This window comes from Sorex araneus, chromosome 2 (assembly GCF_027595985.1).
Source record: "Sorex araneus isolate mSorAra2 chromosome 2, mSorAra2.pri, whole genome shotgun sequence".
NCBI classification, from domain to species: domain Eukaryota; kingdom Metazoa; phylum Chordata; class Mammalia; order Eulipotyphla; family Soricidae; genus Sorex; species Sorex araneus.
Genome location: NC_073303.1, coordinates 160,007,676 through 160,151,854, shown reverse-complemented (window position 1 = coordinate 160,151,854; position 144,179 = coordinate 160,007,676). Strand labels below are relative to the sequence as shown.

At 41.6% G+C, this 144,179-nt stretch overlaps 2 protein-coding genes across 2 annotated transcripts; both read left to right on the top strand.

Annotated features, from left to right (window-relative positions):
- Nucleotides 1–30,338: 30,338 nt before the first annotated feature.
- On the top strand, nucleotides 30,339–105,105 carry TBC1D23 (TBC1 domain family member 23). The gene is made up of 19 exons (XM_055128796.1): nucleotides 30,339–30,592; nucleotides 52,342–52,453; nucleotides 54,743–54,848; nucleotides 56,904–57,108; nucleotides 61,670–61,793; nucleotides 65,124–65,248; nucleotides 65,332–65,378; nucleotides 68,193–68,296; nucleotides 68,797–68,919; nucleotides 71,451–71,543; nucleotides 73,721–73,891; nucleotides 78,069–78,111; nucleotides 81,427–81,533; nucleotides 82,653–82,792; nucleotides 83,803–83,847; nucleotides 88,318–88,406; nucleotides 92,231–92,366; nucleotides 93,597–93,791; nucleotides 103,278–105,105. The coding sequence occupies exons 1-19, from the start codon at nucleotides 30,540–30,542 to the stop codon at nucleotides 103,357–103,359; spliced, it is 2,100 nt and encodes a 699-aa protein (XP_054984771.1). The 5' UTR covers nucleotides 30,339–30,539; the 3' UTR covers nucleotides 103,360–105,105.
- A 2,894-nt stretch (nucleotides 105,106–107,999) lies between these two features.
- On the top strand, nucleotides 108,000–136,035 carry NIT2 (nitrilase family member 2). Its single transcript, XM_055126657.1, has 10 exons — nucleotides 108,000–108,132; nucleotides 113,659–113,777; nucleotides 115,245–115,365; nucleotides 116,902–116,990; nucleotides 123,574–123,667; nucleotides 124,413–124,487; nucleotides 126,057–126,135; nucleotides 128,876–128,974; nucleotides 133,330–133,385; nucleotides 134,296–136,035. Exons 1-10 carry the CDS (start codon nucleotides 108,105–108,107, stop codon nucleotides 134,385–134,387), a joined length of 852 nt encoding a protein of 283 aa, XP_054982632.1. The 5' UTR covers nucleotides 108,000–108,104; the 3' UTR covers nucleotides 134,388–136,035.
- The last annotated feature ends 8,144 nt before the right edge of the window (nucleotides 136,036–144,179 follow it).

Here is a 144,179-nt window from a genome sequence, read left to right as displayed (position 1 = left end):
CTCCCAGGAGCACACTGGGGCCTCCACATGGCCCTTCAGAAGACACTGACTTCTTTGAAAGTAGGACTGCAAGATCCACTGGACTGTAGGCAACTTGCAGTTGCAGATTCTTCTGAATTCTCTTTCTCAAGAAAGACTAAATAAAAGAATCATCCAAAATAGAATCTGTTACATACCGATCCCGTGAAGTAATAATTTTGCAGGCACATGAAGCAGAGGGAAAGCAGATAATCTGGGCCTCTCTTAATGTGATTTATTGGCTTCTAGAGACTCAAAAGCTGGAGAAAATTTTCCTCTTCTATAAGTATGCATTAAAATATATAGACCTGTTGGACTCTTAAACTAAAATAATGGTGAAATCTCAGGGTTTGGACTAACACCGTATACGAAAGGCGTTTCTGGCTTCTTCCAGCTCCAGCCAGGTCAGATACCAACAGTCTCCAAGTTAATGCTCAGACAGTCTGTATTTCAAGAGTTTTTCCTTTGACCTCGTTCTGTCTGCAACATAAAATAGCACTTAGTGTCAGGGGGTGAAACGATGATAGTCAGCCTATAGTTCCCTGCAAGCCTCTTACCCAGAGTCACACAAGTAAGAGTTTCCCATATGAAAATCATGACTGAGGTTAATTCTTGATCTCTGGAATTTACAATATGTTATCCTCAGGACAGCAGTCTTCTTCCGAGTCTTTTATAAATTAGTCATGTATTTTCTGGGATCAACCACATCCTTGGAAAAATAACTGCAGCCGATCCAAGAAATTTGGCCTCCTTTCTGTGCTCTCCAGAGATAGTTGTGTGAAAGTTTTAGGAGCAATAGCTCAAGCAGAATGTTCTCTGTGGTTAGCAGAACCCCAAATTTGGGTAAGGTTTCACTTGAATATTCATTGGCTTTTGCAGTTTACCAAAAAGCAAGAAAAGATTTCTAATTCTATGGGATTGGACATCCCACCTGAAATAAAAATGGAAAAGATGAACTGATTCATGGAAAGGATATTGTGATAAACCTAATATTCTGAGGCCACTATTATAAAGTACCTCCTTTTTTCATTGCTCATTTCCCTTGTGTTTCTTGAGTAATATTTTCAAATATTTAATAAAGATTTATCTGTCAGCAGCTCAAGCCAAAGCTTCTAGAGGAATTGGTATGTTGTTTGGCAATTCCAGGGTCATCAGGCTTAAAGAAGTGAAGGAATAAAGAGCAATATCAAAAGCAAGACATCTACTGGGCACAGCATGAAGCCAACCACACAATGGGATTAAGACGAACTAAGAGAGGTCAGATGAATGGAGATTTTTACAACCTTGGAGTTAGATATTAACTATTATATATGTAGAGGGAAATGGGCACATGTGAGAACAATCAACATCTTATGTCAGGGCAGTGCAGTAATTTGCAGTAACAATGAGTTGCCACAGCATATGTCCCTCAGAATGACTAAAATCCAAATACTGACAATGCCAAATGCTGACAGGAAAAAGATCAGGGGTTGTGAGAGATTTGTGGGAAGGAAAATAGAAAGACGAAACACAGTGTATTTTTGAGGGTTCTATGGGACGTCTTTGAATTTTCCAATGAAATTTTCTATAAATCTAAAACTTACAGTTATTAATTAAAGGAGGAAAGGCTTCAAGAAGCTATCTCTCCTTGCATGAAGACAAAGGCCAAGCAGAACTTTGCCTCTTTCCAGTCATAAGGTTTATCTATGTGATTATTAAATGGGAATTCATTAAAGGATTTACACTATAATGAGGTTTCTCAAAATAAGATCAAGAACCATTACTATCAAAATCAATCAGATTGAATGTTAAATGCAGATCCCTAGACTCTGGGCCAGAACTGTACTGTAGCACTGTGGTCCTGTTGTTCATCAATTTGCTCAAGCGGGCACCAGTAACATCTCCATCGTGAGACTTATTACTACTGTTTTTGGCATATCAAATATGCCATGGGTAGCTTGCCAGGCTCTGCTGTGCATGCAGGATACTCTCGGTAGCTTGCCGGGCTCTCCAAGAGAGATGGAGGAATTGAACCTGGGTCAGCCGCGTGCAAGGCAAAGGCCCTACCCGCTGTGCTATCGCTCCAGTCCAGGCCAGAACTAATGAATCAAAATTTCTTGGTATGAGACCTGGAAAAAGACTCCAGTATTTCTTATGTATTTTAAAATTTAAGACCCATTCATTAGTGCACTCTAGCAATCTCTTAAATTGTTGATCTGTTTTGGGGCCGGAACGATAGCACAGTGGGTAGGGCGTTTGCCTTGCATGCCGCCGGCCTGGGTTCGATCCCTGGCATCCCATATGGTCCCCCAAACACCGCTGGGAGTAATTCCTGAGTGCAAAGCCAAGGGTAACCCCTGAGCATCACTGGGTGTGACCCAAAAAGCAAAAATAAATAAGTAAGTAAGTAAGTAAATAAATAAATAAATAAATAAATAAATAAATAAAGCAGCTCATCAATTTGGGCCTTGGGGGGGAAAAAACTGTTGATCTATTTTGCACATAGTAGAGAATGAAAAGAAAATGTTCCCTAAAGAAAAAATATATTACTGTTCTCAGAGCTTAAACATTTTTTTGTTAGATTGTAGAATAGACTCATAATTGTTATGCTATTGGACCTAAATGGGTTCACTAATAACCAGAATCATTACTAAATGTAGGTCTTCTCCCTTTCTCTCCTCTATCTCACATGTCTCCTATTCTCCAATGAAACTCAAACAGAATTACGCAGAAGAGCCCACAAAGTCAGATGCAAAGAATGAAAAAAAAAAAAGAAGGATGAATTCTGTTCTAAGTGTTTAGGTTACTTACTTTGCATAGGAAATTAGATTTACATTTTAAGTGAATGTATTTGGTGTGGGCTAAATTTTCCTGGCCTGTGGTGTAGAGTTGAACTACTCCAGATTCTACAAATTGGGAGGAATTTGTCTCTGTTGTCTGTAGAACTAAGATAATTAGCATTTCTGAGAAACATTCAAGAAAAAATAGGAAATTTTTATACAGTTTTATAATTTGGCTTATTTTTCATTTTGTTAGAGGGCATAACAAAGGCCTCCCCAGTACACAACGACAGGTTAAAGAGAAGTTGTAAGAAATGAAATAGCATTCAATGTGCTACCTTCAAATCTCCTTAAATTTGGAATAAGACAGAACTAGTGAAATAAAATTGGGAAACATCTTGCATTTAAAGACTGGTGGCTTGTGAATCACGGTATCACTGTCACTGTCATTCTGTTGCTCATCAATTTGCTCAAGCGGGCAACAGTAATGTCTCCATTGTGAGATTTGTTGTTACTGTTTTTGGCATACCGTATACACCACGGGTAGCTTGCCAGGCTCTCTGAGAGAGGCGGAGGAATCGAACCCAGGTCGGCTGTGTGCAAGGCAAACACCCTACCCGCTGTGCTATTGCTCCAGCCCAATGGCTTGTGAAATAAATCTCAAATGGGAAAATACAAGTATTGGCAAATACTTTGTAAATACCAGGTGCCTCAAATATTACTTCTGATATGACCAATAGATGTTCTTGATCATTGTAAACAATAGATATTCTTGAGCATTGTAAATATAAATAATATTATAACTTAAGGAGAAATTGTAACCTTTATGAAGAAAAATAATTTTTATACTGTCACTGTCATCCCGTTGCTCATCGATTTGTTTGAGCAGGCACCAGTAATGTCTCTCATTGAGAGACTTATTGTTACTGTTTTTGGCATATCCAATACGCACAAGTAGCTTGCTAGGCTCTGCCGTGCAGGCTCAATACTCTCAGTAGCTTGCCAGACTCTCGGAGAGAGGCGGAGGAATCGAACTCGGGTTGGCCGAGTGAAAGGCGAAAGCCCAACCTCTGTGCTATCTGATTTGATTAAAATGAATACCTTAGAAACAAGATTCTAAAGGAGACTAGTGATTCCAAAAATTACTTAATAAGGAGCAGTTAATCTCTAAGATAAAAATAAAAAGCACTGATTAACTATTCTGAACAATTGTTTGGTAGTGCCTATTAAAATGTAATGTATGTAAAAGCTTTAACCAAACACTCTTGCCTTTAGATATTCCCAATAGAAATGCATTTCTCTGTTCTCTAGTTCTTAAAGCCAGAAACAAACACTATCCAAACATCCATCAACAAGGAAACAGATACATCCATGATAGTTTCATAAAATTTAAATACTACATTTTAAGAGAAAGAAATAATCCATAACACATACAATACTATAAGTGAAACTTGTAAACATAATGACAAATGAAAAAAGTTAAGCATCAAAAAGTACATACTGGATCTGGGGAGACAGTACAATGGGGGTGCTTATCTGACAGCTAGCAAACCTAGGTTCGATCTCTGGCACTCCATATGGTCCCCAGGCACTACCAGGAGAGATCCCTGAGCACAGAGCCAGGAGCACTGCTGGTGTGTTTCCCCACCCCGCACCCCCACACCAAAAGTGCACACACTGTGTAAATCCATTTATATAAAGGTTAAGCATAGGCAAAATCTGTAATAGAGATCAGGATAGTATTCTTTTGGCAGGAGAGTAGTGTTTGACTGGGTACAGAGGATGTTTCTGGAATATAGACATTCTCTTTCTTGTCTTGCATGAGCATATTCAGCTTTTAAATATTCATCAAAGACTGGGGGGATGTAGCTCAGTAGTAGAAAACAGGCCCATCCTTCACCTTGGGTTAGGTCCCTAGTAACACATACGCACTCACATGATACACATACACACACACACACACACACACAAAGCGCATGCACACATGCACTCTCACTCACTCATTCAATAAACTTAGTACTTCTAATATGCACATTTTTATTTACAATATACTTCAATAATATCTTGTTTTTATTTTTTTAAACTTCTTAAAAACTTTTGGGACCACAACGAAAGGGTTATTCTGGGTTATTGCTCATGGTCAATCCTGACAGTGCTCAAGGGACCACATGATACTGTGCAGTCTATTCAGCAACGTGTTTTCCTCCAGAGGTTGTGGTGGATCCTTGGGACAGTGGACAGCTGGGCCCTACCAGGATATCATATGGAAAGCATACACTGCAAGCTTTTCTTCTGCATTTCTGGCCAAGAATTGTCTTTACATTATTATTATTATTATTATTATTATTATTATTATTAGCACTAGCATTGGCATTAGCATTAATTTTTATTGAATCATAGTGAGATACACAGTTACAAAGTTGTTCATGATTAGGTTTGTCATAAAATGTTCCAATACCTGTCCCTTCACCAGTGTACATCTCCCATCACCAACGTCCCCAGTTTTCTCTCCCCTCCACCCCCCACTGCCTGCCTCTATGACAAGCACTTTTTCCTTTTTTTATCTCCTCCCCCTCCTCCCCCTCCTCCCCCTCCTCCTCCTCCTCCTTCTTCTTCCTCTCTCATTTGGGCATTATAGTTTGCAATACATAATGAAAGGTTATATTGAAAGGTTTATATTGAAAGGTTATATTGAAGGGTTATATTGAGACCTTTCAATACATAATGAAAGGTTATATATATTCTTTACCTACTTCTAACACTCAGTTCTTGTTCAGAGAAATCTTGTCATACTAATCCCTATATCTTAACTGACCTTCGTTCCCCAGAAACTTATGGCAAGTTTTCAACCCTTGACCAGTCCTCCAGACCCCTGTTTTCCCTAGCCTTGGATATTAATTTCATATTATTTTTTTTCTATCCCACAAACAAATGCAGTCATTCTATATCTGTCCTTCTCTTTCTAACTCACTTCACTCAGCATAAAACTCTCCATGTCCATCCATTTATGGTAAATTTTATGACTTCATTATTCCTAATAACTGTGTAGTAATCCATTGTATAAATGTACCATAGTTTCTTAATCCAGTCATCTGTTCTCAGGCACTCAGGTTGTTTCCAGATTCTGGCTATTATGAATACACTGCAGCCCTTCGAGTTATCTCCCCAGTCTTTGTTATAAATCTTGATACACAAGTCTTAGGAAGTTGTCAAAGAAGCTATTAGGCTAAAATACAAAACTATTATTTATAAATGAACAAAATAAGATATGAAAATAAATATTTTGGGGCTGGAGCGATAGCACAGTGAGTAGGGCATTTGCCTTGCACACACTGACCGGGTTTGATTCCCAGCATCCCATATGGTCCCCTGAGCACCACCAGGAGTAATTCCTGAGTGCATGAATCAGGCGTAACCCTGGTACATCGCCAGGTGTGACACAAAAAGGAAAAAAAAGGAAAAGAAATATTTTTTGAAACTGCTTAAGTTAGACATTGTTAATCAGGACTAAAATAGTGCTTTGTTTTATTGAAGGAAAAGAAATATGTGCATTGTATTGATTGTGCTTCTCTTCCTCTTTGTAGGAAGTAGTGTTTTAGAATCGTCACTAATTATATAAACATATGCACTCTATATGTGTATAGAAAGAATGAGTATAGTATACATCTCCTCTTTTAGTAGATATAAACGTAGAAACTGATTATTATAAATGTACCAAAAGAGATAACTTTAGGCCTGCCGCCAAGATGTGATCCCGGGGGCTGCACCTGTGTGCGGCCTCTCCGCAGCTGCATGAGCGTGACTCCAGATGCCAGCTAAATTTTTCGGCCTGGGCAGCTCCTTGCAGAATGTCTCCTGGGCAGCTCAGTTAGAGAAGAGAACACCTAGTAAAATGTGGTTGGAGATCCCGTGGGAAGGGAGATGCATGCTGAAAGTAGACTAGAGACTGAACATGATGACCACTCAATAGCAAACCACAACACCCAAAAGGAGAGAGAGAACAAAAGGGAATGCCCTGCCACAGAGGCGGGGTGGGGTGGGGGGATGGGATTGGAGTGTAGGAGGGATACTGGGTTCATTGGTGGTAGAGAGTGGATAATGGTGGAGGGATGGGTTCTCGAACATTGTATGAGGAAAACACAAGCATGAAGATGAGTAAATTTGTAACTGTACCCTCACGGTGACTCACTAATTAAAAAATTAATAAAATTTAATAAAATAAAACAAAATAATAAAATAATCAAAAAATTAAAAATAAATAAAATTTTAAAAATAAATAAATAAATAAATAACCCTGGGTCAGCCTCGTGCAGGGCAAGCACCCCTCCCCCTGTACTATCTCTCCTGCAAGCACTGTTCATTCATGCGTCCACTTTTCCACTTGTATTAAGACATATATATAGCTATTGGTTTGTGCTTTATTACTAGGACTTAACATTTTGTGGCAAACATTTTTCCATGTTTCTGAAAAATTCCTGGTAGTTACATAGCATTCCTTTTTGTGAATGTAGGAATTCAGACCCTTAATTGCAAGAGACTGAAATGCAACTTAAACTAGTTTACACAACTTAATGCAACTTAAACTTACGCTCAAGGAAAGTATTTAGAGTAAGGTGCTTTCCTGGTGTATCCCCTCCAGCTGCACCCCCACACACCAAAAAAAAAAAAAAAGAGTCTTAATGGTCTGTGTATCTAAAGTAGACATTGGAGAAAGAGATGTTAATGAGACTAGATCCAGATTTCAAATAAAGTTTCCAGCTGAGTCTGCGTCTCTTCATCTCTTGCCTCTGCTGTCTGTCGGCCTTGTAGAGTCTTACTGCCAGTGTCCAGCGGGCTTTCTACAAATGACTGACAATACTAGAGCACTATTCCTCTCCAGAAATGAGTCTCCTCACCTATTCTCAAGGAACAGCCTAAGAAAGGACTGTTAATGGCTCATTCCCAAAGCATTCACTGCTTTTGTGGAGATGGAACAGTCTGATTTGTCTGTCTCTACCAGGAATTTTTTTTTTTGGGGGCGGGGGGCATGGACAGAGAAGGCGCGGAGTATGCTAGGAAAAAACATCCTGGGCAACCCTAAAATAGCAGCTTTACAGACACTAAATCCTGAATTTTGAGATTGTTTCTATACTTTGGCTATGATTTATTTCCTTGAGAATATCTTCAAGGATGTTACTGTTACAGGATTTTCTCTTCATGAAAAATTCTTCAGAGTGGTATTTCCGGATCAAAGCCTATTACACAAACATTCCTATGGTTCTTGATGCATGTTGTCCTCTTGCTTTCCAGAGGAATTGTGCCAAAGAAATACCTTATAAAAATGAGGCCCTATTAAAATTTTAAGGGCTAGTTATTAATTCCACAAATATTTTCGCAGCTCCTATTACGTGCGAGGCACCAAGTCCACCCACATGTGGTATACAGCAACGGAGTCGGCCGCGTCCAAATCCAAACCCCTGTAAATTGTTTGTCCACATTACAGCAAGAAGAGTGCATGTCAAGAAGCATTGCCTTCTGTTCAGGGTCATTATGGATAAAGGGTGCAGGGGACAAATGTTTCTTTTGAAACTTATCTATCAGTTATCTTTTTTTTTTTTTTTTGCTTTTTGGGTCACACCCAGCAATGCACAGGGGTTGCTCCTGGCTCTGTGCTCAGGAATTACTCCTGGCGGTGCTCAGGGAACCATATGGGATGCTGGGAATCGAACCCGGGTCGGCCGTGTGCGAGGCAAATGCCCTACCAGCTGTGCTATCGCTCCAGCTCCCAGTTATCATTTTTAAATAAAGTGCTTTCAGTCATTTTCAGTTACTCAGATGATTATTTTTAATTCAAAAACTTTATTCAGGGGCTGGAGTGATAGCACAGCGGGTAGGGCGTTTGCCTTGCACGCGGCCGACCCGGGTTCGAATCCCAGCATCCCATATGGTCCCCCGAGCACCGCCAGGAGTAATTCCTGAGTGCATGAGCCAGGAGTGACCCCTGTGCATCGCTGGGTGTGACCCAAAAAAAGCAAAAAAAAAAAAACTGTATTCAAATTAACTTGATAAAGACACTGTAAACTTAATATTAGGCATCATTACCCACCAGCTGGTTTCTTCATCATGAGATTCTGTTTGCTCATCTCAGAATGCCATGCTCTCTCCTCAGGATCATAAAGGAATAAAGGTGGAGAATGAGAGGATAAGGAGAGTAAGTGCTTAAAGAGTAACGAGTAACGAGACAGGGCCAAAGAAATAGTATAATGGGTGTTTGCTTTGCACGAGGCCAACCTGGGTTTAATTCCCCCATCACCCCATATGGTTCCCCAAACAATCAGGAATGATCCCTGAGCACAGAGCCAGAAGTAAGCCTGGAGCACTTCTGGGTGATCCCCTTAAAAGAAGTGTAGTGAGAGGTTAGCAGAGCCAAAGGCATATTGAAATTGTTAAATATGACATGACTTAAACAGAAAGTATTATTAAGGCCAACAGATACTGCAATAATATGTTTTTCTCACATAAAAAGGAAACAAAATGTTTAACTATAGGATATAAAACTGAGTGTTGAAATCCTATGACCACTTTGCAATTTATAAGGTTGGCAAAATCTGTAAGAAACGTTTCTGAAAATGCCACTTCCTTTATAAACTCTTGTTAGATTAAGACCAAATCTTAAACATGTATGTGAAAGTACCAGTTAATAAAAACAAAATGGAGGGGGCCGGAGCGATAGCACAGCAGGTAGGGTATTCGCCTTGCACACGGCCGACCCGGGTTCGATCCTCGGCATCCCATATGGTCTCCCAAGCACCGCCAGGAGTAATTCCTGAGTGCAAAGCCAGGAGTAACCCCTGAGCATCGCTGGGCGTGACCCAAAAAGCAAAAAAAAAAAAAAAAAACGGACAGATTCACATAGTTACTAACTTCTCTCCATATGTAAATTCAATTAATAGGCACAAATGTGTGAATAATGGAGTGTGTATATTCTTTTTAGGTATTAGGAAGGGCTATTTTTTTTTACTTTGAAAAAAATTTATTAGTAAATCACCATGAGGTACAGTTACAAACTTTATGAACTTTCATGTCTGCATTTCGGTCATACAGTGATCAGTGATCATTTACATCCCTCCACCAGTGCCCATTCTCCTCCACTGATTTTCCCAGTATCCCTTTCACCACACCATCCCATCCCCTACCACCCACCCTGCCTCTGCGGGAGGACATTCCCTTTTGTTCTCTCTCCTGTTGGATGTTGTAGTTTGCAATAGAGGTATTAAGTGTCCATCATGTTCAGTCTATAGTCTACTTTCGGCACGCAGCTTTCAACCCAAATGGGTCCTCCCAACATTTTCTAGTAGGTGTTTCCTTCTCTATCTGAGCTGCCTTTTCCCTCAGCATGTGAGGCCAGTTTCCAAGCTGTGGGGCAGACCTCCTGGTCCTTACCTCAACTACTCTTGGGTGTTAGTCTCCCATTCTGCTACTTTATATTCCACAGATGAGTGTGATCTTCTTATGTCTGTCTCTCTCTTTCTGACTCATTTACGAAGGGCTAAATTTTTTTCAGGTTGGAGCCTCAAAGTGTTTTTTCAACTCAGGACTGAAGACAACTTTTAGATAATTTAGTTCAAATCCTTCATTTAACAGACTATTTCAGTTTCATTCCTATAGCAGAAACTCTGTTTCCATTTGGTTAATACCCATCATTTTTTTAAAAGACATGTTTGCTTAGTTCTCCTTGGCAATGCTGTAGCTGTTTCTGAAAGGTACATAACTAAGGAAGCCATTAGTCTTATTGTGGAGTGGACCAAATTGTTTAGGAAAAGATTTTCATCCTGTAATCACAAGACTTAAAACTAGTTGGCTTTTATATTAAAGGTTCATTAAATGCTTTGTGAATGAAAGTCTCATTAATCTCTAAAATGCATTCATGGTTGTTTGTTTCCATTATAAATAATGGTGAGATGGAAATTCTAGAAGCTCAACTGTTTTGTTCAATTTTCAACACATGGTTCAAAGATATCCATACTACAGAACCACAAGATTTTTAGAAGTTTCGTTCTTGTGTTTGGCACATCATTTGCACTTAAAGATTTCAGTTGACTAAAAGTCAGATTTAAGCAGAAAAGAAAATTAATTAAAAGCTTAATTGTGATTTTCTGCTAAGTGTTATTTTTTTAACTTATATCTTATCTTTTTTTTTCAGAGATAGCTGTTTTATTTTTATTTTTTTTTTAATTTTTTTTTTTTAATTTTATCACCATGTGGAAAGTTACAGAGTTCTCAGCTTTATGTCTCAGTTATACCGTATTCAAACACCATCCCTTCACCAGTGCCCATATTCCACCACCAAAATCCCGGGTATACTCCCCGCCCCCCACCCCAACTGTATAACTGATGAATTTCAATTTATTTTCTCTTCACCTTGATTACGTTCCTTATTTCAACACAAAACTCACTATTGTTGTGGGAGTTATATCCCCAAACAAGATAACCCTAATAAGGAGGCAATTGATAATTGTTTTCATTAAAAGATTGTATGTTTTCAGGTTTTAGAAAAGGTCGCGCGGCCGCATTAGCGGCCGCGCGGCTCGGATGTGTTCCAGTCCCAAATTCTGGAGCCGTGTTAGTTGCTGCTCAGTGTCGCCAGGGTTCCATCTGGAGAATGTGTGCTGGCGGCACCTCCTCCTTCCGGCCCCCCGGTGTTGCTGGCCCCGATTCGGGTCCGGAGCATTGTCCGGGCCTTGTTGCTCACCAGAATGCCTGCCGCTTCTCTGTGGATTGTGGCATCAAGATCTATCTTATCATTTTGTCACCAAGTTTGCATAAGCAAATATTGGCTATTCTTGTTTTAATGGCAATAAAACAAGAAGGCTTATGAAATGCAAATGATTCCTAAATAATGCCCAAATATAGTGTCATCTATTAAAAGTCATGGATGACCTCAGTTAAACAAAAATTATAATCAGTTGTTTCAAGAAGAAATAAAAACTATGTAAACTAGCTAATTATCCATCTTTTGTATAATCTTTGGAAGTAAACAAAGCAAGTGACAATTATAATTTATACCACAATTTTGATTGAAGTATGGCATAAGATCATTTTCTTCTAGTTAAAATTTGATCATTAAATTATGTGACTTTCTGCAGTGTGATGGAAACATATGACACAGCAAAAAGCATACAGATGTTGGAGTTGGACATAGATTTGAGTCTTGATACTGACCCTTCCTTAGTTGTGTCAGTTTCTAATTTGATCCCTCATCTAACTTTCCTTGAACATCATTTATGCATCAGAAATCACCTGGAGATGAAAAGGCAGCTCAGATAGAGAAGGGAATACCAAGTAGAGGATGTTGGGAGGACCCATTCGGGTTGGAAGATGCGAACTAAAAGTAGACTATAGACCGGACAAGAAGGCCACTCAATACCTCTATTGCAAACTACAACACCCAAAAGGAGAGAGAACAAAAGGGAATGCCTTACCACAGAGGCAGAATGGGGTGGTGAGAGGGATACTGGGATCATTGGTGGAGGTGAATGGGCACTGGTGGAGGGATGGGTAAACAATCACTGTATGAGTGAAATGCAAACACAAAAGTTCATAAGTTTGTAGCTGTACATCACAGTGATTCTCTAAAAAAAAAGAAATCACCTGGAGAATGAATATGGAAAACTACAGAAATTAATCATATATAGCATTAGCACTCAAGGAATTTACATTAAATGTCAAGGAATAGGTAGCAATTCTACAAAGTAAGGACTACTAAGACCTACTTTGACCTACTAAGACCAACCACAAAATGGAAGGAAGGAGGGAGGGAGGGAAGGAGGAAGGGAGGGACAGAGGGAGGGAGGGAAGGAGAGAGGAAGGGAGGGAGAAAAGAGACTGCTTCTAGCAGTTAGCTACTTCACAATAGTCTGTGTTGGAGCTGAGGTCTTCGTTCAGTCAACCCGCAACCAATGACTGGGCAAGGCTGTGGTATAAAGAACTAGCTATTCTTTATTCAACAGGGTCTCCCCACCACTAGCCCTTTGCTCTGGTGCTCCCTGTTGGGCCATCAGAAAAAGTATGGTTGTCTGATCACTCCTCTGCTCAATTCTGCTAACTCCTCTTCTTTAGTTGTTACCATTTTCCAGAAAACTGATGGCACTTCTATCTCTATCTCATCATACACGTCCAAAAGAATCCACCAATATTATCCCATCTTAGTCTTATAAAAGCTGAGGTGGTAGATATAATGGGAACATCCATACTTTGATTGCCAAATAGAAAAACAAATACAAAACCTTTATTTTCTTTTTAGCTTGTTCGTTTGGGGGCCTCACCCAGCTGTGCTCAAGGATCACTCCTAGTGACACTGGACCACTATGCAATGCTGGGATCAAACTGAAGTTGACTCTGTGCAAGGCAAGCACGTGCCTTACCCATTGTACTATTTCTGCGTCCCTGAAAAATACAAAACATTTAAGTAATCTGTTTACACTGCTAACTTCTACTAAAGCCAGATTACAATATTTCTTCGCAGGTTTTTTAAGCCTGGTGCTCTCTGGCTTGGTGAAGTTAAGAAGAAAAAATGAGTGGCAACAAAGCGTGCTGAGGAAAAACAAATTTTGGTATCTGATAGGCTTTGTAAAATCTGGTGGAAGGTGGAAAACTCAGAGTAGGGAAAAGCAACTTCACACATAAATTGCTCATTCTAAGTATTATTATGAATAATAAAACTTGATTTCTATCCCATTCTCATTGAAAGATGCCTTTTGTCTATTTTAGCACAATCTTAGTAATGTTAGTAAGAATCTTGTTGTATTCCTTTGCCATCAGTGGATCAGGCCAGAGTCAAGGAAGTCACACATCAAAGAGAAACAGTATAATACTATTAAGATAAAATTTGCTGTTACCACAAAAATATGATTTATAACATTTACTATAAGTCTTCATGAAACATATTGATAATTTCTTAGCATTTAAAAAAATTTTTTGGCTTTTTTTGGTCACACCCAGTGATGCACAGGGGTTACTCCTGGCTCATGCACTCAGGAATTACTCCTGGTGGTGCTCAGGGGATCATATGGGATGCTGGCAATCAAACCCGGGTCGGCTGCGTGCAAGGCAAACACCCTACCCACTGTGCTATTGCTTTAGCCCCCAGAATTAAAAAAAAATTTTGAATAATAATGCACTGTAGCACTGTCATTCTGTTGTTCATTGATTTGCTCAAGTGGGCACCAGTTACGCCTCTATTGTGAGACTTGTTGTTACTGTTTTTGACATGTCGAATACACTACGGGTAGCTTGCCAGGCTCTACCATGGGATACTCTCAATAGCTTGCCAGGCTCTCTGAGAGGGATGGAGGAATCAACCCCGGGTTGGCTACGTGCAAGACAAACGCCCAACCTGCTGTGCTATCACTCCAGTCCTTAAATAATAATAAAATGAAAAATTTATGATCAATAAATAAAACTTGAGAAGTATATAAAAGTATACAGAAGACAATAAAGGTCACCTATAACATCACTGCTGTTAGTATTTTGGCTTTAGATCTTTTTTGCCTTTTACCTGTGTATACACATATGTACATTAATTGCCTTATCCTAATCCTAATACCACACCACACCTCTTCTTATGTTTGGAAGTTGGAACTGTATACTTCAACCCAGGAAGTTCATGTGATTCCAAGAGTAAAATATAATGAAATCAGTAAAATCCACCTTTTCTTCCCAAAGTGAATAAACAGTATAAAACATGTAAAATCTCTCCTCAGAGCTCATAGACTCAGAGCCCAAACTCAGTTCTGCTACATTTATGTTAGTGCTGAATCCTTCGGTACTACCACGGATTGAAGAAAAATGGACTAAAAGGTAAATCGGACACTGCTAATCCAAGAAAGGTCACCTTCAGAACAATATCCAGATCATGGAAGGCTTCCAACACCCCTTACTTCTGAGGTCAAGTATGAAGGCAGGTTGAGCAGAGTCAGCTTCTTGAAATAACCTTGGACCACAATGAACCCCCTGAGAAGATCAGGACAAAACCACTGAGGTAAAAAACTTTGAACAAGAAAGAGCGAGGGCTACTGACATTGCTCCGTGTTGACTCATGACTGGGAAGACTCTCAGTTGCTGGAAGTTCAGGGCAGGGACAGTATATCTCTCTCCTAGAAGTTACTCATGAAGTGACACATGCCTGGAATTGCTTAGTATTTGCTAAGATGATTCCATATGCTTTTATGTCACACAATCATGTCTGGAAAATGTCACAAATATAGGTGCTGATACTATAGAAATTTTTTTTTAATATAGCACTTGAAATCTTGCGATGGCAAAAAAAAGTATAGAAACATCAAATTTGAAGCACCTTATCGACTAGTGAAACACACAACATGCATCCACAAAATTAAATATTCTTTATAATGAAAGGTCAGAGTAGTCTTCTGAAAACTGTATTATGTTGCACCTAGCTTGTCCCTGGATCTTTTTAAGTGACAGGAGCCTGACAGCCAACTTGAATCAACTGCTTCCCATTAGAGTTACATGAGTGCCACCTAGTGTCACTTGGTAAACCTGAAAGGGGTCTTCCAGAACAATATACCTCATCTCAGGATATAGAGAACCTAAGAGCAGACAAAATTTTAGCAGACATCATCTGATCAGTAACTGAACCAAGACTAGGAATCTAATATCTTTCTCAGTCTCCTCAGTTGAAGATAATCTCCGTGGTTTGAAAATCTGTTGTTCTGGCCACTTGGACTAATGCTGGAGAATAAAGCCGTAACTGGCAGGGCCTGAGGTGGAGTCAAGGGGGCAACCTGTGGTAACATGGACTTGTAGGCCTCTCTCAGGCAGTTTTCCCCACCCTCTAAACCCAGAGGGGAAACTTTTTAAATTTATATTTTGTGGGCCTGGAGAGATAGTATAGCAGATAAGGTTGGCCTTGCATGCAGCTGATCTGGGTTGGATATCCGGTGTCCCATATGGTCCCCTGGCATCCATCATGTCCACATCATTCAATATGAACACTGTCATACGTAATTCCTGAATGCAGAACCATAAGTAACTTCTGAGCATCACCAGATATGCATCCAAAACCAAAACCAAAACAAAAATTAATTAACTACATACATATTTAATGTTCTAGTTTGGAAGAGAACGAGTCACTGTGCTCAGGGCTTTCTCCTGGCTCTGTGCTCAGGGGTCACTCCTGGCTGTGCTCAGGGGACCATACATGGTGCTGGGGTTCAAACAGGGTCTGTTGCCTGCAAAACCAGCTCTTTAATCCCTGTGCTACCACTCTGGTCCTCTGGCCTAATTTTTATCCCCTTCTTTCTACTAACTTTACATTTTATTTGTTGATCTTTTTCTAGTCAGTTAAAGTGTGAGGTTTAGAGAGCTAAGCTAATATCCCAGGGAGCAGAGAGATATTTCAAAGGGCTCGATAAAATTGGAAGATGTTGAAAGTTCATATGGTGATGATGTACTAATTGTGGCTATTTCTAGAGATTATGCCATCTAGCTAACACATCCATCATCTTTCTTTTTTAAAAACTTCATATAACAAAGACATCATTCTGTGATACTATTTTTAATTTTACCCCATTATATTTTTTAAATTTGTTTTGGAGCCACATCCAGTGGTTTTCAGGGCTTATTTATGGCTCTGCACTCAGGAATCACTCCTGTAGGTGTTTGGGAAACTATGTACTGACATAGAACCCGGTACGGCCACCTGCACGGCAAGGGCCTTACCCACTGTACTATCCAGTCCCCACTTCATTCTATTTTAGCATCAACATGTATTTCATTAGATATATGTACCATTCAAAGAATAACAATTAGTAGGTTGACTCAAATTATTTTTTTCTGAGGGCAGGGAGGATGCTCCCGGGTCCTATTTGCCTATTCTGGATTAAGACCCCTGGCTTACTCCATTTAAAAATATATGTATTTTGAATTGAATTACAGTGAGATAGTTACAAAGCTTTCATGATCAAGTTTCAGTCATACAATGCTCCAACACCCATTCCTCCCTCCACCAGAGTACACTTTTCACTACCCAATATCTCCCATACACCTCCTGCCATCCCACCCCCAAGCCTGACTCTTTGGCAGGCATTTCTCTCTCTCTCTCTCCCCCCCCCCCTCTCTCTCTCTCTCTCTCACACACACACACACACACACACACACACACACACACACACTCTCCATTTGGGCATTATGGTTTGCAAACAAACAGATACTGAGAGGCCATCATGTTTGGACCTTTGCCCACTTTCAGCACACATTTCCCAACCAGAGCTATCCCTTCCAACCATCATTGTCATAATGGTCCCTTCACTGTCCCAACTACCCTCTACCCAGCCCTTGAGGCAGGCTTTCAACCATGGACCATTTATCCTGGCCCTCATTTCTACTGTTCTTGGGTGTTACTCTGATATTATTTTTTTTATATCCCACAAATGAGTGCAATCATTCTATGCTGTCCTTCTCCTTCTGACTTATTTCACATAGCATGACACTCTCGATGTCCATCCATTTGTAAGCAAATTTCATGACTTCATTTTTCCTAACAATTGCATAGTATTCCATTGTGTAGATGTACCACCATTTCTTTAACCAGTTGTCTGTTCTCAGGCACTCAGGCTGTTTCCAAATTCTGGATATTGTGTGTTCAATACTGCAATGAACATGCAAGTGCAGATGTCATTTCTGTTGTGTTTTTGTACCCCGAGGAAATATTCCCAGAAGTCAGATCAAAATGAATTAAAGACCTCAATATCAGACCTGAATCCATAAGGTACATGGTGGAAAACATAGTCAGAACCTTCCATGACATTGAAGCTAAAGGAATCTTTAAAGATGAAATACCACTGAGCAAGCAAGTGAAGGCAAAGATAAACAAATGGGACTACGTTGCACTAAGAAGCTTCTGCACCTCAAAAGAAACAAGATACAGAGACAGCCCACGGAACGAGAAAAATTATTTACCCAATATACATCAGATAAGGGGTTAATATCCAAGATACATATGGCACCGGTAGAACTTTATAAGGAAAAAAACTTCAACCCTATCAAGAAATGGGCAGAAGAAATGAACAGAAATTTTCTCAAAGAAGAAATACAAATGTCCAAAAAGCACATGAAAAATTCTCTACATCCCTATGAGGGAGATGTGAGTCAAAATAACAATGAGATATCATCTCACACCACAGAGACTGGCACACATCAAAAAGAATAAGAACAACCAGTGCTGGCGTGGATGTGGGGAGAAAGGGACTCTCATTAATTGTTGATGGGAATGCCAACTGGTCCAGCCTTTTTAGAAAACAATACGGGAACTCCTCAAAAAAACTATAAATTGAATTTTCATATGACCCAGCAATTCTAGTCCATTCTTGAGCAACTTTGGGGGATTCTCAGCCAGCTGGGCCAGCAGTTCAATGCTAGGGCTAGGTGCCAGAAATTACCCAGGCCTGTTGCATCAGTGTTTGCAGTGTTTGGGGGTCTCTAGGGCTATACCTGACAATGCATGGAAGATCATTTGGTAAAGAGAATTAAGTCAGGTTTGGCGGAATGTAAGTCATGTCCATTAATCTTTGTACTATTTGTCCAGCCCAACTTCAATTATTTTTGCCATAACAATCTAACTGTATCAATAAGCATTCTTGAATATACTCTTGGTCAATTGAGCAAATCCTTCCATAGAATAAATTTTGCCAAAAATGTCTGGAAAAGGTATAAATATTGGGGATAGCAAGACAATACAACTGGCAGTGTGCTTACCTTGCATGTGACCAAACTGGGTTCGATCTCCAGACCCCCTATAATTCCCCAAGAACTGCCAGGAGTGATCCCTAAGCAGATCCAGGAGTAAGCTTGAGCACCGCCAGGTGTGGCCCTAAAAATTCATTAAAAATGTATCAATGTTTTTGGTTTTGGTTTTGGCCACACCGGCAGTGCTTGGGTTACTCCTGGATCTCTGCTCATGAATTACTTCTGGTGGTGCTGGTGGGACCATATGGGACTCCGGAGCTCAAACCCAGGCCAGTCGTGAGCAAAGCAACTGTCCTATCCTATATACTATCGCTCCAGCCCCCTAAAAATGTATGAATATTTTAAGTGTTAATGACTATTCACTAATTCCCATTCAAAAAATATTGCACAAATGCAACTATCATAGTTGATATGTGACAGAGCCTACTGCCATTCTGTTTCCTAAAAGGTTCTGTCTCATCATAAGAAAAGACCAGAAATCAGCTTTACAGGATTTATATCATTAGGCTTATTTCTTTTTCTTAGCCAGAACCCTGGTTATAAGTGTCGAATACAGTACACCCCATTTCTGTCAAACCTCACGCCAGTGGATCCTTGACCTGCGTTCGATTCCCAGCATCCCATATGGTTCCCCGAGCATCACCAGAAGTAATTCCTGAGTGCATGAGCCAGGAGTAACCCCTGTGCATTGTCGGGTTGACCTAAAAAGCAAAATTAAAAAAAGCCTCAATTATTGTATTTTCCATACTTGTTTTATTTATGGGTGTATATATTTGTTTCTTCTGCTAGACATGAGGGCATTGGAACTAGCTGTCTATCCAGGTGAGTCATAAAATTTCTAGGGAAAGAGCTTTCAGGATAAAGGGAATGGTGTGGTTGCAGCTTATGCACTCTTATGGGACATTGTAAAGACTAAGAAAACTTTATACACCATGTATCTAAACATAGGCCTACTCTCTGCTAACAGACTATTATCAAATGCTTCATACAAATCAACACCATAAAAATAATAAAGCTGATGTGTTAAAAATTATTTTGCATCAGGCTAAAAATGATGACTCAAGATTTTGTCTTTCCCAGAAAGGATCTTATTAAGCAGAAGAAAAATCATCCAATTGAGTAACTGTATTTACTTGTGACAAAGACACTAATGACCTCCCTCCTCATCTTTTTTGTGTCTTCATGTACCTATCTTTCTTATTTAATTAAAACATAAGTATAATTTCTACATGTTTTGGGGGGGACACACCTGGAAATGCTCAGAGCTTACCTCTAGCTCTGCACTCAGGGATAACTCCTGGTGGTATTTGGGGGAACCATCCATCTAGGGTGCCAGGGATTGTACCCAGGACAGCTGTATTAAAAGCAAGTGCCTTACCCACTGTACTATCTTTCCATCCCTTCATTTCACTTTTAAAGTTTCTTAAATTGTGAAAATAGAAAACAACTTTACATGTAACTTGGGTTTAGATTTCTTACTCATTGATTGGTAATTCATAGGGTTATTGGAAGGAGTAAATGAATTAATGGAAGTACTAAGAACAATACTTGGCACCTAGTAAGTATGCTATAGTACTTTCTATTTGTAGTACTTTCTATGTGTTATTTTTTATAAATAATTTACATGTATATATACACTTTTAAAATTTACTAATACAGCAAATTTTAACTCCGTATCAAGTACTATGATACAACAGGCATTCGAAATGTTGAAGGCATATTAAGCTAGTCCCAAGGATTTCATACCTAGCAGAAAAAATAAATATATAAACCCATAAGTAAAACGAACTATGCAAAATCAATAATTGAGGCATATTTAAAGAGAAGTGGTGATAGCAAATGCAGAAATGAGTAATTCTGCTCAAGAGAAGTTACAGGGAAATGTTGCTCAAGTCAAATGACTAAATGTAATCGTTCCAGTTGAAGGAAGTTCACAGGGTATCACAAGTATGAGGAAATAAGCTTTAACAAAGATCGACAGTAATAGAACATCAAAGCATATTTGGGATCTATAAATATAGAATGGATGAGTATATATTATTGGAAGAAGAAAGTAATGCGATTATAAGAATTGGAATTTGGATGTTTATATAGATGATGACAAGCAATTAAAGGATTTTAGGTAGAATCTCGTTTTTAAAAAATGTGTTGCAAGAGGCAGAAATTCAAATACATCTGAAGATCCAGCAACTAACAAATGTATAAACTTGGGTTTGATTTAAAGTGATGAGAGAGGTGGTGGAAGACACTGAAAAGTGTGGAAGTAGGGGGCTGGAGTGATAGCACAGCGGGTAGGGCGTTTGCCTTGCACGCTGCCAACCCGGGTTCAAATCCCAGCATCCCATGTGGTCCCCTGAGCACCTCCAGGGGTAATTCCTGAGTGCAGAGCCAGGAGTAACCCCTGTGCATTGCCAGGTATGACCCAAAAAAGAAAAAAAAGTGTGGAAGTGGGGCTGGAGCAATAGCACAGCGGGTAGGGCGTTTGCCTTGCACGCAGCCGACCCGGGTTCTAATCCCAGCATCCCATATGGTCCCCTGAGCACCGCCAGGGGTAATTCCTGAGTGAAGAGCCAGGAGTAACCCCTGTGCATCTCCGGGTGTGACCCAAAAACCAAAACAAAAAACAAAAAAAAAAAAAGTGTGGAAGTATATTTAACAGCAATTACAATTTGAAAGTTATTTCAGGACATCTGACCTGAGGCCTACCAACTTGAATACCAACTGCTTAGAGAAGGGAGAAGGACATGGTAGAGACTAATCAAGGAAGCCTATATTGAAAATAGGATGAAGGAAAAAGAGAGAGAGAGAGAGAGAGAGAGAGAGAGAGAGAGAGAGAGAGAGAGAGAGAGAGAGAGAGAGAACTGTAAGGGAGAAAAAGGGACCTAATCTGAAAAAATTTAGGGGGGGGAAATCCATAAATTTTGATAATCTTGAGATAGAGGAATGAAAATAATGCCTACATTTCTGGTTTATATGATTGAATGAAACCACTTAACATATGAAACCATTCACCTAAACAAAAATGACAGGAAAAGATTGGTAGATGGTAGTAATAATTGAGCTCAGTTTTAGAAACGTTGACTTTGGAGCATTTATGGGCAATTTAAGTATAAGCTTCAAATAGAGGGTTATAAGCTGCAAAGTTCAAGAGAAAGGCTTCTGATGGAAATATGGATATGAAAGTTATCAGTTATTGGTTGGAATTAGCAACAGGGTATTATATAATATTGACCAGAAAAAAATGAGCAAAACTATAGAGAATAAATCATCTTAAAAGTTCATGCTTCGGGGCTGGAGTGATTGCACAGTGGGTAGGGCGTTTGCCTTGCACGCGGCCGATCCGGGTTCGATTTCTAGCTTCCCATATGGTCCCCTGAGCACAGCCAGGAGTAATTCCTGAGTGCAGAGCCACGAGTAATCCCTGAGCATCGCTGGGTGTGACCCAAAAAGAAAAAAAAAAGTTCATGCTTTAGCATCTGTGGTTATTTTCATATTCATTATGTTTTCATAATTCCTTTATTTGATTTTGAGTTCTTCTTATGTGAATTTGGGGTATAGACATAATAGTGATAAAATGCCCTGTTTGACCTGGGCATTAAAAAAACTGGCTTGTTAGTTAGAAATTAAAATGCATACTTATATATTTTTACCTTTTGATAAAAGCATACACAATGTAAGGTATTCATTCAGTTACCTCAGTCAAGAAGTTTTCAACCTGTTTGTGCATGCAGATATGTACCAGTTCATAGACCAGCAGATAAAAACCATTGTCTTGGGAAATTCTTTGGTAACTAAGTTTTACTGAATAAGACTTTGCTCTAAAAGAAGTGTGGGTACAAGTTGATGAGATGAATGGAGAAAGCTTATATGTGATGAGCCACAATGCTAATTGTCTAAGGATACTATTTACAGGTTCATTGTATATGTATGTGTGTAAGTGTGTGTTTGTATGTGTGTGTATGTGTGTGTGCTTGTCTTCTTAATAGTGTTAGCTCACACAAAGCAAAGATTTTTAAACTCAGACAACTTTCAGCTGACATACTGTTTAATAACCCTGTCTCCAACTAGCAATGACTTGACTTTCTAGAATATTTGGGAATAAATTTGGAATGAAAAAAAAAGGAGATACAGGATACTTCATTAAAGTACAGCTATCCAAAATCCAATAAACTGTCAATTCTTACTTTAGGTCCTTCTATACAACCTATTAAGAATCAACTCCTGGGACTGGAGTGATAGCACAGTGGGTAGGCTGTTTGCCTTGCACGTGGCTGACCAGGGTTTGATTCCCAGCATCCCATATGGTCCCCGAGCACCACCAGGAGTAATTCCTGAGTGCATGAGTCAACAGTAACCCCTGTGCATCACTGGGTGTGACCCAAAAATTAAGAAAAAAGAATCAACTCCAATTAGCAAGCACAGCTACTAGAATAATAATAGAAAAATAAAAATTAAAAACTTTTAAAATTTGATGTTCTGTGTCATACACATTATGTTCATTTAGACTGTATTTGTGTGATGTCCAGAGAGACAGTGCAGCAGATCTGGGGCTTGCCTTGCACACTGCTAACCCGAATTCAATTCCTGGTAGTACATATACCCCCCTCATCACCCCAGCCCAAGTACCGCCTTGAGTAAGCCCTGAGGAGAGCAGGGTGTGACCTCTCAAAATTAGTTAGAAATAAACTCTATATGCATACTTCATTCATACTATGATACATTGTCTATTCACATAAAATCATTTCTGCAATAACCTGTCTGTTGTACAGATCAACTATATTCAGTGTGGGAGAAAACTACACAAAGGCTTGACTACCCAAATGGCAGAATCACTGGTGGTCATCTTAGAATCTAATTGCCGCTTACAGTGACGTTCAGTCTGGCTCTTTCTTCATTGTCCAATCAAACCCTCTCTAAAGTCCCAGTCCACATCATCTCTTCTCTCCATAAGCTCTTCCTTCCCTGAACTTGTGAAGAATAATTAGCAGGCACTGACTCATGCACTACATAATGTTACATATCTCTCAGAATAGCAATAGTTTTTCAATTATTTTGTGGCCTCCACTTCACCAAATGCAAGGGCTAAAAGTATAGATGGTGCTCAAAATTTCTTGTTGCTTAACAGAATTGTGAAGCTTTGTTTCTTTAGATATATGAGTGCAGAATTCTAAACTTTTCCAGGACGTTCCTTGTTATGATACTAGGACAATTATTCTGATAATTATTAACATTAGAGTAGGTCACTCTCAACTTTAAAGTGCCATGGAGAAGGGGACAGAGACATAGTACAGCTGATAAGATACTTGCCATACACCTCGCCAACCTGGTTTCAATCTCTGGCATCTCATATGGTCCCCCAGAGTACCATCAGGAGTTATTCCTGAGTGCATAACCAAGAATAACCCCTGAGCATTGCAGGGTTTGCCCCCTGCCCAAAAGACAAACAAAAAATATAGTACAGGGGTGAAGGTGTTGTCTTGTACATGACTGACCCTAATATGTTCCTCACTAACTGAATTCAGTAAATTCTAATTTGAAATCCTATGCTTATATGTACATTTTTAGTACATTAGCAGTCTAGGGTTTTGAGGTTAATTTTTTTAGCACAAAAATTCTCACAAAGTTACCTTCATAAAAAATTATACCCAGGGGCTGAAGGGATAGTACAACAGGTAGGGCACTTGCCTTGCACGCAAACAACCGAGTTTGATCCCTGGCATACTATATGGTCCCCCAAGTACCACCAGGAGTAGTTCCTGAGTTCAAATCAGGAGTTATTTCTGAGCATCAATGGATATGGCCCCCATACATCCCCTGCCCCAAAAAACTCTTATGTCCAGTTAGGAAATATTCTATAGTCCTTAGTATATGAAGAAGTGAAGCATGCCTGAGTGTAGAGAATTAGTGTAAAATGAGAAAAAGTATTTTTTCCACATTTATTAAGAATTTCAATGGTGGAAATAGCTCAAAGGAGAGGAGAACATGGCTTCATTGGCCTGAGTCTCAACTTCAATGCCCAGCACTACATGGTCGCCCAAGCACTGAGGAGAGAGAGCCCTAAGCACCATGTCCATCATGAGAAGTCGCTTAGCCCCCAAACCAACCAAAGAAGCCAAATCGAACCCAACAACAATTTTTTTTAATTGAATCACTGTGAGAACAGTTACAAAACTTTTCAGTCTAAGTCTCGGTCATACAATGATCAAACACCCATCCCCTCACCAGTGCACACCCTCAACCACCAAGAACCCCAGTATAACCACCATCCCACCCCTTCCCCCGCCTATGTGGCATATGATTTCCACCTTACTCTCTCTCCGCTTTGATCACATTCAATATTTCGACAAGAGATCCACCATTATTATTTGGAATTTTTCCCAACATTCAGACTGCCGAAAAAGCATTATTAGATACTTTGTTTTCTATTGCTGATATGGAGAGCATTTTGGATTTCTGATATTTTAGTAATAAGTCTGGAGGGATTTCTGCCAAAAGCTGCTGTGTTCTGAGACTTTTTTGTGTGTCTCTGGGGTCATGGCCATTCAGGAGCCAGGAGCTTTTTGTGGGCGGCAACTCGGGGCCTCATTGGGGTAGGGAGAGGGCCGGTTCCACACCCCCATCCCATGGTCACTGTAGTCTCATAGCTGGCTGTCCAATAGGCTCTGAAAAGGTGGCAGCCACCGTGCCGCTGGGGAGAACAGGCGGAAGGGACAAACACCCTTCCCCACCCAGGGTGGCACAACAACCGCCAACAAAAATTTTAAGATGGTACTTATTAGCAGAGTGCTAAACCAAATGCTTTCTGAGCACTGAGTTTTGTGCTGTCTATACAAGTTGCATACCCATGAAACCTGTTTATTAAAGAAAGTGGAGGCACAAATTTCCACTGTACTTTTACAGAATGAGGAATCTCCTGAAAATGTCAAATGAAATCTAACAAATAACTTTAAAAACAAAAAATTTGGGTTTGGGAGCCAGACTCATTGGTGTTCAGAGCTTACTCTTGACTCTGCACTCCGCGGGCTTGGAGACTACATGGGGGTACTGGGGATCAAACCTGGGTGGGCTGCATGCAAGGCAAGCACCCTATTTGCTGCACTGTGTCTCCACTCACGAATAATATTCTTACCAGAGCATAAAATAGTCACTGTTAAAACCCCAAACAAATTACTGTCCGAGATTTGATTTATCCCAAACAATAAATAAGAGTCTCATCAAGACATTGTTTTAGGAGTTTTAAAAGCCATTTAAGAAGAAGCTATTATGAGCCCTATAATAATAATTAATTGAGGGGCTGGAGCAATAGCACAGCAGGTAGGGCGTTTGCCTTGCACGCGACCGACCCAGGTTTAATTCCCAGCATCCCATATGGTCCCCCAAGCACCGCCAGGAGTTATTCCTGAGATACAGAGCCAGGAGTAACCCTGAACATCACTGGGTGTGACCCAGAAAGCAAATAATAATAATAATAATAATAATAATAATTGAAGGGACCCCATGGGTATCCTGAATGTGAGAATGCTAACTTATGCCTTTCATTCTTTTTGGATAATAAAACTTCCATATAAATTCTGATTCCCTGTTTAAATAAATTTACCCCATAGAAAGACTGAACTTCATGCAGTGATCCTACACTGGAAGTGGGTGCAACAGTATGTGGCTTTGTATTACTCCTTTTGGAAAGAAAAGAGTAAACATGGACATGTTATATTATGCTTTAGCTTATATTATGCGTTAGCTTATTTTAATCAGATAGTTTTCTTTAATGGAGGTGGGAAAGTGTTAATTCCCAAGCAGTGGTCAGGGGGCCAGGGGACTCACCTAGCAATACTCAGTCAGCACTGTGGTGCATTCTGAACTAGAGGTGCTGCAGGCTTTGTGGTACATATGGGCCTTTAGAGTCTAGTACAGGCAAGGCACATGCTCCAGCCTTTTGATGTATTTTCCCACCACCATGTAGACCCTCGAATTATTTAAATTATGAAAGAATAGACTCCAGAAAGAATACTAAACATCTATATAGCCACTTCTCAGTTTTTTAAAAATATGACTTTAGGAACCGGAGTGATAGTATAGCAGGTACAGCCCTAGCCTCACATATGGCTGACCTGGGTTCAATCTCTGGCAGTGCAACCCCACCAGGAGTGATCCCTGTGTGCAGATAGGAATGAGTCTTGAGCATGGTTCGGTGTGGCCCATAAAACGAGAGGGATAAAGAGAGGGAGGGAGGGAGGGAGGAACGGAGGGAGGGAGGGAGGGAGGGAGGAAGAAAGGAAGGAAGGAAGAAAGGAAGGAAGGAAGGAAGGAAGGAAGGAAGGAAGGAAGGAAGGAAGGAAGGAAGGAAGGAAGGAAGGAAGGAAGGAAGGAAGGAAGGAGGGAGGGAGGGAGGGAGGAAGAGGGGGAGAAAGGGAGGGAGGAGGAAAATATTAAACATATAACTAAAGCCATTTGGTCCCATCCCACAAATGTATATGTGGAAATTGCAGAATTTGGGGCATTAGCATGACTGTCAAATCCCTTACAATAAGACACTTGCCCAAACTTTAGTAGAGTTTCTGGTAAAATAAAGTGCATGCCTAGGAAGACCTTAGCTCCTCTCCATTAACCTAGTTTTCATTCAAATGCTAGAAAGGGGCTTTCCAGAAAAATTACTGGGTTTTGTAATTTTGGGGGGAGTTCCAGAAGAATTTGCTTCTATTTTTTTCTATCATCAATACTTGATAATAGGTCCTTGACCTCTCTTCCTTGGAACATTTACTAGAAAATTGTGAATTTATACTCTTATAACTCAGAAGCATCTTTCTCAAGGACTTGAGTGCCACTCCTTTACAATGTAATCCTGGGGAAGGATAGAGAGTCCTCCCAGTCTGAGAAGATACTCTTTCAAAATTTGTCATCCTGTACACAGAGCAACTCTAATCACATTAACACTGACCGTTTCTTTTTTTTGGGGAGGGGTCACACCTGGCAATGCACAGGGGTTACTCCTGGCTCTGCACTCAGGAATTACCCCCTGGCAGTGCTCAGGGGACAATATGGGATGCTGGGAATTGAACCCGGGTCAGCTGGTGAGAGGCAAACGCCCTACCCGCTGTGCTATTGCTCAAGCCCCAACACTGACAATTTCTTTGTAATTTTTCACTCTGACTCCACTCTGTTGCCTTTTCTTTTTTCCCCCTTAAACTATTTATTTCTGCACAAATCAGAATGGAGCCCAGCTCTTTGCCTGCTATAGGTAGTATTTGTAACACCAAAGAAAAATGACATCATCCTTTACCTAATTTTCTGAAGTGTTTTAATCATCCAATATTACTGTATTACTGTTACTGTCACTGTCATCCTGTTGCTCATTGATTTGCTCGAGCGGGGGTTTTGGCATACCAAATACGCCACGGGTAGCTTGCCAATATAATTTTCTGTTTTTATTTACATTTTGTGATTAAAGAACTGTAATTTACAAAGTTAATAATAGTTGGGTTTTAGGCATATGCCAACACCAATCCCACTATTGGTGTCAACTTCCCTTCACCAGTGTTCCCATATTCCATCCTCGCTCCACCCTCCCCCCCCAGCCAATATCATAGTTTAGTTTTCTTTAGTCATACTGTTATATGCAACTTTACTTCAGAAGTGTTGATTTCAAAGGCAGACAAAGCATTTACCTTGTTCTATGCTTTTGAGTTTGTGTCCCTATAGGCTGGGAGATGGGCAAGTGGAAATAAGGGGCCATATTTTTGCGACAATGAGGACCTGGCTTAAATATGTAGGTTAATGTGACATTCCATGCAGAGTGAAGTGGAGGTGGGATGGATATAGAAGGAATATAGCTCTTCCTCCGTGAAGCTTTTTATTTTTTATGGATCAAATTTTATTTTATTTATTTACTTTTTATTAGTGAATCACCATGGGATATGGTTACATACTTACAACTTTTGTGTTTGCGTTTCAGTCATACAATGATCGGGTACCCATCCCTCCACCAGTGCCCATTTTCCACCACCACTGATCCCAGCATCCCTCCCACCCACTTCCACCCCACCCCCCTCCCCACCCTGCCCTGTGGCAGGGCATTCCCTTTTTTTTTTTTTTGCTTTTTTGGGTCACACCTGGCGATGCACAGGGGTTACTCCTGGCTCTGCACTCAGGAATTACTCCTGGCGGTGCTCAGGGGACCATATGGGATGCTGGGATTTGAACCTGGGTCGGCCGCGTGCAAGGCAAACGCCCTACCCGCTGTGCTATCGCTCCAGCCCCGGCATTCCCTTTTTGTTCTCTCTTTTTGGGTGTTGTGGTTTGTAATAGGAAACTCTTTTTAAAGAGGTCTAGATTTCCAGAATTTTTGTGTTTGTTGGTGACTTTGGGGCTACACCCTGCAGGTGCTCAGATCTACTCCTGGCAGTGATGGTTGGTGGTGGCAGTGCTGGGTACTATCGACTACAAAAGCATATGTTGAGCATAGTTGTGCAGATTGGCTGAGCACATCCTGCTCTCAGAATATCATATTACTCCTGGCACAGTGGGAACTCTGCCTTCTATGGAAAATCACGTCAGGAAAAAGAGCTACAAAATCGTGATCAACAATGCTGCAATATTGTCGGCCTCAAGCAAGCAAGTCCCTCTCTTCTAAGGCTATCTAAAGTCTTCAGCTCTCGCACAGACTCTCCAGTCTCCCTGCTTACAGTATATTCCCTACACCTGTTTCTGGCTTTCTGTAAATCCTTTCCCCACCCATCCTGCTCCCAAACCAGCCAAGACCACTGGGATAGAATCTGGCCTCCTATGTGCAAATAAAGCGTGCAAACTAGCTGCAGGAGCCTTCTTTCCAGACCAAGAGTTCTAAAACTAAATTAGGACTTAGCCTTCCAGGTCGTTAAGAAGGTGAGTTTATTAAGACGTGAAGCTGGAACATATTTCTTTTACTTTTGTGAAAAGTAGCAGACCACTAGCCATTTCAAAATAGGACCAAAGAAAACCATCCAGGAAAGAACTGCTTTACTATCCTCTTTAAATGGAATCTGACCCCTGGACTCTGCCACACTGCCAACATTCCAAGAAGCCAAGAAGGGCAATATCCTGTTTAAAAGAACTGATAAATGAGAACTTTCACCTTTTACTTTGTGATCCTTCCACCTGATCATTTTAAATGACCATGTGCTTCTGTCATGTGACCATGACCACATCTTTCCTTCTCCCTCCCTAAGAACCTTACATCCACTCCATCCTTCAATACACACACACACACACACACACACTCCTTAGCCCCTCCTGAGGACTAGTTCGTGCCTAAATCTGTACTTAAATTGTAATTCTTTGCTCTTCCCAAACAAACCCATCTTGGCTTGCTTGCACTTCTCTTACTGAAGGCTGACACTTATTTTTCCTCCTTGTTCCATCTTTTAAGTCTTCAGGCTTAAAATACTTTTCCTCCACATCTCACGTCTACTTTTTGAGGATGCCCTGGGGGGGGCACGCCCTTTTCCTTACATCCCACTCTTTTCCGCCAACTCTATTGTCGCTGAAGGAAATGACTTAAGTGTGGTTATCTCGTTACACCGCCTGCCCGGGGCAACTTGCATCTCTTCTTCCTCTTTCCCCGAGTTACCACTCTCCATCCTGCCGGCTAAAGGTGATGTCAAGCTGGAAGGCAAGAAGCGATGAGTCGGCCCCGCCCCCAAGAAAAGCCACGCTCGGGACCCGGGAGCCTCCCAGTGGGCCGCGTGCCCGCGCCAAGCCCCGCCCCCGCCCGGCCCGCGGCATGCTGGGACCTGTAGTCTTTGGGCAGGGGAGGCGGAGGGCGGGGAAACCCAGCGCCTTCCACTCCTCCCCGAAACCGCCTCGTCCACCTGGAGTCGTCGTGGTGACGCCGCCGTCCTCCCCGCGCCCGCCTCCGCCCTCTTCCTTCTCCCGAAGCTCCGTCCGGGCCGGCCGAGCCTCTTTTTTTTTTTTTTACGACACTGGCTCTGCCCGTGGGTCCCGGCGCCACTTTTCGGCAAAGTGACGTGGACGTCAACAGCAATGGCGGAAGGAGAGGAGATTCTGCCGCTGCCAAGCCCGAGCGACGACGGCTGGTGAGTGAAAGCCCGGGCGGACCCTCGCTCCCGCGACCCCGCTCTTCCTCAGCCCGCGGCCGGCTCCCCGGGGTCCCGCCGGGCGCCGGGTCGGGGCGCGAGGGCCGGTGGGCGAAGGTGGCCGGCAGCCCTGCTCCGCCCCCTCTGGCTGGCCAGGTCCCCTCCGAGCGCACGGGGGGCTCGGGCGGGACGCGGAGGGACCTGGGGCGTCTGTCCAGCTGCTGGGCCTCGGCTGGGTGTTGTTGTTCCCCCGCTCTGCTTCTCCGGGCGTCCGAAATCTGCCGGAGAGGCTTGGCGTGGGGGGCTGGCGTGGGTCCGCGTCCCCCGGACCGCGGAGTTCAAGTCGGCCGAGGAGGAAGTTTGGAGGATGCGAGGTCCCTCGCTCTGCAGTCCGGACCTCCGGGCGTGGGAAAAGCCCCCTGGGAAATGATCGCGGCGACCTCGGCCGGAGGGTTCGAGAGCTGACACACCCGCCCAGGCGTAGTGAAATGTTTCGTCCAAGTTTTTGTTTGTTTGTTTGTTTGTTTTTACACCTCACTTGGCTCTCCCCACAGTTTGCACTAGTTGTCACTCTTACCCCCCCCCCCCCGCCCCAAGTCTTGCCCCTTTTCCTCCCCGGTCTGCACCGCAACTAGGTTGTCCCAGCTTCGGGTTTGTTGTTGTTTGGGGAGGTGCCGGGGGGTGGAATCCAGCCGGGTCTCCCCAAATTCCGTACGCCCCCGCAAGCACGAGGCCAGCGCCCCCCAGCTGCTGGCGGGACCTCACCCCCAGCCCGGGTTTGCGCAGCTTTGGAATGCAGTGGTGAATGGCATTTGCTCTCGTGGCTCCCAAACCTTTTTTTTTTTTTTTTTGCGTGCTTCCCCGATTTATAATCCAGGCTGTGGGGAGGAACGCTAATAAAATTATTGGTGGGTGTTAGTAACCCAGATGCCTTAATCTTTGGGAAACACTTATACTTTTGATATGGTTGATATCCGCACTGCACATTTGGGGACAGTTTCATAAGAAAACAACAAAAAAAGGAACTTTTGGATGACGGGAGTTGCTGGCGATGGAATCCAGGGCCTCTCCCACGTGCGAGGCATGCGAGAAGAAAAGAAACTTTTAAACGCTTGTCCAGGAACAAGTAAATCTAAAACTACTAATACATCCTGACCATGTGTAGTAAGTAGTTTTAGATTTACTTGTTCCACGCGGTGTATGCAATGCAATTTATTGGCACCGACTAAAAGTAACACAAGGATTAGTAGATGTGAACTTTAATCTCTAAGGGGAAAAATGGAAACGAAGAATTTTGAAGGGATAATATAGTCATCGGGAAATAAAACTCACAGGCATCAAGCATCACCCTCGTGCATCTTAAGGTGTAGGAGGAAAACTTACGGTGACCTAGATGTTTCAGTCCTCAGTTCCATTATATGGTGGAACTGTGACAAGTATATTTCTTAACCAGATAAGATTGGTCCAGTTCTTAGGAGTGTGAATAAGAGAGAAGAATTGGGGGACGAGGCAGAAACAATTTATTTCCACCTGCACTTACTGGGAAAAGCTCTGTGGAAGCCGATGTGTTGGAGGGAGAATTGGAAGAATGACCGGGAATTGGACTAGCATTGTCCAGTGTGAGCCACATAAATTTTCCAGTGATCACCTTAAATACTAAAAAGAGGAGGGCTGGAGCGACAGCACAGCGGGTAGGGCGTTTGCCTTGCATGTGGCCAACCCAGGTTGGATTCCCAGCATCCCATATGGTCCCCTGAGCACTGCCAGGAGTAATTCTGGGTGCAGAATTCTGATTGCAGAGCCAGGAGTAACCCCTGTGCATCGCTGGGTGTGACCCAAAAAGCAAAACAAACAAACAAACAAAAAAAACCAAGAAAAACCCAAAAAAAACCTAAAATGAAAGGGGTAAAATTAACCTTGTTTAGTTTTACTTCATCTGTCTAAAATAATACGTAATCATTGCTTTTTTTTTTAAAAAAAAAAAAGAAAAATGCTAGTTAATTTTACATCATATTTTTTTTTTCTACCAATTCTTCACAGTTCACATTTACCCTATACCTCAGGGTGGGCTAGTGATACATTTCAAATGTCAGTCACAATGGCCAGTAACCAGCATGTTGGGTGGAATGTTAGTCTCTTAATGGAAGAAGCCTACAAATCGAAAACCAATGATTTGTTTGGAGAGTGATGCCTAGAATTCATGCAGTTTGTTTTCAGTGAATTGTGGGGTCATAAATTGCCTGTGATCGGCCGAATGAAGGCCAGGAGGGAAAATGTTTCTGGATCTAAGCAGTGTTTGAGGTGTTCTTAGAGTTGAGTTGTGAACCAGGCAAAAAAAATGGGCAAAAAAATGGAAAGAATGGTTGCTGGAGGATAGGAGGGCATACATGGCATGGGGGAGCCCAAGGTTTGATGCCTCTAGCTGCGTGGTTCTCTGAATACTCTCTGAATACTCCAGGAGTAGCCCCCCACCCCTTTTCAGCATTTCCCCTGAAAATACCCTGCTAGAGGCAGCATGTTCTCTTCTAGGGTTGCTGTGTTTTGCTATGCCTTGACTTTCTATTGATGTGCTCTGGACTTTCATGAACTCTAGAACCCTCAGATGTTCTGTTATTTGTATTCTCCTTTCATTCTCTCCTAACCTTTCTCCCTGTTGTTGGGTTCTCTGGGAGTGAATTTGGATAGAGACTAGAAAGACACTCAGAATTGGGAATGTGGGTTAGTTAAACCTCTGCTCTTAGACCTTCTTGGTGAAAGGATGTTATAAAATAGGAGAGGCTTTGCTCCTTTTTGAAAAATTATTATAAAAGTGCTGTTACATTTTTAATTTTAGCTTTTCCAGATAGGAGACTTTTTGTCATGTGTTACATATCTCACAAAACTCAGTGTTAGTGACTTAGGGTTATTCAGTTTACAGTTGTATGTGTTTAAAACTAAGCTCCTGGTCCTCTAGGAATTTGTAGTCTGGTTAGTGGAGGCACACTTACGAACATTGGTTAATGTTCAGTTTTGGTGCCATGGTGAGACCTTATAGCTTACCTAAACTGATATAGGGTAAATTTGTTGCTATGAAAAGAAAAGTTTCCACATAGCCATCATTTTTTGTCATTTTATCCTCTTATTTCTCATATTTTGCCAGTGGTGTCTTCCAGATTAAGCATAATCTGCTGAAAGAGGGGGTTGAACTTGTAAAAAATTTTCATAAATTTGAAAAAAATTTCAAGGTAGGACCTGAAGAACTTGAGTAGTTGTGACTTTTACTTACTGATCTTCAGTTATGCGCTCTATCAGTGCTTTCACATTTTTAATCGTATGTTGGGATTAAGGATTTTGTTAAAATGAAAAATCTCATTGAGTAGATTTAGAGTCTGAGATTCTATTTCTGACAACTAGGTTAGTCCTGCTGACTCGTGGGTCACCCTTTAATAGATCCTAGCTTTTTAAAGTAACAGCGATTTGTTTCAAGATAATTTTTATGATTTTATTATCAACAGATGTTCATATACTCACTTTATATACCTATATCCCCAGCGTCAATTGAAAACTGCTCAGGTAAAAGAGTGTCTTGCATGGAAGAAGTTTAAGTATCCTTGCCTAGATGATGTATATATACCAGAATGAGCTGGCCAGAGGAATTTATTCCTTGGTAGTGTATATCATGTGTTATATTGAATCACCTTAAACTACATATCTGGTTGAGTGATTTATCATTGCTCTTTAGATAGAGAACTTCTCAAGGGCAGTGACTAATAGTGGGCGGCTGTTATAGTCCAAGTGTATGAATACATACTTTTGTAAAATCATGCGTGATAAAATACCAAGCTGTCATTTCATATAGATTCTGACTCCTCTGTTTTTGTTGGTTGTGTAATTGTCTGCTAGTGTAAGACTCACCTTTTATGGAAAGTCAAGGTTATCAGAAACTGTCTCAGCTCTTGAGCTTCTGAAGCTGCAGCCATGTCAAATCTAATGGTACGGATAAATTCACGGAAAAGTATGTTGGTTATGCTCTTATTTGTTCTTGTGACTGTGTACTATTCTCTGTGTATGTGTCTGTGTGTGTCTCTGTGTGTGTATGTGTGACAGAGTGAGACAGAGAAAGAGAAAGATCTTTATTATCACAACTTCTTTATACCATCATTGGACTTTTGGAGTGTTTCTATTGTACTAAGTGCTGCAGTGAACATAGGTGTGTATATCTTTTCAAATTAATGGTTTTGTGTTTTGAGGATAGATGACAAGCAGTAGGACTTGTATGTAGCTTGAGGGTATCACGTTGAGCAAAGTAAACTAAAATGAGAAGGACAAGGAGAAGGACAAATGACCTCACCTATCTATGGTATCTAGAGAAACCAAACAAGGTTTTACCAACTTACCAACCAAACAAAACATTACCAATTGTCACATACCCTTGACCCAGGATTACAGCATTGAGAATATCAGATGTAGAGGGGTGAGCGAAAGAGGAATGAGAAGGTGGATTGAAAGTAACACCAGGTACATTGGTGGAGAGGGTCTTGTTTACTTTGAAATAAATTATGAAATAAGTGTATACACCAAAATCATACTTGCCAACACTATTATAAACCACATGGCCTAAACTATAATAATTAAAAAAAAACAACAACCTACCATGAAGGTCCTGGGTACTTTGGTGATGATCAGTAACTTTGTACATCAAAACATAAAATTAACACTATTATAAGATCACCTAAACTATAATAAAAAATTAAAGAAAAATGTTTCACTTATGGGAACAGAAGTTAGCTGAGCGGACTAGAGCGCATTCTTTGCATTCAGGGGCCCAGTTTCAATCCCTGCTATTTCATGGTTCCTTGAGCCTCATAGAATGTGACCAAAAAGAACAAAAAAGTTATTGTTACTTTGAAATGATTTAAATTTAATTGGAAATGAATCTGTAAATCTAAGATACACATTTTTAAAATCCAGCCATGTTCAAGTATTACAATTCAGAGATCAGTCACTCTCAGTGTCGAGGAACCAACCTTGGCTTAACAAGTCATCTCATTTTCTGATGTTTTTTTCTCCAGGAATAATTCCTAAAGTCAGGATTTAAAAACTTCTTTTAGTTGTACAACAACTGTTGTTATTCTGGATTTCTTTAGTTAAAAATTTGGGGCCGGATTGATAGCACGGTGGGTAGGGCATTTGCATCCCATATGAGCACCGCCAGGAGTAATCCCTGTGCATTGCCGGGTGTGACCTAAAAAAGGCAAAAAAAATAAAAACATCATACACTATTAATTTCATTTTTATTAAAAAAAAATGTTGGGGGGAGGGGGGTCCGACCTGGAGATCAAACTGGGGTTAGCCATCACAAAGCAAATACCTTAACCTCTCTGCTATCTTTTTCTATAATGTTGACATAAATTTTATGATTTATCTTATTGCTAAGTTTCCTTAACTTACTGCTAGAACACATGTCTCACCTGTGTGAAAGTGAGAGTCTCTGGGTTCTACCCTAGCTCTGCAGTGGTAAGGGAGTTGGGCAGGGAAAGAGAGAGAGGGAGAGAGAGACAGAGAGAGAGAGAGACAGAGAGACAGAGAGAGAGAGAAACTTAAAGCTGTTCAAGTATCAGTTGTATAAAAAAAGCATCTGTTGAAATTTGAGACCTGAGTAGGAATTTTTTGAGGGTTGGAGCTGGAGAGATAATATAAGTGGGTAGGGCACTTGTCTTGCACGTGGCTGTCCTGGGTTGGATCCCCGGCACTACATATGGTGCCTCTGAGCATTGCCCAAAACAAAGATTCTTTTTCAAGTTTTGGGCAGTTTATAAGTGGTACTTTTAGTGCTTCCTATTCCATATGTATTGTAGTTTGAGGAGAGATGAAAATGTTACTTAAGTGATTGCAGGGGCCACAGAGATACTGTAGAGAGTAGGGCGCACAGCTGACCTGGGTTCCATCCCCAGCACTCCCGATGCTCCCCTGAGCACTGCCAGAAGTGATCCCTGAATACAGAGCCAGGAATAAGTCCGGAGCACCATCAGGTGTGGCCCAGCACCTCTCCCCCCAAAACCGACAACAAAAACAAATCAAGAGAAGTGATTGTAATTTTGGATTTTATTAAAGTCGAATCAATAAAGAGGGGAAATGAGGAGCTGGAAAGATAGCCCAGCAGGCCGGAACGCAGCGTGTAGGCCCTGGCACTAGTATGACCCCCACAACAACAACACAAATCTAAATGAAAGAGAAGCTCACCTGTTGTTTAAGAATAATATTGACAACTTAAAGTTCAGGACAGGCTAGATAGAGATGCAGAGAAAAATGAACCTGATTGGCTCTGAATTAGATTTTTTCTTCCAGGTCTCCCAAGCCATTCTTGGGGCGCCCAGGGACTATTCTCAGTGATAATACTGCTTGGTTTTGTAGCCACAGTGAGAGGGCAGTCAAAAAAAATTAAGATGATTCATTAACTAGTGAAAAATTCTAATTTCAAAAAGGTGATATTTTTGATATGATACCTTAACTAAAAGAACTATGTAATTTTAGAACTTTAAAAATATATATATTTACTTGGCAAAAAAAATTAAGATGACTTATTTTGTTTATACTATATACATTAGTGTCTTCATGATCATTCAAATTTTATCCTTTTTAGAGGTAATTCTACACAATCCAGGATTTTAAAAAAATGTTTGAATATCAATGGATTAACATTAACAATTGTTTTTTGTGGGACCGGAGTGATAGTAGAGTGGGTAGGGTGTTTGCCTTGCACACAGATGACCCATGTTCAATTCTTGGCACTCCCATGTGTCCCCCAAGCCCACCGGGAGTGATCCCTGAGTGCAGAACCAGGAGTAAGCCCAACCACCAATGAATGTGACCCCCCAAACGCCAAACAGTGAAAAAAGTTTTTGGTTTTTGCATGCTAAAAAAAATCAGTTATTCATTAATTATTATTTATTTGTTTGGCACTCATTGTAGAGAGTACAAATGCATTCCCTATTATTCCCCATTTCAGTGAAGTCGGGCAGATCAGTTCTGACGCACCCAGTTGCGTGTACTGCAATACACAGTGCGTTCCACAGCAGCTGCCTGTGGACAGAATTGGTAGAATGTGCCCAGCAAATGATTGCTGCTGCTTATGCTGATACAGCTTCTCTTTGGTATAAATTAAAGGCAGTGTCTTTCCTCATGTATCTGAAAGAAAATAGGATCTAGCAAAGCGTTCACACATTCAACAAACATTAAATAAATTCTAGCTATATTCAAGCTGCAACATAATGTTTTAGAAAAAAATCGAACCAGATTTAAAACCAGAACTGTGCATAGTTCTGTCTTGAGTGGGCGTTTCACTCTTGTCCTCATTTTAATCCTACGAGTAATATGTGAAACTACCTTCTCAAATTATGTAAAAATGGGTGTTTGGGAAATTACATGCTGAAGCTGATTAGAATAACATTAATGAAGAGGAAATGTGCTTCAAGTGATTTATTTAGGTATAGAGAATTACAAATGGAAAACAAATTGGTCCCTTATGTGAGGCTCATTAGATCAAATTGTTTCTTGTGGGAATGCAGTAGGATTAAGCTAAGGTTCAATGAAAGGAAAACCGATTTCCTGAAATTTAACGTATATTAAGGACTGGAGCGATAGCACAGCGGGTAGGGCGTTTGCCTTGCACTCGGCTGACCTGGGTTGAGTCCGCAAGCTACTGAGAGTATCCTGTCCGCACACCAGAGCCTGGCAAACTACCCGTGGTGTATTCGATACGCCAAAAACAGTAACAAGTCTCACAATGGAGATGTTACTGGTGCCCATTTGAGCAAGTCGATGAACAACAGATGACAGTGCTACAGTGCTATTGTTCTTAAGGTTCTGTCCTTTGACCCACTCTGAGAAAATGACAATTAAATCTTCCTTTTTCTTTCTTCTTTTTCGGGGGGCAGGAGAGTTACATCCTGTGATGTTCAAGGGTTACACCTGGCTGTGTGCTCAAGAATCACTCTTGGTGGTACTCCAGGGACCATTTGGGGTGCAAGCAATCAAAACTTTGTCAGTTGTGTGCAAGGCAAAAGCCCTATCCTCTGTGGTATCTCCAGCCCTAAGTCTTCCCTTCTCTTAAAGTGAAAGGGTTTTGTTGCTGTTATTTGTTTGTTTTTTAAGTAAGCTAACATATCATTTGGTAGTGGAAATGCTGTAGTATGTGCTTTTCTCATTTTAAATTTTAAAGTAGTTGTTACATAAATTTAATTGCTGTGGTGATGTTTAATTTCAGCAAGAAGACATGATAATAGTAAGTATTTGCATACAGCTTTATTCTTTTGTTTGTTTTGAGGCACACCTGGCAGTACTCAGGGCTTACTCCTGGCTCTGCACTCAGAGATCACACCTGGTGGGGCTCCTTGGACTGTAAGTGCCGTTAGAGATCCAAGCTGGGTCCGGTCAGCTGCCCCCAAGGCCAGTGCCCTACCTGCTGTACTATCTCTTTGACCCCAAGCTTCATCTTTTATATAATACTTATATATAATATTTTATTTGACTCTTAAAAAAATGAGAAAGGAAAGATAAGAGTTATTTTATCTTTATAGATATGAAAGGCTTTGGTGTGGTCAGATGAGAAACCCAGTTAATGGAAAATCTGTGAATTCACACTTTTTTTGCTTGGTGTTCTTCCTAAAATTGATTGTATTATGTATTCATATGACAGACATCTCGAGAGAGCCCAATTAAAAATAAGTTAATTCTGTATTCAGTCATCCATGTATTTTAAAGGATAATATTTAAAAAATATGCGTTGTTGAACAAAGGTGTTTTTTATCTGTGGTGCCTATAAGGGCTTTCAGAAAATGTAGGGTGTTGTTTGCTTGTTCTTTGGGCCACACCCAGCAGTGCTAAGGGCTCCACCCCCAGGGATCACCCATCATGGGCTCAGGGACCATATTGGGTGCTGGGGACTGAGCCTGGGCTGACCGTGTGCATGGCAAACACCCTACCTGCTGTAGTATCTCTCTTATCTATTGCTCCTGTGCTAGCCCCCTGTTTGATTTTTGAGCCATGATGGGTAGTGTTCAGGGCTTACCCCCCGGGTTTGCACTCAGGGGTCACTTCTCAGCAGTGCTCATGCCTGGGATGGAACCAGGAGGGGTTCTTGGGTAAGCAAACTAGTGCCTTAACCCTTGTTCTGTCTGTCCTGCCCTATAAGAAAGGGTAAGCTGGGAAAGGCCTTGTTTCTTGCATCTACAGGAAGGGGCAATTCATCATGAACATGGTGGGATGGGATATAGAGCATTACACAATAACTTTGTATACCTTTGATTCTCCTAATTTGTTCTCACATTCCTTGCCAAAAAGCTTTACATGAATTAGTTTTTTGATCTTAAGATACTACGTTTACATATATCATCTAGACCTGAGCTTCCCACAGTTCACTTGGTCCACTTGCCCCTTTTTCAGAAAAACAAACAAACAAACAAACAAATAAACAAGCAAAAAACCCAAAAAAAACCTCAGTGCCCTGCTGGAAATGTATCTTAAAGTTAACAAGTAGAAAATGCCCAGTTGCCCCACCCCCACCCCCTGCCCCCTACCTTATCCCTTCTACCCCACCCATTGTTCCAGCAACTTCCCCATGGGGCTGTTATACCCCCTTTGGGAAATACTGATATATATATGACCATCTTAAAATTTTCTAAGAAATGATTACATGACCCAGGGTAAAGAGCTTTATGAAATAGGCACACAACTCAAGCATTTACTGAAAACATCTGGTAAAGACTTGTTTCCAAATGAGTGTTTAAAATTTTTGTGACACCACCCCTCCCCTCGCCAATTTCAGTATGTGCCCCCATTGTTGTCATAAACTCACAACTTAAGCTGGGATTTAGACATAATGTTACGTGTTTAAATAAATTTAGGTAATAAACTACAAATTAAGTGTTTATAAATATAACTACTAAACTATTTCTATACCTGTGTGAAATAATTTATTTTGATTTACTCATTTAGTCTGAGTTCAGTATTTAATTAGAACATATTAGCAGTTGCAGGTTTAATAACTTTTATCACCTCAGTAATTTTTCTGTTGCTTTTATTTATGGACGCTAAAGAAATTGAGGCTGGAGTGATAGTACAGCAGGTAGGGCATTTGCCCTGCATGCTGCTGACCCAGATTTGATTCCCTAGCACCCTTATGGTCCCTCAAGTACTACCGAGTAATTCCTGAGTTCAGAGCCAAGAGTAAGACCTGAGCATCGTGGGGTGTGGCTCAAGAACCAAGAGAAATAAGAAACGTGCTTTTAAAATGACTCCTGTGTATTTATTTTTCCCTTTAAAGAATTTCTTTGTTTTGAAGTATGAAAGTGACACATCAAAGGATGTGTTCATCTAAGTATGCAATTGGAATATCGAAAATTCTTGAGCTTTATTTTGTAGGTTTCATCTTGATTTAAACATTGACATGAAAATAAATTAGATTTTCTTTTAGAAAAATATGTGAATTAATTTTTTATATTTTATTATTATTTTATTTTTGCTTAAGTAAAAATTTCTGAGTTTTTTCTTGGTGAAGGGACATCATTGATTCAATTTTATCTATACATGCTGTGGATCAAAGTAAATCTATGAAGATTTAAAATATCTCCATTTGTACTTGATTCCTATAATTCACAGAGCATCATTTCTGTAATCTCTGTCTTCTTTGCCTATGCAGAGTGCTGAAATGTTACAACTATCATTTTTGTGTTTGGCTTGTGAAGTCAAGAGGGCTAGATTACCACTTGTACTTGGCACGGGATCATGGTTAATCACAAGTTACAGAAAGGATTACATTACTTGATAAAAGGGAAATCACTCCAAACTGCTTTTGTGTATCTAATCCTGATAAAAATGATATTTTTTGAAGCTGGTGAATGGAGTGTTTGTTCCCTTGACATTCAAATTTATGACTTGTTAAATATGTGTCTGTGTCTATGTGGTATGTGTCTCATTCTGACAAAAAATCAGATAAGTCCATGATTTTCGCATTATCACTTGTGCTTTCACAGACTGTAAGTTGTGATGGTCATTTCTTACTGCGCCATCATGTCTTTTGATTTTAGAAGTTATGATAGTTTGAGATTGGTATTTAGACGTAAGTAGTAGGGGGCTGGAGTGATTGGAGTGATAGCACAGCGGGTCGGGCGTTTGCCTTGCATGCGGCCGGGGTTTGATTCCCATCATCACATAAGGTCCCCCAAGCACGGCCAGGAGTAATCCCTGAGCATCACGGGGTGTCACCCAAAAAGAAAAAAAAGCAGGTAGTGGGGTGTGGGCAGAGAGGTACAGAGGTATGGTCCAGGCTACTGTTAACAGAATTGAATTATAAGAGGAAGGAGAGACGATTTTTTTTTTTTTTAACAGCAAGCAGGGTTTATTGTAAGACTGGCTAGCCAGGGTCCAGCCGCCTACGCGGACACGCAGGTCCAGCAGGTTGGGCAAAAGACCCCGAGCTTCTCCAAAGGAGTTCTTTTTTTTTATGATCTAATAAATTATATATATATATTTTAATAAATTTATTTATTTTTAATTAATGAATCACCATGAGGGTACAGTTACGGATTTATACACATCTGTGCTTATGCTTCCCCCATACAAAGTTCGGGAACCCATCCCTTCACCAGTGCCCATATTCCACCACCAGTAAACTCAGCATCCCTCCCATCCTCCCCAATCCCATCTCCCCCCCACCCCACCCTGTCACTGTGGCAGGGCATTCCCTTCTGTTCTCTCCCTCTAATTAGCTATTGTGGTTTGCAATAAAGGTGTTGAGTGGCCACTGTGCTCAGTCTCTAGCCCTCATTCAGCCCGCAACTCCCTTCTCCCACATGGCCTTCAACTACATTATAGTTGGTGATCCCTTCTCTGAGTTGCCCTTTCCCCAGAATGTGAGGCCAGCCTCCTAGCCATGGAGTCAACCTCCTGGTAGTTGTTTCTACAATTCTTGGGTGTTAGTCTCCCACTCTGTTATTCTATATGTCATAGATGAGTGCAGTCTTTCTATGTCTGTCTCTCTCTTTCTGACTCATTTCACTTAGCATGAAACTTTTCATGCCGATCCACTTAAATAAAAAATTTGTGACCTCCTTTTTTCTAACAGCTGCATAGTATTCCATTGTATAGATGTACCAAAGTTTCCTCAACCAGTCATCCGTTCTAGGGCATTCGGGTTTTTTCCAGATTCTGGCTATTGTAAACAGTGCTGCGATGAACATACATGTGCAGATGCCATTTCGATTATACTTTTTTGCCTCTCTGGGATATATTCCCAGCAGTGGTATTGCTGGGTCAAATGGGAGCTCAATTTCTAATTTTTTGAGAATCGTCCATATTGTTTTCCAGAAGGGCTGAACCAGTCGGCATTCCCACCAGCAGTGTAGAAGGGTCCCTTTCTCGCCACATCCTCTCCAACAGCGGTTGCTTTTGTTCTTTTGGATGTGTGCTAGTCTCTGTGGTGTGAGTGGTATCTTGTGGTTGTTTTGATCTGCATCTCTCTGATGATTAGTGATGTAGAGCACTTTTTCATGTGCCTTTTGGCCATTCGTATTTCTTCTTTGGTAAAGTTTCTGTTCATTTCTTCGCCCCATTTTTTGATGGGGTTGGATGTTTTCTTCTTGTAGAGTTCAACCAGTGCTTTATATACCATTGATATCAACCCCTTATCTGATGGGTATTGTGTAAATATCCTTTCCCATTCTGTAGATAGTCTTTGGGTTCTGGTCACTGTATCTTTTGCGGTGCAAAAGCTTTTTAGTTTAATGTAGTCCCATTTGTTGATCTCTGTTTTTACTAGATTGCTTAGTTCTGTGTCACCTTTGAAGATACCTTTATCTTCAATATCGTGGAGGGTTTTGCCGACCTTGTCTTCAATGTACCTTATGGTTTGTGGTCTAATGTTGAGGTCTTTAATCCATTTTGATCTGACTTTTGTGCATGGTGTCAGGTCAAGGTCTACGCCCATTTTTAGGAGAGACGATTTTTTTAAAAACGGACTCAATTGGTCATGTATAGGTTCTTTTAAGAAATGTGAAAATGCTTGAGGAAAAATGATCAGTTTTATATTTTTTTGATGGTGAAAGGCTCAAATAGTAACAAACAGCTCAGCAAATCCTCAGACAATGACTTTTATGACACCATTGTAAAATACCGTTTTCACAAATTTTCTTTTACCGAACTTTTTTTTTTTTATAATTTCATTTGCCTCTATTGTAACAAGTAACATAAATGAACGATTTTGTCTGTGCTACAGGGTCAGGCTTGGGGTGGGGGTAGGTGGGAAATTAGGAACATTGGTGGAGGGAAGGTCACACTGATTGGCGTTAGAACATGGAATTGGTGTCGGAACACCCCCATACATTTTGCTATTGTCTTATTTGCCTCGGGATCTTTGTCATGTGCACCCCAGAATAGTTCAGTGGTTGAGGAATCTTTATGCAAACTGCTGAAAGAGAAAGTTGGAAACAACCATGTTATGAACAACTTTGTAAACCACGGTGTTTAAATGAATTTTTTAAAAATTATGGGGCTAAGGAGATAGCTCAGTAGTCAGGCACGTGCAAGATCCATCCTGGCACCAGCTACCTCGCCCCCACCAACATCTTGCTGGAGGTTTTCACTACTGATGCTGAATTCTAGAACTGAAGCAGGCTGGCCAGGAATCATTGGGAACTGCCCCTGGGTCCCCTGAGCGCTGCTTGCGAGACCCCCTCAAAAATGATTCCAGTTAGTGATCCTGCATTTATATTTTCTCTTGTCCTTTTGTTCCCCCACTCCCATACATTTTGCTATTGTCTTCTTTGCCTTGGAATCTCTATCATGTGCACCCCAGAATAGTTCAGTGGCTAAGGAATCTTTATGGAAACTGTCCCGAAAGAGAAAGTTGGAAAGGACAGATGCAGGCAAGCTGTTGGATTTAAGAGGGCGTGGGAAGGGTCATGAGAGGGATATTCTGGGAGAACAGAAGAGAATCTATAGGCTGTTTTGATTATGTGGTACCTGGGACTTATACCACTTAAGTGGTGAGAATATTGAGTTTGTATTCTTGGGTGGGCTCGAGTGATAGTACAGCGGGCAGGGCGTTTGCCTTGCATGCGGCCGACCTGGATTCAATTCCTCCATCTCTCTTGGTAGCCCGGCAAGCTACTAAGAGTATCTCACTCGCACGGCAGAGCCTGGCAAGCTACCCATGGCGTATTCGATATGCCTAAAACAAAAAACACCCCATTAACAGCAAGTCTCACAATGGAGACGTTACTGGTGCCTGCTCAAGCAAATTGATTAGAACGGGATGACAGTGACAGTGATTCTTGGGTATCCAAGCTGTTAAGTGTATAGAATCTGAGGTTACAGTGTACGATTAAAAATTTCTCTACAATAGGTTGTCCCTAAGTCTGTGCACTTTTAATTCTCTGCTACTCTTGCTGTGAGCTGCCTTGGTAACAGGGAGGAGTCTGTTCCTTTCCCACTCTTGAACGGCGCTCAGGCTGTGGGATAGAGGCAAGGCAAACACTTGTTAGTGAAGTTGAAAGCCAAGGGAGCCAACTTTTATTTAAAAAGTGGATGCAAGCACCCTGTTGGGGTTCAAGTGTTTATTTAAGGAAAAGAGAAAGAAAAGATGGTCGAGAAGCCTGCAGCCCTCTATTTCCTCTGTAGAGTAAGGTGCTGTCCCTTATGGGTAAGTGGAGGGGCAGAGGGTCTGAAGAAAGCAGGGAATACAATATTTTCCGGCAGCATTGACAGAAGATGGTGCTTTTTTGGTAGCACCTGAAAACCGCATTTGTTCCCCCCCTCTTTTTTTTTGCTTTTTGGGTCACGCCCAGTGATGCACAGGGTTTACTCCTGGCTCATGCACTCAGGAATCACTCCTGGTGGTGCTCAGAGGACCATATGGGATGCTGGGAATCGAACCCAAGTCGGTCACGTGCAAGGCAAATGCCCTACCCGCTGTGCTATTGCTCCAGCCCCTTGTTTCCCCTTTGAAGTCCTGATTGAGCAAGGTTGGAAAGAACGAAGAAAGCAGAACTGGTTTGAGTAACCCAATGTTGGGAATTTTCAGCTTTCTGAATACAGCAGGAATGAACTTCAGATGTTAGGAAGATGCTTAAAGTTGAGTCATAAAATTGAGGATAGAATGTTAACCCACCTGAAAGTTATTCTAACCATTCTGTGCTACTCTACCATTCTCTGTTTTCAGTTCCTTCCTTCTGGAGCCAGGGAAGACACGGGGGCCTTCCCAGGTTAATTTTCTTCTCTGCCCAAAAAAAAAAAAAAAAAAAATAGAGCCAAGTATTTTTACACCTTTTTAACTTCTAATTGTATTAGAAATGTAAGAAGTTAGAATACATTTTGTTATTATGGGTAGAATTTATTGACCTTTTATTCATTAGGAGAAAATCAAAATTAATATATTAAATGATACTCATGCCTCGTTGGTTTTTTTTCTTCCTGTTACCCTGCAGCTACTTACCATGTTAAGCAAAGATAATGTTTGAGGTAAGAATGATCACTCTTGGGGCGGGAGCGATACTGCAGTTATATAGCTTGTACAGCAGGTAGAGCACTTGGTTTGCATGTGGCCGACTCAAGTTCAATCCCCAATATTCCATATGATTCCCTGAGCACTGCCAGGAGTAATTCCTGAGTGCAGAGCCAGGTGTAGTCCCTGAGCACCACTGGGTATGGCTCAAAAACAAAACAAAATGAAAAAGAATTATCACTCTTTATTTTTTCCCCTTAGAAATATGTGCTCATTTCAGAGAAAACAATATTAATGCCTCCACCTCAGAACAGAACAAACAAAACAAAGACAAATGAAAACTCTACAAGCACACCACTGAAAATGTATTTTGTTGTTGTTGTTTGTTTTGGAGCCACACCCTGTCGTGCTCTGGGCTTACTCCTGGCTCTGTGCTGAGGAATCTCGCCTGGTGGGTTTGGGGGACCGTATGGGGTTCCAGTAGTTGAACCTGGATCAGCCACAGGGAGGCAGGCACCTTACCTGCTATACTCTCTCTCCAGCCTCCTAAATAGTTTTTTTTATACCCTTCCAGTGTTTGAGAAAAGATAGCCCAGAATGCTTTTTCTTTTAAATATTTATGATTATGTGTTGGACTGGATCAATAGCACAGTGGGTAGGGCGTTTGCCTTGCTCGCAGCCGACCTGGGTTTGATTCCTCCGTCCCTCTCAGAGAGCCCAGCAAGCTATCAAGACTGTCCTGCCTGCACGGCAGAGCCTGGCAAGCTACCTGTGGCATATTCGATATGCCAAAAACAGTAACAAGTCTAACCACGGAGACGTTACTGGTGCCCCCTCGAGCAAACCGATGAGTAACGGGATGACAGTGACAGATGATTGTGTGCTAATTTTTAAATAAAAGCTTGAATGTTGGTTTTAAAACTGCTTTTAAAAATACTACATGTCCTTAATATTTTAAGCATCTTTCCATGTCACTGGTTTTCAGAGTTCAAAGTTATCCATCTGCTGATTTAAATCACTCCCTCATTTTAAGACCGGTACATTGTAGTTTTTCATAGTTACTAATAGGCATTGCTTTGAACATGCTGTGAATGAATCATTCTTCATTATTACTTGGTGAAAAGGAATAAATGTCAAGATCAGACTCATAAATACTACCGTAAATGATTCAAGCACTATAACACTGTAGTCCCGTTGTTCATCGATTTGCTCGAGGGGGCACCAGTACGTTTTCATTGTAAGACTTCTTGTTACTGGTTTTTGGCATATGGAATACACCACAGGTAGCTTGCCAGGCTCTGCCGTATGGGCAGGATACACTCGGTAGCTTGCCGGCCTCCCCAAGAGGGAGGGAGGAATCGAACCCGGGTTGGCCACGTGCAAGGCAAATGCCCTACCTGCTGTGCTATTGCTCCAGTCCTATATGTGGATATCATGTACTACAAATACACTCAAGCTGTACTGACACAATGTAAGAAAGTCTCTGTCCCCTCTCATGTCTCTTATTTGAGGCACATATTAACTTTTTAATAGATTAATTTTGTTTGGGGGCAACACCAGCAGTGCTTAGGACTTACTCCTGGTTCTGCACCCAGGGATCACTCCTGTGGTGGGGCCTGGGAGACTATATGTGTGTGGTGGCAGGTCAGCTGTGTGTGTGGCATGTGCCTTCCCCACTATACTCTGTCTCCAGCCCCAAGTATTAACTTTTTCACTTAGTAATTTTTATTTATTTTTTGATAGTTTAGGTAACATGGCTACAACACTTCTGGCTTTGATGCACAGTCCCTGCTCCTCACTGACACCAAACTGCACAAGACCCTCCACTACTGTTCTCTTGTTACTTCTAGTTCATGGCTTTATTGCCACCCCTCCGCAAGCTGCTTGGTAATCTGAGTTTTGTAATCTGACACCAAGAGTTGGTCATTCCTTTATTTTGCTTATATACCACAGATGAGTGAGAATGTCTGGTATTGGTCCTTTTCCCTCTGACTTACTTTGCTTAACATAATAGCCTCCAGTTCTTTGCAAGATGCAGCAGCTGCACAATTTTATCCTTATTATAGCTATGGCATATTCAATATGCCAAAAACAGTAACAAGCCTCACAATGGAGATGTTACTGATGCCTGCTTGAGCAAATCGATGAACAACGGGGTCAACAGTGCTACAGTATTCCATTGTGTATGTTATACCATAAATATTTTTTTTGGGGGGGGGTCACACCCGGCGATGCACAGGGGTTACTCCTCGCTCTGCACTCAGGAATTACTCCTGGCAGAGCTCAGGGAACCATATGGGATACTGGGAATTGAACCCGGTCGGCCACATGCAAGGCAAACGCCCTACCTGCTGTGCTATCCTTCCAGCCCCCCATAATTTCTTTATCAACTCACTCCTCTGCTATTGGCATTCGGGTTGTTTTCGTATCCTGGGTGTTGTACTAAATAATATATATTGATTATTTTATAACTCAAGGAATTTTTGTATTCAGACAAGTGGAGAAGATTAATATGAAAAATAAATTGCGTATCTAAATAACAACTGAGGAATGAAAAATGTATTTATTTTTTCCTTGTGGCACATTTTCTGCAACTTTGAGGGAAGAAGGACTGGGTTTGGGGATCACAGCAACCGTGCTCAGTGGTTATTCCTAACTGTGCTCAGGAGGACCCCAAGCATTGCTCAGCAGGGACCAGTGTGGTGCGAGGGATTTAAACCAGGGTCACACCAAAGACTTACTAGTCTATGAAATGTAGAAATTTTCAAATTAGATTAGTTCTAGGAGTATTTAGAAATGCCTCGTTTGAGAGTACTTCAAAATTTATGCTTCCCCTTAGGTTGCATTGTATGAATGCATTCATGTTCTAGATAGAGGACTCACTTGGTTGAGGAAGAAAAATCTAATTCAGTTGCTAACTTGAGTATGAACACTAAATTTCTAACAGATTTACTCACATTGTCTTGCTGCAGTTCTAAAGCAGTTTAGATTACAGTGCTTGTATTAGATGATGTGACCATGCAACATCAGGTAAGGGGAAATTCTTTGAGGTTTTATAGGTAGGTTTTGAAACGATGTAATATATAGAAAATCAGAAATCTATAATAGTACACTAACATAGATTACAGTTTCAGTGTAACTATACTGAAAACATTTCTGGATCATTCAAATACCAAAGCTTTGGATCTGCTCTTTTCTCAATCCTCCGTGCAAAGTATACTAAATATAGAGAGAATCTTTTTTTAAAACAGAGGTTTCCAAATTTATTTGACCTACTGTTCTCTTTACAGTAAACAAAAATTAGTGCCCCCTGAAAGTCTGCCTTCTGGAATGAAGAAGCAAAGTACCCCCCAATTTCACATGGGCTACTAACTTCACCCCCACCCCAACCCGGTACCCCATCATCCCAGATTTATTGCACCCCAACCAGCCCTGCTCAGGGTATTCTAAGGTGGACAAGGTGGAAAAAAGCACACAAATGGGATACACAGGAAACAAGGAAAGGTTTGAAGAGAATCATGGTTGAAAAAAGGTTGAGAAACACTGGTTTAGAGGAAGGAAAAATCTGCAAGCCATCGAGTTTGTGTCTTTTGTTGGGAACATGCTCCTTTTATGATGACGGCTTCACTGTATTCAGCTCTTCTACTACTTTTGACTACCACATTTGTACTGTCTGCTGAAGACCTGATGGTCAACCTTTGGAACATTTTTTTGAAAACATTGCTTTACTTTTATAAATTACTAGATTTCTGAGAAGTGCCTTTTAATAGGTGAGTTCGAGCATTTATGTTTCTCCAAAGGCGTTCTCGCCCCTTTGAGCCCAGCACGTTTGTGATTCCCGGTGACAGCATCAGAGCAGCTGTGTCAACAGAGAGATGTTTATACATTGTGAGGATTTTCAAAGTATTTTTAGGGTTGGGTACTTTGCCCCAAATGAACTTTGTTGTCTGGAATAGTAAAGACTTTGACAAAGTACTTCAAAAAGAAACCAAGGACTTTCCACTGGAAAAATAAAACAGAAAAAGAAATTGTGCTGTTTTAATTATATGATAAAATAATTCCAACTCAATTGGTATTTTTAATTTACATGCTTAATCATTTAAACTGGAATTACTGATTCCAGTTTAAATATTTTTAAAACCTCTGTTTTAAAAAAAAAGATTTCCCCCCTACTTTTGAACATGCAGTTACCTAATATTGAGAAGCAAGACATGTATCCAATGGAGTGTGATTGCGTGGGTTCTGATTTTTCAATCAGTAATTCTAGTTTAAATTATTTTATAATTTTCTTAATTTGTTTCATAGTTACAGACTTTTACACCTATATTAAAGTCTTTGTCCACTATCAAATGAAGACCCACATAGGTGCTGGGATATCTCTTTGGTCATAGGAATTTACAATAATTTTGTTGTGAAATCTTTCAAATATAATTATTACTGTTCTGTTGATGATACAATCCCAAATGCTTAACATTTTTATTGAATTGCTTCCTCAGGAGAGCAATAACCTAGGCAATTTATACATTTAAACCAATATTTTTGGAATCCTGTCAATAGGGAAGAAATTTACATAGTTTGTGGAGAGAATTAGTATGGGCCTAACTTACTTTCTTTAAAACCACAGAAATGTGACAAAAACTTGGCTTTCTGACCAGAGTGGAATACTCTGCCTTTCAGGCTGCTAAGTTTAGAATTTTAGAAATTGACTGAGTTATGGATTTTATTTGTAGTTTTTATTGTATACTAAAAGTCTTATTTATTTATTATTTTTGCTTTTTGGGTCACACCCGGCAATGCTCAGGGGTTACTCCTGGCGCTTTGCACTCAGGAATTACTCCTGGCGCTGCTTGGGGGACCATATGGGACGCTGTGAATCGAACCCGGGTCAGCGGCGTGCAAGGCAAACTTGATAGCATAAACGAGTAGGGCATTTGCGCTGCATGCCGCTGAACCCGGTTTTGATTTCTCCGTCCCTCTCGGGGAGCCCGGCAAGCTACCGAGAGTGTCCCGCCCGCTTGGCAGAGTCTCGCAAGCTCTCCATGGTGTTTTCAATATGCCAAAAACAGTAACAAGTCTCACAATGGAGATGTTACTGGTGCCCGCTCGAGCAAATTGATGAGCAACAGGAGGACAGTGACAGTGATACTAAAAGTATTGACAATAATACAGAGCCTCAACTTTTGAGAATTCTTGGGGCATTTGGAATTTAAATTACTATTCCTTGGCTAAAAACCAGTTCATATTTTTTGTGTAAGTCATGTTTGCTTATTTATTGTGGCGCCAGGAATCAAACCCAGGACCTCATGCTTATGACAGTTTTATTTTTTTATTACTATTTTAACTATGCGCTATACAAATACAAATAAAATTGATGTCATACTTGTTTTTCACCTTAAATGTAAGGCAATAACTGATAAATTATTTACTTGATGTGGTATTATTTTGCTTTCAATTCCTCCGTCCCTCTTGGAGAGTCTGGCAAGCTACCGAGAGTATGCTGCCCACATGGCAGAGCCTGGCAAGCTACCCATGGTGTATTCCGTATACCAAAAACAGTAACAACAAGTCTCACAATGGAGACGTTACTGGTGCCCACTCAAGCAAATTGATGAGCAATGGGATGACAGTGACTGATATAATAGGGATGTCATCGGAACTTTTTTGTTTCCTCTAATGTCTTATTTCAAGTTTTTCATCTATAAACTGTCACAGGAATTAAAAAGAATTAAAAGAAAACCCCATGACATGTTTCTAACAAGGGATTAGAGAGATAGTACAGTGGGTAAGTCACTTTCTTTGGATGCGATTGATCTGGGTTTGATCCTTGGCACCTCATGTGGTCCCTTTTGAGCCACACCCAGAGTGAGCTCTGAGCTAGGAATAAACCCTGAGCACTGCTGGGTGTGTCACAGAAACAAAGGAAGTTTGGAACTGTGTCTCATATATAGGACAAAGTTAATACTTTATAAAGTGTGAATCATGAATTACTTCTGTTGTCACTGCTTGTCATTGCTGTCAGCCTTCTTGCCCTGTTTATTTGGTTTTCTTTAATCTTGAAAATAGGTAACTGTGTTTTTTAGAACTAAATACAGAATCAGAGTAAATTGAATGAAACCTGAGATTCCCTTTTAAGCAAGCAATACACCTTGGCATTACGCTTTTCTTATATACAGTATCATATAGACTATACTTATAAATGAATCTGGAATATAAAATGTAAAGAAGTAGAGTGTCTCTTAGTGAATAGGAATTTTGTTTTTGTTTTAATTAGGGAAAAGGATCTTGAAGAAGCTCTGGAGGCTGGCGGCTGTGATCTTGAAACTTTAAGAAATATAATTCAGGGGAGAACCCTGCCTGCTGACCTGAGGACCAAAGTCTGGAAGGTAAGTAGCAACTCAAAATGAAATTATTTAATAATAATATTGAAGAATTAATATTCTTCAATATTATTATTAAAAGAATATTAATTCTTCAATATTTGTAGCTTTTTCTAGTTGTAGGAGGTTTTGTTACCTTATGGTAGCATGCACATTTAGAAAATTTATCAAACAGCAAATTACTAGATTGTGTTTCAGTAGTGTTCAGTATATTTATTAATTTAGGTTTTGAAAGGCAGGATTTTCTTGGTAGACATTAAAAATAATGTTTATTAACATTGTTTATTGAAAATGGAGACTAAACCATTGACCAAATAGAGTGGATAGTTGTAGGTATAGACTTTAGTGATTTTTTAAGAAAGGGGACAAAAAATAAGTCTTTGGGTCTTGTAATTATGTATTTTTCTTTATTTCCCTCTTCAACTGTTCTTTGGTGCACATATATTATTTTTGAAAACATTCAGCAAAGCAAAGGACAATAAAGATCACCTGTTATCTGTCACGTATAGGTCTTAAAGTATTTTTGTTTCTTATCCTGTACACTACTTCATTTATATAGCCGAAATGTAATTAGAGTTGTGCATAGCATTTTGAATGTTTTATTATTGAACCTTAAGATGCAGATGGAAGTAAGCACCAGAGAGATAGTACAGTGGGTAGAGTGCTTGCCTTGCATGTGGCTGACCTGGGTCAACCCTTAGCACCCTGTCTGGTCCCCCAAGCCCTATCAGGAATAAAAATAAATTAATTAGTACAGTGGGTATGGCCCAGAAAAAAAAGAAAAAAAGACACAAAAGTAAAAAGATTTGTGTGACGAACTCTCATGTAGTTGTCTCTTAAATTTGATGGGAGCAATTGGCCAGTTTTGTTTTCTTAGTACCACCATTCCTGCCTCCCATCCTCTGGATTATTTTATTCTACTCTGTTGGAGTTTTATTTGTAGTGCTGTGCATTGGACCCTTGCATATGAGGCAAGGGATACACTTTTTTTGTAGTTTCCTCTGGGTTTTAAAATTTTATCTTGGGAAGGGTAGTTTGGGCCCTTTCTGGTGGTACTTGGGGCCTCTTTCTGGTTCTGTGCCCAGGGTGGTGCTCTGGGGACCCTGTGTGGTGTTAGGGATCGATTCAGGGTTGGCTGCATGCAAGGCAAGTGTCTTAGCCCCAGTACTTACTGTCTGGGTCCCCGCCAAATATGTTAAAGCAAATCCTTGATAGCTTACCAAAATACTCTAATATGCTTATTTCAGAGATAAGGAATTGAAGGCTAGGGATATGATTCAAGGTTGGGCACATGCTTAGCATGTCAGACCATGAAGGGGATTCCCATCACAGCACACATCCCACTCCACCTCCCACCCAGCCACCACCTGGTTTGGCGCTGATAGTCCCTGAGCACTGCTAAGCCCAAGCGTCAATGGCCTGGGCACATAGCGCAGCAGGGAGTGATCCTGGGTCCCAGAGCAATGCTGGGTATTGGTATTGCCCCTATAAGCTAACGAGCACAAATTATTTTTTTTAAGATGAAAGATAAAGACTTTTAAAATAACCATAGCTTAAGGAATAGTAACTCCTTAATGTGTCCTGACATTGCTATTTGGAGCAGGGAGACTCACATCTCATTTATAAGGGCAACAGTCTCTTGTGGGACCCTTCACTCTCATGACCTAATCACCTCCGGAAGGGGATTAGGATACATCTTCTCAAACCATTCGTGCGTCTTCAGCTGCCACACAGCAATTTATACCACTGCTTTTATGCAGTCGTGAATAGATATATTCTCAGGTAAGGTGTGATTTAATTGTTATGGTTTTTAAAATGAATAGAAGTCATGTTTGTTTTATATTAAAAGTTATACCTTGATGATAAAGTAAAAGTTTCAGATAATTTCAGATAATTTTCTAGATAAATAATTTTCAGGTAAATTTCAAGTTCTCATTTGAAGGTGTTCAAATGCCATCACATGGGAAGTCAGATTTCAGCACATGATTTAGAATGGGGAATGGGGGTGATCACACACAAATGTTCAGTCTACAGTATTAATGATGCTTATTTGAAATCCATTTTCATATATAATTATATCATTCTTTGTAGTTCTCTGTGTTGGATTGACATGAAGCCGTAAAATGTAATGTGATAGGAAGGATTAAAAGTGATCATGCTGTTTCATTGTGTTATGGCCAAAGGCATAGCATTTGTGGAATGTAGATAAAATTATTGTTTTCAGGCTACAGCATATTTTTCAAGAATGAAATGTAGCATGTAAAACTAGTTGCTTTTTTAAAATCTTTCTTCCAGATTGCTTTAAATGTTGCAGGAAAAGGCGATAGTTTGGCATCATGGGATGGTACTTTAGACTTGCCAGAACAGAGTGCTATTCACAAAGATTGTCTGGAGTTGATTGGTAAGTTTAATAATTATTTTCAAACAGTGACCCAGTTTTGGAAATAATTTTTGGGTGGAGGAATCCAAAATGTCACTCATTAATTACAGAAAATTTTTTAAGTTATAAGAATTTTTCTTCAAAGATTCTATGAAAAAAATTTATTTTAATATTTCAAGATAGAGAGACTGGAGCGATAGCACAGTGGGTAGGGCATTTGCCTTGCATGTGACTGACCCAGGTTTAGTTCCTGCATCCCTCTTGGAGAGCCCAGCAAACTACCGAGAATATCCAGTCCGCACGGCAAAGCCTGGCAAGCTATCTGTGGCGTATTCCATATGCCAAAAACAGTAACAACAAGTCTCACAATGGAGACGTTACTGATGTTCACTCGAGCAAGTCAATGAGGGACGACAGTGCTACAGTGCTACAAGAAAGAGAACCTGGTTTCCAGTGGATCTTTTGTATTACAGTGCACTTTTATTTGGGGGTGGAAGGGTCCCACAAGGAATTGTTGCTGCTCAGGGGCTGTTCCTGTCTGAGCTCAGGAGTGACCCTGGTGGTTTGGTGGAGGCAGGGAGAGGATTGGGAGACAGTGTGTGGTGAGCATTTTTGGTGCCAGTGATTTGAACTGGGATAGTCTGCACGTAAGACAAGTACCTTAGCTCCTGTACTATCTGTCTGCCCCTGCATTTACAAGTTTTGTTGCAGTTTTATAAAATCTGTATGATAGTATACAATCCTCAAATTAAAGGGTGTCTTCTTTAAGAGCTCATCTATAAATTATCATGATCTGCTAAAGGAAGACTATAGAGCGGGTTAGGGACATAGCTCAGTCTTGCATGTATGAGACCCTGGGCATGATTCCCACCGCTGTTCCCTCTTGCCTAGCCTCACCAAAAGAAGAAAGTAAATAATTGTGACTAGGTTTCCAGTCACGCCAAGGGGGCAGTTTCTCTATTAATTTTATTTTTATTTTTATTTTTTAGCTCATCTATTGTTAACTGGTATATTTTTGTTTCTTTCTCATATTTAAGTTAAATGATTTTGTTTACTAAACAAACCATAAATATTATTGCTGGTATGGGCCAAGAAAAGGGAATTTGGTGATGTAGAATGAATTCTTCCTCTTTCCTTGATAAAGTTATAGTGGCAGCTCTCCATCATGGGTCAGATGATAATCTGTTTTTTAGAAAGCACTTTTTTGTGGATAGACATGGAGAGTATCATGCTAAGTGAAATGAGTCAGAAAGAGAGGGGCAGACATAGAAGGACTGCATTCGTTTGTGGAGTATAAAATAACATCACATGAGGTTGATACCCAAGGACAGTAGGTAACAAGGGCCAGGAGGATTGCCCCATAGCTGGAAGCCTGCCTCATGAGCGGAGGGGAGCTGCAATAGAGAAGGGATCACAAAGAAAATGATGGCTGGAGGAATCAGTTGGGATGAGAGATGTGTGCCAAAAGTAGATAATGGACCAAACATGATAAACTCTCAGTATCTTTATTGCAAACCATAATGCCCCAAAGTAGAGAGTATGGGGAATACTATCTGCCATGGAGGCAGGGGGAGGGTGGGAAAGGGGTATATCAGGGATATTGGTGGTGGGGAAGGTGCACTGGTGGAGGGATGGGTGTCTGATCATTGTGAGATTGTAACCCAGACATGAAAGCTTATAACTGTCTCACGGTGGTCCAGTGAAATTTAAAAAATAAAAAAATTTTAAAAAGAAAACACGGTTTTGTTTACCAGGAAAGGGTTAAACTACCTTTCCTACCCCTCATTCAATTTTTTATTTAATTCTCTCTCTTTCTCTCTCTCTCTCTCTCTCTCTCTCTCTCTCACACACACACACACACACACACACACACACACACAAGTTTGACTTTAAGACATCTAATACGGATAGTTAGTACTGAACAAGTATATGGAAAACTTTACTTTTATGATGTTTTATTTCTCTATACTGTAAATGCATTGATATAGTATTGTGTGTCTTTGTAAACAAGTATTATGCCCAGTAACTGAGCTCTAACAGATCCTTGGCAACTTTATTTTGATACTTATTTTCTAGACCAGCTTTCAGTACCAGAAGAGAAGGCAGCAGAATTACTTTTGGATATTGAATCTGTAATTACCTTTTATTGTAAATCACGTAATATTAAATATAGCACATCCCTTAGCTGGATACATCTTCTCAAACCATTGGTGCATCTTCAGCTGCCACGCAGCGATTTATACAACTGCTTTTATGCAATCATGAATAAATATATTCCCAGGTAAGATGTGATTAATTGTTATGTTTTTTTAAATGAATAGAAGTCTCGTTTGTTTTTTATTAAAAGGTATCCCTGATGATAAAGTGAAAGTTTCAGATAATTTTCAAGGATTTTTGAGCCATAGTTATTATTTGACTTCATTTTTGGAGGGACTCTCAGACCTGGGAGACCATTAATTTTCTTTTTGTTTCTATAGATTTACTTATACTTGATATTTTATATAAGTGGAATCATAATATGTGATCTTTTGTGATTTCCTTTAATTTAGTGTGAAGTTTTAAAGAGGCATAATTTTATTTCATATTTGCTATTTTCCTGAGTTGTATTTCATTATTTTACTTTTGTTTTTAATTTAATTTTTATAAAGTTGTTCATAATAATTGATTACATTTAATATTTGAAGACCAATCCCACCAACCATTACTAAACCTTCCCATCACCATATTTTGAATGTTTCCATCCCAAACTCCAAACCCTGTCCCCAGAGCAGAACTGAAGTAATTTATTTTTTATCGCTTGTTTTGAATAATCTGCTAAAAATGATCCAGAAAAGTTTCCTTAGAGGAAAGTGTGTAAAGATTGTTGTAGTATTTTATTGCTTTTGTTATTTAGTAGCTGATGAATATTTGGATTGTTCAATTTTGGCTGTACTAAACATTTGTGTGCACATTTTTTTTTTTCTTTTTGGTCACACATGGCGACAGGAATTACTCCTGGCAGTGCTTGGAGGACCATATGGGATACTGGGGTTTGAACCCGGGTTGGTTGAGTGCAAGGCAAATGCCCTCCCCACTATACTATCTCTCCAGCCCCCTTCTGTATACATTTTTATGTAGGCGTGTAATTTCATTTCTTTTGAGTATGGACCTAAGATTTTAAATTGCTGGATCACATGGCAAGTCTATATTTAACTTCTTGAGAAATTGCCAGAATTTCCACAATAACTGCACTACTTTACATTCCTACCAGTAGTCAGTGAATATTCCGGTTTCTCTGTGCCTTATACTTGCCAACTCTTCTTGTTGTCATTGTTGCTACTATAGTCATGCTAATGAGTACAAATGTGGTTAATAGCAACTTGTGTCTCTTTGGGCAAATGGACTATTTAACCAAAGAACTTTTTAAATGTACGGGTCCTTAAAGTTTTGAATGGGAGGTTTAAATGTCTAGGTAGAGCCTAGATATACTTTTAAAAACTCTCCAGGTGATTGTAACATAAACCAGAATGGAAAACCTCTGTGCTACTTTGAGGCTGCAGTTCTTCAAGTAAGGAAAAACATCCTCAGAGATGCCAAGAGACAGGGTTACAGTCACAGCAGAGCTGAGACTGAAATTCATATTTTGGAGTTACTCTGCAATGTGAGGTCTTCTCTCAACTGCTAATTTTGGCTTATGTATTATCATCTCTCAGTGTAATAGTGCTGGTAATAGCAGGGCACACTTTGTAAAGACAGTGGTAGCTAGTAGTGGAATTGTGTGGCATACATGACTTTCCACATGTAACACAGAACTCTAGCCAGGATCATTGTAACACTACTTGATAGAACACAGTCCACAAGGTGCTGCTGGAAGAACTTCACTATTGTCTATTTTTTATTATAGATTCATATGTAACATGTTAGAATTTATCATAGAGTGCCTCGCTGTGAAGAACATGCACAATTATTAAATGCATGGTTGCTGTAGTAATTACTGACTCTCTGAGTTATTCAGTTTTCTTGAAGACGTGACCACAAACTTGAGAGTTGTTTTTATAACTTATGCTTCATTTTCTGTTCACTACCTATTTCTGTGTCTTACCTTAGCAGTGAGCTACCTTGCATTTGTAAAGTGAGGCAAGTATTTGGATTAAAGAGGAGAGGAAATTTTACCAGTATGAGTTTAGTTCCTTTTCTGGACACCTGAATGATCAAACTGGGACTTAAAAAAAAAAATCCCCTATCATTTGTAGCATTAAAAAAGTAGTTAGAATCAAGAACAGCTTTGTACCAGTCTATCCTACAGTGATTCAATAAGAAAATTAAAAAAAAAGAAAGCTAGATCAAGTATCATACATACTATGCCCTGTTATTAACCTCGGATCTTGGATTTGTAGAAAGTATTTTTAATTATTCCAAATTGAATAGTACTTTAAAGCATTCTTTATTGTTGTTTTTGTTTTAATTCTATGATGTTCATTTCAACATTTCTACATGAAGCCTTTTACCTATTTTTAATTCCTTTATTTTTATGCTTTTTGAAAGTCTGTACTCATAGCAAAATATCACTGTTGAAATGTCAAATCATTTATATTACAGGTTGGATGGAAAAAAATGGTTTATGCCATTTTGTGTATGCCTTTTTCTCCCTCCTTTTAAAAAATGTTTAAACCAGAGGAGGCAAGCACCCTAATGGGGTTAAAGTGTAGTGTATGTAATGAAAGACTAAATAGCAAAGACTTCCCTACAGCTGTGGGAAGTTGGGAATCAGGGGAAATCCTTTGTGTATGAATCTTATGTCCATCATGTCAAGCTGCATGACCTTCATTAAGGTGCTTAGTCACAACCAGCGTCACTGTCATCCTGTTGCTCTTGATTTGTTCGAGCGGGCACCAGTAACGTCTCCATTGTGAGGCTTGTTGTTACTGTTTTTGGCATATCGAATATGCCATGGGTAGCTTGCCAGGCTCTGCCATTGGGGTGATGTACTCTCGGTAGCTTGCCGGGCTCTCCAAGAGTGGTGGAGGAATGGAACTCGGGTCGGCCTCGTGCAAGGCAAAACGCCCTGCCCGCTGTGCTATCTCTCCAGCCCAACCAAGCGTCATTTTTTTCATTTGTAAAATGGGAATAGTGATATCTTTTTCATAGGGTGGCTTATAAAAATAAACTAAGAACTTTGGGAAGTGACTGTTATAGTGTCTGGTACATGATACTTACACAATAGATGCTAATTTTTATTATGGTGTTATGTACATGGTTGTGATTGGCTTTTTTTCTTTCAGTATTTTTTGTCTAGTTAAGGTAACACAGTTACACTTACAGTATTAGTGTATAAAGTTACTATAGCCACTACTGCCAAAATGTCCTAGACCTTCCCCCACTTTCCCTGTGTCAATCTGGAGATGGTTACAGTTTTACAGACTTTTTTAAAACACAAGGGAACTAGGCAAGAAGAGAACTATGCAAGAAGACAGTTGTTCACTAATATTAGTGTTTGGTAGCTCCAGGAATTCACTCGGAGTACCAGGTACTGAAGCCCCATTAATAACTTCTAAGCCTGGAAGACTTCTACTCTCAGACTCCCACTGTCTGAAAGTAGAAGTTCATGTTTGATATCATTTGGGAAGTTTTTTGTTTTTCTTTTGCACGAGGGAACTCTTAAAACTTTTCCATATTTGGGGGTGGAGTTATAGGACAGCGACCTTCCTGGCAGGAGGTTGACCGACCTAGGTTCGACCCCCAGCATCCCCTATAATCCCTAGAGCACCGCCAGCAGTAATTCCTGAGTGCAGAGCCTGAGCATTGCCGGCTGTCACCCAAAAAGCAAAACAATTAAAAATAAAACTGTTCCATATGAAATAATGGTGATTATATTTATAAACCCAGAAAAAACCAACCTACTAAATTATGCCAAATAGGAACATTCTGCTTTTGGCAAATGCCACACTTTTTTTTTCTTTCTTTTTGGGTCACACCCGGCAATGCACAGGGGTTACTCCTGGCTCATACACTCAGGAATTACTCCTAGTGATGCTCAGGGGACCATATGGGATGCTGGGGATCGAACCCAGGTCAGCAGCATGCAAGGCAAATGCCCTACCCGCTGTGCTATCACTCCAGCCCCACATTCTGCTTTTGGATAGTGGAGGAAACTTGTATTCTGAAATGTTCATCTGTGGCCTTCTCCAGCTTGCACTCTGCTGAAAGGTATTCCTAGTTAGCTGTGGAGCTAACCTGAAGCTTTCCTCGAAATAATTTTTTATTTGGCAGGAAAAACGGTCCTGGACTTCTTCAGGACTCGGCAGGTATCCTTTTGGAATCCCAAACTTAGCAAAATAGCCCAACTCAGAGGGTCTCAAACTTTCCTTCTTACTTGAATCACCTGGAGAGTGTTTAAAATTCCTGTCATTTTTCTAACTGTTGATGTTTTGGGCCAGACCATGACCATGACAGTATTGTCATGTGAGAATGAGACTCACTTCCATGTTTTTTAGATTGTTCAGGAGATTTCAGTGAGCAGTCAGATTTGGGAACGCCAGAGCTAGTAGTCAGCAGGGCTGGCGTCCGTGCTCTTTCAGCTGTGCCTTGTGACCCTTCCACTTGCGTGCTGCTGGTTTCACTAGCGAGAAGCCCTCCAAAGAGGCTGTGGACCTGCTGTTCGGACAAGCTTTCTGATAAGACAAACCTGTTGAAGGTGTGTTAGCAGGAGAGTTCTGCCTGGGTAGACTAGGTGGGTTTGTAGTTTATCCTGTGGTGTTCAGGTGTTCTGGGGGAGAGGAGAGTATGTGGACATTTCAGGAGGATTGGTTATTGATATCATTGCTTCTAACTTTTTAATGCAAGAAACCTTGTTTCTCTTCTAGGGATTGTTCCATGAAGGGGAGACCATTTCATCTTTTCCGATTACTCATCCAATACCATGAGCCTGAGCTCTGTTCTTTGCTTGATACAAAGAAAATTACTCCAGACTCCTATGCACTCAACTGGGTAATAAAGTGAAAGTAGGAACACTTAATGAAAAATAGACTTATGTAAATTATAATTAGTTTTTTCCTTTCATCCCCAAGGGAGAGAACAGAAGTACTAAAATATAGACGGTTGCAATTTAAACCAAAAGAGTAAAATTATGGACACATAAAATTAGCATTTTTTGCTCTCTAGTTGTTTTACTGTAGATTATTACTATTGCTTCTTATTTTTGGGGCACAAAGAGTGGTGCTTGGAGGTTAGTGCAGGGGAGAGGGGGAGAGGGATAAGGCTCCCTGTTACAAAGCACTGCCCGTTGAGCTGTCTTTCTGGGCTACTTCAGATTGCTTAGTGTGAAGTTTGATCTTTTGTTGTTTATTGTTTTGTTTGATTTTTAAATGTGTGTGACATTCACATATGCATAGGCTATGTAATATTTGTGTAATAATTATAAATACATGCATATAGTACTTGCAAATATATGATCTATATCAGTTCACTTGAAAATCTTGTGAGATTGCCAGGAATATAGCTAAAAGGGGTGGAGCACATGTCTTGCATGTACAGGGCCCCACGTTTGACCCCTGGTACGACATGCTTTCTCTCCTCTACCGGCTCTGCTGTGTATAGCCCTGTTGTCCACCAAGTTGGGAATGCCTCCTAAAATAATTTCTATAAAAGGTGATAGCCAGTCATGAAGAAAGTCAGTTAGGATTATACAATTACTAGTATAAAACAATATGAAGTACATCCCAGTGCTCTTGTCTTTTATATTTATATTTTCCGTGGGAAGTTTTATTATTCAAGGTCAACAGGTCTCAAACCGTTTGGTCTCAGGACCTCTCTTCCTCATCATTTGCTGAGAAACAATAATTTAGGTGGATTATGTTGATTAGAAATTGAGAGTAAATTTTAAATATGCATATATTTATTAGAAGTAATGTTCATTCCATTACTTGTCAACATAGCCTGAACTTTTTAACAAACAATATTTTTCAAAAGAAAGTTAGGATAGTAGCATTTTGTTTTCACAAATCTCATATTTTTGCAAATCATAGTTACCCAGATTATCAAGGAAGATTCTCATATCTGTTTCTTTAGTCACTTTGTAATGATACTTTAAAATTTTAATTTTCCAGGACTGGAGCCATATTCCCGGTGGGGAGGTGCTAGCCTTGCATGCAGGCGACCCAGGTTCAATCCCAGGCATCCCATATGATCCCCCAAGGCAGAAGTTATTCTTGAGTGCAGAGCCAGGAGTAACCCCTGAGAGCTGGCCAGGTGTGAATCCAAAAGACAAAAAAAAATTTTTTTAATATTTTCATTTCCCAGTGGTAGGAAATGAGTATGGGAAACCATAATTCAATCTAATATTATTATGAAAAACTCCTTTGATCTTATGGATTCCCCTGTGTATCACTTTGGAACTTTGAGGGCTTCTCAGATACTGAGAACTGTTTAAGTTAACTTTAACATCTCTAGAGAAACTAAGCTAAACTAAAACAGGAACTGGAGAGATAGTGCAGCAGGTAGGGTGCTGGCCTTGCATGAGGCTGACCCAGATTCGATCCCCCCAAGCCCCACCAGGAGTGATCCATGAGCACAGAGCCAGGAGTAAGCTCTGAACACCTCTGGGTGTGGCACCCAAGCTGAAAAGAAATAAAATCTTTCTAGAACAACAATTAAGTGCTAAAAGAATGTTAGAAGAAGGTGCTAGGATAATATATATTTAAAAATTAAATATCTTAGTTATGTGTTACCTGATGTTTCTTGAAAACTCTTTTCTGTCACTATGAACTGTATGATTAACTGTATGACTTAAGATGTGGCCTCTGCATTTCAATTTCTACATCTGTAATATGGGAAGACTAGTACTTCTCATCTCAGAGGGTGAAAGGGTTGAGTTCTGTTCTCTTACTCACTGTTGGTTACTGTGTTGGTAGCAAAAGAAAATTTTAATTGAGTACTAAAGTGACTGAGTTCTCATCGATCAATGGCCCAGAAGTTCATTGGAGCGATAGCACAGTGGGTAGGGCGTTTGCCTTGCACTCGGCCAACCCGGGTTCGATTCCTCTGTCCCTCTTGGAGTGCCTGGGAAACTACTGAGAGTATCCCGGCAGAGCACGGCAGAGCTTGGCAAGCTACCCGTGGCGTATTGGATATGCCAAAAACAGTAACAACAAGTCTCACAATGGAGACGTTACTGGTGTCCGCTCGAGCAAATCGATGAACAACGGGATGACAGTGCTACAGACAGTGCTACAGACAGTGATTAGCAATTTTGTAAAAATTCTAAAAATTCAAATGTGTAGCTATAAAACTCCTTATGTGACTAAGACTGACCTAATAGTTCATTCTTGCTACCAGATTGTCTATAGAAATGGGTGTTTTTAAATCTTGAGATAAAACTAATTCCCAAATTCTGAGAACCTGTAACTGAGCAACTTTTTTCTGGGATTCACACCTGTTTGTTTGTTTTTGGTCTTTGGGCCACACCTGGTGGTGTTCAGGGCTTATTCCTGACGCTGCTTAGGGTTTACTCCTGGTAGGTTCATAGGAACATATGGGGTGCCGAGGATTGAATCCAGGTCAGCTGTGTGCAAGGGAAGTGCCCTACCTGCTGTCTGCTATCACTCTGGTCCCCTAATTAGGCAGTTTTAATAGGGAACTGAGCTCTAGAAAAAATTAGGCATTAACAGTAGAAATAGAAACACATGGAGGATCTTGAAAAGTATTGAAGGCTCTTGAATGTTCACTCACTTATTTCAAAAGATATATAAGAAATAAGCTTTGGGAGCATTTTCACGTTTATTTTGTTGTAATCTTTCATTAGGTGCTCTTAAATGATCGTGTTTGACACTCACACATTCAGGTCAAATAAGACTGTAATAATCATGCCAGGACTCTGTGAGTAATTAGATTACGGCAAGCTTATGTGCGCTACTTAGATACCTAGGTTAATGATTTTGCTCTTCACAAATTGTAGAGAATGAGCAGTAGTTGTCCTCTTTTTTCACTTACAGAAGTACAAATGGTAACGGGAGCACAGTGGTGGAGCACATGCCTTATACGTGTGAAGCCCTGGGTGCAATCCCCTGTACACATACACACACAAAAGAAAACGTAGTCAGTGGAAGTCTTAGAACTGAAGTGATTTGCCTTAAGTCATACAGCTACTAAATTGCCCCATGGTGCTTGGATCTACATACTCTGCTTTTGAATTGCACAGTCTTAATCTTAAGGTACACATTAAATGTTAGGTATAGGTGATTTGATTGTGCATTATTCTAGTACACTTATACATACGTTATTTCCAACAATTTCTTTCTTGCGCTCATTTGTGTTTTACAGCTTGGAAGCCTTTTTGCCTGTTACTGTTCCATTGAAGTCACCCAGGCAATATGGGATGGATATCTACAACAAGCAGACCCATTTTTTATTTATTTCTTAATGTTAATAATCCTTGTTAATGCAAAGTAAGTAACAAGCTACTTAGATTTTTCTCTCTATTTTCAGGAAGTTCTTTTAATACTTAATATGCATATATTTTTTTTTACAGAGAAGTTATTTTAGCACAGGAGTCTGACAGCAAAGAAGAAGTTATTCGTAAGTATGTTTAATGTAGTGAAAACATTTCAAGATCCTCCGTTTTCTAAAACACAACTTCCTAACCTTATAGGAATTTAGGAGATTAGAAGAGCCCTGAGGTTCCATTCAGCATTTACTACTCTCCAAATTGTAAACCTTTGTTGGAGTATAGCTCTAAATATTTTAGGATAACATTGGTTTGTCTTTCCTACCTTGCCACAGGGAGCTTAGGTTTAAGTGCTCTGGAGACACCCCCTTCGTCTATTTATCTGTAAACTCTTCTCTGTGCTCTCCTCCCCAACCAGTTAATCACCTTTTCCCCTAATCAGATTCTGTTAACTTGTAAGATCAGATCCTTCTAGGACATTGAACTTGTAAGTTAAATATTGCTTTTCTATCTTTTGCATAGCTTACCTTAAAACAGTGTCCTTTCTGTATGGACACAGGAAGACAGTTAATATTATGCTTTTGTAACTTGGGAGTTGATTGACTCCGAATAATATTTACTCCTGGGCATCTGCTTTCTCGACTCAGTTGCCCTTAGTTCCTAGCACCCCAAAAGCAGGGTCCCGACAAGGGACTGAGTAGACCCAGGGCAAGCTGTGAGCTACCCTGTGGTCAGGCCAAAGCACCATAATACTCAACTATAAGTTGAGAGCATGGTCATAGACAAATTCTGTCATGATCCAAAAGTAATGACGAGACTATGACCCTGCTGGGGTTAGGAAGATTAACCTGGCCTGAGGACTGTGGCCTGGAATATATAGTGGGATGTCCTCAGGAAGAACCAAACTTTAAGTTTGATATATCTCTTACTGTGCTCATACAGAATGACATTGCTAGAAATATTAGAAGTAGATTTACTACAACTATTTAAGTGGATTACTAGTTGAGGAAAGAAGAAAGTGACAAACCCTTGTTTGGATCCCACAGTGGAAGGTTGAGACAGATCTCCTAGTAATCTGCAGTAATCTCCTTAGATAAGATTTTGTCCTTGAGGAGTGGTCTTACCTCTCTGTTGATTTGTTAATGTTCCAACCCACCTCTGTATCACCACCCTACGTGATTGCTATATAAAATAAGACTGTAAGATCTGAGGGTGCTGAGGGACAGAAGCAGAAGGGGAATAGAGATTGGAATAAACTGCAGTTGATACCGACCAGCCTGGCCCTTGTTCCTGCCTTCACCTGCCCATCACCTCCCCGGGCAAGTGGCGTGAGACAACTGAATGCGGGCGGCAGGAGAGATAGAGCACCGCTGCCCCTCAGTGAACATACAAACCTTAAAGACCATTTGTCCTGATTTTGCCATCGTGTTCATTCCTTCATTTGTTCACTCATTTCTTTTCATAATGCTATTTATTTGATTTCATTGTTCGGATAAAATTGTCATTCTTTCTTTCTTGATCTCTTCCTTCTTCCTTAATGTACCTTCTGTACTCAACTTGGTGGTGCAATCTTAGTTCTCCTTTTGGATTTTCCCTATGAGCACCCCCCCATACAGAATTAGTTACTTTCTAGCTCACACAGGACATAGTTTCTTAAGTCATTAACCACTTCTTGTTTTTTGTTTGCAGAATTTCTGACATTTAGCGTGTGTTTGATATAACATGTCACAGTATTTTGGTCATGACCAACGAGTTTGTTTTTTTGTTGTTTTCTTTGACTTGCCTAACTGACTACCATCATTTACTAAGAGTAGAATTGTATTAACTGTTTAAGCTCCTTTGGGTAAATCCCCTTCTCCCTAAGGAGTGCCCCCCCAATTCTGTTTGGTTTGGGTTTGGGGCCACAGGTGGCATGGTCAGGGGTTACTTACTTGGCAGTGCTTAGTGGTGCTGAGGGACCATGTGGTGCCAGGAACCAAACCTGGCCTCCTTCATACCAAGCCTGCATTCTAACCCACTGAATGAGCTCTCTGGCCTCTTTAATTATTATTATTATTATTATTATTAATCAAATTAATCACTGTGAGGTATACAGTTGCATCAGGTTTTAGTCTTACAGTGTTCCAACACACTCATCTCTTCACCAGTGTACACTTCCCACCACCAGTGGTCCCAGTTTTCCTCCAGACCCCCCCCCCCCACCTCTATGGCAGGCATTTTTCTTCTCTCTCTCTGTCTCTCTCCCTCCTCCCCTCCCTCTCTCCCTCTCCCTTTTGGGCATTATGGCTTGTAGTACAGACACTGAATGGTTATCATGTATGTCCCTTAAACTACTTTCAACGCTCAGTTCTTATCAGAGTGATCATTTCAACCTGTTATTGGTATATTGGTCCCTTCTCTATCCTAACTGCCCTCTGCCCACTGTGCACTTGTGGCCATTTTAAAGAAATCACTGGAACCAGTGGGATAATTCCGTTACTGGCTTTGCCCTGTATAGATTGCACATTTTGCGTGTGGGTGCCCTGGGTTTGATTCCTGGCCCCACATGGTCCCCTGAGCTCTGCCAGAAGCAACCCTCGAAACAGGACTGGGAGTTGCCTCTGGGGTCTGCTGGGTTATGATCCTAAAACAAAAAATAATTTAAGAGGCCTCACCAGTAATAGTCTACTTATAGGCCATAGGCCTTTTTTACCACTCTGGGAAAACCCATGTTCTCTCTTGAACATCTCTCTCTCTCTCTCTCTCTCTCTCTCTCTCTCTCTCTCTCTCTCTCTCTCTCTCTCTCTCTCTCTTTCCTCTAAATTTCTTTCAATAAAACTATTTTGCTTCAAAACTATTTCATTAATACAGTTTTTATTATGTTGACATTATTCCAATTTTGACAAATACATAATCCCCATTTTTCTTCACAAACAGCTTTTAAAATATCTGTGATTCTGTTTCAGAATTCTTGGAAAATACTCCATCCAGTTTGAATATAGAAGATATAGAAGACCTTTTCTCTCTGGCTCAGTATTACTGCAGTAAAACACCAGCTTCCTTTAGGAAGGTATGAGATAGAAGTGGCCAACTATTGAGTATTATACATTTTTACACATTGTTTTAATGCTTATATTGTATGTGAGTTAAAATACTCTGACTAGCTGTGTTGAATAACTCAATTGATGGGCTTGTGTTTAGAATACTTGATGGAAAAGAATTTTTTTCTTTTCTTCAGATATAGTAAATAGGCAAAAGCAGTTGTTAATTAGAGAACTGTAATCATTGTATAATTTATACAACTGTTTTTGTTTTTCTTAAAATAGCAAAAGTTGAGAGTAGCCATTTTTCCTGATCTTACATTTTTGTGAACTTGGACAGAGGTTTTTTATGTGACCTTTGCATGTAGTTTTTAATGTATTAGATTTGAGATGATAGATTTTAATAATCATATGTCTCAAGAATATCATGTAATTATTTTACTTTTTATTATGATTTATTAAAGATATTTATAGAAAGAAAATTCTTATTTTTTTCTTTTTAATATTTTAAAAACTTCTCTTCAAACAGGATAATCACCACCTATTTGGCAGTACTCTGTTGGGGATAAAGGATGATGATGCAGACCTGAGTCAAGCCCTTTGTCTGGCTGTTTCGGTATCAGAAATCCTTCAAGCAAATCAGCTGCAAGGGGTAAATTTTTAAAAATTCACAATTTTTCAGGGACTCTCCCTTTCAAATTCACACCTGTATTTTGATTTCCACAAAAATGATATGCCATAACAATGTATCTATTTTGCTTTTTTTTTCTTTTTCATAATTTGTTAAATCTTCTTTCCAGATGGGCACTTTTTTTTTAAATAAGATTTTTTGTGCCACACCCAGCTGTGCTCAGGGCTTATTCCTGGTTCTGCTCTCAGTGATTACTCCTGGCAAGCTCAGGGTCCCGTATGGGATGCCAGGGATAGAACCAGGTTCCACTGCATGCAAAACAAGTGCCCAAACCACTATACTATCTCTCCAGCCCTTTAAAAAATAAGGGACCTTTATTTTAAAATGGGTGGGGAGTGAGGGGGCACTCCTAGCAGTATTAAGAGGACCATACGCAGTGCCAGAAATTGAACCTGAGTTGGCCACATGCAAGACAAGTGCTTGTACTTTAAAATATCTTGTACTTTCTCTCCAGCTTAACTCTCAGTTATTTATTTTAATGCTTTATTTTATTTCTTTTTGTTTTGTTTTTGTGCCACACACAGTAATGCTCAGGGGTTACTTTTGGCTCTGCACTCAGGAATTACGCCTGGCAGTAATTGGAATCAAACCTAGATTAGCCATGTGCATATCCTCCCCGCTGGACTATTGCTTGGGTCACCCCACTGTCATTTAAATGATCAGCTTGTATGTTACTTCAGCTTTCAGAAATTTAATTTTTATGCCAAATATTTTGTCAAAAATTTTTTTTCATATTTTGAGAATTGTGTAAACAACTTAAGTGGGAAATTTTTATCATTTCACAATTCTGGGTTCTTATAAAGCTAAAGTTAAATGAGTTGTGCTGTAAAGCATCTTTTTGAGTAATTGACAGAATCTACAGTAATTTTCTGTCTTCATCAGTTTACCAGTGATACTCTGTTTGTTTTTGTTTTGTGTTATGGTGCTAGAGACCAAACTCGGGACCTCACACACATGCAAGGCAAATGTTTTACCACAAAGCCACATCCCAGCTCTTGGCATTTATCAATATCCGTTCATTCTTTATTACTAGAGGTACCCCATTAGCTCTAGATCTATGGATTTGAAAGGTGAGAGTATCTTCAAGATGGAAGAAAGAGGAATGGACATGTAACCACACCCCTTTCACAATAGACTTTCTCAGTTGGACTCATTTACATATGGGAACCTATTCCATATCTTACAAAAAGAAAATCAGGGGCTGGAGTGATAGTACAGCAGGGAGGGCAGTTGCCCTTGTACATGGCCAACCCATGTCCAATCTCTGGCATCCCATGTTGTCCCCTGAGCACTGCCAGGAGTGATTCCAAAGTGCAGAGCCAGGAGTAACCCCTGAACATCACTGGCTGTGACCCAAAAAGAAGAAAAAAAAGAAAAGAAAAAACAATCTCATTTTTTATTGATTAATTAGTTTTATTTGCTATTTATTAGAATTATTATTAAAAAAAAACAAATGAAGGGTTGGAAAGATTAGCTCGGTGATCTGGGTGCAGGCTTGTTTTCTAGCCGCTGCATCTCACGGTGTCCTGCACGGTTTCTGCAGGAGACTTGTTTGCTAGCCTCTGCATCTCATGGTGTCCCCCAAGCAGTGTGGGGAGTGACCCCCAGTACTAGGACACAGTAGCCCCTCAGCACTGTTGGGTGTGGCCCTCAAGTAAGAATAAAATAAAAAACACAAATTTAAAGGCTGGGGCGAACGCAGTGGACTGAGGCTTGCTCTGCATGCCAGAGGCCCGGGACCCGTCTCTGCCTCACATACTGAGTAGTTCTGGGAGCGACCCCTGAGACCTGAGCCAGGAGGAGCACCTAGCAATAGCTGGATATGACCCCAAACAGAGAAAAATGAAAATCTAATACACTTTAGAGACACTCATGTAAGCTTCAGTTTAAACAGCACTGCAGAACCTTCTCTCACCACCAAAAGGCACTTAGGACTAAAATAAATTGAATTGTTGATAAATTGGCTATTTACAGGAAAAGGATTATATCTATATTTGCTTATAATGATATAATTTTTATAAAGTGTCTCATGTGATACATAATTTAAAAATTAAATTCCAGTATACATAGTTTCAAGACTTGCCAGTCAAAAATAGTATATAAAGAGCTGAAGAGAGAGTACAGGAGTTAAGCACTCGCCTTGCTTGATGCCAACCCCATTTTGATCTGGTGAATCATTTAAGGTCCCCTGAGTCACCATCAGGAATGAACCCTGAGCACAAAGTAAAGAGTAAGCCCTGAGCACCACTAGACGTGGCCCAAGGCCCCTTAACCCTCACCCCCAAACCTCAAAAACATAAACATTTAATTGTAAATGAATGAAATGGTTTAAACTTTAGGATGTTGTATTTTTTCTGATTGGATCTTATGATTCTTTGTGAATTTTTTTTTTAAATGAATTTGCTCCTGCCACTTTGGTTAATTGTTCAGATGATATCAAGTAATGACCCTCATGGCAAATTCCAGTCTGTTAACTGTTGTCTGCCTTTTAGGAAGGAGTCCGGTTCTTCGTAGTGGATTGCCGTCCTGCGGAGCAGTACAATGCCGGGCATTTGTCCACCGCTTTCCACTTAGATTCAGATCTGGTTAGTATCGATGCTTATCAGGAAAACACGAAAAGAAAAGAAAAATAGCTTTTCCTTTTTATTTTTGTCTCCCCCTTATTGTTATTGTGATGCCTGGGGGTCTGCAGTTGTTTATGGTACTCCTGAAAGTAGGTTGGCCCCCAAAGAGACCAATACCAGATGGGGGCTGTTTTTCTTTCTCCATTGAAAGGGAGTTGGGGACCAGGAAGGAAGCTCCATGTGTTGGAGTGTGTGCTCTGCATGTGGGAGTCCTGGGTTCCTGCGCTTCATGGTTTGGAGCGACCCCTGAGAGCTGCACCGGGAGTCACCCGAGTACTGCCTGGTGTGGCACAACAATGAAAAAAAAAGAGAGGAAATGCCTGCCCTTAGGAGAAAAGTATTGGGTTCGGGGGAAATAGTGCAGAGGACTGGAGCACGGTTCTGGCAGGCAGAAGGACCTGAGTTTGATCCCCGGAACAACAGGCCTCACGTGTAGCCCTGATGACCCCTGTGCCTCTCTGGGTGTGGCCCTGCTGGCCTCCAGCACTGCTGGGCCTGAGGAGTGCCACATTGCCAAGCCTGAGCCTTGAACGGGGTAGCCTGCTCAGGTGGGCCCAGTCCTGCCAGGAGTGGCCCCTGGGGCCTTCTTTCTGAGCATTGCTTGGGACTCCCAGATTTATTTTTTTTTTTAACATTTGAAAGAAAACTGTTGCTCTCAGGTTTTCTTTTCAAAGCACAAGGTACCCTTTTGATATCATAAAGGAGAGAGGAAAGCACTGTTACCGATGACGATGACTAATTATTGCTTAGCATTGTTATGTCAGTGAATTCCAAACTTACCTGTGAGCTGCCTCAGCATTTAGAATAGTGTCTTGCATGGAGTAAGTACTCTTCAAATAGGGGCTCACATTAGAATTGGGTAAGAATTCTTAAAGTTTTTATTGGAAGCTTTTTTTCATCATAAATAGTTATGTATGTGATAACTTTTGTTAATTGAGGTGGTAGCTGACATAGAGATGCCCCATTATTAAAATAACTGTTTGGGTGTCAGTTTAGTTGAAGGAATGAATGAGATAAATGTCAGAGATGCCTAGAGCAGTTTTAGAGCTGGGTATAACATCATCTAAGCTATTCTCGAATTTACTAGGGCCTCAGGGATAGGGAAGGCAGGAAAAGGAGAAATTCCTTTGCAGTTTTTCCAATCTACCCTTCTTTTCAGTGTAACTGAAAAAAAGTTGAGACTAAAGCTAATATATAAAGTAAAAGGACCTAAGTAATATTGAGAGCAAACTCATAGAAAATGGACGAACAACCAGAGTTCGTGTTTAGAGAAAGGAAAGCATTTTTATTGATACGAGATTTTTTTTCTTTTGTTATTGACTTTTTTTTTTTTTTGGTGGTGCTAGATATTGAACCCAGGGCATCACATTTGCAAGGCAAGTGAGTGCTCTACCTCTGAGCCACATTGCTGGCCCCTCATGTTGACTATTTAAAAAAATTTTTTTTCCTTGAAAAGGATTTCTAATTTTGAAATTGTCTTTGAAATACAAGCTTGCCATGTTTCTTTTTATTTATATTTTAGGAGCCACAGCACAGTGATAGCACACACATTTGCCTTGTACGCAGCTGACCCAGGTTCAGTTCCTCTGCCCTTCTCAGAGAGCCTGGCAAGCTACTGAGAATATCTCTCCCACACAGCAGAGCCTGGCAAGCTACCCGTGGTGTATTCAATATGCCAAAAACAGTAACAACAAGTCTCACAATGGAGATGTTACTGGTGCCCGCTCGATCAAATCGATGAGCAACTGGATGACAGTGACAGTGATGTTTTTTTCTATCATTGTTTTTTGTATTTTTTTTTTCTTGATGAAACACAATAGTTGTTACTGAATGAAACTTAGAAAGATGTGAGAGGAGAGAAAGAGAGGAAATACATCTCCAAGAGAGAACACGGGCTTCTCCAGAGAAGAAGAAGCCAGCAAAGGGACATAAAGATCAGTAGTAAGCAAGACAGTCCTCAAGGGCGAACAGGGCCTTGACAAGCAAGCCCATCCAGGGAGGAGACCGAGTGCCCAGCGAGTGAGATACATGTTCACAGGGGAACCCAGGCCTGAGAGAGCAAGCCAGGCTTGCTGTATTTAAAAAATATATATATTATATATATATATTATGTATATATATATTTTTTTATTGTTTAGATGCTCCAGAATCCATCTGAGTTTGCACAGTCAGTGAAGTCCTTGCTTGAAGCACAGAAGCAGTCCATTGAATCCGGCTCCATCGCTGGAGGGGAGCATCTGTGCTTTATGGGCAGTGGCCGAGAGGAGGAAGACATGTATATGAACATGGTTCTGGCGCACTTTTTACAGGTATGCTGACTGATTACTTCAATCTTCTGCGTTATCATGATCCCCTTTAAGAAACCATTAAACTTGGGGCTGGAGAGAGAATAAAGCGGTTAAGGTACTAGTGTTGCATGCAGCTGACCCCTGGTCATCTGCATCTGGTCTTTCCCTGCCCCCACCCCCACCCCCAGCATTGTCAGGAGTCCTTCCTGAGCACTGAGCCAGGAATAAGCCTGAGCACCCTGGGTGTGGTCCAAAAAATAAAATATACACTCACACACACAACTGTCAAGTGTAGCAGTATTTTTTTCTTTATACCTTTGTCTTCTATGTCTTTCCAGAAATGTCATCCTCTTCATTTTTCTTCCACACTTTTATGGTGTATTTTTTATGCTTAAGCGTTCAAACCATATGGAATTTATTTAAAATTTATTGTTATTGAATTAACATTGCATTACAACATTACATAGACTTGTGCATTATTCTATAGCATTTGTTTTTGCAAAAGAAATAGGAATCAAAATGGTTTGTTTTTTTTTCCAGGTAGTTAACCAATTGCACTACTGATTGTGATTTTATTCAAGTTTTTTTCTTCTCTAGCTTCACTCAATGGCAATTCTTTGTTTAGAAAAATAATTCTTTAGAGCTGGCGAGATAGTACAGCAGGTAAGATGCTTGCTGTGCATGCGGCTCACCTGGGTTTCACGCCCAGTATCAGATATGTCCCCCGAGCCGGCCAGGAGTGATCCCTAAGTGCAGAGCTAGGATTAATCCCGGGCACAGCAGTCCAGACACAAAGCACAACAAATGTCGCTTTATTTGTATTGTCTTTAGGGTTTTGTTTTGTTTTGTTTGCCACACTCAGCAGAGGTCAGAGGTTCCTTGCTGAGGGGTCACTCCTGGCAGTGTTCAGGGGACTGTGCAGTACCACACATGGAACCGGGCCTTCTACGGGCCACACATGCTCCAGCCCACTGAGCTGTCTCTGGCCCCCTTTTTGGCATTCGTTGGGAGTTTCTCTATTAGGGTCCTGATCCAAAGCTGTGGAATCAGCAGACGGCAGGCAAGTTGGTGTAATTAATTTGGGTCTGTTTCTCTTGTTTTCTATTTGGGAAGGTGGTGCCGTGTGTCATACATATACATGCAAAGGGCCATGTACATGCAGAGCATGTGCTGTACCATTGAGCCTCATTCCTGGCTCACTAGTCATGTATTTCACTGGCAATGTGGTTTGAGAAAGTTAGTGTAAAGCAGCATTTCTCACCTGGGGACCACGTGGACCTTGGTCCCACAGGATATCCCAAAGGGGCCACAGGGGAAAACTGAGTAAATGGGTGGCCATAGCAGAGGATGAGGCTAGGAGGACCACACGGAGGAAGCAAAATTGGGGGCCACAGTCAGAAAAAGGTTGAAGCTTGCTCTTTAAGCCCATGTTCACCCGTCAACATGTGTCCCTGTGTGCTCCACTCTGGAGAAGACCAAGTTCTGTCCTGGACATACATTCTTCTCTGTCCTCTCCCCTCAGATCTTTCTAAGTAAATGCTTTTCAATTAAAACTGTCTTGCTGGGGCTGGAGCTACAGACAGTGGGTAGGGCATTTGCCTTGCATAGGGCTGACCTGGATTCGGTCCTCAGCACCCCGGTGGTCCCCTGAACACCACCAGGAATAATTCCTGAGTACAGAGCCAGAAGTATCTCTGAGCCTCGCTGGGTGTGGCCACAGAACAACAACAACAGTAACAACCAAATTAAAAACCAAGAAAACGAAAACTATCTTGCTTCACCCCCCCCAAAAAAAAAGAGATTGACCCACCCCAATACTTGTGGGTCACCCATGGCAGTACTGGGGTACCCAGTGTCATTCAGGAGCTCTAGAATCCATGCCTCCTGAATGCAAAGCCCATTTTCAGTCTGTTGAGTTATCTTTGTGACTCAAAATACTTAAAAAATTTCTTGTGTGGTAGTTGCATTTGGGCACACCCCGTGTTACTCAGGAACTGTCTCTGAGTCTGCTCGGGAGTATCCCCTGGTGCTATTTCAGGGACCCTATTTTATTTGGTCAGTCTCACTCAGGGCAAGCGCTGTCTCTGAAGCCTGTACTATCTCTGCAGCCCCCACATCCCTTTAAAAAAATTTTTTTTTAGGGGTTGGAGTTAGAGCACAGCGGGTAGGGAATTTGCCTTGCATACAGCTGACCTGGTTTGATTCCCAGCATCCCATATGATCTCCAGAGCACTGTCAGGAGTGATTCATAAGTGATTCCTAAGTGCAGACCAGGACTAACCCCTGAGCATCGCCTGGTGTGACCCAAAAAGAAAAAAAAAATTTTAATTTATTGCGAGGCTCTGCTGTGTGGGCAGGATACTCTTGGTAGCTTGCCAGGCTATTCAAAAGGGCATATTTGATATGCCAAGAACAGTACCAACAAGTCTCACAATGGAGATGTTACTGGTGCCTGCTCGAGCAAATCGATGAACAACGGGACAACTGCTACAGTGCTACTTCTATTTATTGACTTCTTTAGAGAGACTGCTAAAATCTCAGGGCTAGGATGAATGAAGATGTTACTGGCACCCGCTCGAGAAAATCAATGATCAACAGGATGACAGTGACAGTGATACAGTGATTGCCTGCTTGAATCAGGACTCGACCTCCTCCACCCAGACCTCCCATCTTCCAGTAGCTTGGCAGTCACACCCAAAACTGCCTCCAGCACTATGTAATCCCATCAATGGCCAAGATCTAGAGACTATAAAACAAAGCTCCCGGAAGTGCGCGGCCTCGAACCTCTTATAGTCTCAACCACTGATGTACCTAAAGCAGCACACATGTGTTTGGTTTTAACTTGCTTGTATTCTCTTACATACATTCTCTGTCCATCTCAGAGAGCCTGGCAAGCTATGGAGAGTATCCTGCTCGCACGGCAGAGCCTGGCAAGCTCTCTGTGTCGAATTTGATGTGCCAAAAACAGTAACAAAAACAGGTCTCATTCCCCTGACCCTGAAAGAGCCTCCAGTCATTGGGAAAGACGAGTAAGGAGAGGCTGTTAAAATCTCAGGGCTGGGGCAGTGATACAGTGATTTATTGAATCAGTGATACACACAGTTACAAAGTTGTTCATGATTAGGTTTCAGTCTTATAATGTTCCAGCACCCTTCCCTTCTCCCTTCACCTGTGTACATTTCCCACCAATGGTCCCAGTTTCCTTCCCTCCCCCTCCCTGTTCTTCCTCCTTAGCAGTTTCTCTATCTCTTTCTCTCTCTCCACATACACACACACATATGCACACAAGCGCGCACGCGGAGGGTTTTATGGTTTCCAATACAGAACTTGAAAGGTTATCAGGTATATCCCTTTATCTATGTTCAATACTCAGTTCCTGTACAAGAGGGTCTTTCCCAACTATTATTGTCAGAATAGTCCCTTCTCTATTCTAACTGCCCTTTGACCCCACCCACCCACTCTGTGGCAGGCTTCCAACAATTGACCCCTGGCCCCTGTAATGTCTTTTTGTTTATCATTGCTTATATTCATTCCTTTTAAGTCAACTAAAAAATTCTATCAATTTTTTTAATAATTAGGCATATTATTTACTTTTATGATTCCTTTGTGTAAAGGATACAAGGCATTTTGTTTTTGATTTTGGGTCACACCAGATGTGTTCAGGGTTTACTCCTGACTCTGTGCTCAGGGACCACTCCTGGCAGGGCTTAGGGGACCATATGGGGTGGCAGAAATCGAACATGCAAAGCCAAGTGCCTTCCCCACTGTACTTTGTCACTCCAGCCCCAATGCAAGGCATTTTGAAAGCTTCTAAAACCATCCTAATTATGCTCATTCCTAATATTCAGTTTAACTAATTAGACCCCTTATTTCAGTGTTAGAACTATAATACAGATAAAGTCAGTCTTGTAATTGCCATGAACTTACAAAGGAGCAGAGCAATAGTACAGCAGGGAGTGCATTTGCCTTGCAAACAGCTGACCTGTGTTCCACCCCCAAGCACTTCCAGGAGTCCAGAGCCAGGAGTAACCCCTGTGCATTGCCAGGTGTGACCCAAAAAGCCCAAAGAAAAAAAATGTTAAGAAAGAAAATACCCATCTATTTGAATTATAACCTTATAGTTCAGTAATAACTGTTAATTATAGATCACAGAATTTAATTATATTGTACTTTGTAATATGTTTTATATTTATTACAGAAAAACAAAGAATATGTGAGCATTGCCAGTGGAGGATTTATGGGTAAGTTTTTTGTATGTTGGTCCTTTCCCTCTACTTTTCAGAGGAAATTATGTTATCACCAGAGCTGATTTGGAGTGGGTATTTGGAGCTGTCTCTTCAGTAATACAGTATTTTCAGAAAAGCTTCATCAAGCAGGACAAATAGATAACATGCCAGCATAGCAGTCAGTAAGATTGAGTAGGTATTTAGTGATAGACAAACATATTTAGTCTATCACTAAATGCCTAACTAGATGCGTTTAATTGTTTAATTTGCAATTCTTGGCAAAATGGGAGTTTTTATGGTAAAGAGCCATTAAAAACAGTCCATATGATCTGTCTTCGCAGAGTGGGAAGGATATGAATAGAAGGAATGGTTTTTAACAGAAAGCAAATACTTAAGTCAGAAAGATATTACAGAGGTTAAGGTGTTTGCCTTGCGTGTATCTGACCCCAGTTTAATCCTCTGCATTTAACAGGTCCCCTGAGCAGAGTCAGGAGCAAGTCCTAAACACTGCCAGTTGGAGCCCAAAAAACAAACCAAAATAGCAAATATTCTTCATACTATTTGCTTTTTTGGTTTATTTTCAGTTTAATTAAACTGCTTGAAAATATCAGCTTTTAAAAAAATATGGTTTGATTAGTTTCTTAAACATGTTTTTTGCCTTGGAATAAAAAACGCTGGTGCTTATCAATGTGCAGACTAAGTATCTGGTAATCTAAGTAGTAATATAATTGAGGTGTGAATGGATGTAAATAATTGAGGTATTGAAAATAATTGGCAAAAACTCTGCAGACAAGTATTTGAGAATTTTTATAAAGTATTAGGTCAGGGTTATAAGAGTTTAGAAGAGCTTATCTTTCTTTCAAGCAGTGCTCAGCACTCAGGAATTACTCCTGTGGTGCTGGGAACCATATGGGATGCCGGGGATTGAACCCAGGTTGGCCACATGCAAAGCAAACGCCCTCCCCGCTCTACTATCTCTCCAGCTGCAGAAGAGCCTTATCATTTTACCAACTTAAGTGTATACTTTTACAACTTGGAGATAAATAGCTTCTGTTTTGGAGGGAGTGAGGGCACATCCAGCTGTGTTCAGACCTTCCTCCTGGCTTTATTTATGCTCAGGGATCACTCCTGGCAGAGTTTTGGGGATGAGAGCTAGTCAGCTGTGTGCAAGGCAGGAACCTGGCCCCCGAGTTTAGCAAAATTTTCCCCCAGTCTTGGATCATGTAATGTGAAATGAGTTAGAAGAACATATACCAAGTCACCTGATGTATGTATGGTCCATAAAGAAATAAAAGAAGTGACTGATATATAATACAATTCCTTGGACTCTGAATACAGAACTGAGGATGCAAGCAAGGGTGGAGGAGAGAAAGGCAAACTAGAAGGTGACATTGGGAAGTGGGAGCAGCTTTTGGGTCCTCTGGTGGTGGTGGAGGGGCAGTAGTTTTGTCACCATGAGCATGAAGGCTTAATGCTGTTGTAACTATGTTACCTCAGCTGTAATATATATATGTATGTATATATATGACCCCAAAACTTAATTCCATCCAAGAACTAGGTTTCTAAATCCCTGTGGATATCCGAGATGAATTGAAATTATGAATAGGAACCTTGATATGAAAGACTGGATGTATTTATTGAAAAAAAGCTATGTATAAGTACACCTCCACAATTCAAGTCTGTGTTGTTCAGTTATATATAAGATAGTGGTATATGTCTTGTCAGTGTTGCTATTTTTCCCCATCTTATCAATTTTGCAATTATTGCTAAAGAAGACCATAATTACATATTTGTATTATATTTTCATTCTCTTACAACCACAAATATAATACTATAACACCCATATTATTTCAATATCTAATATATTAGTTGAGATTTTGATTATAGTAGACAAAATAAAAGGTGAATTTAATTTTTAAAAATTTATTATTTAATTAAATTTAATAATTTACAAACTTTCATGCTTCATTTTAATCATACAATAATCGAGTACCCATCCCTCCATCAGTACCTATTCTCCACCACCAATGTTCCCAGTATGCCTCCCTTCCCCCATTGTGGCAGGTATATTCCCTTTTACTCTCTCGCTCCTTTTGGGTGTTGTGGTTTGCAATATAAGTATTAAGTGGCCATCATGCTCGGTCTATAGTCAAGCACACATCTCCCCTCCATAGCGGGCCTTCCAAGCATTCTTTACTTGGTGGCCACTTCTCTGTCTGAGCTGCCTTTTCCCCCAGCACGTGAGGCCAGCTTCCTTGTCAGTGTTGTTTTTGAGGAATTCTGACAATATAATACAAAACCTCATTATTAAATTTGTTTTCAAGTTTCTGAAGACCGTTCTTTGTATTGTCTTGAATTTAGAAACTTTTTTTTAACAAATAATTTATTTTCTAAAAATAATGTCCCTTCATGGCAACTAATGCCCAATACTTCTTTATTATCACTGTATCACTGTCACTGTCATCTTGTTGCTCATTGATTTGCTCGAGTGGACACCAGTAACGTCTCTGTTGTGAGACTTGTTACTGTTTTTGGCATATCAAATTCACCATGGGTAGCTTGCCAGGCTCTGCCATGTGGGCAAGATAATCTCGATAGCTTGCCGGGCTCTGAGAGGGACGGAGGAATCGATAGCACAGTGGTAGGGCGTTTGCCTTGCATGCAGCCGACCTGGGTTTTATTCCTTCTTTATTATAGAAAGATTAATTGGTATCTCCCTGTGGTAGAAAAAAAAGGCCACTGTAGGTTTTTAGTAATCCTTTATGTCATAAAAATGTTGTTGAGATTATCTGTTAATTCTTGAAAGATTATTGCCAAAGAGGAAAACATGAACCATATATATATATGTATATGTGTGTGTATATATATATATATATATATATATATAATGGATTGTTTTCTTAGGTTCATTTAAGAAATTTTATTCAGAGAGAGCTTTAGAAGAGGAAGATTTTCTGTAATCTAGAGTCTTTTCAATATTCAATATTCAATATTCCAAAGACAGTAACGATAGGTCTCATTCCCATGACCCTGAAAGAGCCTCCAATCATTGGGAAAGGTGAGTAAGAAGAGAGGCTGCTAAAATCTCAGGGCTGAGTGTAATAGAGACATTACTGGTGCCTGCTCGAATAAATCAATGAACAACGGGATTACGTGACAGTGACAGAGTCTTTTACTCTTTTGAGAAGGTGTAGAAAGAAAATTCATATTTTTATATCCTTGGAACTTTTTCCACTTCTCGATAATGTGTTTATTTCTCTTTGGTAATGAGTCCTCCAAAAGGGACTTGCCCAGTGTGTCAGTTTTTGCCTCCTTTTTGTTTATCTCCAGCATTGCAGCAGCATCTGGCAGACATTAATGTGGATGGACCTGAAAATGGTTATGGCCATTGGATTGCTAGTACCTCAGGCTCTAGGAGCAGTATCAATTCTGTTGATGTAAGTATGTGTGTAGAATATGTTGCCAGATTTGGGCCGGGGTGATAGCATGGCGGGTAAGGTGTTCGCCTTAAAAGGACCAACCCTGGTTTGATCTCCGGCATTCTGTATGGTCCCTGGTAAACCACCAGGAGTAAGTTCTGAGCACAGATCCAGCAGTAACCCCTGCACATAGCTGGCTGTGTCCCCTTCCCCCCAAAAAATGACCCCAAACTGACAGAACACCAAATGCATTGCCAAGTTTGAATAAATGCTTAGAGAAGATGATTACTAGACTCCCACAATAAAAGAAATGTAGTTAAAGTATTTACAAATACATAAAGTGAAGAATATTATTAGAAGGGTTTTATCACCTGAAGACAGTTTTCTGTTCCAGCTTAAATATGAAAGATGATGGTTCTGAATTCTGTGACCAGCTGGAGCTCTCAAGTGAGCTGGTTCTTGGAATGTGGGCCAGGAGAAAACTCAAAGAAGTCTGAAAGCAAAGGGCTGGGAGATTTGATTTCTTCCCTGTATGTGGGCTTGTATATGGCTACCTTCTTGTTATGTTCATAAATAGCCTTCTTTCTTTACATGTATATCCTTGATGGCTCCTCTCTACTGATAAGATACCACTCATTGGGCTAGTACCCCCCACCCATATGACTTAATTTATTACTTCTCTAAAGTCTATATAGTCACTTTAATAAGATATACTGGGACTTTTAACTTGTTTAAAAATTAGGAGTTTTAACAAGTATTTTGGGATGAGAGAGAATACAATTCTATCCATAGTATCTGTAGCACTGTAGCACTGTCACCCCATTGTTCATCGATTTGCTTGAGGGGGCACCAGTAATGTCTCCATTGTGAGACTCGTTACTGTTTTTGGCATATCGAATGCGCCACGGGTAGCTTGCCAGGCTCTGCCCTGCGGGCAGTATACTCTCAGTAGCTTGCCGGGCTCTCTGAGAGGGATGAGGAATTGAACCCAGAAGGATGGAAGAATCGAACCTGGTCAGCTGTGTGCAAGGCAAATACCCTACTGACTGTGCTATTTTAATAGTAGTATGTCTGCTAATTGTTCTAGTAGCAGTTAATTCATGTGTAAATTTTTATTTTTTATTTTTTATTTTTTAGGGTGAATCTTCTAATGGCTCGAATGATAGAGGAATGAAATCACTAGTAAATAAAATGACTGTTGCTTTGAAGACAAAGTCTGTTAATGTCAGGGAAAAAGTTATCAGTTTTATTGAAAATACATCAACTCCTGTGGACCGGTGAGTTTCTTATAACAGATGAGTAATCAAAACTAAAGCAAAGCATTTTACAGTAAATATTAATTGAATTGAGTGGGAATTAGTGCATTCTTTCCGGCCTCTCTCTTGGACTAGTCATGGTTGCCTTCTTGCTATGTCCATCCATAGCCATAGGGTACTATATCATTGCTACCTGTTGTAGCATGGACATTTACATTTTTATTTTTAAATGCAGTCAGTAAAAATTTTTAATTTAATCAAGCCTTCCTGTTTTACAGTAGTATTCACATTATTTTATGCCTATGGTGCTACTGTACCAGGCCCACCACCAGAGTGGCAATACTTCCCCACCCCTGTCCTCCATGTCTCTTCTCCACCCCCACCTCCCTTTGCGTCCTCAGTTCTGAGATCTGTCGACAGGATTTCAGGATTTCCAGTGACCGTTGGACACTGTTCCCGTTCTTTATTTTTTTATACTCTGCACATGAGCCAGATCATGTTATTTCTCCTTGTAACTCTCACTTCACCTAGCATGACATTTTCCAGTCTAAGTCACCTTTATATAAGGTGAAATGAAAAACAGGGTTTTGTTGTCTTATAGCTGAGTAGTATTCCATTATCTATATATATGCCACAGTTTCTTTATCCAGTGTGTAACTGGCACTTGGGTTGTTTCTGGACCTTGACTATTTTAAATAACACTGCAATGAAACATGAGTGTGAATGTCTTTATACATTAAGGTTTTTGTGTTCTTGGGGTAGATGCTTAGTGGTATTATTATTTAGTGACTGCTTGAAAATGCATTCATTTTAAAATATTGAAATAAGTGGTAACACTAAGTTGAAAAGACTATTGGCTTTATTAATATTTGAAATGGGCTTTTCTTGATTTTTCTTTATACTTAGGATGATTTTAACATTTTATGATGTATATCCTGGGCTTGAAAAATTGATTATGCTTTAATTGTGTCTTAAAGCTGTTGGTGTTTGTATAATCATTTTATTCTGTCCTTTACCTCAATTTGCTATAGAATGTCTTTCAATCTCCCTTGGCCAGACAGAACATGTACAGAGCGGTAAGCCAATGAGTAGAGCAGCTTTCTTGGACCATCCTTTTCCTGTAGCATGCCTCATGCTGTCTGCAAAGCCTCATTCCTGTCTTGGCTACATTTTCAAGCAACTATTTCAAGTGCCTACCATTTCTCATTCTGCTTTTTAAGAGTGTGTTATGCTGATTGATCTGCTTTTTGTTTTGGTTTTTTGCTCGATCATTTAAATTTATTTTTCCTTGAATGCTTCTTTATATCTCCTATTCCTTATATGAAAGCCAAATACTTTAAAATCCTGATCATCATGAAACCCACATTTCTTATTGAGATAGAGGAATAGTGAAACATAAAAAACACAGTCCCAGATTTGGCAGTATATTTAAGTATATCATTTTCTTCTGTATCCTTTCCTAACAGTAGAGAAGACTATTAAAACCTATCAAAAGGTAGCTCATGGTTGGGAATTTTGATAACTAACATTTTTAGGTTTTTCTTTTAATAACATGTGCCTAACAGGTGAGTGAGCATATTGAGATGAGTTTCCTATGAGCCATTTTTCTAGGGTTCTCTCTTTGTAATCATTAAATAATTACTTATTTAATGCATTGATATATGACATTGCAATCTTTACACTTAATGTTTTTCAGTTTAGGATATCAATTATAGTAATATCTATGAGTATTTCAAATCTATTCAGAATTTGAATCTAAGTTAAATTTTAGAATTATACAGCTGTTTTTCCTCAGGTGATTTTTCTTATTTTCCGTGACTAGAGTTAGCTCTTTCTTAAAAAAAAAAAAAAATTTTTTTGACCACTATCTCTGTGAAGTACATACTCTAGGCCTAAAAGAAGTAGCTTTTAAAAAACAACAATAATTTACTCTTATTGAGAAGTTTTTATTTTTAAATGTTTGTTTCTGCAGTGTGGATTGTTGTTCTTCTGTTAGTGCTTACTCTAAGCCTATTTTCAAAGAAACCGATTCTATTAAAATTATCAGCTGTTTGTGAATCATCTTTGATTTGTTCTGACCATTGAGTTAATTTAATTTTAACTCTGGAGTTTTCTCCCAAATTCTTAATTAAAAAAAAACAAACTTAAAATTACCGTCTCTGCAGGGCACATCTTGTACACTACTGTCTTCCGCTCTGCCAGCTGAGCTATGGAAGGGAGCGTTGCAGAGTACCTCTGTTTCAAATTGTATTTATTATTTTTACTCTGTCTCTTCCTCCCACTTCTCTTCAGTGTTGTTGATCTTGGTTGTTGCAGTGGTTGGGATTTGCTCCCACTCTAGGCAGTGGTGCTCCCACATTTTCACCTGTGCTCCCTAGTATTGTGTTGCTGGTTGCAGTGCTTGCACACTTGACAGCCTTCCCTTAACTCTGGTGTTTGCCCACCTCTCTCCAGGGTACACACCCCTGGTTGAGGCACACAAATTACAATTATGGCGTTTGCCAGGGATCACTGTGGTATGAACACATGTGTTTGCCAGAGGTGGCACTTCCTGCCCTGGCACTCCCACATCTTCCTTTTGTTTTGCTTTTTTGCTTGTTTGGGGGCCACACCCAGCAATGCTCAGGGGTTGCTGAGCTCTGGCTCTGCTGGCTCGGCACTTAGGAGTTAATTCCTGGTGGGCTCAGGGTATCATATGGGGTGTCGAGACTCAGAACCAGGTGAGCTACGTGTAAGGCAAATGGCAAATGTCCTTTCCGTTGTACTGTTGTTCTGGCCCCTCACACACCTTTCAGTCACAGCCCTCCCCAGGGGTAGATCCCTTCCTGTGGTGTGCTCACAGACCTGCCTCGGGTGCAGCAGGCAGTCTCACAGCAGCGTTGCCAGGACCACTCATGGTGCTTCTGACCAGCTGACCGTTCACTTGCAAAAGCCCCTGTTCCATTCTTCCAGGTCCCAGAAACATTTGTTTTGAAAACAATTTAGTAAAATGTTAAACTGAATTGGGTCTGTCTGTCCCTCCCTCCCTCCCTCCCTCCCTCCCTCCCTCCCTCCCTCCCTCCCTCCCTCCCTCCCTCCCTCCCTTCCTTCCTTCCTTCCTTCCTTCCTTCCTTCCTTCCTTCCTTCCTTCCTTCCTTCCTTCCTTCTTCTGTCTCCTTCTCCCTCCCTCCCTCCCTCCCTCCCTCCCTCCCTCCCTCCCTCCCTCCTTTCCTTCCTTCTTTTTTTCCTTCCCTCTTCTTTTTGTGAAGCAAAATAATTTTATTAGAAGACATTTACTTAGAAATGTGAGGAAATAGAGAAGTGAGACAGTAGAACGGGCATTTGCTTTATACCTGTCTTACCCCAGATTTGATACCTAGCACCCATATGGTCCCTGACCCTGCAGTGATCCCTAAGCACAGAGCTAGGAGTAAGTCCTGAGCACATCCAGGTATGCCCAGAAACCAGAAGGAAAAGACAGAGAGAGACAGAGACACAGAGAGAGAGGGAGAGGGAGGTAGTGAGGGAGGGAGGAGGTAGGGAGGGAGAGAGATAGAAACAGAGAGAGGGAGGGAGAGAGGAGGTAGGGAGGGAGAGAGACAGAGACAGAGATGGGCTTCTCTTGAATGGAAAAAAGCAGAGGAGAAAAAGAGGTAAATATGTCTTCAAGAGAGAATATAAACTTAGATAAAAGCCTGAATTGGGTTTCTTTCAGAGCTCAATAAAATAAATCCCAAACAGTATAAATTATTTCATACATGTTTCTGTTACTAACTTTGATTTTAGAAGTATTAAGAAACTTTTAAAAAGGAGGTTAGCCATTTGATTTTATTAATTTTAGTCTGTCATTTAAGAATTCTCTTAGTAATACTTAGAAATCTTGTTAATATAAACTGCATTCCATTAGACATCTAGATAATAATAGATGACTTGGTTATTTTGGAGGAGGGGTTGCTACTTTATTCACACTTGCCTTCAAGTTCAAACTGTAAACATTTTTGTTGCTTTTTGTGTTACAGTACTCTAACCATGCCTTAGTATCAGAAAACCAATAGTTTATAAGCTAGATGGCACTAAAGTATTTTCAGGCAAAACGATATTATTTTTCTTACTGCCATTTGTAAAAAAGCTGAATCTGAGAGATTATTACTTCCTTTTTCTGTTGACTAATGAAATTAGTTTGGTGGTTTACAGCATAATTTTATGTTAAATATCTTTAATAATTTTGTGATTTTAATTTATGAGTGACTTAACTTATGATTCTCAAAGAGTGTTATACTCTCAGCTCTCATTGGTGTTTCTGTTGAGAAGTGTTGATTTGGGAGAAGTAAAGATTTAAGCCTATTTCAACAAAGTTAAGACAGAGTAAGATTGGGACTGGAGCGATAGTACAGTGTGTAGTAGTGTGGAGGGAGTAGGGTGTTTGCCTTGCATTCGGCCGACCTGGGTTTGATTCCCAGAATCCCATATGGTCCCTTGAGCATCACTAGGAGGAATTCCTGAGTTCGAAGCCAGGAGTAGCCCCTGAGCATCGCTGGGTGTGACCCAAAAAGAAAAAAAAAAGAGACAAATTAAGATTTTGGTTAATGATAATATTATCTAAAATACAAACCTGATGTCTTTTTTCTGGTGGAAAATTTTAATTCTGTGAGTAAATAAAGGCATGTAGATTTAATTTTTTTCCACATTGGGCTATTTCTGTGACAAAGAAAAAAAACAGTCTGTCTTTATCATAAATAACTATAAGCAGTAATGTCTTTCCCCCAGAAATATGAAGTATTTTGTTTCTATTTTAATTTTCCTTCTTGATTTTGCAATTACCTTTGAAAAAAGTAATGAGGCACAAAATTTTTCTATTAAAAAGAGGTTATTCTTTAGAACTTGTCAAGTTTGAGCTTACCTTTTTTTTTTAACATGGTTACTTGAAAAACAAAGACAGGTTTACTTTATAAATACATACTTACTTTATGGTCTATTTATATTTATTTGAAAGAAAAACATTAGTTTCTAGTAAAATATTAGTTTATCGTAAAAAAAAGTGAAGTGAGACTGGGAATGTGTTTCAGTGGTAGAGTATGCAAAATGAGGAAAACTAGATACCTACTCACACAGCACTTTGAATATTTGGTTCCTTATCTGTATTGTCTAACAGATGTGTATGTAGGAGTTGATGTAGTTAATTGTTTTCAGAATTTTCTAAAATACTAAGTTTTATCTAGTAATCTTGGGGGATAATGTTATTGTCACCCTTTTTACAGTTAAGACGCACAGAGTGATTAAGTAGCTTCCCTAAATCCATACAGAAATAAACATTGGTTTTAATATGAATATTAAAACTTTAATATTCAATTTTTACTTACTTGAAGGCATTCAGTCTCTGTCTAGTTCTTATGCCACTGTTGCTAACATAATTTCTTTATCTTGTTTCAATTTCTTTAACATAGCTGTCTTAAAACTGGGTTGTGCCTGGGAAATTATTTATATTTTGTTTGAATATTCATGATACTTGATAAACTTCAATAACTTCTGAAATGATCATTTTTCTCCTTAAAATTCTTTGAATATAGGCATGTGAGCAGCAGTGACAGAGTTGGCAAGCCTTACCGTGGTGTAAAGCCTGTTTTCAGCATTGGGGATGAAGAAGAATATGACACAGGTATAGTAATGATACACTTACCTGTAGACTGCTTTCCTTGGTCACCTTCTTAGGTTTCAGAGATCATTCATACACTACCAGGACAATTGCTTAAACACATGCTCATGCGCGCGCTCGTGTGCGCGCTTGCGCACACACACACACACACACACACACAGATGAAATTCTGTAGAGGAGATTGGAGATTCTTCAGATTTTTTTTTTTTTTTTTTTTTTGCTTATTTTCTTTGTTTTGGGGACCATGCGCTGCAGTGCTCAGGAGTATCTCCTGCCAGTGCCCCAGGTACCACATGCAGTGCTGGTGATGTTACAGTTTGGCTACATGCAGAGCAAGTGCTTAACCATCCTGTACTGGCTCTCTGACACATTTTTTTCTATGTAAAAGTGGTTTTACATAATACACAAAAGAAAGAAGAGAGAGCAAGAAGGAAAGTTCTTCCCATAGAGGGAGGCTGAGGGTGGGGGGGTGGGGGGTTGAGGGATGGTGGGAGGGAAATGGGGGACATTGATGGTGGGAAATGTACACTGGTGGAGGGATGGGTGCTGGATCATTGCATGACTGAAACCCAATTATGAACACCTTTGTAATGGTCTTATCTCTCATGAATATCCAATTAAAAAAATTTTTTTAAATGTAGTATGGAGTTCACGCCCAGTTCAATCAGCTTAATCAATGGCTGAATAAATAGCAGTACTCCTATGAAAAAAACAGTGGTTTTAGACATCATGAATGAGGCCAACTAGAAATCCAAGCTGAAGTATTGAGTAGGCAGTTGATTACTGAATAGGCAGTCTTTAGTTGAGAAGTTTGGGGTGGTGTTGATCTGAGAATTTTTTTTTAGTATTTTTGTAATTGAATCACTGTGAGATAGACCCTTACAAAGCTGTTTATGATTAGATTTTAGTCATACAGTGTTCCAACACCCATCCCTCCACCACTGTACATTTCCCACCACCACCCCCCTCCCCCAGCCTGCCTTTGTGGTAAGCGCTTTTCTTCTTTCTATCTGATCTGAGAATTTTTAAACTATGATAATTTAAACTAACATTTAAATCCATGGGATTGTATGCCAGCCCTTTTGATGTACTCACCTAGCCGAGTTGGACTAAGTTGCAGAAATTCTCAAATTGCGACATCTGAAAAGAACCTTTTGAAACTGGAGGCAGTATTTCAAAGAGCCACAAGATGGGGATGTTGTACCAGGGAAATTCATCGTCTGTGTGGTTTTTCTTGTGATAAAATAATGATTTATTAGTTTAATTATAAAATCACTATATATATCTTTATCAGTTAACCTTAATATTCATATGTGCATTAAATTAAAAATCATAAAATGATGCTCTTGAATATGAGGGACAAAATGCACCTAAATCCCATCTTTTCTACTTAGCACTATATGCTCTTCCGTGACATCCAGCTCAGCCCGTGTACCATATGAATTCTCTGTTACATAAAATTACACCATAATTTATTTCACTGGTCTTTCCCCAGGACCACTGGCAGTTTTCTAGTTTGGGAGATTTTTTTTCTCTTTTAAATAGCACTATATGATTTTTGTAAGTACATCCAAAGGTAATTAGTTCTTACACTCCCAAAACAGTGCTCAGGAAGCTCAGTGCCCCTCCTGGAGATTCTCTGCTCATCATCTGGCAGTTCAGTGTGAGAACCCGACTCAGTGCTGTGGGCTGCTCTATGCTCAGGGGACCACGTGGTGCGAGGGATCTGACTGGGGCCAGCTGCGTGCCAGGCCAGCAGCCTAACCCCTGGAACTATCTCTTTGGCCCCCCAGTGCATAAATTCTTCGAAGTCAGTTGCTGGACAGCATTTGACATTTTTTTTGGGGGGGGTTACTCCTGGCTCTGCACTCAGGAATGAGGCCTGGCGGTGCTCAGGGGACCATATAGGATGCTGGGAATTGAACCCAGGTCGGCCGTATGCAAGGCAAATGCCCTACCCGCTGTGCTGTTGCTCCAGCCCCAACATTTGACTTTTTTTTTTTTTTTTGCTTTTTGGGTCACACCCAGCGATGCTCAGGGGTTACTCCTGGCTTTGCACTCAGGAATTACTCCTGACGGTGCTTGGGGGACCATATGGGATGCCGGGGATCAAACCCAGGTCGGCCGCGTGCAAGGCAAACGCCCTACCTGCTGTGCTATCGCTCCAGCCCCAACATTTGACATTCTTAAATGAAGTTTTCTACATGCAATTTCAGTTTCTTCCCCACTTTTTCTATTTTTCTGTTATCCAACAGTCTTTCTCTCTGAATGTTTCAGTTCTCTCTTTAACAAAAGGATCAGGTACAAATAACATGATATATTTATATATATAACATTTATATATATATACAAATTTTATGGAAATTGCTTAGTAATAAAAGTAAAGCTAGTGTGATGTGTATCATGAAATGAATAAATTTTGATTTGTTTGGAGTAGGATAGCAGTTACATTACTAATATAATTTGATAGTCTTCCTATCAATATATTATTTGATAGATTGAATATAATTGAGTTAAAAAGCAAAAATCACTACTATTTGTTATTTTTTGATACGCATATGTGATTAAAATAAATATCTTTGTAGAACTGATTACACCAAAGTTTTATAGTCACTGTTTCTTGGTGAAAAAGGAAGGGGAGTATGATTGGGAAGAGATATGTGAGGACTTCACTAATTAAAGTGAATATATAGGTATAGGAAGTATATATACAGATAAATGAGATTCATTTTATTATTTTTTATTGTTTCAAAGTTTATATTTTTTCTTTTAAAAAGTGGGTAAGATGGCTGTTTGGTTTTGTTTGGGGCCACATCTGGGAGTGCTGGAGATCAAACCCGGGGCTTCTTATGCCAAAGCAAATTCTTAGGCCGTTTGTGTCACTTCCTTGGATCTTTTTTTTTTCTTAATTTGCTTATTTTTCTTTAGAACTAGAAACCAGGGGCTGGAGAAATAGTACAAGGAATTAGGATGCTTGCCTTGCAAGCAGCATTCCCGGCACCCTGGATGGTCCCTGGAACACTGCCACAAGTAGATTGTGATCCCTGAGCATAGAGCCAGGAGTGAGACCGGAGCACTGCTGGGAGTGTCCCAAAACTTGAGGGGAAAAAAAAAGCCCAAAACTAGAAACCAGCAAGAAGAAAAGAATTCTGCCATCTGCCATCTTAGCTTTGAAATAGGTACTCTTTTAAAAAAATTTTTTTATGGAAATTCTGTTAGTGGCAGCTTTCCACGCACACAGTTCTAATAAGACAGGGTACTTGTTATTAAATCATTCAGGCATCTCTACAAAGTAGTCATAAGTCTAGTCATAGGTCATAGTTTTGTTACCAAATTTTAAAAAGTTGAAATTTCTTACTTTAATCTTTAAAAGTGCATAACAAAGAGAGAGAGAGAGAGAGAGAGAGAGAGAGAGAACGAGAAAGAGAGAGAAAGAAAATATACAGTGAGTAAGGTGTTTTTTTTGTACTCCTGCCTGGAGTGATCCCTGAGTGAGAGCCAGAAATAACCCCTGAACACTGCTGGGTATGGCCCCCAAACAAAGTGCATTCTTAATATTTTTACCTTTTTTGTTTTGTTTCGTTTTGGGGCCACAGCTGGCTAAGCTCAGGACTTCTAACTCTATGCTCAGGATAGTCCCTGAGGATTGAACCTAATTGGCTCCATGCAAGGCAAGCACCTTACCCACACTGTTCTGTCTCTATGACCCCTAACTGAGTTTCTTAATAGATTACGGGCCAGACCTCTAACTGGGGCCAACAGTATGCACGGAAAGTGCCTTTCCTATATTATTTTCCAGGCCTCCTAACACTTTAAATTCCTTATAGATGAAATCGACAGTTCTTCAATGTCTGATGATGACAGAAAAGAGGTTGTAAATATTCAGACTTGGATAAACAAACCAGACATCAAGCATCATTTTCCTTGTAAGGAGGTGAAAGAAAGTGGACACATGTTTCCTAGGTACTTTTTCAATGTCTTCTTCAGAAATTAAATTGAAATTTTATAATAAAAATTATTTTAAATCTTAAAAATAATTTTAAGTAGCATAAAACTAAACTACAGAAGAAACTTTAAGTACAATATGATAATTTCTTTTTATTAATTTGTATTATATCTCTTGATATGTAAAATATGTGATACTTTATTTTGAAAAATTTGATAAAAATGTTAAAGTGACAGTACATTGAGCACCTTTCTAAGTCTTAGATTTACTAGCTTTTAACTTCTACACTACCTTCTCTCTCTAGTTACATATATATTTATATACATGTATATACATATGCCTTCTTTTTATCACACCATTCAGAAGAAACAGGTATGATCCTTCACCCTAACTGGGCTGGCTGTATAAATCTCCCAAAAACAACCCCAATTATATCATCATATTTTTTAAACCTTAACAGTCATATGTCATTCAGCATATACACCATACTCATATTCAGTTTTTTAACAGTACCTTGAAGTGTATTAAAAGATACTACTTTTTGGGTGCAGGAATCAGTGATGAATACATTGAATAACAATACATTGCAATAGTGGCTGCATCTTATATTTCACCAGTGTGCACCTGTACTACCATCATCATTGTTTACTCATTTTCTTATGATGCATTAATCTCTTGGTACTAAACATTCTGCAGAACAACCCATATTCTAAATTTGTCTTGATATTTGTTTTGTTGTATTACATGAAAAGTATATGAGTGTCTTCATTATATTAAGAATAAGCTGTTACACAGGAGGGTTATTAGTTGATCTATGCCATTTTTGCCTTCAGGAATATTAATAAATATGTAAGATAGCCCCAAAATGATTAATGATATTGTATATTAAGTATTGTATACTGTAAGTGTTGTATATTGTATATATTAATATTGTATATTAAGTATATTCAACATAACATTTGTGTTGTGATGAATGAGAACAGCTTATGAATACAAAAAAATACTGTTAAGAGTCTGATAATATATTTTATAGGCTATGTAGAATAGATTAAAAATGTATGAGTTTTCATGACTAATAGAAAATTAAAAACAATTTTGGTAGCTTACTTATTTATAGTGAACCTATGGCTATGTTCTAAATCAAAAGTAATTTATCTGTAGTCAAACACTTTATAATTGAGATGTAGAAGTAACAACTGTTTTGAATTAAATGTCTTTATTCTTTTAAATTTCTTTTTGCACTCTAGTCATCTGTTGATTACTGCAACACATATGTACTGTTTAAGGGAAATTCTTTCACGGAAAGGACTGGCTTATATACAATCTCGACAAGCACTAAATTCTGTAGTTAAAATTACATCCAAAAAAAAACATCCTGAACTAATTACCTTCAAGTATGGAAATAGCAGTGCTTCAGGAATAGAAATTTTGGCAATTGAAAGGTAAGATTTTGGAGTGATACCTGATTTATTGATTTCATTATTAAATTTTATGTATGTTGAGTAATGGGTAGTAAAATAGGATATTTGGATGTTAGCTATCTTTTCCCAAAGCATTTGTTATGTGACTTTAGTTATAATTTGTATATGACTTCAGGAGATAATATAGCTCATTTCATTTTTTTTTTCTTTTTTGTTTCTGGGCCACACCTTGCTTGCCAGAGCGTACTTCTGGCTCTGCAGTGCTCTGGCTCAGAGCTCAGGAATCACTCCTAGTAGGGATCAGGGGACCACATGGGGTTTCTGGGGATAGAACTCATGCAAGGCAAGCACCCTTCCTGCTGTTGTGCTATGGCTCTGGCCCCCAGTTTCATAAGCATTTTGATAGCAGTGTCAGAACAATCTATGCTAGTATGCACTATATGTGGTTTGCCGTTAAGTAAGAAGTTTGTCTCAGAATGAAAGACAACATTTTAATTTTTTAATTTAATTTTTGTCTTTTGATTTTTGAGCCACACCCCAGTGATGCTCAGGGGTTACTCTTGACTCTGTGCTTAGGAATTGTTCCAGATGGTGCTTAGCAAACCATCTGGAATGCTGAGATCAAACCCTGGGTTGACTGTGTGCGAGGCAAGCGCCCTACCTGATGTACTCTCTCCAGCCTCTTAATTTTTTAAATTTAGTTTTATGACATAACATGGTTAATGTTTTCGATGTACAACATTATTGTACCATCACCACCTCAAAGTGCCAAGAGCCTCCAGGTGTGTCCTTCTAGGACACACACAACAGTGTCACTCCTAGGGATTGCACTGCATTTGGATAAAGCTGTGGGTAGGATGGGTTATTATCAATGTTAATTCTTCCAAGCCTTGAATATGGAGGATTTTTCATTACTGTGTCCTTTCCTATTTCTTTTAATAGTAACTTGTTTTCAGTGTACAAGTCCTTCACCTTCTATGTTAAGTTGATTCCTAGGTGGGTACTTGATGTTTTTGGATAAATTGTTATATAGCACTGCACTGTTGTCCTGTTGTTCATCGATTTGCTTGAGCGGGCAGTGTAGGCACCAGTAACGTCTCCGTTGTGAGACTTGGCATATCCATTATGCCACAGGTAGCTTGCCGGGCTCTCCAAGAAGGATGAGAGGGACGGAGGAATCAAACCCGGGTCAGCCGTGTGCAAGGCAAACACCCTACCCGCTGTGTTATTGCTCCAGTCCAATTGCTATATAGGATTTTTTATTTTTTATTTTATTAGTTTATTGTTTGCATGGGCTGGAGCAATAGCACAGTGGTTGGGCATTCGCCTTTCACTCGGCCGACCTGAGTTCGATTCCTCCGCCCCTCTCAGAGAGCCCGGCAAGCTACCGAGAGTATCAAGCCCTCGGGGCAGAGCCTGGCAAGCTACCCGTGCGTATTGGATATGCCAAAAACAGTAACAATAAGTCTCTCAATGAGAGATGTTACTGGTGCCCGCTCAAACAAATCGATTGTTTGCATAAAGATATACAACTAAATTTTATGCATTTTTATAGCCTGATGGAGCGATAGCACAGTGGGTAGGGCATTTGCCTTGCATGCAGCCGACCCGGGTTTGATTCCTCCGTCCCTCTTGGAGAGCCCAGCAAGCTACCGAGAGTATCCCGCCCGCATGGCAGAGCCTGGAAAGCTCCCCGTGACTTATTTGATATGACAAAAACAGTAACAACATGTCTCACAATGGAGACATTGCTGGTGCCCACTCGAGCAAATCGATGAACAACAGGAGGACAGTGCTACAGTGCTATAGCCTGTTACCTTACTGTTTCGGTTTATTGTTTCTGAAGTTTCTTGGGAGTGGTCTTTAGGTTCTATGTATATTATAATGTTATTTTCAAATAGTGATGATTTAATATTTTTTCCATTCGAATGTCTTTGGTTTCTTTTTCCTACCCGATTGATGTAGCTAGGGCTTCCTGTGCTGTGTTAGTAGTGGTCAGCGTGCAAATCCTTTTGCATGATCTTAGAATAAATGCTTTTAGGGGGCTAGAGAGATGGTACAGCTGGGTGTGATAGCGGAGTGTAGAGCCAGTAGACCTGAGCACCTGGGTGTGGCCGAAAAACAAACACACAAAGAATTTCTGAAAAACAAACACACAGAAGAATTTCAGGAGAAGGCAAATAGTGAAAGAGTTTTCTTTAGCGATTATGAGGAAGGAGAGAGATAAAGAGTAGCATCTTCAGGAGAATGCAGGCTTCTCCAGAGGGCAGAGGGCTGAGTCCACATCTCTGATGGCGCTGTGGGCCCCCCTCAGGGGCTGCGCCCTGCTAGCCTTTGAAGAGTAGGTTTTATAGGCTTTCTCCCAAACTGCCCCCATGTGGGGCTTTCTGTGTGGAGAAGAGTCTGTTGCTATGGCGTTGCCAAGGGGGGAATCCTTGACATTTTTGTTAGTCTACCGTCATACTCTTATCACTCTGTTCTCCCTGGAACTTCTCTGGGGCAGGGGCAGTCCAGCCTTATCTGGCCTGTGCCAGTTCATCTGATCTCAGTTCCTGGGTTTACGAACTACGTCTGGCCAGAATGCTTTTTGCTACTTCGGGGCTAGTGAGAGAGTAACTTCTTTAACTCTTGGTTTCTTCTCCCCCTCCCTCTTCCTCTTCCCCTCCTCCTCCCTCCCCCTCCTCCTTGCTCTGCACTTAGGAATTACTCCTGGCAGGGCTTGTGGGATGCCCAGGTCGATCCCAGTTTGGCCGTGTGCAAGGCGACTGCCCTACCCACTGTACTAGTGCTCCAGCCCCAGGACCAGTAAATACCTCAGCGTGGAGGCATTTGGGTGCCATCCAGCTGCCAGTCCTCCTGGGTTAGTTCCTGGGTGCCAACAGGTGGTGCCAAGAGAGAAGGCCCAAGATTCTACTAGGTCTGTTAGCACAAAGCACAGCCTGTCCTGTTTGGCCCTTTCCCAGGGAAGATAGTTTTCAGTAATATTGTTAAAGAACCTCTTTGGGTGTGGGAAACCATGTAATTTTTTGTATTGGACCAATAGTTTCTCTTCAGAAGCCATGTTACAGTGCCCATTTTCTCTGTCTTTAGAGTCTTCAGACTTGGTAGAAAGATTCTCTGGAGGGGGTATAAATCTCATAATTTCTGTTTTCCTATATATGGCATCTGTTGATCTATTTCCCTTATCTCATTATCTCCATTTTTGATGACTTCTGCAGTACATGACTGCTAGTTCTTTGGGGGTCTGCATTGCCTCCAATAGCTTTAGATTTTCTTCTTCATGTTTTTTAAAATTTATTCATTGAATTACCATAAGATACACAGTTACAAAGTTGTTCATGATTGAGTTTCAGTCTTCCAGTGTTCGAACCCCCATCTCTCCACTGGTGTCTGTAGTTTCTTGTGACCCCCCCTCTCACCCTGCCCCTGCAGCCTGCTTCTATGGCAGACACTCCTCTCTCTCTCTCTATCTCTCTCTCTGTCTTTCTCTGTGTCTCTGTCTCTGTCTCTCTCTCTCTCCCCCCCCTCCCTCCCTCTCTGTTTCCCTCCCTCCCTCTCTCCCTTCTAGACACTGTGGTTTGCAATGCTGTTACTGAAAGGGTATCATGCCTAACACTTTATCTCCTTTCAGCACTCAGTTCTTGTCCAGAGTGACCATTTTCAACTGTCATTGTCATTGTCCTAGGGATCCCTTCTCTGTCCTAATTGCCCTCCCACTTTGTGGGAAGCTTCCTAGCATGGACTGGTCCTCCTGGCCCCTGTTTTTACTGTCTTTGGGTACTATTTCCATACTTCATTTTTGTTTTTTATATCCTGTAAATGAGTGCAACCATTCTACATTTGTCTTCTCTCCCTCTGACTCGTTTCACTCAGCCTGATACTCTCCATGTCCACCCATGTATAAACAAATTCTATGACTTCGTTTTCCTTAACAGCTGCATAGTGTTTTGTTGTGTAGATGTACCATAGTTTCTTTATCCAGTCGTCTGTTCTTGGGCATGTGGGTGGTTTCCAGTTTGGGCTATTGTGAATAGTGCTGCCTCCTCATGTTTTATTGAACTATCTTTAGCTATTAGGTGTCTCCTTAATTTCCACATGTGGCATGAGCTTGTAGGACTAAGACAGCTTAGTAAGAATCAGGATCTCTATGTCCTGCAGCCAGTTGGCAGGCTTGGGTGAGAGCAACTCATCCTGCCTTTTGAGTTGAAGTTCCCCGAACAGGTTCTGGCTTCCACTATCTGCTATTCCACTATCACAATAGCATACTCATCTTTTCAAGCCCCTTCACGAAGTCGGCTACTACTGTCAGTAAGCCCAGTTTTGTCTAGATTATCCAGGGGGCAGTTTAAATCAGGCCTTCTAGAATATACTTGTTTAATTGCCTCTGTAGAACTAGAATCTGATTTCTCCATAAAGGCAATTGTATCTGTTTCACTGTCATCCCATTGCTCATCCTGTTTGCTCAAGCAGGCACCAGTAATGTCTCCATTGTGAGACTTGTTGTTACTGTTTTTGGCATATCGAATACACCACGGGTAGCTTGCCAGGCTCTGCCATGCGGGCGGGATACTCTTTGTAGCTTGCCAAACTCTCCAAGAGGGGTGGAGGAATCTTACGCGGGTCGACTGCATGCAAGGCAAATGCCCTACCCACTGTGCTATCACTCCAGCATAAAGGCAATAGTTAATTGAATTGGTTTTCTTTTCACCTTTTCCTATAATTTGCACACAGCTTTCTTTTAATAAGCTTGGCTAGTTGTGTTGCATAAACCCAGCAAGTTTAGAGAGTTCTCTATTTAGAATATCCCGTTGCTTGCTGAGACGCTCTGGGGATTGGCTAAGGACGCAGAGGGAGGGTTAAGGGAAAGAGGGTGATAAACTGGCCTGGGAACAAAATCTCACAAGGTAAAGTTTATATTCTGACCAGGCTACAGAGATACTCCCCAAGAGAAAATACCTGTAGATTTCCACAGGGTTCCTCCTCCTGGAAAATTCTTCCTTCACTTTTCTCCTGTCTGACTCACCAATTTTGTTGCAGGTGACGGGTGAAGTGGGGACTGAGGGAGGTAGGCCCGAGAAAACAGTACTTCTACCCCTCAGCCTACCTATGCCCCTGGGGGAAATGCCTGGCACAGGTCAGGACTGGTCAAGTCAACCACAAACACCCACACTGCAAGGATGCTAATGTTCCCCCAGCCCCAAAGGGCAGCGGTCAGGCTGTGTCTAAAGACCATGTGTTCTGAGTGGCATAGAAAGCAGTCCCTGACAGGCTGGAGCAAGGAACTGTTCTCTGTAGGAAGGGGAAAGTCAGGACTACCTTCAGCACATATTCCAGGGATGCCTTTCTTCACAACAATCTCAGAGGGAGATGAAATAGTGAAGCAAAATACTTACAAGTAGTTTATTTTATTTTAGAATTATTGAAGTCACTCATTCTCTAAGCCACGTGTACCAGGAGTAGTACACCACATATGATGGGGTGTAAAGTAGAAATTTTACTTGATTAAAAAAATATTAGGGGGCTGGAGCGATAGCACAGCAGGTAGGGCATTTGCCTTGCACGCGGTCGACCCGGGTTCGATTTCCAGCATCCCATATGGTCCCCTGAGCTCCGCCAGGAGTGATTCCTGAGTACATGAGCCAGGAGTAACCCCTGTACATAGCCAGGTGTGACCCAAAAAGCAAAAAAAAAAAAAAAAAAAAATAGCACCTGTAACAACATGCTAGTCTCTTACACAAGAAAGAGCTTAGTGTCTCCAGAGTGAGATACAGCAATTCTCACACACTTTCCTCTAAGGAAGCTTTTTTTGGATCATTTTTAGTGGGTTCTTCATAACAAGCAAGCAAGAAATACAAAATGAATTATTTAGCCTTTTGGGCAGACTTGAGTAGTGGTGGTAAAATTCAAAATAATAATGGTGGGAAGGTGTAATGGTGGTGGGGTTGGAGTTGGAATATTGACTAATAAATTATTGTGAACAACTCTATAAAAATGAAAAAGAAGTTTAAAGAAATAATGAGGGGAAAGAAAAAGAGAGAAATATATGTTCGGGAGAAAACATGGAGTTCTCCATAGGGGAAAAAGCCTCTCAGGTTACTTCTATTCTTTTTGTTGATGTTACATGTCAAGTTCATTGATTTTTATATACGGAACCATCTGTACATCTCTGAAATAATTTCAGCTTGATTGTGCTGTATGATCTTTTTTCATGTATTGATTTTTGGTTCACTAACATTTTATCAAGGATTTTTTGCATTATGGTCTTCAGGGAAATTGGTCGACAACTTTCTTATTTAGTAAGGTCTCTGCCTATTTTTGGTATTAAGGTAATGTTGGTATCATTGAAACTGTTAGGTGGAATTCCTATTTATTTGATTTTCTGGAAGAATTTGAAGAGGATAGTTATTGGAGGGCTGGAGCAATAGCACAGCTGTAGGGCGTTTGCCTTTCAAACGGCCGACTCGTGTTCGATTCCTCCGCCCCTCTCGGAGAGTTCGACAAGCTACTGAGAGTATCGCGCCTGCATGGCAGAGCCTGGCAAGCTACCTGTGGCATATTTGATATGCCCAAAACTGTAACAGCAAGTCTCACAATGAGAGACATTACTGGTGCCTGCTGGAACAAGTCGATGAGCAACGGGATGACAGTGACAGTGACAGTTATTGGAACTCTTCGGCAAACCCAGCTAGAATTTCATTTAGGGGAATATTTTTTTTAAATTATCGTTTCAATTTCCTTAGTTTTTAGTCTACTCAGGTTTTCTACTTCTTCATCGCTCAGTCTTGGAAGTTTTATGACTCTAGAAATTCACCCATTTCTTTTAGGTTCTCCTTCTTACATTGCATGAGCATACTTATAGCAATTTCTTAGGATCTTTCGTATTTCTGAAGATATCTATTGTATTTCTGAAGATATCTATTATACTTCATTTCTGATCGGAGTTTTCTTTTTTTTTTTCTAAATGAATATATGAAAGGGTTTTTCAGTCTTAAGCTCCTGGTTTCATTGATCTTTTGTATACCCTGAAGATATTTCTTGTCTCTTAATATAAGGAAGCCTGTATTACTAGGAATTTCCCTCATAGTACTGCTGTTGCTGTGACCTATAAATTCTGATAGCTCTTTATTCTCAGTAATTTCCAGGAGTCTTTTTATTTATTCTTAATTTTCTTTTTTGACCCAGTGATTATTCAACAGTATGTTGTTTTGTCTCCTTAAGTTTGATTTTTTCCCCCCTGGCTTTCTTTTTATGGTCAGTTTCCACCTCCAGTAGTGTTGTGACCTGAAGAGGGAGTTAATGACTTCTATCTTCATGACTTTATGGCCCATGTTCTGTGTCCCAGATTGTGATTGGTTTTGGAGCATTTCCATGTGCACTGTAAAAGAATATTCATCTTTGGAGGACAGGGATCCCTGCTCTTCTATTGCTCATTTAGGTCTTTTTTGTCCTTACTAATTTTCTGTCTGATCTGCTCAGTGATGGAGTGATATGTTAAAGTGTCTCCTGCTGTTGTGTTTCCCTCTGTTACTCCTCAAGACGAGTAGTAGTTGCTTTAAGAACTTTCCTTCCCTGGGCCTGGAGTGATAGCACTCGGCTGACCCTAGTTCGATTCCCAGCATCCCATAAGGTCCCCTGAGCACTGCCAAGAGTAATTTCTGAGTGCAGAGCCAGGAGTAACCCCTGTGCACCGCCAGGTGTGACCCAAAAAGAAAAAAAAAAAGAACTTTCCTTCCCCTCTATTTGGTGCATATTATGTTAATAAGAGTCAGTGCTCTTGATGTATTGATTCCTTAGTGCATATATAATGTTTGTAATGACCTTCTTTAGATTGGACACCATTTATTTGGTCTGTAACAGTTTAGTCACTCTTGCCTTTTATCTTTCTTTGTCTTGGGTCTCGGGGCTTAAGGCCACCCTCATCTCTGTGCTTTGGGCATACCCAACATGGTGCTTATGGGCTGCTTCTGGCAGTGCTGGGGATAAGGTGGTAGGTGAGGTTGAAGCTTGTAGTTCTAGTTGGCAAAGCATGAACTTTGAGCCATCCCATACTTAACACATGTCCTGGAAGATAATAAACTATGTGGCTGTTCTCTGATTAAACCAGTTCTCTGTGGTGGATGTTAAAGTTGTTTCTAGTTTTTCACTATTGGCATTTTTAATGAACCTTCTTTTAATCTTTATGTACATACATGTTGAATAAATCTTCCCAGGATAAATTCTCCTAAATAAGTTCAGTGGGTGCTATCTATTTCTCATCTAATTACAAACCAATCTTAATCAGAGAACATTTGAATTGTGATTCTTTCATTTGTGCTTCGGATTATTTTTAGAGGTTTTCCCATGCATTTTTCTAAAGAAATGCGAAGTTTTTATATGGTGCTTAGAATGCCTTTTAAATTCAGCATTTTGAAAGATAAGTTAGCTAGAGTTCGCAGGTCTTTGTAATATGAGACCATCTATTTTTGGGGGGGGACAACGAGCCCACAATGGACAATGAGCGGTGCTCAGGGGTTACTCCTGGCTCTTTACTCAGGAATTATGCCTGGCAGTCTCAGGGAACTGTTGGGATGCCGGGATAGAACCCAGGTCAGTCTCATGCCAGGCAAGAACCCTACCAACTGTATTATTGCTCTGACCTCAGACATAGGCAATTTATATAGTATCAATTTGCTTTAGATTTTATAGAAAATGAGCAGTATATTAATATACTTGGAAAAGTATTAATACTTTTAGTAATAAAGTCCATAATTACCATGTACTTTATCCTTTTAAAATTTAAGATTTTAAAATCTTTTTAAAGTATTTCATTTCATATATAAATTTGGAAAAATTATACCAATTTTACATATATGAATCTGTTACTAAATTTAAATTACTTGCTCAAGGCCAAAAATTGTTGGAGTTGCCATTTTCTTAGACTAGAACTAATTGTTTGAATTATATCTGTATTATGCAGAAGAATGTTATATATATCTTATTTTCTGTTCATTTATATTTAATAGTGGTTCAAGGAACTACTTCTGCCTGTAAGAAAAATGACCTTAAGGCATATTTGGGAGGCAGAGAGACAGTACAGAGGCTAAGGTGCTTTCTTGCATATGGCTGATCTGGGTTCAGTCGCTAGCACCACATATAATACCCTGAGTTTAGAGCCAGGAGTAAGCCCCAAGCTCAACCAGGTTTGCTCGCTCCCCGCTTCCCCCCCCAAAAAAAAAATGTTTTTTGAAAGAAAAATGTAAAGATCTCAAGTTTAAATGGTTAGCTTTAGAAAGAAAATCTGGATGTCAAATTCTTGAAAGAAATATTTTAAATGTTTTTGAAAGATATAAACATCTAGGTTTTCTTTCTTTCAAAATGGTTTTAAGAATTGTTAAACTAAATTGTTAAATTAAATTAATAAATACATAGAAGAAAATCTCCGCTGCCTTTGCCAGTGAGAAGCTCTGACATCTGGATGAGTCCGGACGGGAAAGGATTGTGTTAATATGTATGTATTTTCCCCCCTAGGTATTTGATTCCAAATGCAGGAGATGCAACCAAAGCCATAAAACAACAGATCATGAAAGTTTTGGATGCTTTGGAAAGTTAATATACCAGAAAAGTATTCAAAAGGAATTAAGGCGACCAAGAGAAACATGGACATATTTTCCTGACTGAATATTAACTGGAGACTTTTCATTTGCTCATGGGTAGCAGGTCTAAGAAAGTGTAAATGATTATACTTTAATTGAAGAGCAAATATAAGGAAGTATAAATTATTATAATCAATCTCTGGACAGTTGAAAAACATTTTAAATTTAATTTTGCATTTTTAGTTTTGTAAAACGATTTATTATAAAGGTCAGTTATTAAATGACTTCAAAGTAACTGACCCTGTGCCCTTATGAACCTGAGGGTATAGAATGCAGTTCTGTTTTGAAGAGCTGTTTTAATGGAATATGCATCACTTTCAGATTTAACAGTGAACTTATATATACATATTTGCAATGTCTTCACTGAAATAGAGATAGAATTAAAGAGATCCCTTTAAATACTACATTATTTACTCACTGAACAGTATCAGAAATGAAAAAGTATTACATAGGTTAATTAGCTTGCTATTTCTTTTCTTAAAAAATAAAATATTTTTAATGAAATGGATGAAGACTCCAGCCAACTCAGAAAAGCAGTCCAAGCTAGTACAATGTTGATACATCAACTTATAAATTTTCTTCGTACCATGTACTAATAATTTGAACACTGAGTGCTTCAGATACTAAACTTCATCCTATGGTTTCTAAGGAGCAGTGAAAAGCATTATATTAAGTAGATAGGCACGAGATTAAACATTTTGGTGACAGAGTTGTATTTGTAAAAATGTCATTGGTTTTTATTACGAGTGGAATATTTGATGTGGGATATTTCAAAACAAGTGTTGATCATACACTGACTTACTCTCTTTGAGATTATGGTCTGTGACCATACTAATATCCACTTTAAATGAAAACGAAATAATTAAAAGAATAAACTACAGTTGTATTTATCTTATCACTTTCTGAAATTTCATTTTCTTCTTTTGGTTTTTATCTTACTAAAGTTCTAGAGGTTTGAAACTTTTTACTCTCTTAAAATGACAAAACCGGAATGTCTCAGCTTAATTTGTTAAGGTCCATGTTAGACTTATTTGGTAAAAGAAATCTGGAACATAATGAAATTTACAAAGTAACTTTTTGTTGTTGTTTTTGTTTTGGGGTCCACTGGCTGTGCTCAGGGTTATTCCTGGCTCTGCACTCAGGAATCACTCCTGGCATTGCTTGGAGGACCGTATGGAGTGCCAGGGATCTAACCAGGCTGGCCGCTTGCAAGATAAGCGCCCTACCCACTGTACTGTCTCTCTGCTACCTACAAAGTGACTTCTTATGAAGAATCCCTGGGAAGTCACAGTTCTTCACAATCTGCCATGTTCTAAAATCAAATGAATTTTTCTAGGGGGTGTTAAAAGAAATACTTATGTCTACCTTGTTTACAGTAATTTATTTTAGTTTACTTAATGAAAATCAAGTGAATAAAAGGCAACATAATTCAAGATAATATTCTAATAGCTAATAAAAAGTTTGAGTGGTTGAAGACATTTGCATGAAATTGCACTTTGTGCAATGCTTGATATTTATAACTCTCCCTGCAACTGTTGTATTGCATTTTTTCCTTTCCTCTTCATCCCTTTTAGATGTCCTAAAGTATCTTTTTTTTTTTTGCCCATCTCAGCCATGGGACTTTTTCATAATACTAATGTAAAAATGTTTGTGTTACTGTTTATAAATTACAATTGTAAATAAACCAGTACAGTTTGCTCAGATCGTTGTTCTTAATGACAGTGTCTCTTCTTTTATTCATAAACCTCTATAAGTATCTCTAAATTCTCTGAACAATTGTAAATTTTTTAGACAAAATTAAGGTCCATACTCAGTGTTATTTGAATACTCAGATTTCAGGTTTGTACATCTTAGATTTTTGTTTGTATCTAGAGGAGAAGGGAAAAGAGGTCACCGAGTGACATTGCATTCCACACGTAGTAAATTATTCACCACTTTGAACTACTCTGAACTTCAGTTCCTCATCTGAATTAACATCACAGTTACTAATTGTGAGTAGTAAAATACATTTCCTTAATTGTCCTGACTCATCCTCCCCTGGCTTGCCACTCTTTCAGAACTAGGATTCACGGTTGTTGACTATCTACCTCTCATTGGCTATCGCAGATTACAGAGGTTGAGATTTTTTTGGTGTGTTCCCAAGATTTGAAAACTAAAACACAAAGACATTGATTTAGGGGCTGGGTAGTTAGTTCAGGGGTTAGGGATACATGATGTAGATGTGCATAGAACTGAGTTTGATCCCTAGCCACCCCCATGGCTCCCAAGGCACCATGGCTCTGATTAGCTGCTGGGCCTGATCATTGCTGTAGAGCCAGCCCCTAGGCCTGAACCACCTGGCCTGGTAGGTCTAATCCCTGCTCTCAGAAAAATTTAGTGAAAAGGGACAACCATATGTTCTCACCCCCCATTCCCTGGAAACTATAGCTTTTTAAGTCATAGATTTGTTGGCTCTTTCCCACCATTGGTAAAGCATGTTTTCTAGTAGGGTTGATGAGTTTGTACCTATATACTCAACCATATTTGGCTCTGTTATGTTTCACACATTACCTCAAAGCCTGATATTCTAAATATAAAACGAGCTGCCAGAGATGAGCAAATTTAACTATTGTGCTACTCCGGTTAGTGCTAGGGGAGCTCCATCTAGCTCTGTGCTTGGAAGGAACTCTTGGTGCTCTGCGGATGTGGTCCCGGGATCAAACCCAGGCAACATAAAAGCAAACACTCAGCCCTTTGAACTGCCGGGTTGATCTATTTAAAATTGAAGTGGATGTTGGAAAATGGTTGCATAGGTTAGATATGTAACGGAGGTAATATTTCAACATTTCCATGAAAAACTCCTTATTAAGCCTGCAATTTGGGGTGTTTTAGTGTTAATCTATAGAATTGTGCAACTATCATTCACTGCTTAATTTTGAAATGGAACATCTTATTATCTAAGAAACTCCATACACATTAGCAGTCATACTACACACATACATACCACTTGCCCCATTACGTCCCCAGCCCTTGGCAACCACTGGTTTATTTTGTAGATTTCACTGCTGTGGATATTTCATGATAAAAGGGAAAAAAAAAACCTGACTTTTGTGTCTGACTTCTTTCACAGCCTGATATTTACAAAAACTCTATGTTGCAAATGAATTTGTGTTGTGTATTAGAATTTCATTTATTTTTATGGTCAAAAGTGTTTTTCTTTTTGGGACACCCAGCGATGCTCCGGGGTTACTCCTGGCAGTGCTCTCGGGACCATGTGGGATGCTGGGAATCGAAGCCCGGTTGCCTCCTGCAAGGCAAATGCCCTACCCGCTGTGCTATTGTCAAAAGTTTTTTTTTTTTTTAAAAAAATAAGCAAAACAACTAAAGGCCAGAGAACTAGTATAGCTGTTAGGGGGCGCTTGTCCGGCACGCAGCAGAAGCGGCTTTGATACCCAGCACCCAATATGATCCCCCAGCCCTGCCAAGGAGTGATCCCTGAGTAGACCTAGAAGTAAGCCCTGAGCATCGCCGGGGGTCGCCAAAAAATAAATAATTAAATAAAAAACTCAAGATCAATTCCAATGTAAGCTTAACTATGCTAAGTATTAAAAAGAATATCAAGCTTTATTATCTTGTTCCAGAACCTGACAAGCACCAACATACAAAACACAAAAGTCAGTTCTAGCAAATATAAATGTAAAAGTCCTAAAGTAAATTTACACACAGTAAATTCTTACATAAGAAACGTGTAATTTTATGCACAGTGAATTCTGACTTTGTTATAGGCTCTGTGACTTCAAGTCCAGCTATTTATGTTCCATGTTAGCTGGGGCAGAGAGCCCGGCAAGCTACCAAGGGTATCCCGCCCGCTCGGCAGAGCCTGGCGAGCTTCCCATGGCATATTTGATATGCCAAAAACAGTAACAACAAGTGTCACAATGGAAATGTTACTGGTGCCTGCTGGAGCAAATCGAAGAGCAATGGGATGACAGTGACAGTTAGCTGGGATTGTTTTTCTCATCAACCTTACAAGCAGCCTTTCACTTTCAGAAGGAAGCACATTCCTTATTCTCAAGAATCCATCGCCCCCGGCGTGTTTGAACCCTTACAGTCTTTTCCCTGGTTTCCATTACACAGGACACTTGTCCTACATCATTTACATCTGACATAAACCTGGATAATTCCACCCCAGACAGCAAATAGCACAAAAGATTTGCTGGAATTGGGTTGCCAGCAGGTGCGATTCAACAAGTAACAGGTTCAGACCTTTTTCAGACGCAGCTTGTTAAACGTTTACCAGCAATACCATTCCGACTTAGGCCACATTAAAAAAAAAAATTCTCCGCCTCCCGAAGACCGTGTTGTAATTAGTCATTTCTAGCTGGCCTATCCTTGGTCTAAACGGCAGGCGTTCTAGTTAGGCAGTGTGAGGTCAGCTGGAATGAACAATTTTGAACTTAAGACGGCGGCGGGCGGGGAGGCGGGGCGTGCGACTCGGCCCCGCCCCCGGCGCGTATTTAGTCCCCGCCCCCGGCGTGCATTTTGGCCCCGCCTCCGCGTGTGGCTCGGCCACGCCCCCGGCGTGCGGCTCTGCCCCGCCCCTGACGGGCCACTCGGTCCCGCCCCACGCGCGCGGACCGGCCCCGCCTCCAGCGTGCATTTTGGCCACGCCCCCGCGCACGCCGCGCCGGTCCTTACAATCCGTGTCGTGTCCGCTGTGCCCATGGTCCTGCCCCGGGGAGCCATGGCCAGTAAGTGACGCGGCCGCCGGACTCCGGACCGGAGGGGAAGCCGCGGGGGCGACGCTGGAGGAGGAAAGACGGGCTTCTCCGACTCCACCTCCCCTCCTGCGTGCCCGTGTCCCGCCGCGCCCGTGGCCTCTGGGAATTGGGGACTCGGGAGGGGGCTGAGGGGCCGGGACGCGGCGGGGGACGATTCCAGCCTTCCGGGAGGGCCAGGAGGGTCGTGTGCGCTGGACACCGTGAGGGGAGCAGCCCGACGAGCTTCACGCGCTTCCCCTTAGATTTTTGTTTGTTTCTGCTTTTGGGGTCACGTGCAGCAGTGCTCAGGGCTTACTCCTGGCCCTGCACTCAGGAATCACTCCCGGCGGTGCTAGGGGTGGAGGGTGGTGGGGACCATATGGGATCCGGGGGGATCGGACCCGGGTCGTCCTCGTGCAAAGCAAACGTCCCCCCTGCCGTACTACCATCGCCCCGACCCCCGACTTTTCTCTTTTGAGCATGAGTTTTTGCTAAGGCGTCGGACAGAATTTGTGATTTGATTCCTGCCGCGTGAAAACGAAAGCCTTGTTCTCTTTGATTCTGGCTGAGGCGAGAGAATTTGCTCCTTCACGCCATTGACAGAGGATACTGACTAATGTCCACTTCTGAGCCAACCTCCCCACCCCCAGGCGGGGAGGGAGGGACCAACGGGACAGGTTGTTTCTGCCTCCGGACATTGAACTTTTCAGGTTAGGTATTATTTTCACTTGGACGTTTCCATCTGGGATCGTCCTGGGGCAGTTTCGAGCTCCGCTGGACTCCACAATTTGTAACTTTTGCATGGTGTGTAAAAGCAGAAAGAAACTGCTCCCCACCACCTCGGCCACTTGTAAGGGCTTGTGCGTTTTCATGGGGTGGAAAGGTTTGTGAAGTGCTGTTTCTTCGCTCACTTCACCTAGAATGCCAGCTGGGCCACCATGAATTCGGGGTTCACTGCATCTTTTACTCAGGAGTAGAACCCAGAACGTCAGTCTCCAGGGCTGTCTTCAGGATCTGGCTATGTACAATCACTGTAGCACTGTAGCACTGTCCTCCGGTTGTTGATCTGTTTGCTCAAGCGGGCACCAGTAATGTCTCTGTTGTGAGACTTGTTACTGTTTTTGGCATATCAAATCTGCCACGGATAGCTTGCCAGACTCTGCCATGAGGGCAGGATACTGTTGGTAGCTTGCCGGGCTCTCCGAGAGGGACGGAGAAAGTGAACCCGGGATGACTGCGTGCAAGGCAAATGCCCTACCTGCTGTGCTATGGCTCCCGTCCATGTACACTCACGAATGCTTTTTACAGGCTGCCTTCTGGGTCTGACTGGAGGAGGATGGGCAGGACTGAGTTGGCTTTGGCGGGTGCTGGACCTGACTGTTTACTGACCTGGGGCAACTTTCCACTGCAAGCTGGTTGTTCCTTCTGCAGGAGAGAATTTTTGTTTGTTGTTGTTTGGGGGCCACACCCAGCTGTGCTCAGGCTCTGTACTCAATGATCACTCCTGGTGAGGTGCTGGGGATTGAACCCCAGTCAGCCGTGCTCAAGACAGACCTCCTACCGCCTTGCTGCCGCTCCAGCCCCTGCAAAAGAGAGTTGGTGGAGCTGGGGAAATGGCGCAAGGGGCTGGAACACATGGTTTGCGTGTGGCAGCCCTGAGTTGGAGCCCTAGTATCTCATGTTCTCCAAACACTGCTGGGAGTGCCTCCCTCCCCACATCCCCGCGCACCCCCCATAAAACAGAACCCAAGTGATACTCAGTTCTGTAAAGGTCCTAGCACTTTCTCTCATTTCAACTTTTTTTTGGGGGGGGGCCACATCTGGATGTTTGTACTCAGGGCTTACTCCTTTCTCTAAGCTTAGAGATCACTCCTGTCAGCGCTCAGGGAACCATATGAGAAGTCTGGGACTGGACTGAACCTGGATCGACTGTGTGCAGGCAGCCCTCCTTGCTGTACTACGGCTCTGGCCCATGTCTTTTTGCTTTGTGTAGGGCTGCACCCTGCAGTGGTCTGGGCTTGCTCTTGGCTCTGCTGAGGAATCACTCCCAGGCAGTTGTCAGGTGCCCAGGATTAAGCAAGGGTCAGTCACCTTAGCACCTGCTCTGTCCAGTCTCATTGGCTTGTTCTTTACTATATTTATTGTGTATTTTATATGTAGAGATATATTACATCTATATGTTATATATTTTTAAAAAATTTATTGAATCAGTGATTCCGACTTTGCACTGTAGAACTGCAGTCCCGTTGTTCATTTGCTCGAGCAGGCACCAGTAACGTCTCTGAGACTCGTTGCTACTGCTTTTGGCATATCGAATACGCTACGGGGAGCTTGCCAGACTTTGCCGTGCGGACGGAATACTCTTGGTAGCTTGCCAGGCTCTCCGAGAGGGACGAAGGAATCGAACCTGGGTTGGCCGCGTGCAAGGCAAATGCCCTACCGCTGTGCTATTGCTCCAGTCCAACTCAGTGGTATACACAATTATAGAGGTGTTGGGGCTGGAGCAATAGCACAGCGGGTAGGGCGTTTGCCTTGCACGCGGCCGACCCGGGTTCGATTCCCAGCATCCCATATGGCCCCCTGAACACCGTCAGGGATAATTCCTGAGTGCAGAGCCAGGAGTAACCTCTGTGCATTGCCCGGTGTGACCCAAAAAACAAAACAAACAAAAAAAAACAAAAAACAATTATAGAGGTGTTTATGATTGAGTTTTAGTCATAGTGTTCTAATACCCATCCCTTTACCAGTGTTATATTTCCCACCACCAACGGTCCCAGTTTTCCTCCTGTTCCCCCTTTTCCCATGTCCCCCAGCCCTTTCCTCTTTGCTAGGCACTTCTCTCTTTCTCTTTTGGATTTGCAATACAGGTAATGAAAGATTATCAGGTGTGTATATATTATATATTATGTCTCCTTTCACATACTATAGTTTGAGTTTTTCCCCATAGTATATCTTTCCTTGCTCCTTAGTGACCTAGGAACCTTAACCTTGTATTTACATTTACAACTGAAGAGATAAAGTGACCTTTACCGGCAAGGGAATGCCCTTGTGAGCAGTGGATTTCCCTGCTGCAGAAGCTCTGCAGAGCCAGGCAGACAGTTCTGAGCCTAGTTCAGAACAGCTGCACTTCTGGGTGGGATTGGGGTAAGAGGAAGCCAAGAGTATATGTGCGGTGGACTTCATCTCCTCACTCTGAGTTACAGTGGACATTTGTATGTGTGACATGGTGGAGACCTCTGGGTCTCTGTGTACCCCAAAGTGAAGCTAGCTTTTATTTCCAGTTTTAGTTGTTGCTTGTCTTCATCCAGATTCTACAATTATTTCTTAAGCTATCTTCAGGACTATAATGAGCTCTTCTCACTTATTTGAGGGGGGAGGAGGGTATCTTTTGGGGTTACACCTGGCGATGCTCAGGGCTTACTCCTGACTTTGTTCTCAGGAATTACTCCTGCAGTGCTTGGGGACCTTATGGTATATGGGATGCCTGGGATGGAACCTGGGTCAGCTGTGTGCAAGCGCTACCCATTGTACTATCCCTCCTGCCCTGTTCTCACTGTGTTTAGACACGTGGAAGAATAAGGTGTCTGAGTGCTCCTGCTTTTCAGCTTCACTTGAGTCAAGCCTTTCATCAGAAGCTGGGATTTGCCGTTGCTGTCATTGGGACATTTGTCCCGTGATAAGAGGCTCCCAAGGAGAGCACTTTGACGGGAGTGTGTTCAGACACCAGTGGACATGGTGTGGAGAAGCTGCGGTGAGCTGTGTTCTTAGGCCTGATGTTTTGCAGAGTTTTGTCGGGTGTGGCCTGTTTGGGATCCTTCAAAATGGCCTTTTCTTTAGACCATGAACAGAAACTCAGGTTCATACCAATAACAGAAATAGGGAATTTGTTTATTTGGTTTTGACCTTTTGGACCAAACCCTGCTGTGCTCAGGGCTTATTCCTGGCTCTGCTCAGAGATCACTCCTGGCAGTGCTCGGGGGACCTTACACGGCATTTGGGCTTGAACCCCAGTTGGCTGCAAACAAAGCAAGTACCTTAACTCGCCATACTGTCTCTCCAGCCCCTTAAGTGGAAAATTATCTTGGAGAGGGCTTTTTGGGTCACACCTGACAATGCTCAGGAGTTACTCTCTGTCTCTGTACTTAGGAATTACTCCTGGTGGTGCTTGGGGGACCATATGGGATGACAGGAATTGAGCCCTGGATGGCTACTTGCAAGGCAGATTCCCTCCCCACTGTACTATCGCTCCAGCCCCTAAATTGAAATTTTTATGTAAAGAATTATAGAGCGTGATTTCTGTAAGAGCTTGAGGAAAACTCTTTAAAGTCGAGTAAAACCAAAGGCGGTGTGAGCTGGAAGTGTCCCATACCCCACCCAGGACTGAGGACGGGTCTTGTTGGCAGACTGTGTCATTCGTGAGACCCAGTCCTTAGAAATGGGGAGCTCCTTGTTTCGAATAGATGCAGATGCTCTTCCTTGTTCGGTGCCTCTCACGGGCCCTTCTGTGTTTGGTCATTGTGCAGAGCCTCCCAGGGGCCCTGGCTTCCCCCCCTCCAGCTGGGAGTGGGAAAGTTGAGACCTGCATCTCCCATTGCCATGGGCGTGCCGCCCCAGCTCACCACCAAGAGAAACTTTGCCTTCCATGCTGGAACTTTCTCAATAATGGGATGAGAGCTAGGCAAGATGCCCAGGATCAAACAGGAAGGGATCATATCATGTTTAGATAGAATCTTCATGTGCCAAGCCATGTTCTCATTTAAAAAAAAATTTTTTTTAATTTTAATGAATCATCATGAGATACAGTTACAGACTTACAGATCTTCATGATGACATCTCAATTGAGCAATGTTCGAGTACCCATCCTTCCACCAGTGCCCATTCTCCACTCACCAATGTTCCCAGTGCCCCTCCCGCCACCCCCCCACCCCTTCCCACCCCCTGCCTCTGTGGCAGACAAATTCCCTCTTTCTCACTCTTTCCTTTTGGGTGTTGTGGTTTTGCACCATGTTCTCATTCGTAAGTGAGAAGCTGGCCCTGCCGACTCCACTTCAGATTCCCGGGCCTGCCACAGGGCTTCACTGAGGGACAGTAGTGTAAAGCACCGTCTTTCAACCTCAGTATTACTGACTTCTGGAGAGGGATAATTTTGTGTTGTCAGTGGCTGTCCTGTTTATCAGCGTCCCTTGGCTTCTACCCTCTAGATGCCAGTTGCATTCCACCAGTCGTGACAAGGAGAACTGTCGTCAGGCTGGTGAAGTGAACGGGGGCACTGTGGTGATGAATGGTTACCGAGTTGGAACGATATATGCACAAAAAGTATAATTAACAATATTTCGAGTCACGGTACCTCAATAAAAACAGTCAAGAGAAATGTCTTCAGACCTTCCCAGATGTTCTGAGGGACAAAATTGCCCGTGACTCAGAATCAAACAGGCAGCAAGTAACAAAGGGCGTGGGGGTAGGGAGTAATCGTAGCTCTGTCAGATTCATCCACCAGATCTTCTTTTATCTTTGCAGCTTTCCGCTTGGCCCTCATCCAGCTTCAGGTTTCTTCCATAAAATCAAATAACCTTATTCGTGCCTGTGACCTCATCCGGGAGGCAGCAGCTCAGGGGGCCAAGATCATCTCTTTGCCGGTGAGTACGGCGACCACTGCCGCTGTCGGACCTGCTGGCCTAGCCGAGCAGAGTGCCCCAGACCTGTTGTCCTTCGGGGTCCCGGAAACCAGCAAAGGGTCTAGCAACGCCCAGGGTTATTCCCTGTTTGCATGAAAAGTGACACTAGCGTGGGTCTTTGCAATAAATGTGCCCGGAGACCTGGTTCCAGATCATCAACTTGAGAATCCTCTGTCCTGTTCAGAATCTTTGTTGATTGAGGGACTTTATAGGACAGGTCAGATGCACTTTAGCCCCAAACCTCCAACATTGCTGGGGGGAAGGGGGATGTGTGTGTGGGGGGGGAATTAAGTGACTGAAAATTTGTTAGGGACATGTAGGGAAGCTTTGATGTTTTAAAGGTGGTAGGACTGTCCCTTTCCTTGGAGATTCATTTTAGAACAGAACCAGCTGAAGGCTGCTCTCCATTTCTTTCTCAGCAAGTAGAGGGTACCCCCGAGAAGGGTTGTGGACGTGTCAGGAGTCAGAGTCCAGAGGTCCTGAGTTGAAGGCACCAGAATCCTGCATCCCACGTCTGCCATATTTACTGTACCAAATGTTCTCAAAGTTTCCTTCTTTGGATCCTCTGAAGCGCTTAGATTATTCCTAAACTCTCTCTACTCACTTGGTTCAAAGTCGGACCACAAATGTGCTGACAGTTGCATCAAAATAACCTGCATCAAAATAACCTCTGGGGGTGACACTGGGCCTTAGTAATTTCCAGTGTGTTCAGGTGATTTCAGTGTGAGCACTTTGAGAACCGTAGGCCTGTGCAGACTGGTGGCCTGTGGGTTGGGTTTCCCAGCGCTGGCGATATCAACTGAGTGTGCTTGGTGCACAGGGAACTTCAGTGAATGCGTGTGTGTGTGAAGTAGCAGGGCAGTTCAGTAGTTATTTGTTCCATGATAAGTCACAGCTGTAAGGAAAAAAACCCGCCCTGGTTTGTGGAGATTTTACAGAATTGGAATAGCAGTGCCGGGATGGAGCTTAGAAAGTTAGTTGACAGCTCAGGAAGTAGCTTAATTTCTGTGGCTTTCAGAGCTTTTTTCATGCACAGGCCTTTTGGCGGGTTACTTATATTCATAATATCATTTGAGGGGTATGGATTCATTCTAAGAGCCTGAGTCCTTTAAGTAAACCCAGCTGTGATAGAGCCTGGGCGGGCAAAATTTGAGCTCATTCTCCTTGCAGACGCAAGACTGAAACAAGTCTAGCACTCAGCCAGGGAAACAGGATGTGCCTGGGCCAGCTGCTGCGTCCTACCTTGTGGCCACAGTGTCCTGATCTGTGTGGTGATGTTAGTATTTTTCTGAATCAGCTCTGCTTTACCCCTTTGAGGGCAAATTAGAAGCAGCAGCTGTCTTTCGTAGCAAAATTTAAATGGACATTTTGGTGTGGTTTGTTGTTGTTTGTTTGTTTTCACCTTTTTTCTTGCCACCATTATTCTAGGAATGCTTTAATTCTCCATACGGCACAAACTATTTTGCTGAATATGCAGAAAAAATTCCTGGTGAATCGACACGGAAGCTTTCAGAAGTAGCAAAGGAATGTGGCATATATCTCATAGGAGGTAACTTCCTACCCTCAAGGTATAGTGGCTGAAATATTAAAAAATATCCAATAAGTTCTGTTGTCACATTTCAGTTTTCCAAACAATTTAATCATTAGAAAGACTAAAGTAGATGGTAGGGTGTTACTTCCTGCTCAGTACTCTGGGGTGGGGCTTGGGGCTCCTTGTGGTTCCCAGGGCTCCTGCCTGCCAAAGACATAGTGAATATTGTACAACGGGGGCTGGAGGGATACTACATGCACTTGCCTTGCAGGCAGCTGGCCCAGATTCCATCCCTGCCATCCCATATGGTCCCCTGAGCACTGTCAAGAGTCATTCATGAGTACAGAATCAGGAGTAGCCTCTGAGCATTGTTGGCTATGACCCGAAACCCAAAAACAAATAGACAAATAAAAAATTACACAACCCATATCAAGTGATAATAGGATTTTTCCCTGGAGAAGAGGTGAAAGTACAGTGGGAAGAAAAACCACATCTGAACTTTTCAGTATACTAATACAGGGTTACAGGGTTTTTTTTTTTTGTCATAAAGTAACAACATACATTAAGATAACTTTAAGTGGTTTTGAAATATAGTTTAGAATTTTCCATTTGCTTAAATTAAAAAAAAAGTACAGTAAAGTTGGTTCCATAAATACAACAAGCAAAATTACCTCTGTATTATGCTAAATACTCTAGAGGTAGAAAAGAAGGCAGAACAAGAAGAGATCCGTTCAGTGATTCAAAGAGCTGTAGCTTATATTCCCATCTTTCAGCCTTTTTTCTTTTTCTTTTTTGGGTCACACCTAGTGATGCACAGGGGTTACTCCTGGCTCTGCACTCAGGAATTGCCCCCGGGAGTGCTCAGGGGACCATATAGGATGCTGGGAATCGAACCCGGGTCAGCTGCGTGCAAAGCAAACACCCTACCCGCTGTGCTATCGCTTTAGCCCCTCAGCCTTTTTTTAAATACCATGCTTGTGTGGGACCTGTGTGTTTAAGTTTGAACAACAGTGAATTCCCATGGTGCCACAGTATTATAGAGAGAGTGCGGCTCAGTATTGGAACTGGATTAAGAACAAATTTGAGTATCCGGAGTGATATCACAGCCTGTAGGGCGTTTGCCTTGCCGCAACTGACCCAGGTTCAATCCTCAGCATCCCATATGGTACCCCAAGCACTGCCAGGAGCAACTCCTGAGTGCAGAGCCAGGAGTAACCCCTGAGCATCGCTGGGTGTGACCCCAAAATGCAAAAAAAAAAAAAAGGAACAAATCTGAAGCATGCTTATGACATCTTTCCTAATTACATTTTATCTATATTCTGAAGTTTACTCCTGTAAGATTATTTTCAGCGACAACAATGAAAAAAAAAAACCAAAAAAATGCTATCCACTATTAAGTCCCTTTTAGAAAATAGTATACTCTAAATAATAACAGTAACTATAATAAGCTTTATTGTTGGACTCAAATGAAAATCTGTTGAGTCTTTGTCAGAGTATAAAATGATGGTTTATTCAGAGCATCTTCTGTAACTGTGTATTTTCCCTCAATGAAAGGTTCCATTCCTGAAGAAGATGCTGGGAAATTATATAACACCTGTGCTGTGTTTGGACCAGATGGAACTTTACTGGTAAAGCACAGAAAGGTAAGTTGGGCAGGTCGTAATCTCGTTGCCTTTTAAGAATTTGCTGTGAGGTGCCAGCGTCCCTCACATGGTGCTCACATCAGGCATTTGACTGGTTGACACAGGCAGTGCTTCTTAACGGTTGACGTTTTAAATTTAGCTTGTTGGTGTTCGTAAAGAAAAACCTTGTAAAGACTAAATTTGTAGCGGTTTTTATTCTGGTTGTTTATTTGTTTTCTGGCTACACCTGGCAATGCTCAGGGGTTTCTCCTAGCTCTGCACTCAGGAATCTCTCCTGGTGGTGCTTGGGTGGGGGTGCAGGGGGGATCCCTACAGGATGCCAGGGGTTGAACCCTGGTCAACTGCATGCAAGGCAAGTGCCCTAGCTGCTGTACCATTGCTCTGGCCCTGCAGCTGTATTGGTTGGAAAGCACGTTGTGTGAGAGCTGATGACTGGGCGTTACTAACTACATACATTTTATGATTGTTCGGGTAAACTGGCCTATTACAAATCTCCCTTTCTTCTAGTAGTACTCATTGATTTGAAGTGTACTTTATCTCTGATAACTTTTTACAGTGGGGGCTGGAGTGATAGTGCAGTGGTAGGGCGCCTTGCACGTGGCCCACACGGGTTCGATTCCTCCGCTCCTCTCCGAGAGCCTGGCAAGCTCCCGGTGGCGTATTCAACATGCCAAAAACAGTAACAAGTCTCACAAAAAAAAAAAGGAGATGTTACTGGTGCCTGCTCGAGCAAATCGACAAGCAATGGGATGACAGTGATACAGTGATACTTTCTGCAGTGACTCGAGACTTCTTATGCTTAGTTATTTGTATGATGCATCTTTTTCTGGACTGGAGCAATAGCACAGCGGGTAGGGCATTTGCCTTGCACGTGACTGACCCAGATTCGACTCCTCCGTCCCTCTCGGAGAGCCTGGCAAGCTACCCGTGGTATATTCAATATGCCAAAAACAGTAACAAGTCTTACGATAGAGACGTTACTGGTGCCCGATCGAGCAAATCGATGAACACAACAGTGCTACATCTTTTTCCAATCCTTTGATTTCAACCTATATGTTCTTTATATTTTTAAAATGGTTCTCTTGTACACAGCATATATTTGGATCTTGCTTCTTTATTCAGTCTGACAATACTTAACCTTGTCTGGTGTGGTTTGTCCATGTATGTTAGGTACAGTTAATGATAAGGTTGAATTTAAGCATTTATATACGTCACTTTTGTTTTCTTCTTTTCTTTTTAGTAAATGAAATAGTTTTTAGAGTTTTATTTGTTTTTACTTTTAGAGTTTTCTTTTGTTTTTGTTTCACAGTCACACCTGGAAGAGCTCAGAACTTACTTCTGGTCTGTGCACGGGGTCACTCCTGTAAGGGTTGGGGGATCATATGAGGTGCCGGGGATTGAACCTGGGTTAGCTGCATGCAAGACACACACCCTGCCCACTGTACTATCTCCCTGGCCTGCTTTCTGTAGTTTTCTCCAAGAAATATTTTCCCTGTGGTTTATAGCATACACCCTTAACCATGTCACGGTCTTAGAGCTGACATAGTGTACTCCAGGCAGGGTTAGCTGCATGCAAGGCAAGCGCCTTAATCCTATACTATTTCTCCAGCCCTTCAGTCATTTTCTGAATCATACTTAATGTATCTTCTTAAAAATTGTAATTTACATCTATTTTTCATGCATGTGATAGTTCACGTAAAATGTAGAGCTTTAATACCCCAAGTCCTAATAATCATAAAATTTAAAGAATTCAGAAGTTTGGGAGCTATAAGTCAGCAGTAAATTTCTCAAAAGAAAATTGATGTGATAGTTTCTTTCGTTAGCTTGCTTGTTGAGGGGCTGGAGAGAGCATAGTGGGTAGTGGGCTTGCCTAGTATGCAGCCTGCCCAGGTTCAGTCTTCGGCATCCCATGTGGTCTCCAGAAGTGAACCCTGAGCCCAGAGCCAGGAGAGACCTCTGAGCATGGCCACGTGTGACTCAAAAACAAGAGCCCCCCCCCCCCAATCATCGGCTTGATTGTTGAAAAGGTTCTGCTAATCTTCTTTTTTTATGTATGGGTTCTCTATCAACTCCCCGTTTCCTTTGATTATGAGGGCTCCTGCAAGTTGTAAATCTTTTGGCCAAAGCACTGGAAACTGGTGATGTTAATGAAATCCTGTGCCACTGGCAAGGTCCCACAAGTCCTCTTCAGCAGCATAAATGACTCTTCCCCCAGTCGAGACCACAAGTCGTGAGAAAAACCAGAACCTGCTTTTTCTCAGGGCCCGACCAATGCCAACTGACAGTTCTCCAGCGTCCCATTCTGATTTACATAGCACAGCAGGTAGGGCGTTCCCCTTGCACGAGGCCGGCCTGTGTTCGATTCCTCCACCCCTATCGGTCAGCCTGGCAAGCTACCGAAGAGTATTGAGCCCGCACAGCAGAGCCTGGCAAGCTTCCTGTGGTATATTCTGTATGCCAAAAACAGTAGCAAGTCTCACAATGGAGACCTTACTGGTGCCCGCTCGGGCAAATCAATGAACAACGGGATGACAGTAACAGTAACAGGTCCCTGTAAAACCCTCTAGCTCACTTCTTATTTTTTTTTTATTTTTATTTTTTAAGTCCCGCTGTTTGTTACCTAACTTTTCTTTTTCCCCCTTGCCCCGCGCCACCGAGTTCACGCCTGTTTAGTAATCGCCACGCTGCCTGACAAGGGAAAAAAAAACCGAAAAGGATGGTTATTTCCCATCATCAGCAGGCGTGGGGCTCTGGCTTAGTTGATAGACTAGTAGAGTGTCTGCAAGCAGTTTCTGGAACCAAAGGTCTTGCGCTGGTATCGGCTCCGGCTCGAGATTCCACCAGCGTCCCACTGTTCCATGTACATAATTTTCCCCTTATATCCCATTCCCACGCCACCAGGTCTGTTTGCTTAATGGACATCACACTATGTTTGACACCACGCCGCGTTTCTTCCCGAGAAAGAAGGGTATTTCTTCTCAGCCGGCGTGGGGATATAGCTTAGTTCAGTCTAGAGAGATGGCTACCACTTTGATTGCCTTCAATATTTCAGCAACAGACTTACTATTCTTGTTAGGATCTCCCACAAAAGTCCGACCCATTAAAAAGGAACCATTACATATTGCTGATGCTAAGATGACATTAGGTTTTGGGTTTGTGTATAAAGTCCAGGGAAAGTACAACCAGAAATAACATCACTACAAACTTTTACCCTTATATGGTGCTCATAAGATGGAGAAACCTAGAGAGAGGCTCGGTGTCTCCATTTTGCGCTCAGGAAAACTGCGGCCCCTGCGCTGTGCTCAGAAGGAGTTGAGAGAGAGAGAGGTTAAAAGAATTGGGGGATGCCCGGTTCCCACTGTTTCAGCGCCGTGGGGTCTCTGGTCCCATGCCGGAATTAGTTCAGTGGGCAGCTTGGAGTCCAAGGGCGCTTCCTTGGGCTCTTCCATCGTGCTCGCTCCGCAGCAGGATCCAAAAGCTCACTTCTTATTTTTATTTTAGTGTGTGCTGGGAATTGAAACCAGGTTCTCATATTTGCAAGGCGTCTACTCCATCACTGAGATATGCCCCCTGCCACTAAAGCGTGTGTCGTTAAGGAGATATTTCCTGTAGCAGTTCTTTCTTACATTCTCTAGAGCATTTCAGGGATGCAGCTACAGTTGGTAGCTTTTTTTTTTTTGTTAGCTTTTTTGTGGCATTTGCAAAGACAAACTTATGTGACAGCAGCTGGATCAGGATCTAAAATCCTGCTGGTCTCTGCCTTATTTCTCCTTACCTTTGTTGTATTTATGGTGATCCCAAGTCACACACTTGGTTGTGGTCCTCCCTGGGAATTGCATTTTATGATGTGGGATACTTAGGGAAGGGGCTGATTGAATTTTGCTCCCCACATCTGTCAGACAGGCCTTTTGCCACCGAGCCACATCCCTGAGCTCTTTGCTCCCATGTTTTTTCATTTCAAAGTCATCATACAGATTGCTTTCTGCATAATTTTAATCCACAGAACATGAGGTTTTTTTTTTTTTTTCTGTTTTCAGGGCTACACCCTTTTTTTTGCGGGGGCGGGGAGGTGGGTGTGACACCCGGCAATACACAGGGGTTACTGCTGGCTCTGCACTAAGGAATCACTTCTGGTGGTGCTTGGGGGACCATATGGGATGCTGGGAATCGTACCCAGGTTGGCCGAGTGCAAGGCAAACGCCCTACCTGCTGTGCTATTGCTCCAGCCCCTTTTTTGCTTATTCTTGAAGGATGTTTTGTTGGAATGGAATCATGTGTTGACAGTTTTTTTTTTTCTAAAGTTCGAGACATTTTTCAGTTGTTTTTTTTTCTATTATTTCTTTTTCTCAAGAGATGGTAATTTGTTTTTGTTTTAATTTTTTTGGAGCCACACCCAGTTTAATTTTTTTTCAGGGCTTACTCCTGGCTCTCTTCAGGAATCACTCCTGGTCGGGCTTTGGACACCTTCTGTGGTGCCAGGGATTGAACTCAGGTTGGCTGCATGCAAAGCAGGCACCCTGCTCTGTACTATTGCTCTCGCCCAAAGTCCATGAGAATTTGCATGCAATTTGTTTCTCTCTGCTGGTTTCATGATTTCCATAATCTTTAGTTACCAATATTTTGGCTCTTGTGTGCCTAGATATTCTTTTCTTTTTTGGTTCTGCTTGGTACTTCTTGAGTCTCTGTCAAGTCTTTGATTGTAATTGGAAAATGTAGGGTCATTTTCTTTTTTTTTTTTTTTTTGCTTTTTGGGTCACACCCAGCGATGCTCAGGGGTTACTCCTGGCTTTGCACTCAAGAATTACTCCTGGCAGTGCTTGGGGGACCATATGGGATGCCGGGGATTGAACCCGGGTCGGCCGCGTGCAAGGCAAACGCCCTACCCACTGTGCTGTCGCTCCGGCCCCTCTTTGTTCAGTATTTTTCTGTTCTGTTCTCACCTTTATTTGGAGGTGCTTTGGGGGCACAATGGCTACCAGGGACTGTCTGGTAGTTTTATATTGTGTACTCGAAACTTGTGTATAGCAACTCAAGTTTCTCATCAAAATCAAGCCCTCTAATAACTTTTCTGCTGATGTTCTTTGGTGTTTCAAGGTACTTGTTTATATTCACTGTATCACTGTTATCCCGTTGCTCCTTGATTTACTCGAGTGGGCACCAGTAATGTCTGTATTCCTTCCAGCCCTGAGATTCTTAGCAGCCTCTCCTTAGTCATCTTTCTCAGTGATTGGAGGCTCTGTCAGGGTCAGGGGAATGAGACCTATCGTTACTGTTTTTGGCATATTGAATACTACACACACACACACACACACACACCCTTGTTGCCTACTGTCTGAACTCCATCAAATATGGTGTGGTAACTATGGAAAATGGGTAAGAAGTGTCCTATAATGTGTCTGGCAAGCGGCCTGGAGCGTGGCGGCAGTTCTTTGTGTTTCAAGGTACTCGTTTACATTATCTGTGAATAATAGTAGTTTCTTTCCTCCCAGTCATTACACCTTTTTAAAGTTATTATTTTATTTATTTATTTATTTTGCTTTGTGGCTTTGGTTAGGACCTCAGGTACAATATGGGATGGCATTTGTGGATGTTACTCTTTTCTTGATCTTACGGGGAAGAATTTCAGTATTTCCCCGTGAATTATATTGTTTATTTAGAAGTTTTTGGTTGACAATCTTAGAATAAAGAAGCTCCCTTCCTAGAAGAATTTTATTTTGTTTTTAAAGTATGAGTAGATGCTTTATCATATGCTCATTGTGCACCAGCAAGTAAGACACTTGCCTTGCACGTAGCAAAATCAGATTCCATCCCTGGCATCCTGTATGGTTGCCCAAGCACCGCCAGAAGTGATCCTTGAGTGCAGAGCTAGGAGTCAGCCCTAGTATGGCCCAAAAAACAAAAAAATAATAGGATGATAAGTAATTTTTTTTTTTTTTAATCACTGTGTCACTGTTGCCCCATTGCTCATCCATTTGCTCAAGCAGGCGCCAATAGCATCTCCATTCCTCTCTGTCAGGGTCATTCAGGGTCAGGGGAATGAGGCCCATTATTGTCACTGTTTTTTGCATATCAAGTACTCCACGGGTAGCTTGCCAGGCTCTGTCATGCGAGATTCTGCGAGATTCTGTGTTGCTCTCTTTCAGGAGCTATTTTTAAATATATTTCTTTTTTTTTTTTTTTCAAGATTTTAACTTTTTAATCATCACTTCCCTTCTCTCCTTCCAATGTGTCAGTTTGATTTTGGTTCTGAGAAGTCTTCACTTAGCATTTGACATGGAATATATTGAATAAAAGCCACTAATATCTTCATTACTTCCCATAAGGAACCTGGTCATTGACTTGCACAAAAAATAGAAAAGAAGGGTGATAAAACATACTGCATTACTTTTCCAGGATCCTTTGTTATAGATTCACTTGAATTCAGTGTTGGTCAGATTGTATGGTGGGTTGTGGGTAGACTGGGGAACTGCTCATACAGTCGATGGTAGGTATCATATCTGCCCATGAAAAGTACCTGTAATTAAATGTCATGAACCCCTCCTGGAAAAAAAAAAGATAACCAAATCAATTATTTGTAATGCAGATCCATCTGTTTGACATTGATGTTCCTGGGAAAATTACATTTCAAGAATCTAAAACATTGAGTCCTGGTGACAGTTTCTCCACATTTGATACTCGTACGTACCTGATAAGTTTGCTTTGTTTAGCAGGCCCAGGAGAAGAGGATGTTTTTTTTTTGTTGTTGTTGTTGTTGTTGTTTTTCTCTTCATTCTCTGAAAGACCAGAAGTGAGTCAGTCAGAGTGGTCCAAGCTCTGGGAAGGGGCAGGCTGCATAGAGAACTCAGGATTTGGCCTGGTTTTGCTTTTCTGTGTGGTCATGGCCTCTCATTAGTATGACAGCTTCCAGAGCTTATCTTCGAGCTTGTAATGGCACACCTCCTTCTTAGAAAATAAGCATTTAGTTAGCATCAGTTTCTCCCCTCTACTGATGTAAGCGATACCGTGACGAGATGAGGTTCAAGCTGTAAAGCTCTTATGAATGTCTCTGTTCATGAACCCTGCAGTAATGGTTTGTGTGTGTGTGTGTTTGTGTGTGTGTGTGATCATTAAGGGTTTTGTGATCATTAAGTCATTGTGTGTGTGTGTGTTTGTGTGATCATTAAGGGTTTTGTGATCATTAAGTCAGGGAAGCGTGTGTGTGTGTGTGTGTGTGTGTGTGTGTGTGTGTGTGTGTGAGATCAGTAAGGGTTTTGTGATCATTAAGTCAGGGAAGCGTGTGTGTGTGTGTGTGTGTGTGTGTGTGTGTGTGTGTGTGAGATAAGTAAGGGTTTTGTGATCATTAAGTCAGGGAAGCTCGACCCTGCCCAGCCCTGTGCTGCAGGAGATTGACTTTTTATTTGTGTGTTTTTTGTTTGGAAACAGCTTACTGCAGAGTGGGTCTGGGCATCTGCTATGATCTCCGCTTTGCAGAACTTGCACAGATCTATGCACAAAGAGGTAAGGCAGCATGGCAGCCAGATTGTGAAAATACTTACAGGTTTGGTTTGGGGCTACTCAATACAGGATATTAAAAACTGGAACAGAAGTCTTGATCTGGCCTCTTCCAGCTGTCTCCTCAAGCTGCTGTTGCCTGTGGACCAGAAGGTTGTTTGAGGGGTTGTGGTTTTAACACATCATGAAGTTAACGTGGGAATTTTGCGTTTAAATATCTGTTTTATCTGTCAACCCCTTCCTGGTACTTCGGTAAGAGTCACTTGGCATTCCATAGCAATGAAGACAGCCTAGTCGGTGACATTTGGGTCCAGAGAAGTATCCTGTCCTAGATAAGTTCTGCCAGTTTAAGGGGATGAGTGCTCATTTGTGGAATATAAAGTAACAGAATGCGAGACTTACACCCAGAAATGGTAGAGATGTGTCCCAGGAGGATTGCTCCATGGCTTGGAAACTGGCTTCACATGCTGGGGGAAAAGGCAATTCAGATGGAGAAGGGAACACCAAGTAAAAGGTTCTAGGAGGGCCTGCTCGGGATGGGAGATGCGGGCTGAAAGTAGACTATAGACCGAACATGATGGTCACTCAGTACCTATATTGTAAATCACAGCACCCAAAAAGAGAGAGAGAGAGCAAAAGGGAATGCCCTGCCACAGAGGCCGGGTGAAGGGGTGGGGATGGTGGGAGGGATGCTGGGACCATTGGTGGTGGAGAATGGGCACTGGTGGAGGGATGGGTACTCAATCATTGTATGACTAAAATGTAAGCATGAAAGTCTGTAACTGTACCTCACGGTGATTCATTAAAAAATTTTTTTAAAAAGGGGGAGGATGAGTGCTGGGTCCAACTCTTTCCTTTGACCCTGTAAGAGAATCATTTCTGAGAGCATCATGGATCACAGTTTTCTCAGAAATGGTATGAGAGTAGAAATGATGAGAATTAAGGAGAGAGCACTTTTAAAAGTTGTGCTAGGCAAGTATTAGCATCCCAAGGAGGCTTGCAAAGCTCCCTCTGATTCTGATGTGACTTGATTTGACTTTCAAAGTGCAGTGAATCAAATGCGTCAACTGACCACTCTACAAAAGGTGCCTGTGCACGGCCCTGGGTTAACTGTTTTCATTGACCCATCAGTAGGCGTTGGAGCACCCACTCTGCCCACATTCAGCAGAAAAACATTATAAAACACAGTCCTTGGCCGTGTAGAGCTGAGCCAGTGGCACTAGGAGAAATCTGACACTTTTCTGCTGTTTGAAAAATGAAGTCAGATACTGTGGTTTGGGGCATCAGTGAACTCGTGTGTGTGTTGTGTGTGTGTGTGTGTGTGTGTGTGTGTGTGTGTGTGTGTGTTTTCTACATGGGCACCAGTGAGCACTGTGCATGTGTGTATGTGTGTGTACGTGTGTGTGTGTGGGGGGGGTGGATGTGTGTGTGGTGTGTTCCGCATGTGACTCAAATGGAATGCTCACTGATTTGACTAGCTTCTTTTTCCTGTTTGGAAAAGCTTTACTTTGGGAGAGAGGATGGCTGTTGTTGGTTCTTTGCCTCCATGTGCTCTTCTGGCCTTTTCTCCCCCAGATTGCCAGCTGTTGGTCTATCCTGGAGCCTTTAATTTGACCACGGGACCGGCCCACTGGGAGCTGCTCCAGAGAGGCCGGTAAGGAAGCTTCCCCAAGCATGCGCCCCAGCATGTCATTGTTTCTTCTCTTAAGTTTCCACTTGGAAAGAAGTACCAGTCTGTCAGGCATGGAATGGTGCCCCACTGCCATGGTATCAAGAAGAGTTAGAAAAAGGAATCACCCAGCTACGTTACAGAGATTGGGGTGCTTGTCTTACCCCATGGACTGGAGCAATAGCACAGCGGGTCGGGCGTTTGCCTTGCACGTGACCAATCCGGGTTCGATTCCTCTGTCCCTCTTGGAGAACCCAGCAGGCTACTGAGAGTATCCCGCCCACACGGTAGAGCCTGGCAAGCTTACCCGTGGCGTATTCAATATGCCAAAAATAGTAACAAGTCTCACAATGGAGACATTACTGGTGCTTGAGCAAATCGATGAACAAGGGACGACAGTGCTACATCCTACCCCATTCTCCATCCCATCTGGGGCGACTATGCCAGGTGCACATTATAAGCTCTGTTCTAACCCTGCATGTTGCAGGCATTGGGATAAAGGAATCTTGAGTATGTTGTAGCCCATTCACGGCTTCTTTTGCCCCTTCCTAGGTACCTAGGTAATACTCTCTTCTTTCCATCTGGAAAGGCGCTCAATTATGTTTACTTCTGGAGATGATAATTCCTTCCTTCCTTCCTTCCTTCCTTCCTTCCTTCCTTCCTTCCTTCCTTCCTTCCTTCCTTCCTTCCTTCCTTCCTTCCTTCCTTCCTTCCTTCCTTCCTTCCTTCCCTCCCTCCCTCCCTTCCTTCCTTCCCTCCTTTCCTTTCCTTTCCTTTCCTTTCCTTTCCTTTCCTTTCCTTTCCTTTCCTTTCCTTTCCTTTCCTTTCCTTTCCTTTCCTTTCCTTTCCTTTCCTTTCCCTTCCCTCCCCTCCCCTCCCCTCCCCTCCCCTCCCCTCCCCTCCCCTCCCCTCCCCTCCCCTCCCCTCCCCTCCCCTCCCTTTTTTTCTCTTTTCTTTTCTTTTCTTTTCTTTTCTTTTCTTTTCTTTTCTTTTCTTTTCTTTTCTTTTCTTTTCTTTTCTTTTCTTTTCTCCTTTTCTTTTCTTTTCTTTTCCTTCTTTGGACTACAACAGCAGTGCTCAGAGATTACTCTTGGCTCTGCACTCAGGAATTACTCTTGGTGGTGTTTGGGGGGCCATATAGGATTTGAACTCCTGTCAGCCATGTGCAAGACAAATGCTTTAACCTGCTGGACTATTGCTGTGACCTGATGATAATTTTTATTGAAGGGAAACTCGAGATGTTTGACAGGTTTCAGAGTAGAAGATGGGACACAGTGTTTGATGACATAAATCTTTATAAGTGCAGTCTCGTTTCGGAGGTTCACTGGAAATGGTTAGCTTCTCTTTTTGGGAAGGCAGGGGTATACCTGGCGGTCTTCAGGGCTTCCTACTGGCTCTGCACCCAGTTGATCATCTTTGGCAGGGCTCAGGGGACCATATGTGGTGTCGGGGATTGGACCAGGGTTGGCTGCATGCAAGGGAAGTGCCCTGGCTGCTGCACTCTCTCTCCAGCCCTCAGTGCAGTCTTGCTGAGAGCAAGAAGTTGGGGAGTAACAGGAATGCCTGGCAAGGGTCTTCAGATGGAGAAGCACAGAGGGTCCCAAGTGCAGTGGCCTGGGCTGCCTGGGCCAGGAAAGTGGGCTGGGTCTTCCATCGGATTTGAGGTGATGAGGCCGCCAGTGTAGCCAGGAAAGTGCATGTCGGCACACGGGCATGTTCCTGCAGCAGGGCCAGCCTGTCCTGCTCCTGGCATTCTGCAGCAGATCCATCTTCACGTGGGCTGCCCTGTGCATTGCAGGATGTTTTGCTGCATCCCTGGTTTCTGTAGTATCGGTCATGTCTCCATAGGAATGATAGAAGATTCTGGATCCTGGCAGAGCCCTTCTTTTGGAAAAGTTGCCTCCAGACTGAGAACTCATTTATGCAGTGCTAGACTTCATTTTTTTTGCGGGGTGTAGTCTTTCAAGTGGTCTCCAAATGCTCAGGGCCTCCTTCCTGCTCTGGCTCAGGAGTGACTCATGAAAGCATCCAGGGCACCAATTGCAGGACCAGAGATCAAACCAGGGTTAGTTGTGTACAGGGGTAGCACTGAACCCCTGTACTGGCTCTTCTGCTCCCAAGAGAAGGTCCCATGACTTTTGAAAGTTTCTATGTATTTGTTTGTTTTATTTATTTTTATTTGTTTTGGTACCACCTCTGAGCAGTGCTCAGAAGTCATTCTCGGCTCTGCACTCAAAAATTACTCCTGGCAGGAATGGGCACTGGTGGAGGGATGGGTTCTCGATCATTGTATGACAGAAAAGCAAGCATGAAAATTTGTAAGTCTGTAACTATACCTCACGGTGATTCACTAATAAAAAATTTTTTAAAAAAATTGCTCCTGGCAGGCTGGGAGCCTGGGACCCTGGAGATCAAACCTGGGTCAGCTGCATGCAAGGCAAGCGCCCCCCCACACACACCGTACCAACTCCCCAGCCCCGGGAAAGTGTTTTTGCATCTGAGCCGGGATGTTCTGCCCTTTTTAAAAGAAGAGGCGCTTGGCCCAGAGAGATGGTTCAAGGAGCTGAGCACATACACTGGGGGGACCAGCACCCCAAGTTCTGAACAGGGCCCTTCGAACAAAAACTAAATAAATAAGAGTGAAATAAGAGAAAAATCTGTGTACTCAGGAAAGAAAAATCCTGTTAAGCAGTAACCTGTGGTCATGTACGGTTTCCCTTTCCAGGGCTGTTGATAACCAGGTGTACGTGGCCACGGCCTCCCCCGCCCGGGACGACAGAGCCTCCTACGTTGCCTGGGGACACAGCACCGTGGTGTCTCCTTGGTAAGTTGGTGATGTCGGATGTACTCAGGAAACTCTCAGGAGAAATGGCTCTTGTCTCACCATCTCCCCCCGCACTTGTCCTCGCAAGCCTACCGAGTCTCCGTAGTTCTCTGTGAGAAAAGCTTCTGTTGATTTGGGGCCTCACCTAGCAGTGCTCAGGGCTTGGCTTACCTCCTGACTCTGAGTCCTGCCCAAGCTTGGGGGACCATACGGGGTGCTAGATATTGAACTGTGGTCTACTGCAAGCAAGGTAAGTCCCCGTCTCGCTGTACTGTCTCTCCAGTCCCGAGAAAAGCTTTTGTTTAAAGCCTCAAGAGAAAGAATTCATCCTGGGGCCAGGGAAATAGATGTGCAGGGACCCCTCCACCCGCTCCCAATTCTGAGCACAGCCTCTGACCTCCTTTTCACAGCCCCCCCCCGCCCCCAACACCACTGGATGTAGCCCTTGTGGCTACCAATCAGGAAACGCATCCGGACTCCTGAGCATCGCTGGGAGACCCCACCCCGAAAAATACACAGAAAAAGAAACTGTCCTGTTCTGCTTACTTGGTCCTAGCAGTACTCTGATTCCCAAGTGAATCTTACTGTGCAGCTTGAGTCCCACAGAGCAAGTAAGGCAACAGGGATGGATGGTGTGCTTTTAAGGGCAGGAGCTCCCAGACTCCTGGCTCTGGTTAAAATATAAGTGACTGAAAGTGTGACCACGTGGTAGAACTCATGCCTCAAACATACAGGACCCTGAGTTCAGTTCCGAGCACCAGGAAAAATAATTACAATTACATAGTATTGAGGCTGGAGAGGTAAGCTGTCAGGCGCGTAACTCACACACAGCTGACCTGAGTTCAATTCCCAGCACCACACATGGTCAGTTCCCTAAGCACACAGCCAAGAGTAAAATCCTGAGCATAGCCGGGTGTGGCTCCCAAAGCCAAATAAAACAACAAGCTGGAAAAAAATTAGGCTTGGTCACTGATCCTAGGATAGGAATAAGTTACAGGGTGAAGATTTTGCTTCCTACATAATGATTAGAGGAGGGAGGCAGATTAGTACATCATTCAGATTAGGCAATTGGGAAAATACGAATTTAATTCTCTGTCAGAGGAAAAAAATATTAGAGTGAAACCAGCATGGATGTCTACCCAGGCACACACGCTGTCATACATTAACAGTCTGTCCACTTAACACCCAACCTTCACAATGTGATTTCAGTTTGAACTCTTCGGGCCTTAACCTATTTTAAGCCCAATTCGCCAGTGGTGAGATTGAAATTCTCAGGGTCAGTTGACTAGAACTGGTATTTGATCCAAGGTATTTAACTTCAGAACTCAGATTTATCTCCTACGGCACACACGGAGAGATGTGTAGGTCCACAGCCTCAGGACAGATAGGCTGGTAACAAGGCGTAGAGGGGGTCAGTGCCACCACCAGGTTCCTGAAGGTTCAACTTCTCTCCTGGGACAGACTCCGGAGCACCTGCCCAGTGGAGGGTTCCAGTGAGCACTCTGTCCGAGGGGGTGTGGCGGGACCAGAAACGGGCCTGGAAACACTGACCTGAAGGGTTAAGTTGGCTTGAAACTAGGCATAGACTCGGTGGCGCGTCCTCTTCAGATGGCGACGATGGGCTCCTGGCCTGTCCTGACGCCCTGCTCCCTCCCTTTCTCAGGATTCTGCTATTGCCCACGCCGCCGCCCAACACAGAACAGTTGAATAAGCTTTGGCTTTACTCCTCCTGTTTAGAATTTCATGTAACGGAGTTCTCGAGCTCCAGCTGGAGTTAATCAAGAAAGGCCTTTAAATGCTCGGATAAAGGGGGGAGGCATGTTAAAGACTAGGACAGCTGAGGTCTAAGAGGTTACGTGAAGGGCTGAAGTGAATGCTTTGCGTGTATGTGGTATCTCTGGGAGGTGTTCTTTGTTTGTGTTCTTTTTTGGGGGATACGGGATTTGGGCATACCCAGTGGTGCTCGGGGCTTATTCCTGGGCCCATGCTCAGACTTGAAGGAACCATGTGTGGTGCTGAGGATGGAATCAGGGTCTGCTGATTGCATGGCAAGTGCCCTGTTCCATTCTCTCTCTCTCTGGTCCCATCACCTGGGAGCTCTGATTTTAAACCCTGGCACCCTGTGTTCCCCTGTGCTGTAAATAACCCCTGAACATTAGTGGTGTGGCTCCAAAACAAAGCCAAGAGCATAGGAAAATGTTCAGTTAAGTGGCACAAGTGACGGTGTCTGTAGCTCATTAATGCCAAAGCATTTATGTCTGCCCAAACAGGAAATGGAGCCAGTTATTTCAGGTCTTTTGCCATTTTAGTTTTTTTTTTTTTCATATTTGTTCTGTGCCTTGGAGAGTCTTATTTAACTCGATGTGTTTTTAAGCCCTCTTTTGGGCCACGAGATTCAGCACTGGATCAGCCTTTCTGCAGATTCATGAGTTGCTGGGTACATGCTTCGCATGTAGGAGGCCTGAATTCAGTGTCTGCACTGATAGGACTTGATGTGACCCCAGAATAAAAAAGAAAACCCAGACTTAAAGCTCATTACACAACCTGTGGCCGCCACTGTCCTTCTTAGGACATAGAGTTTCTTTACTGTTCGCCATATATATATATAAATATTTATATATAAATATATATATGTATATTTTTAGCTTTTTGAGCCATGCCTCCCCCCCCCCTTTTTTTTTTTGGCCTTTTGAGTCATACCCAGCAGTCCTCGGAAGTTACTCCTAGCTTTGCACTCAAGAATTATTCCTGGCGATGCTCAGAGGAACCATAATGGATGCTGGGGATTTAACAAGGCTCAGACACATAAGGCTCTGGCCCCCCAACCCACTTTTCTTTTTTTTTTAATTTAAATTTTATTTTTATAAAGTTCTTTCCAGTAATTTGTTGTATTTAATATTTCCAGCACAATCCCACCACCATTACACCTTCCCAGAACCATATTTCAAATGTTTTCACCACCACCCCCTAGCCCTGCCCCTAAAGCAGGACCTAAATAGTTAATTTTGTACTGCTTGTTAGGAATAATCCACTAAAAATGATCCAAGAAAATTTCCTTAAAGTGTGTGAAGATTGTTGTATTTCATTCTGCAGTCATTAAGCCTTTGTATAAGAGATTACCAACATCTTGTTAAAGGTTGAGCCTTATGTCTTAGATAGATAGATTGATTGATTTTTTTTTTTCTGTCCCAAGATGGGTTATTTTTTTGTTTTGTTTTGTTTTCTTTGCTTTTTGGGTCACACCTGGTGATGCACAGGGATTACTCCTGGCTTGTGCACTCAGGAATCATTCCTGATTCGGGGACCATATGGGATACTGGGAATCGAACCCGGGTTGGCCGCGTGCAAGGCAAATGCCCTACCCTCTGTGCTATCGCTCCACCCCCCCCCCCCCCCGAGATGGGTTTCCTTCTACTTTACCCCCATCAGATGTGGTGTGCTACTCTCGGTACATCGGTCCAATCCACTTTTGCCCTCTCTCTGAAGATTTTAGTGGTTTTTTTTTTTTAAGAATTAGTATCCCTCTCAATAAAACTATTTAACTTCAGGGAAAAACAATAAACAAAACCTGAAGTCCATTAGCTGTAGTACATAGGATTTCAGGCGCAAACTGAGTGTCTGAGCCCTGTCCCCTCCTCAGGGCCAGTGACAGTTCTGGGGTGGACAGGAGGCAGAAGCCCTGAGGGGTGGCCTGGCGCTTCCATTCTCAGAGAAGCACGCCAAGGAATAACTGCCATTTCTTGGCAGTTGGCAGTTGACAAAGCAGAGTCCGGATTTTTCTCACTAATCCTTCCTTCCACTGGAGGCATGAGGAAATGGAGAGTCCATATTGCCGTATAATGGGCCACATGGCCTTATAGGTAGGACGGGAACTTCATTCCTCTACTTTGTTTCCAGTCTCGCATTCCTTCCCTGTTGCCCATAAGACGGAGAGGAACAGTGAGGGGCGGAGTGATAACACAGTGAGTAGGGCACTTGCCTTGTATGCAGCTGACACGAGTTGGATCCATGGCACCGTGTAGTCCTCTGAACCCCACAAGAGCGGTCCCTGAGCACAGAGTGAGGGGCACAGAACCCTGGGCACTGCCAGGTCTGGTCCTAAAACAATAATAAAAAAGAACAGGTCTTCAGTCTCAGCAGACATTTTTGTTTTGTTTTGTTTTATAAAGTTGTTCATGATGATATGTTACATTCACTATTCCGGCACCAGTCCCACCACTGTTATTCCAGTTCTCCCAACCACCCCTCAGACCTGCCTCTCTAGCAGGCCCTGTATAATTTATTTGTATATTGCTTGTTATGAATAATTCCCAGACATGTTTGAATTCACTTACTCTCCTCGACTCTTTCCTCAGGGGAGAGGTCCTTGCGAAGGCCGGTACGGAAGAGACAGTCGTGTACTCAGACATAGGTAAGGTTTCCTGGGAATAGTGCACACGCCTTGTTCTGAGAACAGGATCTATAGCTTTGGCGTCCCCGACACCGGGAGGGCTTCCTTTGTCACCTCCACCCCTCTTCGATTTGGTTCTTTGGCCAAGTCTTAGAGGCTTCAGCACAGTTTGAGTTTTCTGGGTTTGGTTCAAGACACCAGGTCATCTGTGCTCTTTCCCTCCTTTCAGTCCTGGGGATTGTGGTATATGTGGTTGTATATTGAATGTGAAGGTGGCGAAAATTCTTAATCATTAGGGGCCAGAGCAATAACGCATTTACCTTGCACACTGCCAACCGGGGTTCGATCCCCAGTGGTCCCCTGAGCACTGCCAGTAGTAATTCCTGGGTGCAGAGCCAGGAGTAAACCCTGAGAATTGCCAGGCATGACTAAAAAGCCAGAAGAAAGAAAAAACAATGTGTTTGCAATTAAGTGTACGATTTGTTATCGATAGGATCATTTTGTTGTCTGTTTTGTATACCTGTATACCCAGGTTCACATAAAAGTTTCTTGGTGAAAGGGTAATGAGTGGGAGTTTAAGAAGCCCTGTTCTAGGAGCTAGAGAGGTAATACAGCGGGTAGGGCACTTGCCTTACATGTGGCTGACCCTGGTTCAATCCTCAGTACCCCATCTGCTCCCTTGAGCACCACCAGGGTGATCCCAGGAGTAAGTCCTGAGCACCACCAGGTGTGGCCCCCAAATGCTAGCAACCGAAAGACAAACAGAAATGAACCAAGAGGAAGGAGGCTGTGCTCCAGACGGGCTTGTCTTGCTGAGTTTCACACTCAGATCCAATGGTTTTGCTATTGTTTGGGGAAGTAAGTAAATGTGGGTTAGTGACGCATTCTTCAGTTGTGTCTTCGTAATAGTGTACTTTTCTGTTTTTTGCAGACCTGAAGAAGTTGGCTGAAATACGCCAGCAAATCCCCATTTATAACCAGAAGCGCTCAGACCTCTATGCAGTGGAGGCGAAAAAGCCCTAAGGTCTATGCCTCTACCGTATCGTTAAATTGGGAGCTGATTCCAGTGTGTCACTACTTCCTGCTGAGTTTTTTAATGAAAATGTTTTGGTTTTTGTATTAAATTGTGGCCTTTCCCCTTCTTGAGCGCTCCGGGTTGACGTGAGGGGCGGTTGTCAGTCTCCAATGAACCGTATTGTCCCGTGGGAAAGGACGCGGGCTGGCAGCTGCAGGCCTGAGGGCAGCAGCGGGAGGGCAGGCTCTCGGTTGCTTCCGAGCACCTGACGGAAAGCACCAGCTCTCCGTCTCCTGCTGGGGCTTTACCTAACACAAATGTTTCTGTGCTGAACTTGACTCTGGGCTAGACTTGGGATCCATATGTAGAAAACTTGGTCCAGTGCAAGTCTCTCTTGAGCTGTGTCTTAGTGTGAGGGTTCGGGCCTGTGAGTAGCTCTGGGAAGTGAGGTAGTGGCTCGATGGGGAGACGGCAGTGCCACCGTCCCACTCAACTCTTGGGCTCTTCACATGAAGGAGCTCATTATTCAACTCCAGACCCCCCCATGACTTAGAGGAAATGAAGCCCCCACATCCCTAGCAAATAAGCAGTTCTGTGGTGGAATGGCAGTGGTGGCATTGGCCTAAGAAAATTGTGTCTCTGCAAGAGATTTCCTGAAAGTCTCATTTCCTGTATCAGTAAAGGCAAGTTTTTAGGGCCAGGTATGGTGCTTGACTTGCCTATGTTCAACCCAGGTTCAATCCCCAGTCACATGTGGTCCCCCTAAGCCCTCAAGGAGTAATCCCTGAGTGCAAATCTAGGAGTAAGCCCTGAGTACTGTCAGGTGTGGCCCAAAGGAGTCTAAATAAGTAAATTGTTGTTTTTAAAAGCAAGTTTTTAGCCTCTTGGTTCTCATACTTCTTTGCCGTTAAAACACAGAATTCCAGTGAGCTCTTGTTTATGTGTGTAACAGCTAGTAGTGGGCTGTTAGCCGTTAAACAGCCAGCTGTCTGAGACGAAGGACTACAGTTTCTGCAGTGGTGTTGGTCACTTTCTGTGATAAACACTTTGACCACGGCTAAAGTGATCTGAGCATGACACCTTTAAATGCAGATGGGAACAGAACAGAGTGCCCCAGTTGGCTCACCATTGTTGCATCTAGAGAGTTAATATTGGAAAATAAGACAGAACTTTAAAGCAAAGAATTTGTGAGTGCCCATTTCATTGGGTGTTTTGTGGTGGCATTGTATGTCATTAACCTTTGGAACCAGCAGTGGGTCCTAGAAAAATTAAAAGGCAAAGTGCTTCAAAATTAATTTGGTAAGATTTGACACATTCATATCAGTGCATCCCCTCAATAATGAACATGCCCCCAGCCCCCAAAACTTTATTTGTGCTTTCTTTTAATAATTCTCTAAGCACTTCCTTCATCCCAGGCAATCAGCTTTGTCACTATAGATTAGTTTTAATTTTCTAGAATTACCTAAAAAGGGAATCATACTGTCTGTATCCTTTCTGTCTCTTTCATGAATTAATATTAATCCATCTGTGTGTCAGTACTTCATTCCTATTTTATTTTTGAGTAGTATGTACATCCAATAATTTGTCCATGTACCTGTTGATGAACGTTTGAGTTGTTTCTAGTTGGGGCTATTGCAAATAAAATGACTAAAAGTATTTTATACAAGTTGTTCATTTTCTTTTTTTCTTTTTTTTTTTTTGCTTTTTGGGTCACACCCGGCGATGCACAGGGGTTACTCCTGGCTCTGCACTCAGGAATTACCCCTGGCGGTGCTCAGGGGACCATATGGGATGCTGGGATTCGAACCCGGGTCGGCCGCATGCAAGGCAAACGCCCTACCCACTGTGCTATCGCTCCAGCCCCCATTTTCTTTTTTTTATTAAACATGTTGGAGTAGGTTTATGATTCACTACCACTGTTTTGCAAGTAACATTGGCATGTAATATATTTACTTGGGTTTGGGGCCACACCCAGCTGTGCTCAGCGCTTACTCCTGGCTCTTCACTCACTGATTACTCCTCGCAGGCTTGGGGGGCTGTATGTGATGCCAATGATTGAACCCAAGTCAGCGGCATGCAAAACAAGCACCCTACCTGCTGCACCACCCCTCTTGTCTCATACCATGACTGCCTGTTTATGTGATTTTCACTCCTTGGCCCCTTTGCAAAATCCTGAGGACCCACTGGTGGAACCATATGATTCCTGATTGAGAAACACTCAGCTAAACCACAGTTACTTTTAAAAGTATCGGGCCAGAGCAGTAGTACAGCAGGTAAAGCATTTGCCTTGCATGCAGCTGACTTTGGCTCAATCCCTGGCATCCTAAATGGTCCCCCAAGCACCACCAGGAGTAATTTCTGAGTGCAGAGCCAGGGGTAACCCATGAGCATTGTCGGGTGTCACCCAAAAATCAAAAAATAAGTGAAAAGAAGAATAGAGGGAATAGAGAATGTCCAATGAAAACAAACCCTGGGACTCTGACAACAGAATTAGAACTGACCATGGGTTTGGGCGCTTTGATGATCCTGGTGGTATGGTAACTTTATGCCAAGAGTATAAGCGTTAACACTTATGTGATTTGAATTACCTTAATAATAGAAAATAAAAGTCAGTATACAGTAATCTGTTGCAGAGTGGAGAAATGGCTGTAAGGACTGGAATGTGTCTTTGCACGGGAAATGGCTGTTGGATCCCTACTACATTTCTGCATGGTCCTCCAAGCACCACTGGATAGGACACAAAAACCAAAAGCTGTCTCCATGATCTAGGAGGAAATAAAAGTGAAATTCCATATCTGAACTCATGCTTGGCATGCAGGAAGTCTGGGTTGTCTTATATCCCCAGCGTTGCATGGTGCCCCAAGCATAGAGCCAAGAGAAACCCTTAAGTACTCCCTGTATGGCCAAAATAAAAACTGGGCTGGAACAGCAGTACAGCAGGTAAGGATGCTTACCTTGCGTGCAGTTGACCAGGGCTCAATCTTCAGCACCCCTCGTCTCCAGAGCCCTACCAGGAGTGGTCCTTTGAGCACCACCATGTGTGGCCTCAAAACCAAAAATAAATCAAGAAGTTGCATCAAGGGCTGGAGCGATAGCACAACAGGTAGGGCGTTTGCCTTACACGTGGCCGACCTGGGTTCGATTCCCAGCATCCCATATGGTCCCCTGAGCACCGCCAGGAGTAATTCCTGAGTGCAGAGCCAGGAGTAACCCCTGTGCATTGCCAAATGCACCCAAAAAGAAAAAAAAAAATTGCATCAAACTGAAAAGGTTCCGCACAGCTAAGCAACAAAAGTAAAATGAAAAGACATGCTGTTCAGTGCAAGAATTCGCTGTAATCTAAGGTCCACGTTGCTGTGTGTGTGTGTGTGTTTGTGTGTACAAAATTAAAAAACAAAAACAACTCAGCCCTGGAACCCAGAGAGGTCAACAGGCTTAGTATGTGGCTTGTATGCCAGGGGCCTGGGATTGATCCTTGACATCACGTGGTCACGCACACCAGCATCACAGGGAGCAACCCCTGGTCCGAGATGGAAGTAGCCCCTGAGCACTGGTACGTGTGGCCCAAATTCCTCAAAAGAAAAAGGGAAAAGAGCTGAAAAAAAGAGGACATAGACAGCCAGAAGGTACATGAGAATATTCATAACCACAAGGAAACAAATGAGATCAATGAGATTATCCTCTTGCCACCAAAAAGACCAAAACATGAGGCCAGTGTGTGTGGGAAAAAGAAACTCTAGGAAGATGGCTCCCTGGGCCGGATCGCTGGCACCGGAGGCCCCCACCCCTACCACACTGCTCGGTGTGGCACCCCTATTAAAAACAAGATCCCTTATACACTGGGGATGGGAATGGAAACGGGTCAGCCTCTATGGAAAACAGCATGGAGATTTTTTTTTCAAAATAGACCCACAGTAGGATCCAACAAGTCCACTCTTAGATATCAAAAACTCAAAACACTATTTTGAAAGGCTGTATGGCCACACATTTATTTTGGACCAGTGGGGGAAGAGACAATCACATTTTATCTTCACGAGTGTGGCACAGACTGCCAGAGTGCGTCCAGGGTGGAGTAGCCCTTAAGTTTTGGGGGTTGAGTGTAGCCCTTACACACACTGAAAGCTGTTTCTGTGTCTGCAACAAGCTGCCGGGTGCTGTTCATCAGCAAACTTACCAGGCTATTATGACGTCCTTCTTGTGGTTTCTTCTTTGGTTAAGTCTGTAGCAATCCTTTAACAAAATGAAATTAGATCAGTTTTTAAGTTTTCCCAAAATTTACAGTGAATGGACTGAAAGGGGAAAAAGCAAGGAAAAAAGGCTCAAGCAGGTAAAGTATTTGATTTGCTTGCTGCCAACTTGTGTGTGATCCCCTGGAGCACCACCTGGAGCGATCCCTAAGCACTGCCAGGTGTGGGCCAAACAACCCCCCAAAAATGGGGGATTGGGAGGTAGAGGAGCATTTGCTGTCAATAATCCCCAATTTTGTAAACACTATTTTCTTTTTTTTTTTTTACGTTTTTATTAGTGAATCACCATGAGGTACAGTTACAAGTGTTTGCATTTCAGTCATACAGTGATCATTTACCCATCCCTCCACCAGTGCCCATTCTCCACCAATGTTCCCAGTATCCCTCCCACTACCCCACCCCATCTCCCACCACCCCACCCTGCCTCTGCGGCAGGGCATTCCCCCTTGTTCTTTCTCCTTGGGGGTGTTGAGGTTTGCAATAGAGGTATTGAGTGGCCATTGTGTTCGGTCTATAGTCTACTTTCGGCACACATTTTTCAACCCGAGTGGGTCCTCCCAACATTCTCTACTAGGTATTCCCTTCTCTATCTCAGCTGCCTTTTCCCCCAGCATGTAAGGCCAGTTTCCAAGCTGTGGGGCAGACCTCCTGGTCCTTAACTCTACTACTCTTGGGTGTTAGTCTCTCATTCTGTTACTTTATATTCCACAGATGAGTGCAATCTTTTTATGTCTGTCCCTCTCGGACTCATTTCACTTAACATGATACTTTCCATGTTGATCCACTTACATGCAAATTTCATGACTTCGTCTTTTCTAACAGCTGCATTGTATTCCATTGTGTAGATGTATCAAAATTTCTGTAACCAGTCATCAGTTGTAAACACTATTTTCTGTGTATCGCTGAACACGAATAACTCAAGTCTTTTTTTTTTTTTTTGCTTTTTGGGTCACACCTGGCAATGCACAAGGGTTATTCCTGGCTCGTGCATTAAGGAATTACTCCTGGCTTTGTTTAGCGAAGTGTATGAGATGCTGGGAATCGAACCTGGGCCAGCCGCTTGTAAGGCAAACTCCCTACCCACTGTGCTATCACTCCAGCCTCAACTCGGGTCATCTTGAATTCATAATTGAAATAAACCGACAGATCTAACTGGTACACAGCCGGTGTTAGTTTAAACTGAGCTGCTCCGTTCCCCTGTATGTGTGCCTCTCTGGGTTAGAAAAGATAACTGGGGATTCTAGGTCTATCATATCAAACCCTTCAGGTGAGAAACTATATTAATAGTGTGGATCAGAGATATTGGCGACCTGCTATGCTTAATCATGCTAACTGGGCTTGGAGGACCATAAGGGATGCCAGAGATCTAATCCGGGTCTGCTGTGTGCAAGACAAGTACCCTACCTGCTGTATTATCACTCCAGCCCCCCACATACTTTTTATCTGTTAGGCTGTGCCTCCTGATCTATAGATATATAAGAATCCCATCAGAGAATGTTAATTGTATATGGGTGTTTCCATTTTGATCTAAACACACTTTATATTGGTCAGAAAAAGAAATGAGATTGTGATCATGTAAATTTAAACCTTCTAGTATTGTTTTGAAAAACTTAAGTTTTTATTAAAAAGCCCATTTCATAATTTCAAGTGTTAATGTTAAAAAACTTTTCGGCATAGCTGTTGAGAAGGTAAATGCCTTTGAAAGAAGAAATGGCCGGTCCTTCACCTTGTCCTGGCAGCCTCCACGCCTGACCTCTGCTGTCTTCATAGGCCCACATCCACAGTGGACCGTCTGCTTGCTCCATCCCCAAGTGAGCCTGATAAACCATTTTCAGAAGTGGAAGGAATTCCCTTATTTAAAAAAAAAAATTTTTAAGGTCACACACAGCATTGCCCAGGGCTTACTCCTGGCTCTGCATACAGTAATCAATACTGGTGGTGTTTGGGGAATCATATGGCATGCTGGGGATCTACCCCGAGTTGGCAAAGTGCAAGGCAAGCACTCTACACACTGTACTATGGCTCTGGCCCCCTCCCTCCCCTTTCTTTTATGGGAATCCCAGAAAAAGGTTCTTTTTGAGTAAAGACTGAAGGGGAGTATTCAACTATTACTATTGCCTAAAGACTTAGTCACAAAGTTTCTATCTCAAAACATTTGAAACCATGCTTCACAGTAAATTTAACCGTATTTTTTTTTAAAAAGTCATCTATTATAAATTTCAACAGCAATCCCATCACCAGTGCACCTTCCCACCACCATTATTTCAAATTTCCCTACAATCCCTCGTCTGCCCCTATAACAAGCCCTGAATTAATTTTATATTGCCTGTTATAACTTGTAATAAAAATAAAAAGCTTAGCTGTGTGGATATTGCTGCATCTCACCATGGAACTATTAAGCCCTTGTATTCATGTTACCTGTCCTGTTAATCCTTGGTGTGTTTATATTTTCTTAATCGAAATTGGTGCCTTTTGCTTTATATCCCAGCCAATGTGATGTGCTATTCATGGTTTATCAGTGGTGTAGTTTGAGCATCCGTGGCCAAGTACTTCAGGAATTAAAAAATTTTGAGTAAGTTAATACAGCTGGAGTTAAACTGCCAACTAGATGGTGACTTTGGGTGCCCCAGACTCAGTACGGCACAGGGTCTGGAAGCATCTCTGCAACTTTTCTTTCGAGATTTATTGATGTCTTTGGTCATGGCCAGTTAATGAGCTTATTTGGCGCTAGAGGCAGTTCATGGGTGTGACCACTGCCTGGAGAACAGAGTTGGGGAGGTAGCCCATCCCAGACTGAGAGCCTGGAGATTTCAGTCACAAAACCCACACACCTGAATTTTTCAACAGATCAATTTCTGGTTGAGGCTCGTCTCAAGCAGTGGATCTGGCCGTGAGCATGGCATCGATTGTGGAGTGTGGGGGGTTTTTGGCTGCCGGGGCTGTTTGGGCAGGTGGTAGGTCCCCCTTAACTTTTTTAAAGGAATCACTTTTGCTCACTAGTTGTCTTTCACTTTTCAGATCCTTCACCCAAGAATCTATCTTCACCACTCCCCACCTTTGCCCTTGCCCTCTGAAATCTAACCTCATTGAGATGCTCTTGGATTTTGATACTTTTAATTCACCACATTTATTTATTCTTAGGTCATTTCCTGAGCTTTATTTGTGCTTTTTAACATAATCTTACATAATCTCAGTAATTAATTTGTGGTATTAAATATGTGATGAGAATTCTCCAATGTTTCACTGTTAACATCTCATCAGTGAAAAAATACTTTCATCTAGGACAACTTTTCAGTTCACTCATGTTCCTTCTGGGGCTGGAGCGATAGCACAGCGGGTAGGGCATTTGCCTTGCACGCGGCTGACCAGGGTTCGATCCCCAGCATCCCATATGGTCCCCTGAGCACCACCAGGAGTAACCCCTGTGCATCACCAGGTGAGACCCAAAAAGATAAAAAAAAAAAAAAGAAAAGAAAAAATGCCCTTCTAAAAAATTCCTTATCTCAATTTTCTGGGGCTAAGAATGTGCCTCACATGTGTGAGACCCTGAATATGATCCTCAGTACTTTTAAAAAAAAAAAAAAAAGCAAAGTTTGGTATGTATGTCCTAAAGTTCTAGCAGAATTTCTTACTCTTGTGTTTTATTATCAGTCACGTTACACCTCATTTTGATTATGGGATCAAAACTGCAATTCTAGTTTGGGGGTCCCTGAGATCTTTTTATTTGTAATACTTTACCCTGATGGTTGCTTAGTAAATGCTCAGTTCACTCCCAAAGATTGTAGCTATACAAATAAAAAGTTAACTGACTGAATGATTTCCTTACCCTAAGCATTCCTTCGCGTGTGGGCACATCACTTCAATCTGATTATACTGCCTTCTCTTCCAAACCCCCCCTCTTACAAGGGCATTTTGTAATTACATTTGGGATCCAGCCAGATATTCCAGGATAATTTTCCCATCTCATGATCCTTTATATAATTGAGTCTTATCTACGAAGTCCAAAACTGCATTATGCTCCATATATACATATTCATTATGTCCAGTATATCCTCATTTTCCAAATTTAGTTTGAGTTCATAAGGGCGGTTATTTATGAGGGTGTGATCAAAGAGCTAGAGCGTTAGTGCATTTCATAGAGGAGCCCCCTATCTTATACCTGGGACAACAGCTGAGTGTAGACCCACAACAAAAAAATAAAGTGACTATGAATTAACCCAATACTGTAAGAAATGAAAAAAATCTACCTATTTAAAGAATAGATAGAAAAGCTTGAATGTAATATTTATTTGGTGAATTTACATGTGAGGTCATTTATACAAAAGGAAAGATACAGACAAGTGCAGCTTTCAGTGCAGTTGCAATAGTTTTCAGAACAGGCAGTCGTCCCATGGAGATTCGGAATGATATTGAATGGCACATGCTTTAGTTTCTTTTTATGTGTTTTTCTACCCAACCCAGGGTTAGGCAGTAAGGAAGAATAGAAGAAAATATCAGTGTTAATGTAAATATAGCCATGCAAATAAAAACCTTTTTATTTTTTAAAAAAAGAGGTTATTTGGAGATGTAGAACATTTCTGTACTCAGGGGTTATCAGACTAGATGCATAATTTAAGAACTACAATGCAGAGCTCTAAACGTTCCCGTATCTAAGTTATATTAACTGATCCCACTAATTTAGGGATACCCTCAATATTTTCGAGGCTGACTCTGAAAAAGATTAGTTATTTCTTAACAGCTTCTAAAATGATCAGTTGTACATAAAATCTTTTTGGTTTTAATAGGATAAAGCACCCTTTTAAGAGGGGTAAAAATACTCCTTTACTCCCAACAATGTAAACCATATTTCATTTCAAGGAAAAAGTACAAAGGATTGTACTTTTATTATAGTTAGACTCAAGTAAACCCCTCCCTACCCTGGATATCTCAAGAGACTCCTTAAGAAAACCTCTTTCCCACCAGAAAAAAAATCTAGCATATAAATATGCAAAAGATGGTCTATAAAAAAGTGACAATTGGAAAAAAAGTAATTTCTAGGTGAGAAGGTCAGGTGGGGCCAAGAGATCTAGCTCAATGGGAGAATGCAGGCCTCACATAAACGAGGCCCTAATGGGATCTCTTGGAAGGCCCCCCAGCCCCCCAAAAAAAGGTGAGGAAAAGAATGAAACAAAGACTCTGCTTTGTCTCTAGGGAAGAACTAGACACGGGCAATCAGTCAGGTCACAGAGACCAAAGTTTAGCTCAAAATTTCAAAATTGGAAGCAATTCAGCTGGGGCTCTGGCTCAGAAGGACCCAAGGCAAGCGATCTGGAACCTGGTTTTAAATGTGTAATGCCTTGGACTCAATCCTACGCATGGAAATACAAAACAGAAACAGCCACACTCTATGTCATTACCTTCTTTGAAAATACTGGTTCAGAATTCCTTAGACATATGTACAGGTGGTGTTGAAGCACTGATCTTGTCACTTCAGAAAATGTGCTTCTGCTTCCAATACTTAGATCCTGTGAACTACTTCATTAGAAATTTTTAGCTAATTAAATTATGCTTGTA

Coding starts and splice junctions, on each gene's coding strand:
- TBC1D23 (XM_055128796.1), top strand. CDS start 30,540: ATGGCGGAAGGAGAGGAGATTCTGCCGCTGCCAAGCCCGAGCGACGAC. Junction 61,794..65,123: donor ACTCCTATGCACTCAACTGG/GTAATAAAGTGA, acceptor TGTGTTTTACAG/CTTGGAAGCCTTTTTGCCTG. Junction 81,534..82,652: donor GCAGTATCAATTCTGTTGAT/GTAAGTATGTGT, acceptor TTTATTTTTTAG/GGTGAATCTTCTAATGGCTC.
- NIT2 (XM_055126657.1), top strand. CDS start 108,105: ATGGTCCTGCCCCGGGGAGCCATGGCCA. Junction 123,668..124,412: donor TTTCTCCACATTTGATACTC/GTACGTACCTGA, acceptor GTTTGGAAACAG/CTTACTGCAGAGTGGGTCTG. Junction 133,386..134,295: donor AGTCGTGTACTCAGACATAG/GTAAGGTTTCCT, acceptor TGTTTTTTGCAG/ACCTGAAGAAGTTGGCTGAA.